General features: G+C 46.6%; 3 protein-coding genes across 6 annotated transcripts in view; 1 reads left to right on the top strand and 2 right to left on the bottom strand.

Moving 5' to 3' along the window:
• The window catches only part of ADAM33 (ADAM metallopeptidase domain 33), a 92591-nt gene extending 82300 nt beyond the window's left edge, over positions 1 to 10291 (bottom strand). The window contains exon 1 of one of the 2 annotated variants that reach the window (XR_014501816.1): positions 9786 to 10158. Coding sequence is in view for 1 of the 2 variants with exons in the window: in XM_083398283.1 (XP_083254409.1) it covers positions 9786 to 9918 (133 nt within the window). In the remaining variant the exon portion in view is untranslated. Of the gene's footprint in view, positions 1 to 9785 lie in introns of both variants that reach the window. The other variant, XM_083398283.1, reaches the window with a different exon arrangement.
• Positions 10292 to 30695: 20404 nt separating this feature from the next.
• On the bottom strand, positions 30696 to 106423 carry ALMS1 (ALMS1 centrosome and basal body associated protein). The gene is made up of 19 exons (XM_083398107.1): positions 106191 to 106423; positions 92589 to 92723; positions 91275 to 91470; positions 80138 to 80258; positions 76768 to 79030; positions 71692 to 71851; positions 69088 to 70479; positions 67443 to 67573; positions 60613 to 62365; positions 60137 to 60262; positions 58340 to 58510; positions 54904 to 56102; positions 52302 to 52419; positions 49495 to 49731; positions 45633 to 45871; positions 44095 to 44263; positions 41425 to 41488; positions 36609 to 36708; positions 30696 to 31203 (listed from the first exon to the last, which is right to left on the bottom strand). Exons 1-19 carry the CDS (start codon positions 106383 to 106385, stop codon positions 31159 to 31161), a joined length of 8814 nt encoding a protein of 2937 aa, XP_083254233.1. The 5' UTR covers positions 106386 to 106423; the 3' UTR covers positions 30696 to 31158.
• Positions 106424 to 124335: 17912 nt separating this feature from the next.
• On the top strand, positions 124336 to 139470 carry EGR4 (early growth response 4). Of its 3 annotated transcripts, XM_083457718.1 has the most exons (4): positions 124350 to 124443; positions 134831 to 135140; positions 135441 to 135558; positions 137261 to 139437. In XM_083457718.1, exon 4 carries the CDS (start codon positions 137269 to 137271, stop codon positions 138601 to 138603), a length of 1335 nt encoding a protein of 444 aa, XP_083313844.1. In that variant the 5' UTR covers positions 124350 to 124443; positions 134831 to 135140; positions 135441 to 135558; positions 137261 to 137268; the 3' UTR covers positions 138604 to 139437. The 3 variants fall into 3 exon arrangements, with proteins under 3 accessions (XP_083313845.1, XP_083313844.1, XP_083313843.1); XM_083457719.1 differs by lacking the exon at positions 134831 to 135140 and having other exon boundaries at positions 124336 to 124443; positions 137261 to 139470; XM_083457717.1 differs by having other exon boundaries at positions 134831 to 135558.
• Positions 139471 to 143716: the final 4246 nt, after the last annotated feature.

The following is a 143716-nucleotide window of genomic DNA, read 5'->3' as shown; positions in this document are numbered from 1 at the left end:
CTCCTGCAATGAAGGAATCTTTAGCCCTATATGGGATTCGAACCCACAACCCTGGGATTAAGAGACTCCTGCTCTGCCAACTGAGCTTCCCCTGAGATTCAAGCCTTGTGTAAATTTTATGCATAACAGCTCAGTTGGTTTGAGCGTGGTGTCGATAATGCCAAGGTTGCAGGTTCAATCCCCACGTATGGGACAGCTGCAGATTGTATTGGCAAAACCTATTTGGTGTTTTGCTGCTTTCTGACTAGTTGCAGGATCTTAGCCAGACCTAGCAGAGTACACGCAGAATCCATGGAAGCAATTGGCGACTTGACTGCAGACAGGATAGACGAAGCAGGAACCAGGAACTTGTAGTTAGGTGTTTATTATATACAGTGGACTATTTACAGGAACAGAACATGGATCTTTAGCTTGCTCTCTCATACATGACTCACAACATGACACACAGAACTACTGAACTCCTGAACTATGAACTAACACATTCCAGTTAGTAGGCCATTAATTATCACTCCCTTGAAAGAGCTTGACCAATCATGGAGCTGTCTCCATGTCTCTGTTATCACCAGGCAGACTTACTCCTTCACATTGCCTTTTGGCTGTCTGCCAAACCTTAATTGATTCTGTGTGAGTAGCTGCATGTACACAGTTTCCCAACAGATTGCAGGGGGTTGGACTAGATGACCCTCAGGATCCCTTCCACCTCTACAATTCTATGGTTCTGTGAAATAACAAATATTGTACACAATGGCCTGCCACACTACCAAGGCAGCTTTTGCCCACAGGGCCACAACGCTCTTCCTAAAAGTTTGTTTAAAGTGGCCCATTTTTGCTACTTTTGACAACCCATTTACCGAGCATTTGTCCTGATTTGCTTCCACAAAGCTCTTGCAGTGGTTAGACTAGATCTATATCTATATTGGTATATTAATGGAGGAGAAAAAGCTATTGATGACTGTGGGAATGTTCAGGGATGCAGGAGAGGATATGTTGTCTGATAATAGCCTTCCAACTTGTGTTAACAAGTTCACAATTTGGCAGAGTAACATTCCCCTTTTTAAACTTGCAGCGGATGCGTTTGCTCAGGCTCGCTAAAGTCTCTATAATAACTGTTCTGGTATTTTCCCCTTATTCCCTCATAAAAGATAAGACACGACACAGCCTTCTATAAAAGTATAAAAAGGTTTACTCACACATCATTCTGTTTACAATAGGATCCCAGAAGGCAGACTTAGTTTAGAAAAGTAACATATACCTGGAAACTATCTCATAAGGAGACAGTCCCTCTGTCCTGTCTTGGCTAGAGGCCAAGAGAGCATCTTTGGCTAAGCAGATGTTGCTTCTTCGATGCATGTAGTCAAAGAAAGAGAGATGGCTGCCCATCCCTGTGTTTTTGTCGTTACCTGCACAGGTGAGGCCACGCCCACCTCTAGTCACATGCAGAGGAAGTCTGTCCCAGCCCAGAAGGAAACAGGAAGTTTACCTGCTGGCTGGACAAACATTCCTCCCCATGTGTAAACATGTTCACTCTAGGAATGTTGTACTTGACTGCTCTTGTGTTTCACATCCCACAATGACTGCTGTCCCTGAAGCTCTGCCTGCATGAGCAGAGACAGCAGTGTTTCTGAATGCCAGGGACTGGAAATCACAGGAGCAGAGAGTTGCTTTGGGGCTTGGACCATGTTTGCTGCTTTCCCATAACGGGCATCTGATTAGCCACAGTGAGAACAGGACCCTGGACTAGATGGGCCATTTGGGCCTGATGCATATTGGTGTTTTCAAAAAGAAAAAGTCCTCCTCTTTTAACTCTCAGGAGTGTTTTGCCAAGGAAGTTACCAGGACATCAGAGAATCGCTCAGCACCTAAAAGACTACTGTCCATAAAGCTCTGCCTCTATAGTCAAAAGAAGCAATGCTGAAGGATGCAGATGGCGCTGTGGTCTAAACCACTGAGCCTCTTGGGCTTGCTGATCAAAAGGTCAGCAGTTCGAATCCCTGCAATGGAGTGAGCTCCCATTGCTCGGTCCCAGCTCCTGGCAACCTAGCAGTTCGAAAGCACACCAGTGCAAGTAGATAAATAGGTACCATTGTGATGGGAAGGAAAATGGCGTTTCTGTGCACTCTGGTTTCCATCACGGATTTCCGTTGCACCAGAAGCAGTTTAGTCCTGCTGGCCACATGACCGAGAAAGCTTTCTGTGGACAAACACCAGATCCCTTGGCCCGAAAAATGAGATGAGCACCACACCCCAGAGTCGCCTTTGACTGGACTTAACCGTCCAAGGGTCCTTGACCTTTTACCTTACCTTCTGGAAACCACAAGAGGGGAGAGGGCTCTTGAGCTTGGATCCTGCTTGTGGGTTTCACACAGGTATCTGGTTGGCCACTGTGAGAACAGGATGCTGGACTAGAGGGGCCATTGGCCTGATCCAGTTACATGGTTTTTCTTAGGTTCTGGTGACTATACAGTCATACCTCGGGTTACAGAAGCTTCAGGTTGTGTTTTTTCAGGTTACGGACCGCTAAAATCCGGAAGTACCAGAATGGGTTACTTCCGGGTTTCGGCAGTCACGCATGCACGGAAGCGCCGGATCACAACCGACGCATGCGCAGATGCGCCACTGCAGGTTGCAAACCCTGCAGGTTGTGAACGTCTATCCTGCACAGATCGCGTCTGCAACCTGAGCATCCACTGTATCTAGTATTTATTAAGAATTTAGAATCATAGAATCATAGCATTGTAGAGTTGGAGGGGACCCTGAGAATCATCTGGGGAGACCCAGCCAGATGGGTGGGGTACAAATAATAAATTATTATTATTATTATTATTATTATTATTATTATTATCTGGTTCAACTCCCTGCAACGCAGTGGTCCCAGACAGGGATCAAACCTGCAACCTTGCCGTGATCAGCACCATGCTCTCAACAATGAAGCTATCCAGGCTCATTTAGTCTGATTCATTTGCAGGTAAAGAAATGCAATTGCGACACACTTCATAATCGGCACCAAGCTCACCCTGCGGTTACTGTATTTTTTGCTCTATAAGACTCACCTTTTCCCTCCTAAAAAGTAAGGGGAAATGTATGTGCGTCTTATGGAGCGAATGCAGGCTGCGCAGCTATCCCAGAAGCCAGAACAGCAAGAGGGATTGCTGCTTTCACTGCGCAGCGATCCCTCTTGCTCTTCTGGCTTCTGAGATTCAGAATTTTTTTTTCTTGTTTTCCTCCTCTAAAAACTAGGTGCGTCTTGTGGTCTGGTGCATCTTATAGAGCGAAAAATACGGTACCCACAAATCGCTGATTGGAAGAGGAAAGGGGAAGCTGGGAAGAGGAGGAGAGAAAAGAGCTGAGTCCAGCCTCTGCCAGCCTGGTCTCTTCCAGAAGTTTCGGACTACAACTCCCATCAGCCTCAGGGAGCACATACTGAAGGCTCGGGTAAGACAACAAACAGATCTCATTCAAAAAGGAAGGGAAGAGGGAGAGGAGGCTGTTCCGAAACACCTGTTCGTTCAGCATCCATCCTGCTTTGCTGGCACAAAGCTGATACAGTTGTTCCGTTATATCCAGCCCTTACTGAGCATCTGTTCTGATTTCTGTGCAAGGGAGGCTTATATGACAATGAGGGTTTGTTCGGCTGTCATCTTGATTTCCTTACATTGTGCTGACACCGCTTCATAATAAGATTATAAGAACATAAGGAGAGTCTGTTGGACTCACAGGGACCAACCAGACGCCTGTAGGAAAACCACAAGCAGGATTCTAACACAAGAGCCCTCCGCCCTCCTGTGGTCTCCAGCAACAAGGGGCTGAAACATCAGAGAAGGATTTCAGTTCAAAGCGTTGTAAATTTAAATTGGGAAAACCGGTAGAGTAAAAACGGGACTCCATGTTGCCATCTGGTGGCACAATGTTATATCGCACATACAACACATAATAATAATAATAATAATAATAATAATAATAATAATAATAATTATAATAATTTATTATTTATACCCTGCCCATCTGGCTGGGTTTCCCCAGCCACTCTGGGCGGCTTCCAACAAAGATGAAAAATACACTAAAATGCCACATATTAAAAAATTCCCTGAACAGGGCTGCCTTCAGATGTCCTCTGAATGTCAGGTAGTTGTTTATCGCTTTGACATCTGATGGGACGGCGTTCCACAGGGCGGGCGCCACTACCGAGAAGGCCCTCTGCCTGGTTCCCTGTAAGTTGGCCTCTCGCAGTGAGGGAACCGCCAGAAGGCTCTCGGAGCTGGACCTCAGTGTCTGGGCAGAACGATGGGGGTGGAGACGCTCCTTCAGATATACTGGACCAAGGCTGTTTAGGGCTTTAAAGGTCAGCACCAACACTTTGAATTGTGCTCGGAAACGTACTGGGAGCCAATGTAGGTCTTTCAAGACCGGTGTTATATGGTCTCGGCGGCCACTCCCAGTCACCAGTCTAGCTGCCGCATTCTGGATTAGTTGTAGTTTCCGGGTCACCTTCAAAGGCAATCCCATGTAGAGCGCATTGCAGTAGTCCAAGTGGGAGATAACCAGAGCATGCACCACTCTGGCGAGACAGTCTGCAGACAGATAGGGTCTCAGCCTGCGTACCAGATGGAGCTGGTAAACAGCTGCCCTGGATACTGATTTGACCTGTGCCTCCATGGACAGCTGTGACACAGACAGTAAATCACATTTTCTTTACCAGTCTAGATGAGTCCTGGGATTCAGATGCATTGCTGCTTCTAACTGTGGCAATCCATAGCCTTCTCCTCCACGAATTTGTCTCATCCTCTTTTGAAAACCTTCCAGGTTGGTGGCCAACACTGCCTCTTGTGGCAGGTAGTTCCACCGTTTAACTGGGTGCTGCAATAATAAATCGGCCCAGTATACCTGAAGGAGCGTCTGCACCCCCATCGTCCAGCCCGGACACTGAGGTCCTCCTCCAAGGGCCTTCTGGCGGTTCCCTCCCTACAAGAAGTGAGGTTACAGGGAACCAGGCAGAGGGCCTTCTCAGTAGTGGCACCCACCCTGTGGAACGCCCTGCCATCAGATATCAAGGAGATAAACAACTATCTGACTTTTAGAAGACATCTGAAGGCAGCCCTGTTTAGGGAAGTTTTTAATTTGTGATGTTTTATTCTGTTTTTAATCTCTTGGCAGCCGCCCAGAGTGGCTGGGAAACCTAGCCAGATGGGTGGGGTACAAATAATAAATTATTATTATTATTATTATTATTATTATTATTATTATTATTATTTCTTTTACATGCCCTGAATCTTCCAATATTTAGCTTCATTGAGAGTGTCCAGGAGTTCTGGCATTGTGAGAAAGGTAGAAAAGCTGTTGTTTTTAAATTTTATTTAACATAATTACTACAAAATATAAGCAAAATATTGGAAATACATACATATATATTTCAGATATGCACACATATATAAAAAAGAACAATAAAGGAAAAAGGAAGAAAATAAAAAAGAAAAAGGAATAGGAAAAATAAGGAGAAAAAGAAGAAGAAGAAAAGTTGGAAGAGTTTCTTCCAAATTTATTCTACAAATATCTCAATAATAAAACTCTAGCAAAGTTCCCTGCCCTGTTTTGCCTGTCCACGGATCTAAGCGACTTCCCTGTCCAACATCACAAAGACAGAGAGGGAGACTCTGGGCTGGACAGACACTTCTGAATCTGTCCCAGACTAGACCATATAGAGTCATAATGGAGCGTAACTAAACTCTGGCAATCCCAAGCCAGAAGAAAGGAATTTCCCCCAGAAACACATCTACAGAAGCTGAAACAGCAGCTGCACAGCATCACAGCCAACAAGGCACACCAGCACATGGGCGCCTGTCGTCGTCCCCCAAGAACACCCAACGCTCTTCGCGTAAGAACTGGCCCAAACCACATTTGCACCATGCGCTTAAAGCACCATGGTACCACTTTAAACAGTTGTGGTTCCCTCTTCTGCATATTGGGAGCTGTGGTTTCCTAAGGGTTCTAAGAGTTGATAAGAGACCGCCAGAGAACTAGAGTTCCCAGAACTCCCTGGGAAAGGGGGTTGATTGTTAAAACGCTCTGGGAACCGGCACCCTGAACAAACTACAGCTCCCAAAGGCAGTGGCGTAGCGTGGGTTGTCAGCACCCGGGGCAAGGCAAGTAATTTGCGCCCCCTAACCCGGGGCAAAGCAAGTAATTTGCGCCCCCCCCCCCGCTGCACTGTCCCTCCCCCAGATAGTCCCTCGCTCTCTCTCTGCACCGCACCATACGCCTGGCACCCTCCCCTCCACATCGGATCGGATTCGCACAGCCAGCACTGCAGTGAGAGAGAGTGAGTGAGCCAGGTTGGGGCAGAGAGCTGTGAGTGCGAGCGCACCCCCCCCCAGATGTTGCGCCCGGTGCGGCTGGCCCCCTCCGCACCCCCCACGCTACGCCACTGCCCAAAGGAACATAAGAGAAGCCACTGGATCAGGCCAGTTTGCCCATCTAGTCCAGCATCCTGTTCTCATAGTGGCCAGGCAAATGAGCCCCATTACCTTTCTACCTTACCTGCCTGCAGGAAACCCACAAGCAGGATTCGGCCACAAGAGCACTCTGCAAATCTGTGATTTCCAGGAACTGGTGTTCAGAAGCATCGCTGCCTCATGGCTGATAGCTATCTTCCAGATTCTGCTTAAAGTGATAATGTTGTACTTTAGATGAACTGTGTGAACGTGCCAAGTGTTAGAAAAATCAGATATGCCAGCTAGGCACTGAGCGACTCTTTAAACCAGGATTACAGCTGCGAAAACTGAATGCCCAGTTGCCAGTTTGGGGCCAGGCAGCTCGAAAGTCGTATTTTTCTGTACAGACATATCTCATGTTACGTTTGCTTCATGTTGCGTTTTTTTCAGGTTGGGTCTCGTGGCGACCCAGAAGTACCGGAAAGGGTTACTTCCGGGTTTCGCCGCTCATGCATGCGCAGAAGCGCTAAATCTTGCTGCGCACCTGCGCAGGTTGCGAGCTTTTCATGTTGGAACGGGCCTCCGGAACGGATCCCATTCACAACTAGAGGTACCACTATACAGTGGTACCTCGGGTTACATACGCTTCAGGTTACATACGCTTCAGGTTACAGACTCCGCTAACCCAGAAATATTATCCGGGGTTAAGAACTTTGCTTCAGGATGAGAACAGAAATCTTGCCCTGGCGGCGTGGCAGCAGCAGCAGGAGGCCCCATTAGCTAAAGTGGTGCTTCAGGTTAAGAACAGTTTCAGGTTAAGAACGGACCTCCGGAACGAATTAAGTTCTTAACCCAAGGTACCACTGTACAACTTTTTGCTTCCCGAAAATTAATTGTGATTGTGCAGATAAAATATAACGGATAGAATTCTGCAGGGTGTGTTGCTAGTGTGTGAAAACAGTCAAGATCCAAGGATCCCCAGGCATGCGCCTCCAGATGGTGGAGACGTCAGGTGCCATCCTGACACCCGGGCATCTTCACTTGGTCACAAGAGTTTGATAGCCAGGTGCAAAATGCAACCAGCACCTGGTGAATTTCTAACGCTGAATGTGCCCCTGGTGTTTTCCCTCTTTGGGCAAATCCTTCCTCCAAGCTGTGCCACTGACAAATCCTTATACAAAATGGAACTCTGGAGAACCACTATCCAAAATCCCAAGGAAGGGGAGAGTGTTACTGGACTCAGGGTCTGTTTGTGGGCTTCCCATTGTGGTACCCCCTTGATCACTGTAAGAACACTGTGTCCAGGGCAGCTGTCTGCCAGCTCCATCTGGTACGCAGGCTGAGACCCTACCTGCCTGCAGACTGTCTTGCCAGAGTGGTGCACGCTCTAGTTATCTCTCGCTTGGACTACTGCAATGCGCTTTGCATGGGGCTACCTTTGAAGGTGACCCGGAAACTGCAACTAATCCAGAATGCGGCAGCTGGACTGGTGACTGGGAGTAGCTGCCAGGACCATATAACACCTGTCCTGAAAGACCTATATTGGCCCGCAGTACGTTTCCAGGCACAATTCAACGTGTTGGTGCTGACCTTTAAAGCCCTAAACGGCCTCAGTCCTGTATACCTGAAGGAGCGTCTCCACCCCCATCATTCTGCCCAGACACTGAGATCCAGCGCTGAGGGCCTTCTGGCGGTTCCCTCTCTGCAAGAAGTGAGGTTACAGGGAACCAGGAAGAGGGCCTTCTCAGTGGTGGTGCCCGTCCTGTGGAACACCCTCCCAGCAGATGTCAAGGAAATAAACAACTATCTGACTTTTAGAAGGCATCTGAAGGCAGCCCTGTACAGGGAATTTTTTAATGTTTGATGTTTTATCGTGTTTTTTATATTCTATTGGGAGCCACCAAGAGTGGCTGGGGAGGTTCAGCCAGATGGGCGGGGTATAAGTAATAAATTGTTGTTGTTGTTGTTGTTGTTATAACACAGTGCTGTACTAGAATGGCCCCCTTTGGCCTCATCCAGCAGTCAAGCTTTTCTCTGGTTCCTATGCGCCACCTTTTGCCATCATTCAAGCCACCCAATCTGCCAACGGGCACAGAGAGGTAACCAATTCTCCAATGCACCCCCGAGTGGAGGGGCTCCCCAGACGAACTGAAGATTGCACCCTCCCTACCAGCAGCCAATCATGGAGCTACTCCTAATTCAGGAGCACATAGGATTGTGGGTACATTTCAAGGCTGCCAACTAGAATTGCCAAAGTTTTGTCTGAACTCTTAAAACACGGCACCCAAACTTGAAGCCTGGGACTGATTCTGCACACTGGTAATTTGGGGTGTAATTCCTTCCTGCTCACTGTTCGTAGTGCCCAGATACAGAGGTGGGGGCCTCTCGAGGTGGGGGCCTCTAGCAAGTGAAGATCTCTCTCCAAACCCAGAAACAGCCCTTCACCAGATCTATCTGGATAGTTAGCCTTGGTGAAGACTTGACGTTTTCATCCCCAGAAAAGTTTTTGAGTTTCTGCTGAAATGAGGCTGCATTTTAAAGTTGTATTTTAATCTTGTTTTTTAAGTTGTATTTCAATCAATTGTTTTATATCTGCTGTTAGCCGCTCTGAGCCCGGTCTTGGCTGGGGAGGGTGGGGTATAAATAAAATTTATTATTATTATTATTTATTATTATCTGCACCCAGCATCTCCTAAGAGTGACACCTTGAGCTCTCTCTCCTCTCGCCCACCAGGTATCAACGTGAGTGGCCCCCACCCCCATAGCCAGGAACACTCTCCCTACAGAAGCCAGGGGTCTCTCTGCCCCCTCTCTCCAAAAACAACCAGACCTGTTAAGCCTTTCTCCTGTGCTCACATTCACCCCAAAGAGCTCATATCCGTCCAAACTTACATGTCGGGGTGAGGGGTGCCTATTCACCCCAAATCCCTCAACCTCACACCCCACCCCCGCCACAAAACGAAACAAAACAAGAGCGAAGACCTGTTTCCATGCCCAGCCAGGAAGACTCACCCTTCACAGCCAACACCCCGGAAAAAAAACCCCACATGCCCAAAATTATTCCTTAATGTGACGGATCCATAATCCCAACGCGCAACGGCAGCGTGCAAGCTCGTTCTTTCGCCCCCTCCCAAATGCCAGGGTGAGAGGCACCCCCACAACCAGAAATCTCTCGGCTCTCTTGTTTCTCCTCCAGCCTCGGCTAAACGCTGCCCTTCTAAGCCACCGGCGCCTGCTAACCTTCTCCTACCGCGGAGACAACCGGCTGAAATCCCCCCTTTCTTTAACCGGGGTGGGGAAGGAAGAGGGGGAAACCCCATACTGACCCCCCAACCCAGCCACACCAGCTGTTCTTTTTACCTTGCACTTTGGAGATGCCAACGTTGCTGGAGAGAAGTAGCAGCAGGGGGAGCGTGGAGAGAAAGCGCTGCCCGCTGAAAAGACCCCGGAGCGCCCCGCGCGCCCAGCTCCGTCTCTGCGCTCCCGTCTCCATGCCAGACGGCTCCCCGGTCCGTCTCCTTCGAGCCTCCCCTGCCCTCTCAACTCTCTTCCTCTCCTTCCCTCCGCTCAGTCATCACATCCCTCTCTCTGCTGCCCTCTCGCTCCCCTCTTCCCCTCCTGCAGAATCCTCTCTCTCTCTCGCGCGCGCGCGCGCTCTCTGGTTTGGTCTCTCCAGCTCGGAGTTCCTTGGCTGCCGACTCTAATGAGAACCACATGGGCTGGGAAGAGCCCACCTCGCTTAGACTAGAGGAGCCCTCCTCCTCCTCCTCCTCCTCGCCTGCCCCAACAACCCCACCCTGCAAGGAGATCTCAGCTCCGGGATCCTTTCTCTCCCTTGCAGACGCAGGCGTGCGCTTTCCAAGAACGCGCGCCTGTCCAGGCGCACGCAGGCAACACCCTGGTCCCCGCGAAGCCCGACGCGCCCCGGCGATCTTGGCAGGACAAAAGTTCAAAGCGAAGGTGGCCAAAGCTCTTGGATAGAGACAGGCAGCTGTTGCAAAGCGCAGACAGCTCTGGCTCAGCCCCAGAAGCAGCTGCGAAACGCCGGGTCTCAGGGCGCGAACCCACACATGCCCCAAGGCCCGACAGATTTAACAAATCAATAGGCTGTTTGTTTCTCCTGCTCCGTTTTGTTTTTGAAATCCTTCGTGCAGCGTGGCGTAAGGGGCCCGCGTGAGGGGGGGGCTGTTTGTGCAGCCCTGCCACTACAAAGCCCATGATCCAGCGCCAGCACAACCGAAACATAATAAAAACCCACCCTCTGAGCTCGCACAGAGTTCTTTTCTCTCGTCTGGTCCCTAGCTAGCAGAAGGACAAGGCTTCAGGAAGAAACTAAGCCTGCATTTGTCATCCTCCCCCTGCAAAAAAACAAAAAATATTCCTAAGTTTACGTTTTGGACACAGTTCAATATAAAGCAAAACTCCATTCAATGTCTCTGGGACTGAATGGGCTTAAGCATGCCAAATTCTGCCTTTTGTATTTAAAGTTTGCACTTGAGATAACTTGGTATAATTGAATGAGTCTGGGTTTTTTGCCACCCTAAGCAACAAAGAAGGGAAGTAAAATCAAGCTTAGCTCTATTTGTTGCATGTATATCCCACCTTTCCCCCAATAATCTCAAGGTGTCTTGCATGGTTTTCTCTCCCTCACCCTCATTTAATCCACAGAACAATCCTGTAAGGTAGGGTAGGATTAGAGACATTGACTGTTGCATGGTCACCCAGTGAATTTACCATAATGGCCAAGCGGGGATTTGAAACCTGTTCTCCTAGGCCAAGGGTCAGCAAACCTTTTCAGCAGGGAGCCGGTCCGCTGTCCCTCAGACCTTGTGGGGGGCTGGTCTATATTTTGAGGGGGGGGGGAATGAATGAATTCCTATGCCCCACAAATAACCCAGAGATGCATTTTAAATAAAAGCACACATTCTACTCATGTAAAAACACACTGATTCCTGGACCGTTCGCGGGCCGGATTTAGAAGGCGATTGGTCCGCATCCGGCCCCCTGGCCTTAGTTTGCCTACCCATATCCTAGGCATTGGTTAGAGCAGGCATAGGCAAACTCGGCCCTCCAGATGTTTTGAGACTACAGTTCCCATCATCCCTGACCACTGGTCCTGTTAGCTGGGGATGTTGGGAGTTGTAGTCCCAAAATATCTGGAGGGCCACGTTTGCCTATGCCTGGGTTAGAGCATTAACCATTACACCATACTGCCACTTATAAAACCAGATGTAATAAACTGATACATTTAACCTAATAAGCTGATACAGACTCCCACAAGAGGCTCTTCTTCCTTGGAGGTATTTAAGCTGAGACCGGATGGCCAACTGTCACATACGGTTGTACCTTGGTTCTCGAACAGAATGTGTTTCGGGAGTTGTGTCCGAGTCCTGGAACCATTTGAAAACCAAGGTGTGCATCCTGCAGCCAATCGGAAGCCACGCCGGACGTTCAGGTTCCAAAAATCATTTGAAAACCAGAACACTCCCCAATTTCGATTGTTCGGGAGCTAAATTGTTTGGGAGCCAAGGCGTTTGAGATCCAAGGTACGACTATGATTTAGTTGAGATTCCTGCATTACTGAGGGTTGGACTAGATGACCCTCAGGGTCCTTTCTCTACAATTCTATGATTCTGTCCTGCTTTTCATAAACACGAGGCCACATCCACACCATAAATTTCAAGCAGTCTTAAACACCGCTTTTAACACCCATGTTTGTTCCCTCAAAGAATCATGGGAACTGTAGTTTGTTATGGTGCAGCCGTGCGAGGGGCCTCCGAAGGACACTCTGCCTCCTTAGCAAACTACAGTTCCCATGATGGAAGCCATGACTCTCAAAAAAAGCTGTGACTTTAAATGCTTGGTGTGAGTGTGGCCCTGATGGGTTACTGGTAAAACAACAGGATTTTTAAATTAAAAAACACAGCCTAATAAAATCATTAAACTTTCCAGAAACAGTTGAAGATGTTTTTGTTCTCTCAGGCTTTCCCAGCTGGGTAAATGGGTCTTCAGGACAAATATCTGCTTCTTAGCGTTTCAATTTTGCTTCCGGTGTATTGGTTGTTTGTTTGCGTGTGTGTACTTAACAGTTTTTAATTATCTCATGTACAAATCACCTTGAAACAGTGGTTTAGAAGGTAAATATTATTACTAATATTATTACAGATAATGCTTTATTATTATTACCACTAAATAAATATTATTGTGAAGTAAAAATATGATTACTAAGGATGCCTTATTATTACTAAGGCAATAATGTTGTTATTAAGTGTAATAATCCTAATAACAACATTGCAATGCCTCACTTTTTGCTCTTTCTCTGTTGTGGGGAAAGGTTTGACTGCGTGAGCTTTGAACTCAGCCTGGCCTTCCCCCCGGAAAAGATTTACGGCAGAATTTAAACCGAAATTCGGTGTTCCCTCACTTCCTCATTCTCGTTCCACTGGGTTTTCTGACGATGTGCCTCAGCTCTGAAGCTTTCGCGAATGTGGATCCTTGCAATATCCTTATTCTTGCAATGCCGTTTGGGCCTTCCCATGCCGATTCGCCTCCTTTTCCCACGATCATTTAACCTTCTGAAGGCAAGACCTTTTTGCTTCTCATGCTATCTTAACCCTCTCTCTGCTGCAGCCCTGAACAGAAAGCATAAGACATCAAGTGTTCAGGCCGACGAAGACCCAATAGTAGGGACTGGTCCGTGGGGGCAAGGGGGGCACTGCCTTACCAACCCCCATCTGCCCCCAGCCAGTCCCCACCTGCCCGTCCTCCTCCCTAAAATCAGCCAGGGTAGGGCTCTGCCCATCACTGGCTCTTGCTATTGCCGGCCTCCATGCCTTCTGCCCTAGTAGTCTCTATGGGTACCAGCCACAGTTGTTAAGACTACAAATCCCATGGTGCTGTGTGACTGCACTACAAACATGCCTGCACACAGAGACATTAAATAAGTTGGTGTTCTTGTTATTAAATATACCAAGAAAAAAGCACACCAAGAACTCAGGCCAATGTAAGTTTCAGTAGTGGGAGTGGTCCCTACTCGCAAATCAATCCATGCAAAAGTGTGTATTCTGACAAGGATTACAAACTCTAACAGAGATTACAAACTCAAACTCATGAGAATATGTAAAGGTAAAGGTACCCCTGCCCGTACGGGCCAGTCTTGACAGACTCTAGGGTTGTGCGCCCATCTCACTTAAGAGGCCGGGGGCGAGCGCTGTCCGCAGACACTTCTGGGTCACGTGGCCAGCGTGATAAGCTGCATCTGGCGAGCCAGCGCACCACACGGAACGCCGTTTACCTTCCCGCTGGTAAGTGGTCCCTATTTATCTACTTGCACCCGGAGGTGCTTTCGAACTGCTAGGTTGACAGGCGCTGGGACTGAACGACAGGAGCGCACCCCGCTGCGGGGATTCGAACCGCCGACCTTTCGATCGGCAAGCCCTAGGCACTGAGGCTTTAATCCACAGTGCCACCCACGTCCCTACTCCCAAGTGTTAGGAGCTATCAAAAACCCTCTCCTCCATTAATATCTCCAATCCTCTTTTAAAGAAAGAACATAATTTACTCCCACAAATAATGGGGGGGGGGGGGAGAGTACCCTTTACTCTCCCATTCTTTTCAAGCCCCCTCTATTTCTTGCTCCTTCGCTGTCTTTCTCCTTTCCTAAAATCTCCTGAATTTCCTTCTTTCTATTTTTTCATCACTTCCTGCCTGCCTCATTCTCTGCCGATTCTTTTCTCTTCTTCGTGTTCTTTCCGTTGCAAAAATTTCTGGGGGCGGCCAAAGCTGCTGTACTTCTGCAGAAGGGGAAGGGAAGCTTAGAATACATCCTGGCCACTCCCCCCCATCTCTCCCCCCCTCCCCCAATACAGTGGTACCTCGGGTTAAGAACTTAATTCATTCTGGAGGTCCGTTCTTAACCTGAAACTGTTCTTAACCTGAAGCACCACTTTAGCTAATGGGGCCTCCTGCTGCTGCCGCGCCACCAGAGCACAATTTCTGTTCTCATCCAGAAGCAAAGTTCTTAACCCGAGGTACTATTTCTGGGTTAGCGGAGTCTGTAACCTGAAGTGTCTGTAACCTGAGGTACCACTTTATATAGAAATGAGCAAACCAGTGATATTTTAGGGAGCAGGCTAGCAGACAAGGCCCATTACTTGCATAACAGGAGCCTACACAACACAAAACACTGTTGCTGTATGTAGGTTTTATTTTATTTGTTTTTTATCTTATATTCTGGAAATGTCTGTAACCTGAAAAGTTTGTAACCTGAAGCGTATGTAACCTGAAGCGTCTGTTACCCGAGGTACCACTGTATGTGATTCCTGCACCCTGGGTCAAAGTCCTCCTCCGTGCCTCTCCCAGCTGGTGCCAGGGGGTGTGTACGTCTAGAAGAGGTTTCAGGAAGCATTTAAACCAGTGCCCTATTTTCCTTTCCAAGCGTGCCGTCCAAAAAACACACATCGCCCTTGCCAGGTCCTTTCTTGCCACAAGCAAGCCGACCTCTCAGGCGGGGTTGCAATTCTTCCTTCCTCGCAAACCATCATTATCATCATCTCTTTATTGCAGTCAGTGGACCAGAAATAAACGAACACGCCACCACAAAACCTTAAACGCAAAAAAAGGGAAAAGTGCTAATGTAGAAACAAGCAGCCTGAGTTATTATCTACCGTTTTTTGCTGAGAGATGGAGAATGGAAAGGCAGTTCGTACCACGCAGCCCCACCCATTTCCTGAGCTGATACACTGATGGTCAGAACAGTGATTCAGCGGCTGTTACAATGATCTCATCTCACTGTACAAAAAAAAAAGTGTATGGAGCACTCAGCAGGATCAGACCCAAACAGTTGGTCTGCCCGGCCCACCCAGTATCCTGTTTCCAACCCAGTGGGTCAGATGCCTCTGGGAAGCTCATCACACGTGCAGATTTCTCGGCACCAGATCTGGGATCAGCACAAAGAAACAGACCTTTGCACAAACAAAAAAAAGCCACAAGGAACAAGAACACCACACTGCTCTGGTTAACTGGCTGAGAAGAGGCCGCAACCATTGGCTCAGAGCTCTTAAAGAGCACCCACCCATTGTGAAAGGGCAGGGAAATTGCCACAGCATGCATGGTTAAATCCAGTGCTATTTTTCTTTTAAAAATGTTTGTGGGCACTCTCATTTTGACTCAAGAAAAATCACCATTTTATAGTTCATATTGGGGAAAATAAATACAGTAAAGGGACAAAAGTATGCTGTCTAGGTTTGTCATTGCTTTTCTTGGGAGAAAAGCAATGACAAACCTAGACATCATCTTAAAAAGCAGAAACATCACCTTGCTAACAAAGGTCCGTATAGTTCAAGCTATGGTTTTCCCAGTAGTGATGTATGGAATTGAGAGCTGGACCATAAAGAAGGCTGATCGCCAAAGAATGGAAGCTTTTGAATTCTGGTGCTGGAGGAGACTCTTGAGAGTCCCATGGACTGCAAGAAGATCAAACCTCTCCATTCTGAAGGAAATCAGCCCTGAGTGCTCACTGGAAGGACAGATCCTGAAGCTGAGACTCCAAGACTTTGGCCACCTCATGAGAAGAGAAGACTCTCTGGAAAAGACCCTGATGTTGGGAAAGATGGAGGGCAGAAGGAGAAGGGGACGAGAGAGGATGAGATGGTGGGACAGTGTTCTCGAAGCTACTAGCATGAGTCTGACCAAACTGCGGGAGGCAGTGGAAGACAGGAGTGCCTGGCGTGCTCTGGTCCATGGGGTCATGAAGAGGCGAACATGACTAAACAACTAAACAACAACAACAAAGATTCACAAAATGTTTAGGGGTATGCGTAAATCATGTACCTTGGCTCCTGAACGTGCTTTGGTTTCTGAACGTTTCATAAGTCGAACCGACTTCCGGAACGGATTCCATTCGACTTCCGAGGTACAACTCTACTAATTTTTGTTTCCTGTTAACTGAGCTGATGGACTGAACGATGGAGAAACTTGTGATTCCTGGTGGGGGAATCAAGCCATGTTTGCCTTGCCAAGGAGAGAGAGGAGATTAGCAGGCAGGAAGTCCAGCAGCTTCGCCAAGAGCGAGAAATGTCAAGAGGTACGGAATTGCACAGTGTGCCTTCCCAGATCTATTTATTTGCTGGGCTTGTGCATTTGCACACTCCCAGTTTTCCGCTCAATTCATTTTTCTTAGGTGCATTTCCAGCCAATTTTCACAAAGGCCCGAAAGCTGCCAAAACCTCACATTCTTCTGTTTGGTGTTTCCGCTGTGATATTTCACACCGCCGGTGGGAAGGTTCTCCTTCAAAGCCCAAGTGGTTTCCTAGGCACGTTTACCTGGGAAAGAGCCCCATTTGCAAGCCTCACATCTGCACCGATCTGCACATTTCTTGGTGTCTCTCCCTTGTTTTGATTTTCACAGAGGCCCTCTGGCAGTTCCTTCCCTGCGAGAAGTGAAGCTACAGGGAACCAGGCAGAGGGCCTTCTCGGTAGTGGTGCCTGCCCTGTGGAACGCCCTCCCGCCAGATGTCAAGGAAATAACTATCTGACTTTCAAAATACACCTGAAGGCAGTGCTGTACAGGGAAGTTTTCGATGCCGCACTGTGTTTTAATTTCCTGGGAGCTGCCCAGAGTGGCTGGGGCAACTCCATCAGATGGGTGGCTAAGTAATAATAATAATAATAATAATAATAATAACAACAATAATAATGGCATTTATATCTCACCCTCTTTCTCCAAGATGGCATACATTGTTTTCCCCCTCCTCCTTTCATTCCCACAACAACTTTGTGAGGTACAATAGGTTGAGAGTGAACAACTGGCCCAAAGTCCCTCCGTGGGCTTCAGTTTAAAGAATTAAGATGCTTAATCTTTGTTCAGTTAAAAAGCACACAGCATCTAGTGTCGTGCATTACGATTGCCACCAGAGACAAAAAAATCATTAAGCGATCCACCCGATTTTTATGACGGAAAAGAAGTTAATAATAAATATAATAATAAATAATAAATAATAATACTTTATTATTTATACCCCACCCATCTGGCTGGGTTTCCCCAGCCACTTTGGGCGGCTTCCAACCAAATATTAAAAACATGATACAGCATTAAACATTTAAAACTTCCCTGAACTGGGCTGCCTTCAGATGTCTTCTAAAAGTCAGATTGCTGTTTATTTCCTTGACATCTGATGGGAGGGCATTCCACAGGGTGGGCGCCACCACCAAGAAGGCCCTCTGCCTGGTTCCCTGTAACCTTGCTTCTCGCAATGAGGGAAGTGCCAGAAGGCCCTTGGAGCTGGACCTCAGTGTCCAGGCAGAACGATGGGGGTGGAGACGCTCCTTCAGGTATACAGGACTGAGGCCGTTTAGGGCTTTAAAGGTCAGCACCAACACTTTGAATTGTGCTCGGAAACGTACTGGGAGCCAGTGTAGGTCTTTCAAGACCGGGGTTATATGGTCCCAGCGGCCACTCCCAGTCACCAGTCTAGCTGCCGCATTCTGGATTAGTTGCAGTTTCCGGGTCACCTTCAAAGGTAGCCCCACGTAGAGCGCATTGCAGTAGTCCAAGCGAGAGATAACTTAATAGAACCACTGCTCAAGGTGCAGTCTTAGATATCTCCTTAGATATCTAAGACTTAGATATAAGAGCTAGAAATTAGATATTTTCAAAAATAAAATAAAAGGAATAATAAAAAGATTCTGCAAGGTGCTAAATTTTGCTGAAGCCAAACCCCATGCATGTGTTGTGTAGCACATAAGCCATTTGGGGAGATTTAGGAGGTGGGAAGGGAAGCGGGTGGCGCTGTGGGTAAAACCTCAGTGCCTAGGGCTTGCCGATCGCATGGTTGGCGGTTTGAATCCCCGCGGCGGGGTGAGCTCCCGTCTTTCAGTCCCAGCTCCTGCCCACCTAGCAGTTCGAAAGCACCCTTAAGTGCAAGTAGATAAATAGGTACCGCTTTATAGCGGGAAGGTAAACGGTGTTTCCATGTGCTGTGCTGGTGCTGGCTCGCCAGAGCAGTTTCATCACGCTTGCCACGTGACCCGGAAGTGTCTCCGGATAGCGCTGGCCCCTGGCCTCTTAAGTGAGATGGGCACACAACCCTAGAGTCGGACACGACTGGCCCGTACGGGCAGGGGCACCTTTACCTTTACCTTTAGGAGGTGGGAAGAGCAGCAGAGATGGATATGTGCAGTCTCCTATATCATCACTTTAAGGGCCACAGAAAGGTCTGATGGAAAATTCAATATGTTTTGTTGCTTCTCAGGGCAGAAGTTACCCTTTCACGCTTTCTCTCAACCCCACCCTCGGAAGTGGACATCCTGCAAGTATGATGAAAAACAGCAGCAGCTAGAGAACGGAAAGAGGGATGATGCAGATGAAAGGAAGAAACACTGACATATTTTCAGAAATTGGTGAGTCAGTGGCTCATCACCACCGGAAGGGAAGTGGTTATCTCCAGAAAAGAGGTCAATTTCATCTGCAGGCTGAGTTTTGAAATAGCTGCATAAGCTTTTGATGATACAGGTGGAATTCCTCCATGCTGCTGGGCAGGCGCAGGAATGCTATAATAAATTAAGGACCACAAACTATAGACTCATTTAGGGTGCAGTCAATTCACAGAAGGACCCCAGGTAGCAGATACCTGCAAGCAGAGCTAATGGAAGGAGAATTCAGTGGTTACCTGAGAATGTGTGCCCACTTGCTCCTGAGACAGGTTCAAGGCCCTTGTACATTTCTGAGCACAATTCAAAGTGTTGGTGCTGACCTTTAAAGCCCTAAACGGCCTCAAAGGCCCAGTAGACCTGAAGGAGCGTCTCCACCCCCATCGTTCTGCCCGGACACTGAGGTCCAGCTCTGAGGGCCTTCTGGTGGTTCCTTCACTCACAGAAGCCAAGTTACAGGGAACCAGGCAGAGGGCCTTCTTGGTAGTGGCTCCTGCCCTGTGGAATGCCCTCCCACCAGATATCAAAGAGAACAACAACTACAGTGGTACCTCGGGTTACATACGCTTTAGGTTACAGACTCCGCTAACCCAGAAATAGTACCTTGGGTTAAGAACTTTGCTTCAGGATGAGAACAGAAATTGTGCTCCAGCGGTGCGGCGGCAGCAGGAGGCCCCATTAGCTAAAGTGGTGCTTCAGGTTAAGAACAGTTTCAGGTTAAGAGCGGACCTCCGGAATGAATTAAGTTCTTAACCCGAGGTATCACTGTAGCAGACTTTTAGAAGACATCTGAAGGCAGCCCTGTTTAGGGAAGCTTTTAATGTTTGATGTATTACGGTATTTTGATATTTTGTTGGAAGCCGCCCAGAGTGGCTGGGGAAGCCCAGCTGGATGGGCGGGGTATAAATAATAAAATTATTATTATTATTATTATTATTATTATTATTTACAAAGCCTTGAACACCTGAGCCCAGCTCAGTCACCGACATGATCTGCATTCCCCGAGTTGGTGAGGCTCACTTCACAACCATGAGAAACCAAGCCATTATAGTGTCATGGGCCCATGTGTTTTGTTAGCCCCCAAACGGAAAATGAGCGAGGTCCCAACTTAAAGAAGAATGGGAACTTAAATCTTCAGGCTGCACATGTTCCATCAGCTTAACATATAGAATAAGAGAACAAGAAGAAAGACTCTCCTCCTGCAAAAGAGGGGAGTGGTTGTGGGCGGGAGCCAGTCTCTGCCTCAAGCAGGGGGCGTTAGCCCCCTGCCTTCCACTCACCTGGCTGGCACCACGCCCACGGGCAGGCACCCAACCAGGTGCCTTCGAGGTGGCGTGGACGGCAGCGTAAATCGCTGCTGTGCCAGCCATGCGGCCTCATTCTTCATCGTCCCGTCGCGAGTCACCCACCCTCCACTCCCTTAGAGCTCAGGGTCTTAGTTTTCTTTTGGCCTTGCTATGGACCTTAGGTTGGTCACCCTGGTTGTCCGGGGGGCCTGGTAGGATTTTTTCCATTTGGCATTAGGCTTTGTGGTTTTTTCACCTACCTAGTAGCAATTGTCACAACTTTTGTGGTATTGGTGGGTAGGTTAGGCATTGGAATAAAGTGTTGTGGTGTGTTGAAGGGCTAGGTGTGGCCATCACCTATGCCTTCAATTTTTGGGTATTCCGTTAAAGGAATCCGGCGGTCGTGTATTCTGTCCGATGCCTGCGTGGCGGGGGGCCATGGCACGACCCTCGGTGACATTAGGGGAGAGCTTATAGTTGGATTAGCATCAACAGGCTCCACCTACTGGTGAATAAACCCCCCTTTTAGACTCACCCCTCTCCGAGTGGGTGGAGTCAACTGACGTAATCCAATGCCTAAGCCAGTACCTTTTCACTTGCTGTAATCAATAAAGTTGTGGCCTTTTCTTGCCCATTAACCTTATATTACGTGTCCGTGTGTTTTCATTCCACTATACGGGGATCGGGTCCTCGAACCACAACATACATTTAGAGAAGACTGGAATTTTTTTTTATTGAATATATGGGGGGGGGGGAATTGTGTACCCTTGAAAATGTGGGCAGCATTAAGATAAATTCCAACAGTGTAAATGAGTCTTGATGGATGTAATAATGGAACTCTGAATGGTTTAGTTTATGTAAAATATGCAGGGATTTATGATATGCAAGATGAACCACGGAAAGAGAAGAAGCGAAGTCATTGATATGTTAAGGATGTTTAAATGAGTATTCTAAATTGTTAAACAGAAACTTCAATAACAATTATGTGTGTGTGTGTGTGTGTGTGTGTGTGTGTGTACATAGTATTCTGGCATTCTGAATGTGCCACCGGGGTCTGCCTTGTTTCTTCTGCTGTGGAGACAGATGCAAATAATTCATTCAGTTTCTCCACAATCTCAAAATCTACTTTGATTCCCTTGTTATCCAAGGGTCCAAACACTTCCCTAGCTAGTCTCCTGCTACTAACACATTTAAAGAACTGGTTGGTGCTTGTGTTTTTAGCAACATGCTCCTCAAATTCTTTTCTTAGCATCCCTTTTTGTCTGCTTGCAATTTTTTTGGGCCAATGTTTACATTCCTCATTTGGACAAGACTTCCATTTTTCCCCCCCAGGAAACCTTCTTGCATCTAATAGCTCCTTTGATTCCGCTTCTGAACCATGTCAGCCTTGTCTTGGCCCTGGTGGTACCTGCCATGATCTGTGGTACAAACCCCCAACTGAGCTCCTCATAATGCATCTTCAAACAATATTCAAGCATTTTGGAGTGAGTGATTCTCTTGGTTTTGCTTTTGCAACTTCCGTTTTCTGCCAATCCCCATTTTGAGGAAGCTTCCTGTTTTGAAATCAAACGTGACCAGGCTAGATTTTCTCGGCAGTTGGTCATTTAATTTACTGTATTTTTCGCTCTATAAGACGCACCAGACCACAAGACGCACCTAGTTTTTGGAGGAGGAAAACAAGAAAAAAAATATTCTGAATCTCAGAAGCCAGAACAGCAAGAGGGATCGCTGTGCAGTGAAAGCAGCAATCCCTCTTGCTGTTCTGGCTTCTGGGATAGCTGCACAGCCTGCATTCGCGCCATAAGACGCACACACATTTCCCCTTACTTTTTAGGAGGGAAAAAGTGAGTCTTATGGAGCAAAAAATATGGTAATTTAATAGCACTATGGTCACAGTTGCCAATGGATTCGACAACACTTAACACCTTGCACCGGGTCCTGGGCATCACTTAAAATTAAACCCAGGCTTGCTGTCCCCTTGATCTATTCCGTGCCCAGCTGAAAGACTTGCATCACTTAGAAGGAAGGTGCAAATCTCTCCTGAGCTGCTGGGGACAGGCTGTGCTTTGCACAGGGTTGGGCTCTGTGGCCCTCAAGATGCTGTTGGATTACAACTCCCATCTGCCCCAGCCAGGAAGTTTCAGGGATGATGGATTTTGTAGTCCAATACCTGAAGGGCCACTGGTTCCCCATCATTAGATTAGAAGAATCCCTTAAACAGAATTGTGGGCTTTGATAGGCTGTCAGGAGGTGCCGTCAAGAGCTCACTGGCTATCTACCTAGTGAAATAAGAGACTCGGGGAGAGCTTTTTCACTCCTCTTAATCTACAGTGTTGGTCCTGACCTTTAAAGCCCTAAACGGCCTCGGTCCAGTATACCTGAAGGAGCGTCTCCACCCCCATCGTCCAGCCCAGACACTGAGGTCCAGCTCCAAGGGCCTTCTGGTGGTTCCCTCCCTGTGAGAAGCCAAGTTACAGGGAACCAGGCAGAGGGCCTTCTCGGTGGTGGCACCCGCCCTGTGGAACGTCCTCCCACCAGATGAGAACAACAACTACCAGATTTTTAGAAGACATCTGAAGGCAGCCCTGTTTAGGGAAGCGTTTAATGTTTAACAGACCACTGTATTTTAATCTTTTGTTGGAAGCTGCCCAGAGTGGCTGGGGAAACCCAGCCAGATGGGTGGGGTATAAATAAATCATTATTATTATTATTATTATTATTATTATTATTATTATTACAGAAACACAGGAAGATGTGAAATGTACAGCTTCACGTTTGAGTCGATGTTGCTCAGATTGCCGTTCCACCCCCCTGGCAGTTACTTCCTAGGGCTCAAGCGCCTCCTGCGGCCTATGGTGGCTGCTAAGGGAATCTCTCTGTCTCTATTTGGCTTTCTGCTCCGAGACGGTGCGAGAGGAAGGAGGGGGCTTCTCCAGAGACACCAGGTCACTCGGCTGCTGTTTCTAACACATCTGACTCCTGCCTCTGTTCACTGCTATCTTGCTCCTGGTTCTTCACCATCCATTATTTCCCAGTTTCTTTCTTCTTCTGGGGTGTGTCCCGTCTCAAACCACCACGATCCTAATTCCATACTCTCTCCCCCATCCTCCTCTCTGGAAGGCTCTTAAGAGTATACAGTTCACATCATTTCTGGTTTAGAATTAAACCACCAAACGACGGCGCAGAAAGATCTCACATCAGTCACACCAGATGAGGATGCCCTTCGTCGTTCAAAGCTGGTGTCTCAAACTAGTACAGTGGTACCTCGGGTTAAGTACTTAATTCGTTCTGGAGGTCCTTTCTTAACCTGAAACTGTTCTTAACCTGAAGCAACACTTTAGCTAATGGGGCCTCCCGCTGCTGCCGAGCCGCTGGAGTACGATTTCTGTTCTCATCCTGAAGCAAAGTTCTTAACCCGAGGTACTATTTCTGGCTTAGTGGAGTCTGTAGCCTGAAGCGTATGTAACCTGAAGCGTCTGTAACCCAAGGTACCACTGTACTACCGCATTGCCATCTTTGAAGACTTTGCAGGCAGCAAACTTCAAGGATCGTGCTACTGAACCGCTGGTGAACTCCCAACGCTCTTTTATGCAATTCCGCTTTTGCAGCATAAAATCCTATCGGCGGGGGAAGAGAACAGGGATTTCAGTGCGACAGATCCCCTATAAAAGATTACTCGCAAGTAAAACTTGCAAACTCAAGGGAGTTTAGGCCAGACGCATCTGGCAGGCTGGAGAGCTCATGGGTTGCATGTGCTAATTCAGCTGACATGCCTTCAGATGTTTTTCCTGTTTACAGAGTCAGGCTGCGTTCTCTGCGGGTAAGCGAGCATTCCAACTTCCTATGGGTGTAAAGAGAGCCCTATTGCAGTTTCTCCCTCCTCCTCCTCCCTCTTTCAAGATGTCTTCAGATAAGAGTCAGATATCTCACTTCGCGCATCCGAGTTCAGAAAACAGAAAGAATTCTCGGTTAAAGGAAAACACCCACCCTTCTTCAAGTATCTTGCTTTCCACTTCTGTCATGTTTTTTTTTAATTTTTTTATTCAAAGTTATAACAAGACATATTATCCAAAAACATATCATCCTTGTTTTTTCCATTTTTCCTCCCTCCCCCCCCCAAACCCACCCCCGACTTCCCTCAGTTTCAGTCTTTGGTTTCTCTAAGAATGCTGTTTTCTGCATGTTACAGAGTTGTATAGATCCTAAAACTATTTAGCTGATTATTATCAATAAAAAGTTTGTGAATGTTTATTCAAAACCGGCCAAGGAGTCCAGTTCGCTTTGTTGCATCTTCAGATACTTTATAAAGGGTTCCCATTCATCCTTAAAGTCACAGTTATCCTTGTCCCGTAGCTTATATGTCAGTTTTGCCACTTCTGCATAGTCCATCAATTTTTCTTGCCATGATTCTTTTGTTGGGGTTTCTTCAGTCTTCCATCCTTGTGGTACCAGAACTCTCGCAGCTGTTGTCGCATACATGAAGATGTTTTTCAACTTTTTTGGCAGGTCTTTCCCTACAATCCCCAACAAAAATGCCTCGGGTTTTTAAACAAATGTTAAATGGAACATTTTCTTCAATTCGTTGTATATCATTTCCCAATTTTTTAAAAATTACCTTACAATCCCACCACATATGATAAAATGTCCCCTCCTTTTCCTTACACTTCCAACATATATTTGAACTAGTCTTGCATATTTTCCCTAACTGCACTGGTGTTGTGTACCATCTGTACAACCACTATTGTCATGTTTAATCAGGTCAGTAGTCCCCTGCTGCGAAAGAGCAAAGCAGTTAGAAGACTAGATCACTTGTGCTGTGCAAGGGGATGAACTGGAAATATCACAACCAAAATGGTCAAAGGCCTGGAAACGATGCCTTATGAGGAACGGCTAAGGGAGCTGGACATGTTTAGCCTGGAGAAGAGGAGGTTAAGGGGTGATATGATAGCCATGTTCAAATATATAAAAGGATGTCACATAGAGGAGGGAGAAAGGTTGTTTTCTGCTGCTCCAGAGAAGCGGACACGGAGCAATGGATCCAAACTACAAGAAAGAAGATTCCACCTAAACATTAGGAAGAACTTCCTGACCGTAAGAGCTGTTCGACAGTGGAATTTGCTGCCAAGGAGTGTGGTGGAGTCTCCTTCTTTGGAGGTCTTTAAGCAGAGGCTTGACAACCATATGTCAGGAGTGCTCTGATGGTGTTTCCTGCTTGGCAGGGGGTTGGACTCGATGGCCCTTGTGGTCTCTTCCAACTCTATGATTCTATGATTCCATCGCAGTCTGGATGATTTATGGTTCTGTTAGCACCCATCTCTCAAGAGACAATGCAGTGTGCCTCTGGGGATGAAGCTAAACTGTTGGAGAGTAGAGACTGATAGAGGAGAGACATCTTTTGTTGCAGCTGGGGCAGATTAAGGTGTCTGGTTGTGCCGCTGATGCACCATGGCCTTTCTTCTCTCTGAGCTCCTCTGGTCACTGCTGTCTGTCTCCAGGCACGGCGGTCGCCGGCAAGGGATTCTCGCACGGCAGAGTTGGTGTTACCGGCCTTCATGTAGCATTTGCAGCCATCTTTGTAACGCAGAGTCGGTCTGCCAACGGGCCTGGTGCCTGAAGCCAGCTCCCCACAGAGCGCATCCTTGGGGACCCTGCCATCTTCCATGCTGTGGACATGGCCAAGCCAGTGTAGACATTGCTGAGAGAGGAGTATGACCATGTTGGAAATGCAGACTTGGGATGCAGCAACCATGTGACTTCTTCAGGGCGCAAACCTGGGCAGTGTGTCTGGAGGTCCTGGGCTGTCCGGACGGCAAGATCCCCCCGCCTTTTGGGGCCTTGCTGATGTTGTCCCAATGAAAGCAAAATACCATATTTTTCGCTCTAAGGGCACAACCGACCATAGGACACACCTTGTTTTAGAGGGGGAGAACAAGAAAAAAAATTTCTCGCCCTCTCTGCTCAGCGCCCCTTCAGCGAAGTGGCAGGAGAAACGGAGCCCCTTCCATTTCTCCTCCCGCTTCTCTGAAGGGGCGCTGCGCAGCTCTCCCTCTCTGCTGAAGCCGGGAGAGTCTTGCGCTCCCGGCTTCAGCAAAAGGAACCCAAAGCCTTCGGAGCACAGCGTGAGTTCCCGCTGCGCTACAAAGGCTTCAGGGATAGCCGCCTGAAGCCTTTGGAACGCAGCGGGAACTCGTGCTGCGCTCCAAAGGCTTTGGGTTCCTTTCGCTGACCCGTAGCCTTCGGAGCACAGCGAGAGCTCATGCTGCACTCCAAAGGCTTCAGGCGGCTATCCCTGAAGCCTGGAGAGCGAGAGGGGTCGGTGCGCACTGATCCCTCTTGCTCTCCAGGCTTCAGCGAAAGCAACGCAAAACCTCCGGAGCGCAGAGGGAGCGCTTTCTCTGCGCTTCGGAGGCTTCACGTTGCTATCGCTGAAGCCAAGGAGCCTGCATTCGCTCCATAGGATGCACACACATTTCCCCTTAATTTTTGGAGGGGAAGAAGTGCGTCCTATAGAGCGAAAAATACGGTTATACATTTGGAACCAGCTTGGCTGAAGAAGTTGCCGGAAGGAGGAACAGAAGACGTCATCCAACCGTCTTAGGGACTCCAGATTTGTACAGGCTTGACTCCTTAGCCTTAGGGGGTATGGATTGTTCCTCAGGGTTTATCCCCTCCATTTCTCTCTACAGCAGTTGCAGAAACCACCTTCTTGACCATTGGACTCATGATTAGTCTCGTCCGCTCAACCTGCCAGAGCCTGTCTTTGTATGCAGGGGACAGACAAGTCCCTAACTCGCTGAGGATTTAAGACCCATCGGCTACCCTCACCTGGTTTAGCCAACCTAATAAGAGGTCAGCATTTACAATTAAACAGCAATTAAATTAAGATTTATATGCTGTTATGCCTATTGTTTGCAGGAATATAGAAAGTTCCTGTGTGGATTAAACGTGTACTTAGTTTTGCACAATGAATCTGATGTGTACAGTGGTGCCCCGCAAGACGAATGCCTTGCAAGACGGAAAACCCGCTAGACGAAAGGATTTTCCGTTTTGGAGGTGCTTCGCAAAACGAATTTGCTATGGGCTTGCTTCGCAAGACGAAAATGTCTTGCGATTCCTGGGGTTTTTTCCCCCCTCCCCCCCTTTTTCCCAAGCCCCTAAGCCGCTTAACAGCTGTTCACTAAGCCGCTTAACAGCTGATCTAAGCCGCTTATCAGCTGATCTAAGCCGCTTATCAGCTGATCTAAGCCGCTAATAGCCTTTTAGCAGCTAATCCGCTAATCCCTTAAGCCTTTAATAGCCGCTAATAGCCTTTTAGCAGCTAATCCGCTAATCCCTTAAGCCTTTAATAGCCGCTAATAGCCGCTAAACTGCTAATAGCGCTAATCCGCTAATGGGCTTGCTTCGCAAGACGGAAAAAACCGCAAGACGAAGAGACTCGCGGAACGGATTCTTTTCGTCTTGCGAGGCACCACTGTACTAGCACAGACCTGCCGTAGTTGCCCTCTCTTCAATCTGCCATAGAAATTTGTTTTCCCATATTCAAACCAAGCCCAAAAGGGCCCATTTCTCTGTTGACCCTGCAGAGCTCCAGCTACTTCCAATCCCCATCAAGCTGAACCCCACCCTACTTTTCGCAATGTCCTCGGTGTGCGCACAGGCAACTCACGGAACAATGCACAGCTGCCTTTGGCCAGGATTCAACCCTATAAAAAAGGGATACTTTGCCCAAAGGAGAGCCCACGCAGTTCAGAGGGAAGGAAGCGTAAGATGCAATCAGGAAGAAAAGGAAAGCGACTGTGAGGAACCTCAAACATATCCTTAGTAAGGAGCAGTGAAACAGAAAGTTTTTTGCGTGGGTATGTTCAACATTATTATCCTTATCACAGTTTAAAACACAATCACAGAAATAAGGTGGTTCCTGAAAATAAACATCTCAAGTACCAAAAACCAGGGTAAAGATGAATGAGCATGACTTTAAGGAAGTACTAAGCCTAGCTGCAGAAACCTTGGAAACCAGAAAAGAGGAAGGGTATCTTTTTATATGCTACGGCGGCAGCAAGAGTTCTTATCGCGGCAAAATGGAAGAGTAATGAAATCCCCTCTATACAAGATTGGATCCAAAAGCTGACAGAATATGCCGAAGTAGACGGTCTATCAGAAAAAAATAAAGAATAAAGCAAAACAGGAATTTGTCTCAAAATAGGAGGTTTTCAAAGAATATTTGAAACATATATGTCAGAGCTGGCTCCGGGTCCCAGCTCACCAAGGACCAACGCTAGCCGGTAGTACAGTATCAAAGTCTTTATTGAAGAATAGTCTCCATTTACAAATCTCAGCGTCCCAGCTCTACGTCTGAGCTTTAGACCGGCGAAGCTCTATCTGGATCTCCGCCCCCTGTGCACCAGCTTAAAACTCTAATCTTACTCCACCTCCTCCTTCTCTCTCTCTTCCTCTGGGTCTTACTACCCCCCGGGGTCTCTTCCCTCCTGGACTCTTCTGACGCAGAGCTGGACCCCTCTGACTCCTCCCCCTCTCTTCGGCGGGCTTTAGGACCTGGCTCCTTACCCGGGCTGCCCACCTTGCCGCCCTCCTGTACATTTGAACTTGGCGCGCGCGCGCGTTTTACTTTCCGGATGACCGCTTCCTCGCTCCCTGACGAGGGTGTGGCCACTCCTGCTTCACGCTCTCCCTCTGCCTGCGCGCTCCCTGATCCCGATGCCTTGGACTCCTCCCCCCTACTGCACTCTGGGGGGGAAGCTGGTCCGGATTTCCAGCTGTTACTCTCTGAGTCCCCTCTGGCCCCCTCTTCCCGAGGTGTCCCCCTTGCCCTGACCATGGGGGCCCCTTTCTGTGAATCCTCCGAGTCACTGGAGAGACTCAGAGACCTCGGACTACTGTCGCCGCTGACATTTCCTTCCGACTCCTCCCCCTCGCTCTCCGTTTCTTCCCTCTCCTGTGACTCTGCTCCTGAACCCCTGACAATATAGTAGTTTAAATTCTGTGGCAGCATTCAAGGAACTTCAGTAATAGTTGCAAGGTAGATATAAGAAATTAGATATATTAAGAAAAATTATGATAAAAGTGTTTATTGGCAATAAGTAATATGAACTCGAAATTTGGAATAGATGGGAGGTTGGGTCTTTAGGCCAATTTATGTTTTATTGTTTGTTAAGAAAATTATGTGTCTATGGTTATTCCTGTGTGTAATTTGGTATTTGTGTTTTTTCATTTTTTTTCTTGCTTTATCAATAAAAAAAAAGAAAAAAAGAAACCAGAAATCTCTTTCCCCTGACTCCCACATGGAGCTGGCTGGCTGGCATCCGCCTGCCTGAAGAGACAATGGAGTGCGCCTTCGGGGGTGAAGTCAAACTGCTGTGTTAGCAGCACCAAAGTGACCTCCCTGAGGTGCAAGCCTGGAGGTCCTGGGCTGCCCAGCTGACAAGACCTCTCTCTTGGCCTCGCTGATGGGGTCCACAGGAAAGCAGAGCAAGACACCTGGCACCAGCCTGGCGGTAGAAGCTGCCAGAAGGAGGTGTACCAGGCGCCATCCAACTGTCTTAGGGACCCCACTCATGTAGGGCTTAGCTCTTTTTTTTTTTTGTTAGAGCGTTTATTAATTTTCCAATAAAAAACATCCAATTAACATATCAAATCATAATCCAATAAAAATGAAAAATGAAAAATAAAAAATAAAAAAAAGATCAAATTGTCTTCCGACTTGTAATTTTGATTTTACGGCTTCCCACAGTCTGAACTTCGAAGCATATCCAAATTTCAGTCCTGCCTCTCATCATGCAGGGCTTAACCCTTGATCTTTTCTCCTTCCAAAGATATCCTGCAAGGCAACGGAGGTTTAGGTTCAGAGTTTTCCTTCTCCTAGATGGGCTCCCTTCCCAGGCTGACAAGCCTCACCTGCCCCATGCTTCCCTCTACAAACTCCCTTCTTAGCCATGGAACCCACTATTGGTCTCATCCGCTCAAACTACAGAAGCCTGTCTTCATACAGGGGAAGCCCCTGACTCACACAGAGGGTTTGAGAGCCATCAGCTCCCATCACCTGCTTTAGCCGGCCAGTCGAAGCCGTTCCCTAGGTGTGGCTGCTGTAGTATGCTGGCAGTTTCTAGGAGCCACAGGTAAGAGCTGAGTGCAGAGTGGGGACCAAAGGTCAACAGACTACCCCAGAAGGAGCATGACATGTGCCCCGCCAGAAGTACTACCCCTCTCCTAACACCCTGTTAGGTGAGCCAGTGTGGTGTAGTGGTTAAGAGCGGTAGTCTCGTAATCTGGGGAACCTGGTTCGTGTCTCCGCTCCTCCACATGCAGCTGCTGGGTGACCTTGGGCCAGTCACACTTCTTTGAAGTCTCTCAGCCCCACTCACCTCACAGAGTGTTTGTTGTGGGGGAGGAAGGGAAAGGAGAATGTTAGCCGCTTTGAGACTCCTTTGGGTAGCGATAAAGCGGGATATCAAATCCAAACTCCTCTTCTTCTTCTTCTTCTGTATACCCTCACATGAGCAACACCAAAAGAAAACGAGAAGTAGAAGTACTGGAAGTCAGAGTCTTCAGATATTTAATTTTTTCAGTAGTAGAAAAACAAAGATACAGGGGAGCAACTCAACTATAAAAAAGTACAAAACACCCCAAAATTCAAGTATCAAATAAATAAACACACACACACATATACAAACAAACAAAACCCACTGATTGCATTGTTCTGATAAATTAATTCTAAGCTACTATGATTTCGGAGAGTAAATGCACACTACTAAAAGTCAATTATTTATCGAAAACCAGTTTTTAATCCTCGTGAGATTCAAAATATTTAGAAGCAATCAGATTATGCTAGGAAGGACACCTCAAAATACTAATTAACATTAATGAAACCTCTTTTGCATAATTGGAAAACCACCCAAGTAATCTATTCACACACTTTTCATCTCAAACAGGGAAGGTGGTGAAATATTCAGTAGGTGTGATAGGTTTTATTGAAAAAAAAGGTGGCTTGCTTGTTTTCGACATCACTCCCAAGGTACTTTTCTTCCCAAAATATGGTTGGTGACTTTCTGCAGAGAAAGAAAACGAGAAATCTGTTAGCCTTATCATCACTGCGGTGCCATAATGATACCCATGCAGAGAGGGCAAACCTCCTACTGTCACAAAGCATCCATCCTCTGCCCATCCATCCTGAGCCGTGGAAACGGAAGCCTTGAGAGGACGGGAGAGTGCAGAAAAAAGGTGTAGCACAGGAAATAATAATAATAATAATAATAATGATTTATTATTTGTACCCCGCCCATCTGGCTGGGTTTCCCCAGCCACTCTGGGCGGCTTCCACAGAGACCAAAAATACACTAAGATGTCACACATTAAAAACTTCCCTGAACAGGGCTGCCTTAAGATGTCTTCTAAAAGTCTGGTAATTGTTTATCGCTTTGACATCTGATGGGAGGGTATTCCATGGGGTGGGCGCCATGACCGAAAAGGCCCTCTGCCTGGTTCCCTGTAGCTTTGCTTCTTGCAATGAGGGAACCGCCAGAAGGCCCTCAGCGCTGGACCTCAGTGTCCGGGCTGAACGATAGGGGTGGAGACGCTCCTTCAGGTATACTGGGGAGAGGCCGTTTAGGGCTTTCAAGGTCAGCACCAACACTTTGAATTGTGCTCGGAAACGTACTGGGAGCCAATGTAGGTCTTTCAAGACCGGTGTTAAGTGGTCCCAGCAGCCACTCCCAGTCACCAGTCTAGCTGCCGCATTCTGGATTAGTTGTAGTTTCCGGGTCACCTTCAGAGGTGGCCCCACGTAGAGCGCATTGCAGTAGTCCAAGCAGGAGATAACTAGAGCATGCACCACCCTGGTGAGACAGTCCGTGGGCAGGTAGGGTCTCAGTCTGCGTACCAGGTGGAGCTGCTGGACGTGGTGACAAGAGCCTGGCTTCTGGTTCAGTCCAAAAATCCTTCTAGCCCAGCATCCTGCTCTCACAGCAGCTAACCAGATGTCTATGGGAAGGCCTGCAAGCAGGACCTGAAAGCAACAACACTCTCCCAATTGTGATTCCTGTGATGGCCTGGGATTCGGACTCGGATGCTGAACCTGAGGGATCCCAGCCTGCACAGGAGTCCTCACCTCCAGAACCAGCTGAGCCGGGGCTGGGGCATGAGCCTGAAGGGTCCTCACCTGTGCTGGATCCTCAGGTGCAGGCACCAGCTGAGTCTGCTCTGGCTCCTGAGGTGATGGAGGACCCATTGCCTGCAGGTGCTCCACTCTCAGCCCCATCAGGGGAAGAGGAGGTTGCCTCTGGGTCCGGTCACCCTCCAGCCTCTCCTGAGCTGCAAAGGCTCAGGGCAGAGAGGCAGAGGGAACTAAGTTCCTGCAGGAGGAGTGCTCGCCTCCAGGCCAGAAGAGGCGAGTCACCTAAGGATCGGGGCCGCCCTATGCCTCGGGGCAGATAAAAGCCGGCCAGCCCCAGTCCCAAGTCGCAGGAGGAACATTGTTGGTGGCTAGTTCCTGCCTGAACCCTGTCCTGCTTTCGTGCCGGAGCTCCTGACCTGCCCTGGCTCCCTGCTTGCAAGCCTGTTCCTGACTTCACCCAACTCCCTGCCCTGCACCCAGCTTCAGCTACTACGGACTGCCTCCCCATTGCACCTTTGACCACGGACCAGACTTGGACCTCGCCTCTCGGGTAACCCACGGGACCATCACAATTCCCAAAAAATTGTATTCAGAAGCATACCACCTCTGGCAGCATTGACAGCTAGCTTTTGGAGAAATTATCAAAGCGGTTAAAACACAGTCAACAAAAAAGGCCAGGGTCCAAAGAGTCGTTTTGGCTTGTGCTGCCCTAGAATAATTTGGTTTTTTTAAAAGCTATGAATTGCTGGCCCTCATTGCCACGGTGGGAGGCACAGGCTTTGCATCTGTGGCCATTTCATTATGTTTACTGCAGTGCCGCCCTGTGGCGAAAAGTCAAATTCACAACTATATTTTTCTCCTTGTTTTTCCAACTTTGGTGGTTTACCATGGCTTGCCGAAACAGAATCCTTTTTTGGTGGTGTCAAAATAATAATAATAGTGCTGCAAAAACACCTGCTTGATGTTAACATGCAGGGAGTCACCTGCCACATTAAAAGACTGATTCCTTGCAAATGTCGGTTCTTAACGAGACGGTCTTATGCCACTTTACTTTAAACGGGGGTTCTGTTGATAAAGGCTGGTCTTTTTTTATTTACAAAATTCACAGCATTGTTCTGGTGGGTGTAACTCCACTGGATATAGAATATTTTAGTCCAGGGCGCACACCTGGTCAGGATTTAGTAATGACTTGATTTAGAGCTTCACCTGCACTCTGTTGTGTTCACTGAGCTTCTGGCTTGTGGGAGGACTTCACGTGCAATGGGAAGAATCATAGAATCATAGAGTTGGGAGAGACCACAAGGGCCATCGAGTCCAACCCCCTGCCAAGCAGGAAACACCACCAGAGTACTCCTGACATATGGTTGTCAAGCCTCTGCTTAAAGACCTCCAAGAAGGAGACTCCACCACACTCCTTGGCAGCAAATTCCACTGTCAAACAGCTCTTACTGTCATGGGCTTTCCTTAATGTTATTTGCAAACCGCCCTGTGATTATATTGTAAACTGCCTTGTGATCACTGGACAAAGGGCTGCATTGAAATTTATAAATTAATTAGTAATTAAATATTCACAGCACTCTTACATAACGACCTCAATTCTCCCTCCCAAAACCAAACACACACACACACACACACACACAAGCAAGCAAACAGCAAAGAAAGTTAAATCAGTTCTGCTTTGACATTCTTCCCAGTCCACTCCCTGTGCCAGCAGCAGAGGCAAGAAGGTCAACAATGCCGTTTTTATTTTGTTTGTATTAAATCGCAGTGAAAAACTTGCATTTATGGGGGCCCATAATGCGATTTCATAAAAGTGAGGGATTTCCAGCTACCGTGATGCTTACGACGAGCATTTATGGACCTTTTCTGCGTTGCAAATTGCATTTTATGTACGGGAACAGTTAACATGCAGCCGCTTTGCTGAATGGATCATTAAATCCCAGGCCGTGAGAAAAGCTTCCTCCAGGAACCTTGTCCCTACAAGATCCATTATGGCTTCTTGCCCTCCGAGCTACTTTAGGAATCTACCTGGGTGGAGAAAATGGGGTATCAAATGCCGTCAATGCAAACCTATAGGGCAGGTTTCTGTGGAAGGTTCTCTGGATGTTGTTGTGCTCCAATTCCCATTGGCCCAGCAGTCAGCATGGCCAATGGACAGGGATGAAGGAAACTGTAATCTAATGACAACTGGGGGCCCCACTGGCTTGACACCCCCTGATATAAGAGATCCCAACCCTGCCCCTCCTTTTTTATTTTTAAAATAAATATTCTAACTTCCTTTTTTCTGGCCCACGTAGGACCAGTCTGGATAGTTAGCCTTGGTGAAGACTTGATGTTTTCATCCCCCCAAAAGTTTTTGATTTGAGTTTCCACTGAAATGAGGCCGCATTTTAATGTTTTTATGTTGTATTTTAATCTTGTTTTTTAAGCTGTATTTCAATGAATTGTTTTTATATTTGGTGTTAGCTGCCCTGAGCCTGGTCTTGGCTGGGGAGGGCGGGGTATAAATAAAATTATTTATTATTATTAGTAGTAGTATTAGTATTTTCTATTTAAAGCCTGGAAAGGCTGCAGGTTTAGCAGGCTGAAGGTCTCCGGTTCAATCTCTGATGACTTCAGTTAAAAGGTAGTAGGACTGGGGGGGGGGGGAGAACCTCTGCCCCCAAGCCCTTAGCAGAGCCACCACCTGCCAGAGAAGAGTGGACTAGGTGGACCAATGTCCACATTCCTTGTACTGCAGCTTCAAATGTTTAAAGGGAAATATGTCGTTCAGTGGTAGAGCACATGTTATAAGAACTAGGTTCAATCCCAGAATCGTTCAAATTGTTTTAGGTAGGAGAGTCAGAAAAGGCTTCAGCTGGGGATCTTAAAGAGAGCTGTTGCCGGAGTAGATGGCACTGGATGGTTAAGTCCAGTGAAAGGCGACTGTGAGGTTGGGGTGCTCATCTTGCTTTCAGGTCGAGGGAGCCGGCGTTTGTCCACAGACAGCTTTCCGGGTCATGTGGCCAGCAGGACTAAAGCGCTTCTGGTGCAACGGAACACCATGACGGAAACCAGAGCTCACGGAAACACCGTTTACCTTCCCGCCACAGCGGTACCTATTTATTTATTTGCACTGGTGTGATTTCGAACTGCTAGGTTGGCAGGAGCTGGGACAGAGCAACGGGAGCTCACCCCATCGTGGGGATTCGAACCGCCGACCTTCTGATTGGCAAGCCCTAGGCTATGTGGTTTAACTCACAGCACCACCTGCGTCCCTTTATACAGATGGCACTGACAACCGGTTCAACTCAGGAGGCAGCAATGGCACTTATTCATGTGCAGAAGCCAGGCATTCCTGATTGCATTGGCGCATGGCAGCAGCATACCTGGGCATTTTCCCTCACTCTGCCCCTCCCAGGCAACATCACCTTTTAAATGAGTGCTTGTTTTGTTGACCCGGGCGGTATATGGAGGGTTGAAAAGTGTGGTTGCTGAGGATAAGTCAGGGCACTGCAAGAGAGCCTCTTGTCTGCCAAAACTCCCGTTTCCCCACTGAAAAACTGAATCAGGTGAAGTCTGAACATAAGAAGAGCCTGCGGCCCATTTGGATCTCACAGTGGCCCCCAGAACAAGAGCACGCTTCCTTCCAACAAATTTGCTGTGGCTGCTTTTGCTGTCTCTACAGATTTTAGGGACTGGGGCAGGGGGAAGGTCATCATATTTGATGCATGGAGCTAATCTGGGCAGCAAGGCAAGTACCATATTTATCGCTCTATAAGACTCACCTAGTTTTTGGAGGAGGAAAACAAGAAAAAATAATATTCTGAATCTCAGAAGCCAGAACAGCAAGAGGGATCGCTGCGCAGTGAAAGCAGCAATCCCTCTTGCTGTTCTGGCTCCTGGGATAGCTGCGCAGCCTGTATTCGCTCCATAAGACGCACACACATTTCCCCTTACTTTTTGGGAGGGGAAAAAGTGAGTCTTATAGAGCAAAAAATACGGTAGTTTAGATGGAAACTGTAGGAAACATTTCATTGTGACCATCTGATCACTGGGGAAATTCTGTTTATCCCAATGCAATGAACTTCCTTAACTCTCTTGCTCTCCAAAGGACACTCAGAGAAGACTGGGCTGTTGTGGAAACAAGTGGGGGCTGGGAGAAAGTATCTCAGCACTACAATGAGTTACTATGACTTTAATGAATTGTATTAATTGACTTGCAGCTGTTGTTTGCTTTATTTATATGCTACTGCGTTTGATTGTTGATTTAATTCTACCGTGATTACTGCGTGCCGCTTTGAGCTCGACATTAGCTGTTGGAAAAGCAGTACACATATTAAACCAAATCAAAGCACCTACCATTTTATAAAGCTGAGCCTTCAAACGATTTGTAGAATAGTCGGATTTTCTCTTTTCTTCTTCCCGTCTTTTTCGCACCTCAGGCAGCTGCTCATAGATGCTAAGAGAGCAGAAATAAAATGAAGGGATTACTCTAAAGAAATCAGTCCCAAATGAATCAGCCATTGCCCTGCTGAGTGAGTGCAGGGTTATATGGAGAAGAAAGAGGGAGCTTAAAAGAGCCAAGGTAATCTCTTTGGTACTCGGGTCCGAAACACAGACCTGACCTGCTGGATCTCAGATGATCTGCTGAAGCCTAAAACTGATTAAAAGACTCTTTTGAGCCTGACTGCTCTTCTTTCAGTTACTCCCTTTGGCCAGTGCCAGGCTGAAAGCTTTTCTGACAAATCCCAGATTCAGGTTCTGCTGCGGGCTCAAATTGCAACAACTGACCTCGATCAGTTGTGGTTTTCCAACTGATCGGGCTTGCTAGCCTCACAGAAACAAGACACTAAGCATATGACAAAGAAGAGTGGCAAGGGTTGTCCTGCTCTAAGAAATGGCTCCAGACCATTTTACAGAATTCCTTATTTGGCTCATTTACTGTAAAGTAGCCACCAGAAATCAGGGCTGTAACAGGACTGAAACCTGGGATTTACAGGATTTCTAGCCAGGGACTGGACCTGAACTGCCATCCTCCACCCACAAGAGCTGAACATTTCAAAGAGTGTTGGTTTTTAATCAGGATGGGCAAGGTTCCTAAGCCCATGGACCTGTTGGGATGCGTCCGGGGAGATGGGGGCATTTGGCAGGCCCCCAGCTGTCTCCAGCCATCAGCCGGCAGCTGGGTGAACTCCGGTTCCCGGAACAGCATCAATCAGCGACTCCAGCCTCTGATAAGAGCGTGCTCAGTTTCTGAACATATCAGCAGAGTGAATAAATCTTCACAACAGAAGTGGCGGACAGAGACATGTGTAAGCATTATTTACAGGTGTTTATTCAGCATAAAGGTAAAGGTAAAGGGACCCCTGACCATTAGGTCCAGTCGTGGCCAACTCTGGGGTTGCGGCGCTCATCTCGCTTTATAGGCCGAGGGAGTCGGCGTACAGCTTCTGGGTCATGTGGCCAGCTTGACTAAGCCGCTTCTGGCGAACCAGAGCAGTGCACGGAAACGCCGTTTATCTCCCCACCGGAGCGGTACCTATTTATCTACTTGCAGTTTGACATGCTTTCGAACTGCTAGGTTGGCAGGAGCAGGGACCAAGCAACGGGAGCTCACCCTGCCGCAGGGATTCGAACCGCCGACCTTCTGATCGGCAAGTCCTAGGCTCAGTGGTTTGACTCACAGTGCCACCCGTGTCCCTATTCAGCATAGTTCAGGAACAAAGGAAAAACATGTCTGCTTCCCTTCGTGTCCAGCAAAACAGCAGTATAGGCAAAAGCAATATACAAACGGAAGTTCCCAGCAGAACTGTGCTGAAAGTAAACAGGCATGTGACACACAACAGGCATGCTTGTTCCTTTTAAGGTGGAACGGAACTATATCCTAACAGGGCCCCTTAAAGACAGCTACAGTTGCTTCTCGGGGCTCTAGCAACAGCCAGGATTCCAGCTGTTAGAGGAGAGCTGTTAGCAGCTGTCCAGTGGGAGCCAGGAGTCAGCAGTCAAGGTGGAAGGCAGACCTGGGAGGACAGCCAAGGAGTCCAAGCTAGGAAAGGCTTAGTGTTGCCTAGATTAATTCCCAGCCTTTTCCAGAAAGCTTTTATAGTTTGTCCTAGTGAGAAGATGCTCTAAGTCAGAGAGAGCCCTGGTGGTTCATCGCACAGGACAGATGTGCAGAGAGAGCTGTGCTTCAAGCTCCGACGTCTCCCAAGGCCCCCTGCCCAAGAGAAAGGAGTGACGGCAAGGAACTTGGTAAAGATTGCAGGAAAAGCAAAATGATGGTTGAACGGTTGCAGAAGCAGAATAAAGAGTAATTACGCTTACGCAGGAGAACGGCTGTGAATCACTCCCAGCGCGTTCCTTAAAATACACCCCCCGATTCCCAGCTCCAAAAATGAAGTATCTATCAAATCCCCTTTAGCAGTTAAAGGAATGAGCTTGTTAGAAAGAAAGAAGAGTTATCTGCTTGAACATTCCCTGGGGGGGATCTGATAAATATTGCAGAGAAGAGTAAAACAAACAGCTCATTTGGAATAAAGACAGGATGTGTCCCTCGGTGATTACGTTCTCACCACTTCATCTGTCCCCACAACCCAGTAACCCGATCATCTGTCTGATCCCTCCCTCCAATGCACATAATACATATTTGGAAAACTGCCATTAATAAACAAACGAAGTCAAAGCAGTTTACTGCGGAACAGAAGATCAGGCTTTACTACATACCATAAACAAATCCCTATTCTTTGGGCATTAAAATACCCTGGCTAAAAATGTATGTATAGCCAAAGCTGGAAAGATTTCTGTTCCTGTAACTCTTGCTCCCACAGGAGAGATCTCCAGTGCTAGCCTAACTGAAGAACAAGGCAAGATGTGTGCCCCAGGGAGATAATTTAGGGTGCCATTGAAGATTAAGAGACAGGTCTTACCTTGTGATGAGGTGAGAATATTCTCCGGAAAATATTCTTGAGAATGAGAATATTCTCTGCAAGAAAATTCTCCAAAGAATATTCTCCACAAACTGTAAATTCTAATGTAAGAACCGGTTTTACAACCCACATTTAAAAAAATCTAGTAAATAAGTCAAGCTGCGATATTGCCAGGGTAAGAAATGAATAATGTTTGAGGAGTCAATATAAATTTATAAACATTTGAGACTTGTTACTTAAAGCCTATTTTTTTAAATAATTTTTTTTCTTGTGACAATTTATCACTTATAATTTAAATACGTTGTGTGACTTGTCTAAGCAGATAGTAATTTGCATTTCTGATGTTATGAAACTTATCATTACTGATTATTTGTGTTTTATTTTCTGGAAATAATAGCCTTTGTTTTAAACTTTATATTGATTTCATTAGAGTTGCACTGAACATACTGTACCATGTAGATATGCTTCATTTAATAAGAACATACTCAAGTAGCGGACCTGAGGTTTTTTTTATATATTCCTTTTACTTTAAAAGCTACATTTCATACATACACAACATAATTAGAATTCAAAGTTGATGGTAAATATACGGGTTAGTGGCAGGCTTAGTGATCAACCCGAGTCATTCACGTTGAATTTTCAATTTCAAGTTTGGTGCAAAAAAATCAAAGAATGTGAATTCACTGCATTACCCCATTGAATAAAAGTATCTGTAAAGTTTTTGGTTGCCATCTGAACAAGTTTACCCATGAATAAACATGTGTATTAACTAATTATATCATTTTCAATGCATTATAATGAATATTCTCCCAATTTAAATGAAAATTCACTAATATTCTCATTAATCAAGTATATTCTTGAGAATATACTCCAAAAGATTATTCTCGAGAATTTAACATCACTAGTCCTACCCGTGGTGCACAATCCAGCAGAAAGGTGTTTTACACCTTTCAAGATAGCCTGTGAGCAGCTCTAATTGACTAAGCCAAAGGCCCATCTAGGCCAGTGGGCAAACAGATGCCTCTGGGAACCCCACAAGCAGGACCCCAGCAAAGCAGCACTCTTCCAACATGCGATTTCTAGCACCCTTCCTCCAACAGTTAAACTCGGCCCTCCAGATATTTTGGGACTACAACTCCCATCATCCCTAGCAAATAATAATAATAATAATAAGTTATTATTTATACCCCGCCCATCCGGCTGAGTTTCCCCAGGCACTCTGGGCGGCTCCCAATCAAATGTTAAAAACAGTACAGCATTAGATATTAAAAACTTCCCTGTACAGGGCTGCCTTCAGATGTCTTTTAAAGATAGGATAGCTGCTTATTTCCTTCACATCTCAAGGGAGGGTGTTCCAGAGGGTGGGTGTCACTACCAAGAAGGCCCTCTGTCTGGTTCCCTGTAACCTCACTTCTCGCAATGAGGGAACCGCCAGAAGGCCCTCGGCACTGGATCTCAGTGTCTGGGCTGAACGATGGAGGTGGAGACGCTCCTTCAGGTTTACAGGACCGAGGCCGTTTAGGGCTTTAAAGGTCAGCACCAACACTTTGAATTGTGCTTGGAAACGTAATGGGACCAGTGGTCAGGGATGATGGGAATTGTAGTCTCAAAACATCTGGAGGGCCAAGTTTGCCTATGCCTGAGCTAAACCGTGGCCACGGTGGCTAGCAGCCATAGTCAGTCTTATTGTCCATTAATTTATCTAATCCATCCAAGCTGGTGGCCATCGATAATTCTTGAGGGAGGGAGTTCCGCACTTTAACAATGTGCTGTGTGAATGATTCCCTCCTTTCGTCTGTCGTGAATCTTCCAACAATCAGCTTCATTGGATGCCCTCAGATTCTGTTATTATTAACTGTCCTTTGGTATCAATCTGCAAATTTGTCTACTATACTGCTTACCCATAACACTTCCCCAAGACCCTCCTTTTCCATCACAGCGAGGGAGCTGTCATCCTGGGAGTGGGATGTAGCTCTCATGAACCCAAAGGCCCTATCCATCAACCTCTCTGCCTCTTTTAACTTCTCCAGGCCAGCCACTTTCACCTCCAGGGAATGACATTTCTGCTGGGTTGTGCCCCACGTAAATTAGGGGTGGAGAAATTATGTGCTTTGGATTTTCAGGCCCCCATATCTACGGCCAATCTTGTGCCTTGTTCATTTTCTAACTCGCGTCAGAAAATAAATATATGAGGTTTATCCATATGCAAAAATATAACAGGGTTGTCCTCCAATCAAAAGCAGCCTTACCGTTTTGATCTCTGAACCATTTCATTCTTGGAAATTGCTCTTCTCTTCTGCATAGCCCTGTAGTCTAAACAAAGCAGGGAAAATGATGAGTACAGCACAATTCAAAACGTTAATGCGCCAGACAACTGATCTCATCCTCCAAGATGCTGTGCCAAGATAGAAGCTCGTAAGATCTGGTGGTGCTAAGAGTGGGCCATGGGAGAGACATCAGTCCTCAGAAACAAGGTCTTGTGAAGGGTCAGCAAGGTTTACCTCACCTGGGCTGGTTCACTCCTGCGGAGATCGCTCTGTGGGCTGGATTGCGTCTGCGCAGACGCAATTTCCGGCACCGCGGAAGCAAGTCCCCGCTCTGCGCTGTTTTAGCGCAGTGCGCGGGGACTCGTCGAGTGGGCGGCTCAGTTCGGGGGCGGCTTGTGGGCTGTTTAATGACCCCCATGGGACGCTTGTGGCCCATGGGATGCAGGTTGCCAACCCCTGGTCTTGTGCTTCATCCTCTGATGTAAAGACCATTGTGCCAATCTGACCAGGAGACCGGGGCTCCTCCCTCCTGACCCTTTTTGGACCACAGAAGCCGTAGAGGGTCAGGTTTAAGGTGCTGGTTTTGATCTTTAAAGCCCTTTGTAGCTTAGGGCCCTCACATTTATGGGTCCGCCTCTCCTGGTCTGCCCCGCAGAGGATCTTAAGGTCCATGAATAATCATAGTTTAGAGGTCCCAGGCCCTAAGGAAGTCAGACTATCCTGCACCAGGGCCAGGGTCTTCTCAGTGATGGCTCCAAACTGGTGGAATGCTCTTGGTGGTTTGTTGTTGTTTTTTAAAAACTACTACTATAATAAAAATATTTACATACACACACACACACCCTCATGATTTTGCAACTAAGTAAAATTAGCATACCATGGGCAAGTGGAGCAAAAATGGCACTTGCTCTAGCTTTGCTGCTTTTCTAACACCCTTTACCACCGCAAGAATGTGCTTTGCTAAAGAAAGAAAAATCCATGGCAACAATCGTCTATGAACAGCCACTCTGCAGAAAAATGGCCATGCAATGCTCAGTCACAGGTTGAATCTATTTTTAGTTGTTTGGGGTTAAAACAGGGCAGCTCTCCAAGCCTACAGCACACTGCCCATTAGCCTTTTCTGAATATAAAACTGGCTATTTACGCCATGCCATGCCCTACAGAGAGACACGACTTGTGTCCATCATTGCTGCTAGGGAAATATATGACAGCCTTGATCCAAAGATGTGATATAACTGTGCAGGAGCGAGCGGCGCACACAGAGTCTGGCTGCTTGCTGTTTCTGCTATGGCAGTTTCCACTGCCAAATGGAAGGATGTAAGAAAAGCCTTGCTGGATGAGGCCAGTGGCCCATCTAGTCTAGCATCCTGTTATCACAGTGGCGAACCAGATGCCGCAATGGGAAGGCCACAGCCCTCTCTCCACTTGTGATTACCAACAACTGGGATGCATAGTGTGATAGGAATTTTGAGGTCTTAGATACAGTGGTGCCTCGCAAGACAAAAAGAATCCGTTCCGTGAGTCTCTTCGTCTAGCGGTTTTTTCGTCTTGCAAAGCAAGCCCATTAGCGGATTAGCGCTATTAGCGGCTATTAAAGGCTTAAGGGATTAGCGGATTAGCTGCTAAAAGGCTATTAGCAGCTTAGTGCCTTAGAAAAAGGGGGTGGGGAGCGGAAAAAAAACCCCAGGAATCGCAAGACATTTTTGTCTTGCGAAGCAAGCCCATAGGAAATTCGTTTTGCGAAGCACCTCCAAAACGGAAAACCCTTTCATCTAGCGGGTTTTCCGTCTTGCGAGGCATTCGTCTTGCGGGGCACCACTGTATATGTTAAATGTTCATAAGTGTACAAGCACAAGCACATACATAGATCAGCACAGGAAGACCGACCTGGAACCATTTTGATTTTCAAACTGTCCCAAACTAACCAAATGTTTTCTCTGCAAGGTCAAATGAAAATGGAAAAGCCTCCCCATTGTCTTTTCCTTCACAAATCCTGTCTTAAGGGTATGTCTGTGTTTGAATAGGGTGAGCCTGTGACCTGGTCCAGGAACTAAGTATTTATCACTACAAAAGACTGGCCAGGCTCCCCAGACAAGTAACCTGGCAGAAAGGAGATAAACAATGACAGGAGAAAAACATTCAAATTTCTGTTTTAAGGCTGCCTTTTCTGTGATGTAGGTATGATGTCTCTGGGGGGTGGTCTTAGGTTACACCCCTTCTGTGATGTATGTATGATGTTTCTGGGGGTGGGCTTTATCTACAGGATGGGAATTTCAAAAGTCCATATAAGGCCTTGTGCGCCATTTTTCTGGGTTCCTCCTCTCTCCTGCGGGTGAGGGGAGCACTCTGTTGCAACAGATCAATAAAGATCAAGCTTACCAGCTGCTTTGCTTCTCAATATTCTCTGGTTGGCCTCTGTTATTCTCTCCTACCAATAGGGAACCTATGTAAGGACTCTATATGGGCTCTTGGATACCCCATAAGGGAAAAGGGCTTATTTTTGTTTACAGCAATAGGGAGCTTAGAGAGACAAGCTGCTTGCCTCTTCAGCAATGGCTTGCCTCTTCAGCACCAAAGGCCTTGCCCAGCTTTTCCCAGACGCATAACACCCCTCCTTTGGCATGCGACCCATGTCTGTAATAAGGAAGGCACCTCTGTTCGGAAGATGGAAACTTCTTCTCTCTTCACGAGCATTAAATAATTCTTCTCTCTCGCCCTGGAGCATGCTCTGCAATTTCCTTTCTTCCATTATTAGCTTAAGGCGCTTCACGCGCTCCCCAGAGCTGGAGATGAAATCAGGACGGTGCAGTGCAAGAGACTCCTGAGTTGGAAAACAAAAATAAGAGCTGCTTCAGAGGCTCCACTTAAGGCTGAGGAAATGTCAAAAATAGCTAACCCCATTAACAAAGCACTGAAAGCATGCCTCAGAAGAAGAGAATTATGCACGCAATGTACAGAATATTGCATCTGCAAAAGGCGAAGGGATCTCTCTGTGGGTCTTGTTAACAAATGCTTTGATCTTGGACAACCAATTGGAAAGATACCAGGCTGGGAATAAGCGTAGCTACATTTTTGTAAAAGGGATAAGTACTTAAGCTTAAACAAGCTGGTTGGAGTGTGCACTTGGGACAAAAAGAAGTCTCCGTGCAATGAGGGAGGCCTCTCGGTGACTGTAAATGAAATGGATACATGGGGAAATTAACACGGTTCAATATTAGACTTGGGGAGGGCGCTTCACAAGAGCCTGCTGGCTGCCAGATCTGCCAAAGCGCAATGGTAGCAGGCTGAGAGCGCTTCCCCCATCCTCACAACCCCCTTGCCATCAGAAGCGTAATGTCAAGCGCAGGAAGCGTGAGAACTGTTCGATTTGGACTGGAATTTGAAGGCAGGGATAAGCTGGTGAATGCAGACAAACAGCTTTACATTTCCCCTATTCCATCATCTGAACCAGTGGGGGCTGTGCAAACCCCACCTGCCCAGCAGTTGTTAGCACCATCTTTTCCCCGCTGGCGCATGCCATGTTTATGCTAAAGAAGAATGGCCCCATCTGGCAGAAAAAGACCGGCCCTTGGAGCCATTAGAGTTAGAATAAGGGTAGAACAGAAGGCAAAGTAGGTTCTATTCCAGCGGTTCTCAACCTGTGGGTCCCCAGATGTTGTTGGACTACAACTCCCATCCTCCCTGAGCTCTGGCCTTGCTAGCTAGGGGTGATGGGAGTTGCAGTCCAACATCATCTGGGGAGCCACAGACTGAGAAAGGCTGTTCTATTCTATTCCTGCCCAGCCCTTACATATTTTAAAGAGAGAAGGGGACAAGAGTTTGGATTTGATATCCTGCTTTATCACTACCCTAAGCAGTCTCAAAGCGGCTAACATTCTCCTTTCCCTTCCTCCCCCACAACAAACACTCTGTGAGGTGAGTGGGGCTGAGAGACTTCAAAGAAGTGTGACTAGCCCAAGGTCACCCAGCAGATGCATGTGGAGGAGCGGGGAAGCGAACCCGGTTCACCAGATTACGAGACTACCGCTCTTAACCACTACACCACACAGACAGACACATAGATACACACAGAGGCACACATGCTGTATCTGTTAAACTGATGGGTGGCTCAGCTCATCTGACAACCAAAGCACTCGCAAATGGGACACCCAAAGCCAGGCAAGCAGTCCAAGGCAGCGCCTGGATTTTACCTGCAGTGTCATTTTCACATAAGGTGGGGGCGGCTTATTCTCAACGTCTCTCGATGGAGCCATCAGACACACCTGCAGCTCGCTGTGCTCCTCCTGCCAGTTTTTCTCCCGGAGGGGCTCTCGCCAGGGCTTCGGGTCGGGCACGGCTTCAAACCAGGAGGGACTAGGATCAGAAACGTAGCTGGATCCTTTTCTGAAGTCAGGTTTCAAATCCTTTGCCGAAACAAACCAGGAAACTCCTGGGGCAGGGGAAAGAAAAATGCTTTTAAAAAAGGAATGTAGTGTAAACTGTTCATTCCCGCTGCAGTTCACTTATAAAAGACAGGAAGGCACGAAAACAGGGGGCTACCTCCGCCATTGCCCCCTTTTGCTCTGGACTGTCCTCTGCAACTGTAAAAGGTCCAGGACGATGCTCAGAGCAGACATAGGCACATCACAGCTGCATATATAATGTATGCCACTCCCCAAATTTAGGGATTTAGCAAAGATAAAATGGCCCAGAACAAAGAGTGAAGAAGCATGGAAGCAGCAAACAATCCAGGAGAGGAAGTCAACATTTTAGTACAGTGGTGCCTCGGGTTAAGAACTTAATTCGTTCCAGAGGTCCGTTCTTAACCTGAAACGGTTCTTAACCTGAGGCATGCTTTTGCTAATGGGGCCTCCTGTTGCCGCTGGTGCACGATTTCCATTATTATCCTGGGGCAGAGTTCTTAACCTGGAGCAACCACTTCCTGGTTAGCAGAGTTTGTAACCCGAAGCGTCTGTAACCACTGTACATTAAATGCTCTGCACTCTTACCAGGCCTTTGCAAAAATGTTGGTTGATGGGATTTAAAAAGAGATGGAAAAGTATAGCAAATCATTATTAATTACGCATTATTATCAACAGATCTTATTTTGCTTTGGGGTTCAGCATTTGTTTTCTTTGTTGAAAGAATCCTTGGGGGAAAACATAAGATATGTGCATGGGGGGCAGGGAGAGATGGCAAAGAGAACAGTGGTGAATCCTTGGGCTTCTGGCTCTTGGGTCACGGCAGCTTACTGGGAGGGAAAGGGGGTTGGGATTGTCCCTGTGCAGACACTCTGGCAGAGGAAACCCAGTGCCCCCACTGGTATGCCCCCACAGTGATGAACCCCCCCCCCCCCGCCATCTCTCTCCCTAGAAGCCACAGTGACCAGAGACTCCTGATGTGCATGCTGGTTTCTGAAGTACCATATAGTCATCAAGAAGGCTGATCGCCGAAGAATGGATGCTTTTGAATTATGGTGCTGGAGGAGACTCTTGAGAGTCCCATAGACTGCAAGAAGATCAAACCTATCCATTCTTAGGGAAATCAGCCCTGAGTGCTCACTGGAAGGACAGATCGTGAAGCTGAGGCTCCAATACTTTGACCACCTCATGAGAAGAGAAGACTCCCTGGAAAAGACCCTGATGTTGGGAAAGATGGAGGGCACAAGGAGAAGGGGACGACAGAGGACGAGATGGTGGGACAGTGTTCTAGAAGCTACCAGCATGAGTTTGACCCAACTGGGGGAGGCAGTGGAAGACAGGAGTGCCTGTTGTGCTCTGGTCCAGGGGGTCACGAAGAGTCGGACACAACTGAACGACTAAACAACAACATAGTCATTCTTTCCTCTTGCATCTGAGAATCTTCCCCTCCCTTCTTTATATCACCAAAAACAAGGACTGGGCTATGATTTGCATTGTCTAAAACCAGAAGTAATAAGAAATAAAAAAAACCAACAAGGTATGGAAAAGTAAATACAAAAGGGTATTGGATTTACTGTCACCGTGCGGTCAAAGCTGAGGAACAAATATTTCCCCCTCATGCAGTGTTTGTTTAAAACATCTTGCTCTGTGTAGTTTTAATCTGCTATTTCATAGCTTTAGGAGACAGATAGCAGAAAATCCCCAGATCTCCAGATGATGAAACGAAATCTGTTTGCTTCTGGTCCCAATTTATTAGCACGTTTAAAGCCTTAAATTGTTTGGGGGGTCTGAAGGCCTGTCTTCTGTACCTGCACACACAGCAGCCACCAGGTGAGGACCTGCTGCATGTCCTGCCTTTGAAGGTGCAGAGGACAAGGGCACAGGATTGGTCCTCTTCCATGGAAGCACCCAGGCTGTGGAATTCACTGGCCCAGGTGGTTTGGCAGGGGGTATTTTGGCAACCATTTAAACCAACTTTTGAGGGCTGCACTCTCTCCCTGATTTTATTTTTTGCAGGTCAAATAAGTGGTTTTGCTGCTGAATTGTTTTTTGTTTTATTCCTCATTGTTCTAATATGATATGATGTTTCCATGTTTTGCCTGCAGCGCTGACAGCCCTTTCAAAGATGTGGGGTGTGAATTATTATTGCATAAACAAATCAAAATAAGAGCAACCTGTGGCAGTGTAATATAGAACCCTTTTTCTTCCTGGCCTGTGCCTAGCATGTTGTGTTGCGCTAAACAAGTTTAAGACTGTGGTAGTAGCAGTATCTGCAGGGCCAGCGTGACTGCACAAGAAAACCAAGCAGGAGATCTGGGGTGGGGGTGGGTACTCCCAAGAGATGCCTCCGGGGAAGTGAGCCTCAGAATCTCTTGGAATTTGAAGCTGAGCTGCACTTCCTGGATTAAGCAAGGCAGGGGCCCTCTAATCCCCCGCTCCCTGGGATTATGCAAATTGCAACACAACATCATCTGGTAGGCCACAGATTCCTCGCCCCTGGATTAAGCAATGCAATCTACCTGCTTTGGGGTAGTTTTGAGACCAAGAGAGTTTTGGAGATGAACATATGAACTAGGATCCCACACACCCCATATTGCATTTACTTACAGCGGTACTTCTGAACGCGAATGGAATCCGTTCCAGAGCCCCGTTTGCATCCTGAAGCGAACACAACCCGCATGCACCAGTTGTGATTCACCACTTCTGTGCATGCGTGTGACGTCATTTTGTGCGTCTGTGCATGTGGCAAAACCCGGAAGTAACGCGTTCCATTACTTCCGGGTCGCCACAGAGCGCAACCCGAAAAAGCTCAACCCGAAGTATGCCTGTACAGTGGTACCTTGGGTTACATACGCTTCAGGTTACAGACTCTGCTAACCCAGAAATAGTACCTCGGGTTAAGAACCCCTTTCGGACAGGGACTGTGTTGTATTTTGCTTGCTCTTCTGATCAAAGGGCAGTAGCTACATAGCATACAGTGGTACCTCGGGTTACAGACGCTTCAGGTTACAGACTCCGCTAACCCAGAAATAGTACCTCGGGTTAAGAACTTTGCTTCAGGATAAGAACAGAAATCGTGCTCCGGTGGCGCAGAAGCAGCAGGAGGCCCCATAGGCTAAAGTGGTTCTTCAGGTTAAGAACAGTTTCAGGTTAAGAACGGACCTCCGGAACGAATTAAGTACTTAACCTGAGGTACTACTGTATTTGCAAAAGTTAACCTAGAACTCTCATTTATTTTTTGCTTATGGCCACATCCTAGAGGCAGGCTGACGTGGACTCGCCTGCCTTCCTCTTGCCCCGAGGCTCTTTGTCAGAATTGTCTGACTCCCCATCCCTAGTGGAACCAAAGATTCATTCCGCGGATAGCCGTGAACAAGCCTATCAACAGGGGCAGGACAGGGTTACAGGACAAAACAGGACAAAATCGGCTACAGGACAAAACAGTAGCACATGTAACTCCCTATCAATCTACTGGTGTGTGGTTACAATGGTGCGTTTTACAGCCACCTTTGATTTGTTATGATGTGTGTGCGCTCTCCTCTACGTGCACCTAACTGTTGGTTTTTATGGCACCACAGCAACAACAGACAAAAGTCTGGAGGACCATGCGAGTCCTTCCTCATTCACAAAAGATGCACCACTTGTCAGAGACCTTGCCGCCACCGTGGCTTGTTCCTCCTCGGCTTTTTCTCTGCAAGAAGCCTGCCCTGCTGCCTCCTCTGCTTGCCCTTGCTTTCCAGAAGGAACCCATCTAGCTGAGCAAATTCGCCCTCTGTCCCACTCTCGGGATCTTCCCGCAGCCTCGCCTGGCTGGGCGTCGGAGTGGGGAAGGTCAGGCCGACGTCTCGGGTGTGCTTCTTGGTGGCGCTGTTCACAATCTCAAAGTCTCCTGGGGTTCAAAAGAAAGGGATTTGATAGTGGTATGCTCTAAACAGGTTTTGTGCATGTAATTCTATTATAATTCTATTGGTGTTTAATTGTATTTTAACAATTGATTTTTCAGTGCTTACCACAGAGGGCCACACATTGCAAACTAATTATGGGCTGGCTTGACACAGTCTGCTCTAGACACATTGAAAAATACGGACATTTGCATAATATAATATACCGTATTTTTCGCTCTATAAGACGCACCAGACCACAAGACGCACCTAGTTTTTGGAGGAGGAAAACAAGAAAAAAAATATTCTGAATCTCAGAATCCAGAACGGCAAGAGGGATCGCTGCGCAGTGAAAGCAGCAATCCCTCTTGCTGTCCTGGCTTCTGTGATAGCTGCACAGCCTGCATTCGCTCCATAAGACGCACACACATTTCCCCTTACTTTTTAGGAGAGAAAAAGTGAGTCTTATAGAGCAAAAAATACGGTATATAATATATGCATTATAAATAAAAGCACACATTCTACTCATGTGAAAACACCAGGCAGGCCCCACAAATAACCCAGAGATGCATTAAATTCTGGAATTAGATCCACATGTGAAACCTGCTCAAAGTTAATAAAACAGAAACAAGATATGAAAAGCAAAGATCCTGACTTCTTTTTTTACTTTCCTCTTGGTTTCTGAGTCTTTAAAAATATGAGAAATATACAGTATTTTTGGACAGAAACTGGAATGTCCAGGACTTGCAGCAACATCTCCTTCCTTGAGATTCTGAAGGATGCTCAAGCATCAATGAACAGTGCGCAGAGCTATGCAGAATGAAGACTGACACATACACACAGCAAAATCATCAGATATAGTAGCCTAGCTCCAGGATTTATTATTTCCATGTATTGATTTCGTCATGTGTGCTTCCATGTTCGTTTTCTGAATATACACACTTGCTTTCCCCCCAATATACATTAGTCTGTAGAACAAGAAGCCCTGCACAGAGCCTGGGTCCAATCACTAGACATGTTGCTGAAACCGCACAATGGGATCAGAAATTTCAGAAGACTCTTCTAACTCATTTTTCAACCTGCATGGGCATGAGAACAGAATGCTAGACTAGGTAGAGCTCTGGCCTGATGCAGCAGAGGACTCCATATCTTAACAGGGAGAACCTTGATTTAACCCAGGGGTCAGCAAACTTTTTCAGGGGGCCGGTCCACCGTCCCTCAGACCTTGTGGGGGGGCCGGACTATATTTTGGAGGGGGGGAAATGAGTGAATTCCTATGCCCCACAAATAACCCAGAGATGCATTTTAAATAAAAGCACACATTCTACTCATGTAAAAACACCAGGCAGGCCCCACAAATAACCCAGAAATGCATTTTAAATAAAAGGACACATTCTACTCATGTAAAAACACTGATTTCCGGACCATCCGCGGACCGGATTTAGAAGGCGACTGGGCCGGATCCGGCCCCCGGCCCTTAGTTTGCCTACCCATGATTTAACCAAACAGAACACACCAAGAACCATGCCTGTCTTATGCAATGTGGAATTCCTGCATCCCTCACCCTGCCTCAGAGAAGGAGGGCTGGAGCACATGTCCTCTTAGGTCCCCCCTTCAACACTAAAACTCTTCATTCTGCCAATAATGTATAGACCTGCAGAAAACTGGAGGTTGTGCATGGCTCCAGTTTCAATAGGGGGTGAGGACAGTACAGTGGTGCCTCGCAAGACGAAATTAATTTGTTCCGCGAGTCTCTTCGTCTAGCGGTTTTTTCGTCTTGCGAAGCAATCCTATTAGCGGCTTAGCGGATTAACGCTATTAGCGGTTTAGCGGCTATTAGCGGGTATTAAAGGCTTAAGGGATTAGCGGATTAGCTGCTAAAAGGCTATTAGCGGTTTAGCGGCTTAGAAAAAGGGGGTGGGGAGTGAAAAAAAATCTCAAGACTCGCAAGACATTTCGTCTTGCAAAGCAAGCCCATAGGGAAATTCATCCTGTGAAGCGCATCGAAAAACGGAAAACCCTTTCGTCTAGCGGGTTTTCCGTCTTGCGAGGCATTCGTCTTGCGGGGTACCACTGTACATGGTTGTATATAACTAGCCTCCCTTTTTAGATAAGTATTGTCCCAGAACAGAAATCACACAACAGATAAGAGCAAGATTCACATCATCAAATAAGGAGTGAAGCTCCAACCGTCTGAGCAAGAGAACTGACAATTATTTGCAGTAGTGAGAAAGTTTACGACTGTGCTTGCAAAGTGGGAAAAATACCACACAGAACAAGTCAGTTCTCTGACCCAAGATTTATTACGAGGCCAGAGTCAAGAAAGCCCACGGAATGAACAAAGGAACTACCTGCTAGCATCAAAGAAGCCCGTGGAGGGAAGGGGAGTGCCATTTCACCGGAGTTCAACTTGTTATCCGTTTTTTGAAAGGATCTGAGCTGCAAAGATGTGCAGGCAGAGAAAGCTCTGCAAGCACACCTGGCTGACTGAAGTAAGAGCGAGGGACTCTGAAGAGGATCACAACCAAAAGGCAAGAGCGCAGACATGAAGGCAAGAGTTGGGATGAGAGCTGCTCACCTGCCTGGACAGCCTTGTTCAACATCCGCCTGCTCCGCTTGCTACTGAGAGCAGGGCTTGGTCCAAGGGAACTGCTGAGGGTAGAAACAGAATCCGAAGAAATGAAAGAGTCCGTTGCCTAAAGGAAAGAATCAGGCAGATGCATGAAGGTCTCAGAGGGCTGCAAGTTCGTTTGTCGGTGTTTGGAAAGGAATCAAATCAGCCAGTCTCTCTCACACGCACACAAAGAGCACCACCTTGGCTCTGAAAAACAAGCTAGCTAGCTTTTTAGAACACAATGTCCACATCCATTTCCTTCAGAAATCGTCACTTCTGTGGTCATGAGGATGGGGCAATTATCCCCCCTGTTCATGGCTTCCAGCTTGGATGAATGTAAGTTGCTTGGTGGGGAGGTACGGAAGGAAAGTTACTGGTCTCCATCTGGGGTGAGACCCCAATATAATAATAATAGTAATACAGTGGTGCCTCGCAAGACGAAAAGAATCCGTTCCACGAGTCTTTTCATCTTGCGGTTTTTTCGTCTTGCGAAGCAAACCCATTAGCGGATTAGCGCTATTAGCGCTATTGACAGTTTAAGGGCTATTAACGGCTTTTTAAGGCTTAAGGGATTAGCGGTTTAGCTAAAAAGCTATTAGCAGCTTAGCGCTTCAGAAAAAGGGGTTGGGGAGTGGGAAAAAAACTCAAAAAAATTCGTCATTTTCATCTTGCGAAGCAAGCCCATAGGGAAATTCGTCTTGCGAAGCGCCTCTGAAAAGGCATTGCGAGGCATTCGTCTTGCGGGGCACCACTGTAATAAATAATAATAATAAATAATAATAATAATAATAATAATAATAATAATAATAATAATAATAATAATAATAATAAATTTATTTATATCCCGCCCTCCCCAGCCGAAGCCGGGCTCAGAGCGGCTAACTTCTAATGTGTAACACATTAACATAAAATCAGACAATCAATTAAAACACATCCTCAAATGAGATCAGGATCAGAATAAAATCCCATCAGATGGCAACCCGCAGATTAGGGTTGGGGACCTTAAATGCTCATCAGGCCCAACTGTTTGTGCTGAACTTATATGGGCCTGTGAGAAAAATTGGGAGGCCACTTTCATGCAAGTTCTTATGAAAGGGGAGGGGGAGTCAGAGTGATTATAAGAAACCACTTTGGCATATAAATTAGCAACAACAGTGGACATGATGCCCCCTCTTTATTACGTCATGTCTATATTATGAAGTAGGACAGGATTATTATTATTATTACAATTATTATTATTATTATTATTACTACTGCTACTACTAAAATTTGTATGCCACCCTTTGTTCTGAGATATCAGGATGAATCACAGAATAAAACCACAAAGTACATAATAAAAACAAGAAGAAAAACAAAGCAAAACAAAAAAGCCCATTCCCACAAAAACGTTTAAAGGGCTGTTAATCAGTCAAAGGCCTGGTTGAAGAGGAACGTTTTCATCCAGTGTCTAAAGATGCACAATGTAGGCACAGCTAAAGACCATTTCACCAGCTGCTTACAAAAGCTAAAGGACAACAAGGCTGACCTTTCCATACTCTTACACGCAGAGGCCTCAGCTCAGCTGATGCAGTGGAGGAGGAGAAAGACATAGAGACCCCAATGAAGATTAGCCTGCTTCCGCCCACATAGCTTAGCTGATCTTCAAATTAAAGGCTAGTTGTCACGCTTTCCTTTCACCTCTTTTATGCAGATCATAGATCACAGTAATTTTTTTGCTGTAGATTACCCTACAGGTTCCTATGCCACATACTTGGGCTTAGGGCCCTCGTATTTACGGGACCGCCTCTCCTGGTCTGCCCCGCAGAGGACCTTAGTTTAGAGGTCCCAGGCCCTAAGGAAGTCAGACTATCCTCCGCCAGGGCCAGGGCCTTCTCAGTGATGGCTCCGACCTGGTGGAATGCTCTGTCCCATGAGACCAGGGCCCTGCAGGATTCAACCTCCTTCTGTCAGGCCTGTAAGACAGAGCTATTCTGCCTGGCCTTTAATTTGAATTCAGTCTGATCTTTTATTTCCCTTCCCTTCCCTTTCCTCCCCCTCCCCTTTTATGGAGATCACCCGCTCTGAGACCCCACAGCTAATTCTCTCCTGGCCTCCTCGCTGGCCCAAGTAGGACTAATTCAGCCAGCTAGCCCAGGTGACTATCTAATGCTTATTAGATGGATTTTCCCCAAATTGATTTTAGAACTTTGAATTTATTGTTATTCATGCTTTTATAATGTATTTTATGCTGTTTTTTGTTGTATCACAATTAAGTTTTGTGGTTAGCCGCCCTGAGCCTGGTTTTCTGAACCGGGAAGGGCGGGGTATAGATAAAAATTTATTATTATTATTATTATAGCAGGCCAGGACAGAAAGATGGGAAGGACTATCTAATGCTTATTAGATGGATTTCCCCCAAATTGATTTCTGAACTTTGAATTTTGTTATTCATGTTTTTATACTGTATTTTATGCTGCTTTTACAATTAAGTGTTTCAAATTTGTTGTTAGCCGCCCTGAGCCCGGTTTTTGAACCGGGAAGGGCGGGGTATAAATAAAAAGTTCTTCTTATTATTTATTATACTTACCTGGGTCTCTTTTCTTTTTGGCTCAGCCTGAGCCGTTCTTTGGTATTCTGCTGCCCTGTCTTTCCTGCTGCCCTTGGCGTACCTCTCTGAACGCGTCTTCTGGTGTCGGATGGCGCTGTAGAGCTGGGACAGTTTGGGGGACACCTGCACTCTGTCATGCCCAAAGGCCCGGATCAGCCTCTCTGTGTCGATCGTGGAAACGGAAACACTTGCCTCCGTCCGAGACGCAGTGTCCGTCTCGGGCTGAGTCACTTCTGAATCGGAGGTGATGTCGGTTAACACGATGGAATCTCTCACAGGCCTCATTTCAGAAGAGGTGTCGCTCAGAATTGCCGAATTCCGACGCTGCTCCAAATTTCGATCCATGTGGTAAAGAGCCGTGGCGCTGCCAACTTTACAATGCCTAGATTTTGCATTGATGCTGGCCTCTGGGCTCTCCTCCACCTTTCCTCTGGGGCTATGGATTGCAACTCTACCTTTGTACGCCTTATTTGCTTGGGAACTGATCTTCTTTGACTCTTTCCCCTTTGGTTCCACTTGGACATGGGCATCTTCATCCTTGACAGGCACCAGGGTGTGCCTAACCGGGTTTTGCAGAAGCCGGGCTAATCTATCAAGTCGCTCTACCAGAGACAGCTCACTTCTGCTGCTGCCACTTGGACTACGTTGCTGATGCTGCTTCTGACGCTCCAAGTATTTAGCCCAGAGTTCATCTAAACTGCCTGTGAAAGGAGCACTTTGCATCGTTGGGAGATCGGCTACCCGCTTCTCTTTTAAGCTGCTCCTTTGGCTGCTTGGAAGAAGCTGGTCTTTGGACAATTTGTGGCCACTTTTCCTTCCATCAGGCTGTTGTAGTTCCTTACTCGGAGAGCCTCTCTCCAAAGTCTCATTGAACCTCAATTCCTCCAGCACACTGTAATCTGGCTCAAAATTCGGTGGGGAAAACCTCTCCTCTCCTGTTGGCTGGTGCGGAGAGAAAACAGCCTGACCTCTTCTGGATGTTCCGTCGTACTGGAAGATGTCTTTTGAAGGAAGAGCTGGGCGCTCTTGCCCTGCATACTGTCCCAAGGCATCATTCCCAGCAAGGAAGTCAATTTCATGCTGCAGAGGCACTGGGTGATGCAGGTAAAACTGAGCAGATCTGAACACTGAATGGGTAGCGGCCACAGATTCCAAGGGATTTGGGACTTTGGGACTCCCTAAAGGGGGAAAGGAAAGGAAAAGAAAATGAAATATTTAAGTTTGGCTGGAAAGAAACAGCTACAATACATGATTGTTCTCATTCTAGATTGACAGTGCTATTCATCAATTCTAGGCGCAGTCTCCATACATGTTTAGTTTATTTTCTTTTCATCCATTAATTTGGGGATTTGTATATGTTGCTTTTGAAAACAGGGCTCTCCCAAGGTGACATACAATTAGAAGAACGCGTCAAACCATACCTTGAAAAAAGTAACTTTAAAAACAAGACAAATGTGCTTAAGGCGGCCAACAAAAATAATAGAAATTATACAAAAAAAAAAAAGATAAATATAATGAAAAAGCAACAATACAAAATGAAAAACATAAACACAAGGGAAGTGAAGCAAATAAAATTAATAAGCACAACGGTTAAAATCAATTTCAATGCCCTTCCAAGTCCCTTTATGGGCAAGAGCAATAACAACAGTAATAAATGGAGTTGTATAAATGAACTCAGAGAAGACTAGTTTCTCTGTGCAAGCAGTTGTCTACTCCTCTGCTAGACTAACAACAAAAATAATTGCTTATGCTGGCCTAGACTTGTGGAATCTTGTCAGAAAAATAAAACGATAGCACAAACTCTTTCCTCAAGCTGAAAATAAGGCTGTGCAAAATGGACGGCTGCCTGCATTTATTCGGGCTATTGAATTTAGATTATCTAGTTATAGGCTAAGGAGTTTTTCCCCCCCTCTGGCAGAGCACACAGCTCTCCACACACACCCTCGCCCGAGGCATGAACATTTTTTAATGTGCTCATCTCCCCAACGTTCTTCTGTCCTCCCTTCCTTCTAATACTAACATTTCAAGAGTTGTGTATGTCACTCCATGGCAAGAGCTGATCAAAGGCACAAAGGCAAGAATTCTCCTTCGGCTTCTGAGCATGTTGCCGCACTGAGATTTTTTTACGTGGAAACGCAGCCAGTTACGAACCTATAAAGCTTGCATGGAAAAGCTCATATATTCTGTCCACACTCTCCCTAAAATACTACGTTGTTCTGCTCTGATTCTTTTGGCATTTGCAGATTCTGTTTAACACCTTTCTTTCCTTCCTTCGGCAGTGAGAGAAACTTTGGCTGGCTCGTTCTGCACTGCCAGAGGATACTGAGTGAAAGAGCACAAAGAGAAGACCAGGTTTCTGGGTTCAGTTATGTTGCCAAGCAGTGGGTCCAGAACAGAAGCATTGGTTTAAGGCAGTGGTTCCCAATTGGTGGTCCATGGACCCCACGGAGTTTGCCTAACACACCCGGCGGGTCTGTGGCACCATTCACATAACAAAAACCACCATAGAGATATTGAACATTTCAAAAGTAGGAGATCCATGGCCACAAATGGGAACAGCAAGCACCACACTCACATATATAAAAACAGTTTGTAACTTTTTCTAACTCTGATTTCTGGGCCAGAGGTGTGTACGATCTTCCTGGAGGTTACAGTTGGGGGAAGGAAGGGTTAACCATTTACTCCCCAGCTGCCCTTAAGAAGTTCACTGCCCGCCCCCCATTAAAAAGACTACTTGTGGCTCGAGGTGTTTTTCCAGGGATCACAGCATCTAATCATTTTGCCCTTTGTTTTCAGAAATCATCTTCATCCACAATCTTTTGCTGGTGAATAAAAAAGAGCATCCTTTTCATGGCATCCTAAAACTATCCTCCAGTACTGCTGCTCTGAACTGATTTTCTGTTACTTTTGTGATTGTGTGATTTTGTAATTTTAGTTTAATATTTTAATGATACAGTGATACCTTGGTTCTCGAACTTAATCCGTTCCGGGAGTCTGTTTGACTCCCGAAATCGTTCGAAAACCAAGGCGCGGCTTCCGATTGGCTGCAGGAACTTCCTGCACTCAAGCGGAAGCCGCGTCAGACGTTCGGCTTCCAAAAAATGTTTGCAAACCGGAACACTTACTTCCTGGTTTGGGAGCTGATTTGTTCAGGAACCAAGCCATTCAAGAACTGAGGTACCACTGTAGTGTGTTTTTGTTTTCAACCAAGATATTTTTCTAGCTCCCCCTGGAAGCATTTGGTGAAGGGCATATTATAGCAACAGCAACAAGTTATTTCAACTCCCATAGCAAAACAATCATTCTTGGGACGCTCCGGAGCTAGCACAATACATAAGAGGCTTCCAGACTGTAATATTCAGATGCCACAAAAGCAGCTTTTGTTCCACCTTCAGAGATATAGAAGAATAGTCACCTTTGACACCTTCCTGAGCTCCTGCATCTTCTCCTGTCCAGGCCTCCTTAGGAATAGCCCTTTTACTATAGATGCCCTCTCTGTGCTTGATAGCTACAGGACTTGGTGGAATCTCATCCCCTGAGCCAAGTGCCTGTGCTAGAAATTTTGGAGGGGTGGCATCGTTTGATCCTGTTAGGAGACAGAGAGTGGGGAGACCAATATATATGTATATATGAGAAAGAGGACTGGGAAAGAAAAAGTACATTAAAAAAAGACACAGAGAAAATAAACATCCGGCAGCAGCATGTTTCTGTATTGTAACAGTTCTAAAGTCTACAGCGGAAGCCGATTTATATTCTGGGTCAACAGCACTTGGTCACCTAACATTTCCCCAATTAAACGAGACATATCCCAACTCTATCAGCTAATTTAGTTCTTTTTAAAAATGGATGTATGCTTTCTAGGATTACAAGCATCCTCATTACTGAACTCCACTGCGGTCTTGGATGGATGCTACAACAAGGTCCCCTATGTAGACAGACTTCGCGTCTGTGGTCAACCTCAGGTGGAAGAGATCATTCATGATCTGTTAGCCTGCCTCTTATTTAGAGATCCAAGAGACGGCTTTTTGAAACCTCTGTTCACACAAGCAAACAGGTACACCCTGGCAGAAACGGTTGGGTTTCTTTTGAGTGAAAATAATGGCTTCATAACACACAGGAATAATGAGTTAGATTTGAATCACTTCAAGTTGTGGTGATTCAGAGGTTTAATCTGAAATCAAGCTAGATGGTGTCTCTGGTATCTTCTCTCTCATACTTCAGGGATGTTAGCTTATACTATGGATGAATGTTCTGTATTATCTGCTAGAGGTTTGTCATGACTTTCAGCTAGAACAATAAACTTAACTGAACATTACAGAACTACGTTCACAGAGTTCCAACCACTAGCTATGTCTTCTTGGTTTCGGTTCCAACCAAACAGGATAGGCAAACAACAGAACCTAAAAGCATGTGAGGTCTAATTCTGACCAGGTCATCTTTTCCATCAGGGAGAAGCTCAAAGCTATTGCCTGCTTTGAGGAAGAAAGACTAATAAATTCATGCCAGTCTTGTGATTGAACTTAACAAATAAGAAGCACTGTCCAACACCTTAGAAAGATGGTCCAAATGAGAAGGAATCTGTTTCCCATTCAGTGGTAGGACTCAGCATTATTCAGAACTACTTTATAGGTCAAGTAGTAATAAAGGCAAGCATGCCTCTGAGTATGTACAGAGTATAGGTTAACTAAGCTCTTGTACAAATACAGGCAACGCAAACATTTTGGGTATCTGTTTAAACTGAACATTGAACTGCTTCCCAGAATACTTCACTGATACCTTACCTAAAGATAAAAACACATAGAAAACTGGAACAAAAGAGGGAAACATTGCTGGAGGGAGAGAAAGAACTGGAATGATGCAGCATTTCAAAGAAGAACCAGGAAAATTAAAAACATCTAGGGTCCACCAACATTGGTAGAAAGAAATCGTGCTGCCTTTCTAGCTACTAAATTGTTCCCCGTGTCATTCAAATCTAAAAAGCCATTTCAACCAAAAGGCAAAGCTTAAATGAAGCACACATACGAGTTCTGTTTCTGCTCGACAACTATTGTAAATCTAGACTATTGCAGCTCAACTCTATTCAACAAATTTAAACACAGCACAACAAACTGCTTACGTTCTTGCATTTTATGCAAAGTCAGTTCCTTGGCTCTGCTGAGAACAGCCACGGTACTGAGCAGCTTAGATAAAAGTTTGGAGCAACAGGAAATACCTGAGTGGGAGCTCTCCATGGTAGTCTCTGATCGGACCCGTGAGAGTCTGAGGGTTTCTTTTGGACAGGGAACGTAGTACATCTCTGAGCTCCCAGGTGGTTTATATGGCAGCAACCTTGGCGTACCTGCAGGCATGGGAAGCAAGATGGACAAGACAAGGACGCAAACTTAGCACCAAATGCGATACTGCTTTAACCTTATAATCTGTTGGCATAGCTAGGATCCTAAACGTATATACTTCGGTCCATATAAAGGTCTGCAAGGAACAAGGCTCTCACCTGCCTTGTATGACTTTTCCATCCCACAGAAAATGTGGCAGTGGATTCACAAGCTAAACTGGTAGATTTACTCAAATATCCCTCAAGGAGAAAGTAGGTCTCACAACTGAGAGGGGATAATATATAATATGAACAAGGCTGCCTTGCTCATTAGGCATAGCTCTTCAGATCAAAGGACAGTAAATTAAACTTCTCACCAGCCTGCCTGTTCAAAACTGAGATGTGGCTCATGGGAGCAGCTGCAGAACCCAGCATTTCATGACTCTTTCGATGAGAAGGTCTCAGAGCTTCCACGTCACCGCTGTCATTGCTAACAAATATCTCTGCAGAATAGGTTGCCCTCTCAGGGCTTTCTGTTGTTATTTGAGTGATGGCATCCGACGACATCCTTTCTGTTTGGGAAGAGGCTGTGGTTTTTAAGTTCTCTTCGGGACTCTGCCAATACGAAGCCGGTACTCTTGTGCTTCCTCGGTCTGTAACTGGGAAAATCTGCCTGATCTCCAGTGGCTCCTGACTTGGGGCTGGTTTTGCTACAACTGGAACGTGGGAATGCTTAAAGTAGGAATCTGGCGTAGGCGACCTTGGAAAGTATGCAGAATCCTGGGTGCTTGTGAAACGTTCTGTGGGTTTCAAATTAGAGGTCGCTTCTAACGAATGACTCGGATCATTTAAAGTTGCTGGATGAGGGTCGCTTTTAAATCCACCAACTCGTCTCTTTTCAGCACCAGCATCTATTAAACTAGGAAGAGGCAATTCCACATGCTTTGAAGAGAGGGTCATATGGACTCCAGACAGGGCTTTCCGGGTTGGTGATGAAGGAGAGTCAGGAATGGTCGTTGAAATGTGATCTGGGGAGGAAGCGGATAACAGGCTGCTGCTTCCAGTGTCCATGGCTTCAGCCCTGCATAAATATTGATCAGAGGCAGATTTGCTCTCTTTTGTCAACGTACTTTCCCTGCCTGGAGGAAAGTGTGGCTTAGGAATACCAGCAAAGCTCCTCGAGACATCTTGAGAAGCATCCTCTGCCTTTTGTTGAGGTGGGTTGACGGGACGGAGAGGATCACCCATAGTTTCTCCTGGGTTCAATTTATTATCAGAAGCGTTAACTGAAGGCCTGTCGTATCTTCTTAGCCCAGTAAAGCCTTGGTAAGCAGCCTGGGTTTCTTCCCGATTCTCTGTAACTGAGTGGACCTTTTGATCAGTGCAAATCGGCTGGGAATTCTCCATAGAGGCAGAACTCTTTCCCTGAGGATATGCCTCCTTGCTGACAACCATGGGCGCATGACGATGGCTGTCTCCACCTGGACGAAATTCAACACTCTTATCTGGCGCATGAACGGCTGTCATGCTCGCAGAAGCGCAGGGTTGAGGAGTTCCCACTTGCAGCTTACTAGACTCCAGCTGTTCATTGCTAATCGACTGGGTTTCCAAAGGAACGGCTTCAGGAATGCTGGCACAGGGCACCTGGGAAGACGATGTCCTTTTACGGGATGCAAAAGTAATGGATGTGATTTGTTTGGCAGATTCTGTAGAAGAGGTGTCCGCAGCCAATTTTGCCTGTGCTGAGGCACTCGCTTCTTTTCCTGTGGCTGCCTTGGTGGTACCTGTCAGCCCCTTCAGACTTGTGTCTGTGGCGACAGGCAAGGGAGTGTGAACATTGTGGCTGGAGTCTGAGAGATTTTCTGAGTGTGCCCGCGGCTGGTCGCTGAAATGGCTTTGGTCACTGGTCAAAGACGTAATCTCAGAGTCATCCGGAAGGGCACGGTCAGTTCCACATACCACCCTAGGCTGGGCTGCACTTACTACAGGCCATTCAGCTAGTTGGGAGTCTTGTATCCGAATGTCCTTTTGCAGCTCACTGTCACTTGAAGTTTTTGAGAGTTCTGTGTCTGTCTTCAGAATAGAACTGCAGCTAGAAATTCTTTCATAGCTGTTTCCCCGCAGCCCATCCTGTCGAGAATCCGAGACAAACAGAAAGTGCATACTTTAATAGTACAGATCCACAACGGCAAAATCAGTTCAACAAATTAATGTAAATATTTTTATATTTGATCTGTCACAATCAATGGGGCAGAGATAAAACCAATGAATCCTGCATGTACAAACAACTGCCAAATTAAGAAGATCAGAGGACTTTGTCTTAAAGAAGGCTTCCTAATCTAAACCTCAACAAATCTTTAACTTTAAAGAATAGAAAAGGAAGTGGACCAAATCTCTTGCCTCCAAGTCCCAACTTGGCGTCAGACTGCCTCCAAACATGCCAAGATGTCACCATAGACAGAGAGAGTCAAAGTGAGGCCCGATTTAGTGGCACATATAAAATAGGGATGGAGTTTAACAACCCAAATCAGAAAAATATGACTACACAAGCAAAAGTTGTGAAGGCACCAATGCTATCCCACCACTTCCTTCTGACACTTCTAACAAATTTCAATCACTTAGATCCTGCATTTAAAAATAAAAGTATTTTCAAGGCTGCTTGCAAAGTCCAAACATTAAAAACCCCATCAAGATCAAAGAACGAGCAATTAATAGACATCAGTAGAAAAATCTAACAAATCAAAAGAACAGGGAAGTTTGTCATTAAGAACCTTTTGGAATAATAATACAGTTAGCCTACAAGTTAGCCTTCAACAATTTTATTCAGAGATCTTGTGTTGAAGGGCAATTATTATTATTATTATCATTATTATTATTATTCCTGGATAACATTCTGGGAATTGTGCCTAAAGCCAAAAGCTGCATATAGCCAAAACCCATTAGATTCAATGGCATTAGATTCATTCTTCCTAGAACTGCTTTCCTCCCCTTGTTTGTTTTAATCTTACCTTTTTTATTTTGCCATGTGCATCATGCTGAATGCACACAAGTTAAATGCACACAAGTTGAGGCTTACTGTAGTCTCACCCACCCCTCCCAGTTTCAGAATCTATCTAAAAATGTGGCGGCTTGGTGGATTTCCCCAGGGAGAAAACTGCAGTATCACCACCCAAATGTGTATTGTTCTCTGGTGCTCCTTATACAGTTCAGCAGAATGGCATTTATGAAAAGACTGATCTGCCTGATGCACAAAGTAGGTCTACGTTCTTGCAATCAGCACAATAAAAATGTAAAGGTTTTATTAAACGTCAGTTAAAGGCAATATTTAATTCTACACTTTACTGATAGGTGGTTTATTTGCAGAGGCACCTGTGGATGGCTTCACAGAGGCAGGCAATTTCTAATCTAGATTTGAAGACTATTTCCAACAGCTCCAGTGTCACCCAGTTTAATCTGTTTACTGAAATGCCAATCTAAATAATGCATGGGCAAAAGAGAACGGCGTAAGCTTTGAACTCCACTAGGCTCTCTTCCTAAAAAGGAATAAAGGAAACCCAGCTTTACTGAAACGAAGCACACTTTGGGGCATGCTACGGATGAAGATTGCCCATTAAAATAGAATAAAAATTCTCATCTTTTCTGCAGTTAACGTCAAGTCTTTTGTGAGCCAGAGAGAGAAATTATAAAAGCTGCCATTATTCCTTTGGAGGCAGCGATACAATAATGCAAAGAGATATCCTCTTGTTTACCTGATGTAGTAAAAACAACTTATTTGGCACAAGTAAAAAACAAATAACAAAAAACACCAGCCTGCTTCAGTAAGAAAGGCTAAAACAAAACATGTCTTTTCAGAGCAAAGATCACACAGCAAACTGTCAGTCAAACAAACAAACAAGGAACTTTTTTCAGATGCATGCAGAAAATTCAACAACTCCAGCTTCCTGGAGTGAAAATTGTTTCTTGGAAGCAATTAGAGAAAAACAGATAGTATTCAGGTGCATTACTCAACGCTTCAAAACATGCTGCAAAGCCTCACCTCACCCCCACGTCAGCACTAGAGGCAGAGGCATTGTTCTCTTACGCTGGGAACAGACAAGACAAACAGGTACAAAATCAACAGGCATTTATATCTATGAGTTATTCAAGAACGTAAAACCAAGATGCTGCTGGCATTAAGGAGTTCTTTAATACAAAAGGTCTCCCTACTCACAACCACCGCTGCAACCCCAACGTCAAGAAGCACAGTTGCTTCTCACATTACTTTGTCATACATGTCTATCAAAGACATGGGCAGGACTGAAAATGACTGGATAAGGTGCGTGCTTGAACTTTTGAAAAATGAGATACAGGCCTCAAATGGATTTTCTAGAAAATATTCAAGAAACAAGCCAGCAGAAGCATCCCTGAGATGAATTATTATTATTATTATTATTATTATTATTATTATTATTACTACTACTACTACTACTGTTATCACCCAGCCCACCTGGCTGGGTTTCCCCAGCCACTCTGGGTGGCTCCCAGCAGAATAGTTAAAACACGATAAAACATCAAACATTAAAAACTTCCCTTCAAAGGGTTGCCTTCAGAGGTCTTCTAAAAGTCAGATACAGTCACACCATGGAAATCGAACAGAATCTGTTCCGGAAGTCCATTTGACTTCCAAAATGTTCGGAAACCAAAGTGTGACTTCTGATTAGATTTTTTTTTATGTCATTTCAACAATTTGTAAGCTGCTTAATTACAGTCATCTCTAGGCAGTGTGTAGGAGACTTAATATAATAAAACTAAGAATGGGTAAAAACTTTAATTATTTTATTTATTATCAACTGGCAGTGTGGAAGTGAATGGTTACTGGCATCTGGCATTATATATGGCGATTCATCAGAATCAATGTCTTATCATTTCTGGCAATACTCCATAATGGAAGCCAAGCTGGGATGGAAAGAGGAAATGATCATTGATGACTATGACACCAGCTGTGTGAACTTGCCCTCAAAATGTGGGGCAGATTACTACTTCTCCTTTGGATTTTGAGTATATTAAGGAAAGCAGGTATTCAGCGATGCAAGTCTCACTTATTTCCTGTTTATGCTTTTCAATTGACAACATACAATCTATTGTCAGCCACTTCTGGAGAACCAGAGCAGCACACGGAAACGCTGTTTACCTTCCCGCCGGAGTAGTACCTATTTATCTACTTGCACTTCGTGCTTTCGAACTGCTAGGTTGGCAGGAGCAGGGACAGAGCAATGAGAGCTCACCCTTTCACAGGGATTCGAACCGCTAACCTTCTGATCAGCAAGCCCTAGGCTCCATGACCCACAGCGCCACCTGCGTTCCTAAACTGCAATGTAAGATGTACTAATTACAGTACAACAAAAAACTAAAAATATGTCTGCGCATGCATGCACACGCATGAATGCATACATACAACAATCCTAATGTCAGTTTCACTGCCGAGATAAAAATAAAACACTAGATCCTCACCGACAGGGATCTGACAGGAGTCCTTGCAGATAGAAAGTCTGTATGTGTGTCACACAAACACTAATGATCTGCTGCTAATAAATAGACAATAGGCCAAATTTGCTTGTAATACTGAGTTACCGTATTTTTCGCCCTATAAGACACACTTTTTCCCCTCCAAAAATGAAGGGGAAATGTGTGTGCGTCCTATGGGGCGAATGCAGGCTTTCACTCAAGCCTGGAGAGCGAGAGGGGTCGGTGCGCACCAACCCCTCTCGCTCTCCAGGCTTCAGGAAGCTCTGCGCAACCCTTGGGAGACCGGCACGACTTCACGACGGTCTCCCAAGGGCTGCGCTGAGCTGCCTTCAGTCCCGGGCTTCGCGCAGCTCTGCGCAACCCTAGGGAGCGGGCGCGAAGTTGCGCCGGTCTCCCGAGGGTTGCGCAGAGCTGCCTGCATTCCGAAGCCTGGGGCGCGCTGAAGAGCGCGCCCAGGCTTCGCGCAGCTCTCCGCAAGCCTGGGGAGACCGGCGAGACTTCCTGCCAGGCTCCCTAGGCTTGCGGACAGCAGGCTGTTCTGGGGGCTGGGGGGAAATAATTTTTTTCCCCTTTATTTCCCCCCCAAAAAACTAAGTGCGTCCTATGGGGCGAAAAATACGGTACGTTTTAGCGCTGAATGGATGAGTCCATGCCAAACATCAAGCTTGTGTTCTTCCCCTCCTTCTACCATGTGGCCAGCATGACAACTTTAGCAAAGTTTAGTTTCGCTCTAGCAGAATCCCTGCTTAGCATTATACTTGAACCAGGAGCTCCAATTTAAAACAAGCTCTGCTAAGTTTCATAACAAGACAACTTCACACTTGGCTTGAACTTGGCTTGTTATCTGTTTTATTTAGGGAACTTGTATACAGCTTCACATCTCAGAAAAACCTCTAAGCGGTTCACAAATATTTCAAGCAAAACAGAAACAAATTAAATGCAATAAAATACTGCAGATATAGATTTTTTTAAAAAAAACATGAATACATTAGAAGAATTCCATCAGTGACAGAACAGAGTAACCATCCTTGTTATGAATCTTATTACCTTAAGCTAGGTTCCTTGCTTCAAACATAATGCTAAGCTGGGAGTCTGTAAAAGTGAGACTAAACTCCACCCAAGTCTTCCTCCTGGCCATACTCTTCCATGTCTCATCCTCACAACACTAAACCATGGTTCAGAATGTATGCGTGCACACTGCCCATAACACTAACAGCTGAAGCTGTGCTAGCTATGGTACAACCAAGCTGCATATTCAGCTCACACCAGAAGGGCTATAGTTGGGTGGCAGAGTGCATGTTTTGTATGCAAAGTCTCTGCTTCAGTCCCCGTAACATCCAGAAAAGACCAGACTTCTCAAAACAGACATTCTGACTTGCACTGCAGTCAAGAAGAGCTAGCCTTCCAAATGTGGGGCACATACTGGAAAAGGTGACCTCCATAATATGCATATTATAAATGTTTTAACCAGTCATCCAGTTTCCAAAAATCCCAAGCTATGTGGAGATGCTATTAAAAGGTCACCAGGACTGTGCACATGCTAAAACCACACCACTGGGAAGAAATTATTGCTTTGTTCAACACTTTTTTTTTTTATTCAGCAGTTGTACGATGCTTGTTCACAAGCAAAGGCTTGTGATTCTGTCCTAACCCGACAATGCTTCCTAAATCTGCCTCCTGGTTTCCCCTGGTTCCTTCTTACCTTCACATTTCCCGCTATCCTGGCACTCAAAAGCTGCATTCTCTTGATCTCTTCTATCATCCGCCGGTCTTCCTCATTTAGATCAGCCTCGGCGTCTGCAGGTTGAAGAGTCAGCTTCAGTTTCACCCAGGCTGCCAGAGAGATCACAGAAAATGAGAGGAGAAGTTGCTAATTCAGTCTGATGCATTGGCAGGTGTTCCACATTCTATTAAGGTAACTGCTATGGACACACAAACCAAGAATGGTTATTAAACAGGGAGTTTGAATAATAATAATAATAATAATAATAATAATAATAAATTTTATTTATACCCCGCCCTCCCCAGCCAAAGCTGGGCTCAGGGCGGCTAACAACAGTCAAAACAATCCAACATTCTAAAAACTTTTCACCATAAAATCAATCAAAAACAAATTGATGGCAACCAGCAAGCAAGACCCTGTGCAGATTGCCAGAGGAGGGGGTCAGGCTGCACCCTGACCAAAGGCCTGGCGGAACAGCTCTGTCTTACAGGCCCTGCGGAAAGATGTCAAGTCCCACAGGGCCCTAGTCTCTTGTGACAGAGCGTTCCACCAGATTGGTGCCACAGCCGAGAAAGCTCTGGCTCTAGTTGAGGCCAGCCTAACCTCTCTGAGGCCTGGGACCTTCAGGATGTTTTTATTTGCAGACCGTAGGTTTCTCTGTGGGGCATACCAGGAGAGGCGGTCCCGTAGGTACAAGGGTCCTAGGCCGTATAGGGCTTTAAAGGTAAAAACCAGCACCTTAAACCTGATCCTGTACTCCACCAGGAGCCAGTGCAGCTGGTAGAGTACCGGGTGAATGTGATCTCGCAGCGACGACCCCATAAGGAGTCTCGCTGCGGCATTCTGCACCCGCTGGAAAGACTGCAATATTAACATATATCCTGCTATGAAGGAATTGTTTTAGCATGTCTGTTCAGGACATCTTACCTAAAATTTTGCAGGATTAATTTCTGATTAGATGGGTATTTTCACTGATTCTTGGGGAAATACTTCAACTTCTTTCCCGCTTAAAGGTAAAGGTAAAAGGACCCCTGACCATTAGGTCCAGTCGTGGCCAACTCTGGGGCTGCGGCGCTCATCTCGCTTTATTGACCGAGGGAGCTGGCATTTGTCCGCAGATAGCTTCCAGATCATGTGGCCAGCAAGACTAAGCCACTTCTGGCGAACCAGAGCAGCACACAGAAACGTCGTTTACCTTCCTGCCAGAGTGGTACCTATTTATCTACAGTGGTACCTCGGGTTACATACGCTTCAGGTTACAGACTCTGCTAACCTGGAAATATTACTTCGGGTTAAGAACTTTGCTTCAGGATGAGAACAGAAATCGCGCAGCGGCAGCAGGAGGCCCCGTTAGCTAAAGTGGTACCTCAGGTTAAGAACAGTTTTAGGTTAAGAATGGACCTGCGGAACGAATTAATTACTTAACCCGAGGTACCACTGTACTTGCACTTTGACGTGCTTTCGAACTGCTAGGTTGGCAGGAGCAGGGACCGAGCAACCGGAGCTCTCCCCGTTGCGGGGATTCGAACCACCGACCTTCTGATCGGCAAGCCCTAGGCTCAGTAGTTTAGACCACAGCGCCAGCAATTGTGCTCCATGGAACTCCTGAGGTTCAGTTACTTACCATGTGCTTTTTCTTCTTCCTCCTCAGCACTCTGAAGTATCTGGGCTGCATGCATTACAGGGCGTTCGTCTTCCAGAAGAGTTTTGACACGAGCAGCCAAAGAGTCCAAGCTACTGCCGTTCTCACTCTCTTGGGATGCAAGATCCCCTTTGCTGCAGGCTACACGGGCTCCAGCTGAGGCTTGTTTCTGACTGTTTTCATTGTGCTTCTCCCCCTCCCCCCACTGTGTTGTGTGTAAAACGGGACGTTCACACCGCAGAAGATTCTTCACTTTGATACCCAGCGAGTCCACACTGCTGCTGTTTCCACTTCCGTGACTGCCACCTGTTTCTTTCCTGGTTTTCTGCAAGACTTGCTGACGTTCCTCCCAAATATTAGAGGCACTGTCTAAGGACCCTGCGCTAGACGTAGCTGCTAATTCTTTGAGATCTTTGGGGGTAAGCAACTTGCTGTCTGCAGCGCTGTCTACAAAGACGGGCAAGCTTTTATTTACTGTGGCACTATTGCAGCCTTCAGGCTCTGATCGCCTAACAGGCTTCACGGTCCTATGGTCTTCAACCGTTACCTGGGAGGGTGGCATAGACTCTTCCGGCAGAATTTGGTCATTGCTGAGGACATCTGCAGCTGGCTGACCATCACATTTTAAGCTACCAGTGAAGCTAGCTGTTTTGGAGAGCACATTGCAGCTGTGAACATTTTGCCTAGCCAGCGTCTCGTCCCATGACCACATTCTCTGAATTCCTGGGCTGCTCCCCTTGAACAATCCAGAATCTCCGGAGCCATCCATCTTTTTTATTTGCTTTAATGAACTGTCCAGGTCTGTGGAGGAGATGGATGAGGCGGATTTAAAGTTTCGGCTTGGGCTCCTAGTTTCTGCCTCTGCCAGAATTTTCTGGATCTCTTTTAATGTTTCAGATCCTATAAAGAAACACTCTTTTTCTCCTCCAAGAAGGACAGCTGAAGAACTGATTTTTTGACTTATGCTTTCTTCATCTTTTCCATGAGCCAAAGAGCTAGGCGAGAGTTGGTCTTGACTTACACCAAGTTCCTTTGAATCAAATCTGTCCATCAGTCTCTGTACACATTTTGGAGATCTCCCCTCATCAGAATGGATGTTGGACGGCCATTCTGGGGTTCCGTGACTCTGCTCTGCTGTCTTAGGAGGAGCTGAAGACTCAAATGTGCCTTCTCTTGGCTCTGGAGTCGGAGTACGTAGTTCCAACTGAGGGCAGACAATGCTGCCCTGATTGAAGCAGTCTCTGGAAGCCTGGTGGGAGAACTCTGTAGGCAGTGGAAGATCCGTACCAGGATCTGACGCAGCTGGGGCGTGCACACTATGAATGGAAGAGTCAAAGCTTGACTGTATAGCATCTATCACAGAGGCCGAGTCTCCTAGAAGGAAAAGAAGAATGGTCAGAACTCCAAGTACCCCTTGCCAATGTTCAATAATCATAAGTCCTTGTCACGAACTGAAATAACATGGTGTAGGTAATTATACCGGAAAAGTAAATTATTTGGAGCATAATAATCACCAGAGTCAAGGGACGCGGGTGGCACTGTGGGTTAAACTACAGAGCCTAGAGCTTGCCGATCAGAAGGTTGGCGGTTCGAATCCCCATGACGGGATGAGCTCCCATTGCTCGGTCCCAGCTCCTGCCAACCTAGCAGTTGGAAAGCATGTCAAAGTGCAAGTAGATAAATAGGCACCGCTCCGACGGGAAGGTAAACGACATTTCCGTGCACTGCTCTGGTTCGCCAGAAGCGGCTTAGTCATGCTGGCCACATGACCCGGAAGCTGTACGCCGGCTCCCTCGGCCAATAAAGCGAGATGAGCGCCACAACTCCAGAGTCATCCGCGACTGGACCTAACGGTCAGGGGTCCCTTTACCTTTAACCACCAGAGTCAGGTTCACCAACATACCCCATTTAAAAGCTTCCCAGTTGCATATTGGTCTGTTCCCATATGGCATGGGAAAGAAGATAGTGCTAAAAAATGACCGTCTGATGACCCAGGGTTAAAAGATAACTGAAAGTGAAGTCAGTGTTTATCAGTTTTCTGTTGGGAAAGACAGGTAAAGAGCTGCTCGAAATTTTATATAAGAGAACTGGAGGATTGCTGCCAAATTCAGGAAACCCTAATGAACAAGGGAAGGAAATAGAAGTCAAAAAGGTAGCTTCACTGCAAATAAGGTGTGAACACCTGAAAAGAAGATTCACATCAAAGTCTTTACCAGTATCATGAGCAGCAGGAGAAACCCATAGGACCGACAGAGTAACACGGACAGGGCTTTTAGTGTGGCTGCCCCTGTTCTGTGGAGCAGCGTTCCTGCCAAGATAGGACAGGCACCCACTGTCTGCAGTTTCCAGAAACTGAAAGTCCATTCTGATGGACTTTAAACTGCCTTGAGAGGGGGGTTTAGGAGGTGGCTCCATCTAGCTGAGCCTTTGGTTTCCTGTGGCTAGTCAGGAGCTGCTGGGAAGTCCACAAACACGGCATAAGGGTAACTGCCTTCCCCAACAACTACCGTTAGTGATGATGGCTATTAGCTGCTGACAGACCCACCTATCTTCCACGAATGAAGCCGATTCATTTCCCACCCTTACCTTCCGATAACTGCAGGCGTCGTGCTAACAAATCATTGGACGTCTTCAGTGTTCTGAGCTCAGTGGGAGAGAATTCTATTTCTCTGACTGGTCCTCGGGGCATAAATGGAGTCAGTATGGACGAAGGTGACTGATCAATGCCCAGGTTATGGAGGTAGACCTGATGCAAGAAGTGAACACGGTTAATCTGGGGCAGCAGTCAAAGAAGGACTGCCATGTGCAAATAAAAATTTTGCCAACCATCACCAAAAACAGCACAAAACCTGAAAGGCAGAAATAATTCCACATGCAACTCTCGACAACACACAGCGTGGGAATCTGTTCATTCGGATTCCGTTCATTCATTCACCAACACTACAAAACTTCAGTTTCAGGGTGGGGAACTGGTGACCCCACAGACGCAGTTGGATTTCAACTCGCATCAGCCCCAGCCAGCATGGTAAATGGCAAGGGGTGATGGGAACTGTAGTCCAGTAGTAGTAATTTTATTATTTATACCCCGCCCATCTGACTGGGTTTCCCCAACCACTCTGGGCAGCTCAGTAGGATCTAGTTTCCCAGAGGTTGGCCACACCTGTACCTTCATTGGAGAGGAAGGTACTATAGAACTCTGAGAAACCTACTTTCATGCTCACAACTGGATTTAACCAGATTCTGATATGGTGCAAGCACACATGTGCACACACACACCTCCACATTCCTTTAAAAGCCCAAATAAGCAACCACTTCACAGCCCCTTTTTTCAAAAAAAATTAAAAGCCCTTCCACAGCAGGCACATCATGTTTCTTCCTTGCCAGAAAGACATTAATTACCTGATACCTAAACTATATTTGGAAAGGAAGGCGAAATCACAGAAGGGAAAATCTGTCACATCTGTGTATATTAAATGCATGATTTATTCTGATAAATCGTCCTGGCACTGATTTGCAAGACAAATTCCCTCAAAGACTGCAGGTAAGGTGGCTGAATCTCAGATGCCAACCACAGGGATCCAACGAACATTTTTGTCAGGCGTAAAATAAGCCCTCAACCTTCACACCTCTTAATGAAAAGGTGCCAGGCCACCTTTCCCAGGCCAATATGTGTCAAAAAGGGAAGAGACTTCCTTGTCTAGGCACTGGTATGCAGGGATTATTACTCTTTTGCACACCACGACTTCCAACGAAATGGGCATTACATCTGAAGGGAGCATTAGCTCAGTTTCATCAGCAACAGGGACTCATCTGCTCTTCCCTGCCCTGAAGTAGCAACAGGCTGGGGAAAACAATGGCCACAAAATGGGGGTTGGGGGGGAGTTATGAACATGTATTTTTCCAATTCCCCCTCCAAAGCAGGCCAGGGCATAGATGCACAAAATTACATTTCCCCTTAGAAAGGGTCTGCATATGCCAATACCATGTTTAAAAAGGTAAAGGGACTCTTGACCGTTAGGTCCAGTCGTGGCCGACTCTGGGGTTGCGGCGCTCATCTCGCTTTATTGGCCGAGGGAGCCTGTGTACAGCTTCCGGTTCATGTGGCCAGCAGGACTAAGCCGCTTCTGGTGAACCAGAGCAGCGCATGGAAACGCCGTTTACCTTCCCGCCAGAGCGATACCTATTTATCTACTTGCACTGTGAGGTGCTTTTGAATTGCTAGGTTAGCAGGAGCAGGGACCGAGCAACGGGAGCTCACCCCTTCGCAGGGATTCGAACCACCAACCTTCTGATTGGCAAGCCCTAGGCTCTGTGGGTTAACCCACAGCTCCACCCATGTCCCTAATTGCCATGTTTAGAGGTGTGGAATTATGTCTGAGCAGGTGAGGCCGATGTGTGTGTTGTTGCACTATATTTGCAAACACTGACAGGACAGGGTGGCATCCAGGCATGAGTTCTGGGAGTCCGGCTGAAAAGAAGCAAGCCACTTGTTTCCTTTCTGCATGGGTTTGAAAGGGAAGGAGGGAACAGCCTTGCTTTCTCTGAGACTAACTCTACCTTACCTGGGGTCTTTGAACTGCAATGGGGGCAGGGTTGCCCCTTACTAAGCCATAGGATAATAATAATAATTTATTATTTGTACCCTGCCCATCTGGCTGGGCTTCCAACAAAGATTAAAAATACATTAAAATGTCACACATTAAAAACTTCCCTGAACAGGGCTGCCTTCAGATGTCTTCTAAATGCCAGGTGGCTGTTTATCTCTTTGACATCTGAGAGTTGGTGCTCTAATTCAGCAGGTTTTGGATCAAGTGAAGGAGCTATAGGTTGCTGTAAGCAACGCAGTGTAAACAGATCACATTTCCACAAACAGGCAGGTGCACAACAGCAGCAAGAATACTTATTGCAAAGTACTGGAAGACACAAGAGCTACCCACCCGGGAAGAATGGCAGATGAAGCTGATGGAATATATGGAAATGACGGAAATGACTGGCAGAATCCGAGACCAGGGAGAAGAGTCAATGGAGGAAGATTGGAAAAAATTTAAAGTATATTTACAGAAATATTGCAAAATTAATGAATGTTAGAAGAATATTGGAATGAAGTTATATGGTTTTAGCAGAAGTGTTATTAAGAACTATATGAATATTAATTGTTAATGTGTTAAAGTGGAAAATTTAAAGTTAAATTGTGTCAGGATAAATTATAGAACAAAAATTGAAGAAGAGGGAAAGGATTTGTTGAACTAGCAAATTTGAACTAGAATACAAAAAAGGGAGGTGCGAGGAAGTCGAGGAAATAAGCAAATGAAAGACATAGATATGAAATTTGGATGTGTGTTTAAATGTTTTTGTTTTGTTTTTGTTGTATTGTATCTTTTTATTGTTGATGTATTGTTTGTTGATTCTGTGTATTGTTCTTCCTTATTTTCTTTTTCCTTTTCATAACTATAAAATATCTTATATATAAGAACATGGAAAACTGCTTTCTCACTCGGATTCCCCTCGTTAGACCTGGCAAGAAGATTGGTGGGGAGGGAATATAAAACAAAGAAACCTTTCCTCATCTTTGTCCCGCCCCTCTTGCGCCATTTGGGGTGAGGGGTCCTACATTTCTTGAAAGACCAAATTGGTACAGCAGGAAAATCTGGCACCAAAAAAAAAAAAAAAAAAAAAAGGTAACAGGGAGAGAAAACTGCTTATTCCAAAAGTCTCACAAATTCATAAATGAGCATGTATTTATTCCAGGAACCCACAAGGGCAAATATTAACAGGCAGCCACCATCAAAGTAATTCTTTTATTACCAAAGACCAATTTTCAGGCGCTGCTGTTAAAAAGGTAGGTGGGCATTCATTCCATGTCAGCAGTTTGCATGCTTTCGTGCTAGAGATAACTTGAAAAGAATAGAATATTTATAGGGTCTGAAATGTGCTTTGCCAGGAGTTTGTTGTACCAGCTTCTTCTGTTGTTAGAGACATGTGGGTGTGAATAATTTTCTCCCTTAGACTCCACTAAAAGCTGGGCTTGTGTCACAGAGTAGATTTCTGGCATGGAGTATCTCAGTATGTCTGCCCAGAAGGAAGAGACTGGAAGGTCACAGACAGCTCTTCAATGCAATAGTCAGAAAACATTAAGCTCCTCACCACTTAGCCATCCTGTCTTGTTCTTCTCATTGCAAAGACACTGATTCACTTCTTCTGTCATGCCCACAACCTCAGCATATGCCCTATACGATCCATCTTACAAGGAATGGCTTGTGCATTCTTGTTACGCAACAGTCGAGGACTTTAAATTGTGCTTTGATATCAAATTTCCTTTTCTGCATATACTGTAATGTTTTACTGTTGCTATGGCCATTGGCTAATGCGAATATAGTTTATTTATCTATCTATCTACGCAACAGTCCTCACCAAAAGACCGTAAGGCCTGAGTTTTATGTACATGATAATTTGTCCAAAGCTGCCTTCCTCCCATCCAACCTTGATAAAAATTGGGCAATTTACTATGCCACAAAGGAAGACCATTTTTCAGACATTTTGTTTGGAATGCTTCAAAATGTGACACATTGAGAAGAACAAGGGCAGGGGGGAGGATTAGCAGATCTTACTAGTAGGCAGATATGGGGGGAACTCAGGAAACAGCTAATGAAGTTATTTTCTTTGAAAAAGGAACTAATTACTTAAGTTATTAATTTTTTACCACTCCAAAGCATATTTTTTCTGTTTCCCATGACAATGCTGAGGTCTATATACTTTTTTTTACTTTTTTGTCCTTTTCTTTCACCACAATGGTGGTTTCTAATTTACAGTTTTATTTTTCCTATTTTCAAAGTGACAAAATATATAAAATATATATCCTTAGGCACCATAAGGCACTGGGCACATCCAAAAATGTCTGGGATAGAAGATTCTCTCTGACATGCTCAATTTTGTACATGCAGGATGATTCGTATTTGAAGAGTATTTCCACTCTGAACCTCCTATCTGCCACGGCAGAGTCCAGTTTCAGTCCCTTCTACAGATTTAACTAGGTACAGTGGTACCTCGGGTTACATACACTTCAGGTTACATACGCTTCAGGTTACAGACTCCGCTAACCCAGAAATATTACCTCGGGTTAAGAACTTTGCTTCAGGATGAGAACAGAAATCATGCTCCAGCGGCGCGGCGGCAGCGGGAGGCCCCATTAGCTAAAGTATTGCTTCAGGTTAAGAACAGTTTCAGATTAAGAACAGACTTCCGGAACGAATTAAGTACTTAACCCGAGGTACCACTGTACTCTAGTTGCTGTTCTGGTATAAATGCTACCTATGTAATTGACCTTTCTATGTTTGTATGTTCCATTACTGTTGACACTGGCTCCTTGGTTTCAGTGCTAATGCCAATAATAGAAAGATCCAATTACCCACCTCTCCTTGGTTCAAGACTCCTGTCCCTTCCGTACATGTGAAGATAAGGACATCTATTTTGATGGAAGGAGAAGTATTTGGAAAAAAGTACCATGCATGCCTGTCTCCAACGGTTAACAGAGTAGAAAGACCCTCAAGGAATTCATGTGTATGCACTATAGGTATACCATAAGATAAGATGGCTGTGGAGCAAATGTAGCAAATGTAACTGCAAACAAGGACGTTTTAAAATATTGTGGCAAAATTAACTTACAGGTATTCTTTCTTCGATGTTTATCTCCCTGTCATATGGAGTTTTGAATACTTCTTCCAAACTGCCATGCAACTTTCCAGAAACAACTGAAGATCGCATTGAAGAGCGTCTTGAAGACTGTCTTGAAGAAAGTCTCAGGTCACCACAGCTGCCTGTCCCAGGACTAGTTCTTTGATTCAAGCTATCTGGTGAAACATCACTAAAGTGGCCCAAACTGATCTGGTTGGTACAAGGAAGAAAACCCGGCAATTCTCTGGTATTATCTTGAGAGCCATCTGTCTTTTCTTGGCTACCACTAAGAAAGCTGGCGTCTTCTCTGAGGAGTTCAGCAACTCTTTCACTGGAAATAAAATTATCTGGATTTAGACCCCTTCCTCCAGTGGCACTTTCGCCGATTTCTTCATCGCTGGAGACAGTGGAGACTAGAACAGCTGTATAATGTTGGGAATGTGCATCCTCAATGTTAGCATCACTCTGCTTGGCTCCAGACGATCCTGATACTCTTCCCTTATCTTCTACTGGATGAAGATCTTCACTGTGGGACGTTTCATGACCCACTTCAGCCCTTGGCATCTCTCTGCTGATTGCGACCACAGAGTTTTCAGACTGAGACCTGGTAAGTGGCAGCACCTGTGGTGGGTTTTTATCATAAACATGCAGGTTGGTCATGGAGTTTGGCCCATAAAAGGATGCTGCCAGCCCTGCCTTAAGATCAGCCTGGCTCTGCTGCTTTAGCAAAATGCGGTTCAAGGAATCTGCTATTGCACTGTAGGCCTTCTGCCTAGGAGAAGCGCCACTTGAGCCATGTAGAGCCAAGGCATCAGACATCCTCTCAGCTGAATGACTCATGTTCCATGCCCCAACCTTCTCCATGAAGTTGAGAGAAGGTAGAGACTGAATCCTACCTTTAAGAGGATATAGAACCTGGAGACCGCCACTGTTTTCGTCTTTTGATGCTTGGCCACTTTGCAGGGCAAGTGGCTCTCCCGCAGAGGGTACGCAAGTATCATCCAGAGAAGGTACGCGAGGCTCTTCCACGGAAGGAAGGAATGTATTGGAACAAGAGTTATTTGAGAACTCCTCATGTAAGCAAGGGAGAGAGGACTGAAGAACAGCTTTGACCGGGTACGTCATAGCAGGAACTTCCCGAGTCAAGCTTCTAGTTGTAAAAATTCCTGGAGTAGAATGATGAACGGGATGTGCCAGATGTAAAATGAATGAACCCTCATTAAAGGAAGGTGAAATTCCGACATCTTTATGTTCCCTCTCTATACTGAAGTCTGAATGCATTAATTCACTTTTGTCCCCCATCTGAATTTCTACCATGTTACGGATATTGCCATGTTCTGCTACAAAGACTGGCTGGTGGGGTGCATGGACATGAAGTTTAGCGTCAGCAAAAGCCGGAACAAGCTTCTTTTGCTCCTCAAATGCAGCTTCAGAAACATGTTGCAACTCCTGCTTGCTCAGAAAAGGGTTTGAAGATATCCCAGGGATGATGCAAGGATCACCCACACCCATCCTTTGCCCCCTGAAGGACACATTTGAAATGTCTGAAGATGATTGTTCTGAATTACCGGCATTTCTAAAGGGCTTTCCGTCCGAATAAGAGAGTGCGTTCAACGAATCACACTCAGGAACGGTTCTTCTTTCTTGCCCAGGTGGTTCTGCAAAGGTTTCCAACTCCCTTTCCCCAAGAACTACATTTTCCATTAAGGGGCTCATTTCGTTTTCAACTGGATCCTTTCCCAAAACACTTCTGCCAGACGAACTCTCGGAAGATAAGAAGCCAGAATGCTTAGATAACCCCACCTCTTTCTCCAGAATTTCAAGGAGGACAGGCGCTGGCACACGGCTGTCCAAAAGGAACAGATCCTGTCCCCAAGACTCATTCGGAGGAAGAGACGTTGCCAACTGTGGATTTAGCTGCTTCTGTGAACCTGGGATTCCCAAATTCTCATCGCTGGAGCCCAAGGTTTCAGTCTTTGCATCAAGGTGTTGTGTCTGCTGCTCACTATGATGAGCCTGTTCCCTGGGAGTGGGCCCAGAAAATGAAAGGGGATGCTGGGATAGACAACTGCCAAGGCTGGTATTGCTAGGTGCCATGCTGCTGAAAGCCAAGGGATGCTGAGACAGTTTAAAGTAATCGGAGAGAAGAGAAGACTCTGAGCTGACATCTGTGGCTGCCAGCCGCACAGCTTCACTCATCCGCAAATGGCTTGAAGACTCTTCGGAAGCAACATTAGAAGCATCTGGAGTCCCTCTGAAAGAGAATTGGGGGTGGGGGCCAGAATTACAATCCTGCATTGCGGTCTAGCAGAACCCAGAGAGAAAAGATTTCCAGGTTCAACACAGCTCAATATTCCCCTTCAAAAAGGTGCTTTAATAAGTCACTGTCTCTGACAACATAAAAAGGTAAAGGGACCCCTGACCATTAGGTCCAGTCATGGCCGACTCTGGGGTTGCGGCGCTCATCTCGCTTTATTGGCCGAGGGAGCTGGTGTACAGCTTCTGGCTCATATGGCCAGCATGACTAAACCGCTTCTGGCGAACCAGAGCATTGCATGGAAACGCCGTTTACCTTCCCGCCGGAGTGGTACCTATTTATCTACTTGCACTTTGACGTGTTTTCAAACTGCTAGGTTGGCAGGAGCAGGGACCGCGCAACGGGAGCTCACCCCATCGCGGGGATTCGAACCGCTGACCTTCTGATCGGCAAGCCCAAGAGGCTCAGTGGTTTAGACCACAGCGCCACCCACGTCCCCTCTGACAATATACAGGCATGATTTTGTTAGGATGAGCTTCTGGCCTTCTAATGGTTTATGGGGGGTGAAGGTGGACCCCTTTGGATGAAGCAGCACTAGAATAAAAAAGCCAGTAGTGCTGCAGCGGTCAAAGCGCTGGACTAGGAACTGGGAGAGCCGGGTTCAAATCCCCACTCAGCCATGAAGCTCACTGGGTTGACCTTAGGCCAGACAGCCTCTCTGCCTAATCTACTGTATTTTTCGCTCTATAAGACGCACCAGACCATAAGACGCACCTAGTTTTTGGAGGAGGAAAACAAGAAAAAAAATATTCTGAATCTCAGAAGCCAGAACAGCAAGAGGGATCGCTGTGCAGCGAAAGTAGAGATCCCTCTTGCTGTTCTGGCTTCTGGGATAGCTGCGCAGCCTGCATTTGCTCCATAAGACGCACACACATTTCCCCTTACTTTTTAGGAGGGAAAAAGTGAGTCTTACAGAGCAAAAAATACAGTACTTCATCGGGTTGTTGGGAGGATAAAATGGGGAGAAGAATGCACACCATCTTGTGCTCAGTGCATTAAACAACACAGCTAACAGAGTACAAGAGAACAGTAGGTTTACCCCACCTCAAAGGAGCAAAATCTGTTCCGGTTTGCTGAAAGAGGGTCTCGTTGAAGAATGTTCGGCCTTGCGTTGAGTATGTTGTCATCAGTGGGAGGTTGGGAGAGAGGCGACTGTCCTCAGCTTCTGTCAACATTACAAACACCATGGTTATGTGGCAAGACTGAAAAGTCATGGCTTGCTAATCAAAGCCTTACTAATGCAAGTGCCCTGCCAACTGGCAGGAGCTTAAAAAACCAAATATGGTTGAAAATGTGTAATACAGCAACTTTAAATGGCTAAAGATGAATCAGACTGAAAAACACAGGTTTCACATATGGTATAGTCGTTTCTAACATTAAAAAAAAACAAACTTTAAAATAAATTTTATGGTACAGCTTTAGGGGAATGTGTGACATGCCTCCTCTTAGAAAAAAGCCTCAAATGTCTGAGAGAAACATTTACGTGTATGTAACTCAATGAACTTTGCATCCCCTTTTGAGCTTACACCAATTGGAGACCTGATAATCAACGTTAACATCTATAACCTGAAATCCTGCTCATACACATATGCCCAATCTAATTTTGGTGGTTCCTAATAGCTGTTCCGCTCTTCGGAGGAAGGCAACAAGCTTACTTAAAGAAATTCATTTTTGCCATTAACTCAGCAAGGAGGATTATTTTAAACAGTACAAAAAGAGTTTTAAATCTTTTAATGGAAAAAAAAACCAAGCTTCACCAAGTAGGATGATCTAATGCATAATGGGTCAAATGAAATGCAAATTAGAAATCAATGACTTTTTTCTGTCATATAAGGTCTTAATACATGGATTTCTTATCTGTTACTTTTAAATAAGCAAGAAAATGCTTCAATAATCATAAAAATGTTGATGTAGAAGCCCCCTCCCCCAATCTATCCCCAGTAGAATAATTTGATCACAGAGTTGCTTGGCATCCGTCTCGAGAAACAATGGAAGTGTGCTTTTGGGGCTGAAGTCAAACTATTGGAAGGTTGCATTGCCTGCTATGGCCGTAGAGAACGATATGGGAGAGACATGTTTTGTTGCAGCTGGAGCAGACGAAGGCAGACTTCGTGTTGCATTTGAAGAAATCTTTGTGACACAGAGTTGGTCTGCCGATGGGCCCGGTGCCTGAAGCTAGCTCCCCATAGAGCATGTCCTTGGGAATCATAGAATATGTTTGATTTTGGAGAACGCAGAGCCTACGCCAGGGGTCAGCAAGTCTTACCTTGCCTGGGCCGGTTCACTGCCGCGGAGCCCCCTCTGTGGGCCGGATCAAGCGCACGCCTGCGATTTCCAGCGTCTGCATCTGCCCAGACGCGATTTCCAGCACTGTGAAAGCGAGTCCCCACGCTGCACTGATTTAGTGCAGCGCGCGGGGACTCACTTAGCGGGGGGCTCGGTTCAGGGGCGGCTCAGGGGCCAGTAAAATGACCCCTGTGGGCTACTTGTGGGCCATGGGCCTTAGGTTGCTGACCCCCTGGCCTACGGCAAAGCTGGGGCACTTTGTAAGAAGCAAAAAGATACAACACAAGTGCAGTGTCTCACCTTCCAGCTTTTGGAAAAGGGTTTTGTTTGTTTGTCTGTCTGTCTGTTTTAACAACCTACACCTTGATCCAAATCTCGTAGATCTATTGAGGGCCAGGAAAAAAAATGCTTTGGAGGCTAGATCTGCTATTTTACCTTTCAAACACAGAATTCAGGATCTGATTTGTTTCCGCAGGGACTGTAAGACAGAGTTGTTCCGCCCGGCCTTTGGCTTGGAATCAACTTGATCCCCTTCCCCTCTTTCCTTTTTCCTTTCTTCTTCTGTGATGGAACTCCTGTTTGGGGACTTCCCTGGTTTTTTTCTTGCCCATGTAGGACCAGTCTAGATAGTTGGCCTTGGTGAAGATTTGACATTTTCATCCCCAAAAAGTTTTTGATTTGAGTTTCTAATGAAATGAGGCTGCATCTTAATGCTGTATTTTTATATGTATGTTTATGTATCAGGAAAACCAAGACTCATGGAAGTGCATAGGAACCTCAGAATCATAGAATCATAGAGTTGGAAGAGACCACAAGGGCCATCGAGTCCAACCCCCTGCCAAGCAGGAAACACCATCAGAGCACTCCTGACATATGGTTGTCAAGCCTCTGCTTAAAGACCTCCAAAGAAGGAGACTCCACCACACTCCTTGGCAGCAAATTCCACTGTCGAACAGCTCTTACTGTCAGGAAGTTCTTCCTAATGTTTAGGTGGAATCTTCTTTCTTGTAGTTTGGATCCATTGCTCCGTGTCCGCTTCTCTGGAGCAGCAGAAAACAATCTTTCTCCCTCCTCTGTGTGACATCCTTTTATATATTTGAACATGGCTATCATATCACCCCTTACCCTCCTCTTCTCCAGGCTAAACATGCCCAGCTCCCTTAGCCGTTCCTCATAAGGCATCGTTTCCAGGCCTTTGACCATTCTGGTTGCCCTCCTCTGGACACGTTCCAGTTTGTCAGTGTCCTTCTTGAACTGTGGTGCCCAGAACTGGACACAGTTCAAGCCACGACTGGGGTGAGAATGGGATATGAGAGGTAGTGTTGGTGATGGGGCTCCAATATTTTGGGAAGGTCTCGTCCCTCACCCTTGGGGAATAGTTCCTGCAACTTATGCCCATTTCAGTCTCCCTGTGTGCACCACCTCCTCCTGACCGCCGGCCAAGCCTGCCAAAACATTTAAAAGAGCTTTGAAAACGTATCCCACAGAAGCAGGTTTGTGCAGGTTTCTTTCATTTTCAGAATGCATCCTGTTACAAAATGGAGGATTTCTTGGCCTGATGCAGAATTTGAATATTCAACCCAAGGTAGATAGACTATAACCAAAACGCCAGAAATAGCAATGCTTTGAATATGCCACTGTTTCCAAGAGCTTGCAACAGGCTAATATAACCTTGTATTGTGTTGTGAGTTTCCCAGCAACCAGGTTGCAAGTAAGAAAAAGCGTCAAAAACAAAAGGTCCATTTTCTGCCTCTCCATCCTTCTCTTTCCCCTTCTGTACTATACTGTTAAAAGGAACAAAATGTGCCTTATACAACTCAGTATTCTCTATTCATCCAGCAAAATATTAATACCCTCAATGCATTTCATACAAAATGAGTCATTAAAAATAAGGGACAAAGGTTATTGTTGAATATAAAGATTCACACACTTGTTCAATGTTGCAGGTGCTTTACAACTTCCCTGTTTAAATGCTACAGAAAACACAACAGAGAATCTTGAGAAGCCTTAAAGCTTAATGCACTTAATGTGGAAGAAGTTTTTCAGGCCCTGACTAAGCAGAGCACATTCTCACGGAGTTACCTGCACCACAGGTTATCAGAAAAGGGAACAAAAATAAAAACCCCAGTATGGTATCATAATGCCCTTATGCAAATATCTATGACATGGTCTGTGTACAATTCAGGTCACAATACCTCAAAAAGGGTAGGTAGAAAAGAAGCAGAAAATGTCAACCAAAATGATCATGAAGCTTAAGCACCTTTCCCTGCGAGGAAAGACTGTAACATTCAAGGCTTTTTAGTTTTAGGAAAATGGCAGCTAAGGGAGGACAAGCAAACACGTGCAGCAATAACTGAAAGCAAGCCTGTGTTCTCAAGTCTTAGGATATGCTTCATCGCTGAATGTTACAAATCTTATCACAGACCACCTCACTTCTTAGGCCAAAATACACTTCCATATTTTCAAATGAGTTAACTGATGCCAAGCACAAAGCGTGAGGGAGCCTGGAAGACCCACTCAAGAGGACAACCTAGCAGAGTCAGACATATGTCCGGCAAAGAAATTCCTCCTTCCCCAAAATATCAAACTCCCAAGTAAAGGATGCTTGAAACACAGCCATGTTTCACCACCTCACATTTCAAAACAAGGTCAGTGAATCAAACCGGAGATGGGCAATTCCTTCAGCATCTCAGACAGAACTGGAAATCTCATGAGCTGGAATACGGCAGCTGATTTCACATTAGGCCACTTTTTGCATAATGCTCTTGCAAAGACGCGGGTGACGCTGTGGGTTAAACCACAGGGCCTAGGACTTGCCGATCAGAAGGTCGGTGGTTCGAATCCCCACGACAGGGTGAGCTCCCGTTGCTCAGTCCCTGCTCCTGCCAACCTAGCAGTCCAACAGCATGTCAAGTGCAAGTAGATAAATAGGTACCGCTCTGGCGGGAAGGTAAACGGTGTTTCCACGCGCTGCTCTGGTTCGCCAGAAGCGGCTTAGTCATGCTGGCCACATGACCCGGAAGCTGTACGCCGGCACCTTCGGCCAGTAAAGCGAGAGGAGCGCCACAACCCCAGAGTTGGTCACGACTGGACCTAATGGTCAGGGGTCCCTTTACCTTTACATGCAAAGATGGCTGGCTGCCAGTTGTAGCTGGAAGGCACAGTGTATTTCTTCCCTTAACACAGGGGCAGACAACCAGTAGTGGATGTCACGAGACCCAATACCTCAAAATGGCAAATTCAACTTTTCAGATGTCACAAAGTTTGAACACATGCTTTTTAATGCATTCTCTTGTCTGTAAGCCTTGAAGATAGTGGGCCTCAAACTATGTTACTTGCCCAACACTTCCAACCTATCTTGAAGTGAGGTCCAATGTCTTTGTACACCATTATTTGCTGTTATACCTCCTTCTGACAACCTGGTTTAAAAGTTACCCAGGATTTCGGCAGGATGGTACCCAAGAGCCCTTTCTTTGGAGCAGGGTGAGGGATGGGAAGAGGAACACATAAGCATTGCCTTTTCAGCCACCCCAAATCAGATACAAGCCTTTCTAATCCATGCACAATACCTAGCAATATTAGTCATCTCAGAAACAAAATCCATCAGCTATTCCATTACACAATCTAAATCAGGTTATTCACAAGTTACACTGAAAACCTATTAAATTTTATGTTGGCTGGAAAAATTAATGGAGCTTTGCTTTTCTCTAGGGAACTGCAAAATCATCATCTCAACTCTTGCTGCTTGTGATGGTTTTGGGGAAACGTTAACAGTAGTGTTCTGTGGAGAGACCTGTTAGGTCCCAGAGCAGCAAATGATACCAGCCACACCATCTTTGGGTGTCTGGTGCAAAAGAAGAGCAATTCTTCTTCCCACTGTCAATTCTGAAGGTCGCCTCCCTCATTCATAGCTAAATTTACCAAGCAAGCAAACCTGATCCTGCATCATCTTACATCCTGCTGCTGACAAATGTGAAAGCCAGAAATCAGAATGCCGTTTGCTGAGCATTTAGAGATGGAGGCAAAACCTGAGCAGAACCCTTCTTTGTTTTCAATTCGCTACATTAATTAACGCATTACCATTAGAAAATACTTTTTCAAAAAGACTGTAAATGATGCCTCAATTATGATGTCATAATGAATACTTTTAGGAAAAAGAGAAAGGGAAAAAAACATTCCAGTATTTCCATATGCAATACAGCAAGGCACCTGCCTCCAACCTTTCGACACGCGATTCAACCGTCTTATTTAGTGTACACACTCACTACTACAAGTATAGTCCAATGAATGGATAGTGGGTAACATTCTCTTGGGAGTGAGGAAATGAGCTGGAAATGAACTGAATCTTTATTGGGTGGGTGGGAGGAGAGGCTTTCAGAGCAAAAGTGTCCCTTTCACTCATCAGTAGTTGTCTGCTACCTAGTTTGCTAAATATGCAGAATCATCATCACTCCAGTCATCTGATTTGGCATTTGCCTACTCCTCTTGAGTGAGTAACACTGCTCATAGACTTACACCACTAGTTTTTCCACTTCCACTGACACCATGGGCCTCTCTATGCTCTCCGCACCCCACTCTCAATCCTGCCACTTCCATTCCTCCATTACGGCAGCCGCTACCCTCAGGGTGCAACCTTTAGAGCTGTGCATCCAATTTTCTACCCTCTTAGTCAAAATGTTTTAAATGGCCAAGACCCTTTTAAAGCCGGGACTGAAGGGAAAATATATGTGCAGCAAAGGAAAGGGAAAGGGAAAGAAAAGAAGAAAGATTCTTACGGTGACTCACACCCAGCAAGCCATAAAGGCTCAGGGACAATAAGATCAAGGAACCTGGGGAAAGAATAATCCCCAGGAAAGCATCGCCCTTACCAACCAATCTACCCCACTCCAATTTCACTGCAGATCAGATTCACAGGTTTTGACAGGAGATCAAACTGCAAATGCATTAAAGAAAAGAAGTCATTAAGAGGAATTATATAAAGCTGTGGAAACTGATGCCTCACACAACAACAAATAGGTTCCCTGGCTGAGGTAGCTGCATTGAATAAGAGAAACAGTTCGATATACGTGAAGTGGGTGGGGGAAAGGAGTACTCATCCCTTTTACATGGGAAGTCTCAAGGTGCTAGATAATGCAAACACAGACAAAGCCCATCTTAAGCCGCTCCAACCTAAGCATCTTTATGCGATTCCCAGCTGCATAGTTTCTCTACGCACCAGTTTCTCTTGCCAGCTCAAACAATACGAGCCCATATATGCTGCCTTGAGCTATTTGGGATATTAACAAAATAAACTATTGGTGCACATATAGTCAGTCACTCTGCTACGCACATGTTTAGATGCCAGCAATGCTAGTCGCTAGAGGAGACAGAGGAAGATCAGGTAGAGACTCCAGGGAAGAACTAACAAATAATCACAGTTCTGCAAGCACAGCAAGAGAATTATGCCCCATGTTCCAGTTCAAATCAACTGAAATGCTTAACTACCCATTATCAGATTCCGACTCTGTGAGCAATATTCACCGAACCATCCAGCAGTCACAATTGGAAATTCAAGCCTGCCAATGACTAAATGCTGAAGCTAAACTGGGAGCAAGAGCTGCCACCAGCAGTCAGAATATGAAGCAGCAGGGAGAGATCAGAGTGTAGGTGGCATATCGTTCTCAATGTCTTTTTAAAATTTCTAAAATGTCTGACTGCTACAAAGAAAGTGTACTATATAATCCAAATATAACACCCTTAGTCATATTATAATCATATTTTGCATGTGTTCATTTTTAGCATTTACAGTTCTAAAGGGCTGCTATGTCTATTTTAATTCTGCCGGTAGCCACCCTGGCTGAGTTGAGGCATGGCGTTACATAAGGAACAGGGCCCCGATCCAAAGCAGTATATGCCATCTTCCCTATACAATCAGCGGCTTTGTAGCTCCACACTCACAACCCCCCTGAAGACTAGGGGCCCTCCAGACAAGCATCCCCTAAAGTATAAAAAGGTAAAGGACCCCTGACAGTTAAGTCCAGTCACGAAAGACTCTGGGGTTGCGGCGCTCATCTCGCTTTACTGGCCGAGGGAGCTGACGTTTGTCCGCAGTCTTTCCGGGTCATGTGGCCAGCATGACTAAGCCGCTACTGGCAAAACCAGAGCAGCGCACAGAAACGCAGTTTACCTTCCCGCCGGAGTGGTACCTATTTATCTACTTGAACTTTGACGTGCTTTCAAACCGCTAGGTTGGCAGGAGCTTTGATTGAGCAACGGGAGCTCACCCCGTCGCGGGGATTCGAACCACCAACCTTCTGATCAGCAAGTCCTAGGCTCAGTGGTTTGGACCACAGTGCCACCCGCGTCCCAGCCCTAAAGTATATGGGGCTGCTATTGGAAAGAGGGGAGATCAGCCACCCCACCACAATGCATTTGGAAGCTCTTTACATGTGAACACAGGCATGTCTAGATCCAATCACAAATACAGAATTTTCTCAGACCACTTGCATTCTTCTCATGGAGAGGCAGAAGTAACTGGGTGATGTCAGTTACTGCCTGGTTCCTGTAGTCTGTCTCTCACTTGCACTCTTTGGAAGTTGCTTGTAGAACCACAGAATAATTGTCAAGTTGGAAGGGACCCGGAGCATCATCTAGTCCAACCCCCTGCAAGGAAGGAATCTCAACCCGAGGTCACCCATCCAATTTGAAACCATGCCAGACCCTGCTTAGCTTTGCAAGTGCACTAGCAAATTTTTTTTAAAAAATTCCGTGTGACACTGAAGATGAGAGCAGCATCCATTGCCCAATAAAACCTAGCTAAGTAATACTGATTAAAAAGGTAAAAAGAGAGAGAGCACAAGCTCAAACTGGCACACAAACTTCATCCTCTTGATACCTCAGGGGAGGAAGAATTGTCATGAACCCCACAATCCTGATGGGTTCAAGGTGCAATTTGCTGTCAGAAGAAGAGGAGGGAAAGCACAGACAATGTTGTCAGTGGGATGGGGCCCGAAGGAGAGGAAGGGGACTCACCTCCTTTTCCCTTAAAGAGGCTGGGAAGGGGGAGGTTGAACAACTGAAGGAGGGGCTATGAGTGGCTGAGCTCCGTTCCATCACCAAGAGCTTGGCACCACCTCTGCTGTTGGAAGCAGATCCGTGCCCCCTATCTGGAGAAACATGCACCACCAAGCCCACCAGCCTAGTGGCAAGAGAATTTCTCAAGTGAGTGCACCATGCCTTACTTTTAAAAACTGGCAAAAATTGGAAAAGCAGCAGCGTCCCAACTAAAACAGACTGGTTATCTAAAATGATGGAATACTTCCATATTGACGAACTAACAGGGAGGATAAGAGGAGATATGGGACAAAAAGTGACTAAGGAGTGGGCTATCTTTAAGGAATACATCAAAATTTATGTGGAGAAAGTAGAATTTCTCACAGATACTGAGTGAATCCAGAAAATGATTAGAGTGAAAGGACAGTAAAGTTAAGATAGAAGAAGAGATTAAAGAAATAATGAAATGTGTTTAAGCTAGTTGGAAAAATAAAGTAGCGTAACAAGAACGGCTGGAAGTCAAGTCACTTGGTGGGTTTCCATGAAGGGTAGGTGTGTAGGTATGTTGAGATGTACAGTATAGGTAGGTATTATATAGAGTAATGTAGGTATGTTTTATGTTATGAAAATTAGGTAGTGTGTTGTGTTCGTGTATTGTATAAATGTATATGCATGTGTTTTATATGTTAATAAAAAAAAAAAAAGGCAGGAGGGAGCGTGCCTATTTGTTGAGACAACATCACAAATTTTGTCCAGTCCTGGACCCCTGATATTAGTGCCTCTGGCAATCTGTACCTGTAGTCTGACCTAAATAGCTGTAAGCCTTAATGTCGCTGCCCTTGGGACAGGAGCCAGGACAACAATCTCTAGAAATTATTTGGCCTTACCGTATGTTTCAACAGTAGAAAATGGAGGAGCACAAGAGAAAAACAGTTACTGGCAATGGAGGATTCTGATAAATTTCAAGAGATGCCATCTAAAAGAACAGGAATAGGGGTGTAAACAATCTGACTAATATGGACCAGTGTGAAAAAGAGTGCCCAGAGTCCATTTTAGGAACTTGCAAATTCAGTCTAACTGGGTATGCTATATATTTAATTTCCTCCACTTGAATCCAGTTTGTCATGCACACAGAGAGCATGTGGGTGGATCCTGCCTGCTCACCTTCCTTTTCTGGAATGATCAGCTGAAATGCTAATAAGGAAGAAGTGTGGTGACAGCTGAAATGAATGGCATTATGTGCTTTGCCCAGCTGGCTCAAAGATCTGGAGGTAGATGTGTGATCTTGTCACCAAGTGAGCATTCTTGATGGAATCCAGAATGCGGCAGCTAGACTGGCGACTGGGAGTGACAGCCAGGACCATGTAACACCGGTCCTAAAGGGCCTTCATTGGCTCCCAGGGCATTTCCGAGCACAATTCAAAGTGTTGGTGCTGACCTTTAAAGCCCTAAGCAGCCTCAGCCCAGTATACCTGAAGGAGCGTTTTTACATGATAAATACCAAGGTCTACACACTATTTCTTAGTGCAGATAATAAAACTTTCCTTACTATACTATAATGATGATTTGTATTTTGTTTTAAACCCCCCCCCCTTTTTTCAACTGCCCAACTAAGGTAGCCTTAAGAACTTTATGCCTTTTTCTAAAAAATAACAAACTAGCTGATATTGCTGGTGTTTATTACACGTGAGCCATACATTTATTGTATTTTTTTAAAAAAGAACCTAAGGGAACTGTCCTATCTCTTAACAATAGGTATATCTGTAAGCAACATTTTAATGAATGAACAGATCTGTCTTTTTAAAGGTCACAAATATCTCTAACAGTACAGTCTACTACCTAAATTATATATAACGTTTCATTTTCTTACCGTAGCATAGGAAGCTTACATCTGATAAGAAATTAAGTACAGTATTGCCAGTATGTCAATTCCCTCACTTTTGAGGGAAAGGGTGACATTAACTGTCCACTTTTCCCCCTTGGCTTTCAAAACTTCTAGGAGTTGCTGTCATCAGTACTGTCCCTGTTAGCACCATCAAATCCACAAAAATGATGATGAAGTTTGAGATGTGACTGGAGCACAAGGCAGAGCATGACAGGGTGCCTGTGGCAGTAACTAGCGAAAAGACCCTGATGTTGGGAAAGATGGAGGGCACAAGGGGAAGGGGACGACAGAGGAAGAGATGGTTGGACAGTGTTCTCGAAGCTACCAGAATGAGTTTGACCAAACTGCGGGAGGCAGTGGAAGAAAGGAGTGCCTGGCGTGCTCTGGTCCATGGAATCACGAAGAGTCGGACACGACTAAACGACTAAACAACAACAACCATATTTTATACCAGAAAAAAAAAATGCTTGCTACTTAAGCAGACTGGAATTTCAGCAGAGAAGCCACAGTAAAAAGCACCTGCACTCAGTCCCTTGTTGTCTTCTCCAAACTGTGAACTCTCAATATAAAACAACAGAACTCGAGATGGCCAGGATCAACACCTGGAAATTCCTCTGAATTGTGACTTCGCTACAAATATATATGTACATACTTTAAAAAAGGTCATTGCTTATTAAAATAATTATAAAAGAAAATATTTAAGAGTACAGTGGTACCTTGGTTTACGAACAGCTTAGTTTATGAACAACTTGGATGAAGAACGCTGCAAACCCGGAAGTAGATGTTTTGGTTTGTGAACTTTGCCTTGGAAGCAGAACATGTTTCGCTTCCTGTTGAGTGTGTTCCATTTGTAAACCGAGTCCCCCGCTGCTATGAGAAAGCACGCCTTGGTTTAAGAACACTTTGGTTTAAGAACGGACTTCCGGAATGGATTAACCTCGTAAACCAAGGTACCACTGTACTGTATACAGAACATACCCAACAGCCGTGTGTGTGTTGCATTGGGTGCTTGCTGCGTTCTGGAGTCTTCGGTGACAGTAATTGAGCCTTCCTCCATGCTTGGGAACTCTGTCAAGTCACGGGTCCCACTGCTCTGACTAAGCCTTCTGCCCAAGGCTGCTGGCAGGTTGCTTGTGTCTATTTCTACATGAGGCTGGTACCATGTTTTCATTTCCTGAAAGTAAAATATGGGGGGGGGGAGAATAGAAAAATGAATGATTCTTCAAGGCAAGCTTTAAAGAACCTATAATTTTCTCCAACAACATTTTTTTGAGTGTATATGCATTAATAAATTATTATTATTATTTATTATTTATACCCCACCCATCTGGTTGCGCTTCCCCAGCCACTCTGGGCGGCTTCCAACAAAATATTAAAATACAGTAATGCATCAAACATTAAAAGCTTTCCTAAAGAGGGCTGCCTTCAGATGTCTTCTATAAAGTGTGGTAGTTGTTGTTCTCTTTGACATCTGATGGGAGGGCGTTCCACAGGGCGGGCGCCACTACCGAGAAGGCCCTCTGCCTGGTTCCCTGTAACTTGGCTTCTCACAGTGAGGGAACCACCAGAAGGCCCTCAGAGCTGGACCTCAAGGTCCTGGTAGAACGATCCGGGTAAAAGATATGATTGCTTATGCATCAAAATAGGTAAAGGTAAAGGGACCCCTGACCATTAGGTCCAGTTGTGGCCGACTCTGGGGTTGCAGTGCTGATCTCGCTTTATTGGCCAAGGGAGCCGGCGTACAGCTTCCAGGTCATGTGGCCAGCATGACTAAGCTGCTTTGGCGAACCAGAGCAGCGCACGGAAACGCCGTTTACCTTCCCGCCAGAGCGGTACCTATTTATCAACTTGCACTTTGACGTGCTTTCGAACTGCTAGGTTGGCAGGAGCAGGAACCAAGCAATGGGAGCTCACTCTGTCGCAGGGATTCGAACCGCCGACCTTCTGATCGGCAAGTCCTAGGCTCTGTGGTTTAACCCACAGCACCACCTGTGTCCCTTATGCATCAAAATACTGTATATGAAAGAAAAGATTTGAGGACTCCTTACTTCATGTGGCCCAGTTCTCTGCCTCTATCTGGAGTTCTATTAGGACCTTTGTTTTTCCCCCCAGTCCTTTTGGTTAGTTTAGAGAGCCAGTGTCTCCACCCCTCAGCCATGAAGAACACTGGGTGACCTTGGGGTACTCACTGTCACCCAGCCTAACTTATTCCACAGGGATATGGTGATAACATGCACTACTGTGTGAATATTCTAACTGGATGAAAAAAAAAGGAAAAGATTGCAAAATTACCTGATTAGCAGTAGATCTATGTCTGATTGCTTCTCCCAAGGAGATACCACTGACATATGAAACCTGAGTCCCACTGCTGCTTTGGCTTAACAGCTCTTCTTTCGGACCTTGACGTGGTGGCGTTGTTGCAATAGGCTGAAACAAACAGATCTTTTTAATGATGATGGCTGGAGAAACTGGTATTTTGTCCTATTTTGTCCTGCAGCACCAATTAGTTTCTAAGGTTTTACAGATATTCAGCAATATTTTATATTGCTTGCTTAAGTCAGTGAGGAAAGAGTTGAATACTACGTTGGAACAATGAGTTAAACAGCAACATCCAATTATCTGAATAGTCGCAGGAGCACCCAAAACATTTCTCAGTATCCAAAACTTAGTAAAACAATACTGCATGGCTATCTGTCATGGATGCTTTAGCTGAGATTCCTGCATTGCAAGGGGTTGGACTAGATGACCCTTGGATCCCTTTCAACTCTATGATTCTATTCATCCACATATTATAAAAATATGCATTTTCCAGGCATGAAGAAACAATGGATGTTTAACAAACATATTATTGAAGAGACTGCCTTGTGAAAAGTTCCTGTTCTTCTCTGGCTTCTTAATCTCCTCATGCCTCAGAAAGGTTAGGATCAGTCCAATACATTTATCTTATACAAAATGCTTATTAACAGTATAGAAATTTATTTATGCATGCAACTACAGCTGCAGGAATGTTACTTGCCTAAAAATGGAAAGAAGTGGTAGGCCCAATGAGAGAAGAATAGATACAAAAACTTATGGACTATGCAGAAATGGAAAAACTTACCGGAAGAATAAGAAATCAAGATAACAAACTTTTTATAAAAGAATAGAAATGGTTTATTGAATATTTACAGAGAACTTGTAAACAGATAAAAACATTGGCAGGATCTCTTTCTCTGCCCATCTACCCAACTCAGCCCTTCCACCTGCATCCCAAAACTCATTTTCTTTCTGCCCCCCCCCCCACTTGTTATCAGATATTACAATTTCCCCTTTACCTTTGTGCCTACAAGCTGATGTAGTTTGGTAATTAAGCCAGCAAGCTTTTATTTTAAGAGTGAGGGTGTTGTTGTTGTAAAAAAGGAAAAGGAAAAACGTTAATGGTCTGACATATCCTGTGCACTAGACAAGGCCCTCACTCCACCTTCCCACCTTAATTCCAGTTTATTGAAGGAATTGAATAGGATGCATACACCACTCCTGGGCAAATCAAAAGTGGTGTGTGATGAAGCACGAACAATGAAGGCAATTAGTACTGGGTAAAACGCAAACGGTATTGATTTTAGATATGTTAAGCAGAGGTAATTATGTGGGTGTTCTGAATGATAATCAAACAAGATGAGTAAAGCAGACATTGCCTTCAAAGGGGTCCACAGAGAGCAGATGGAGACTAAAACAGAAGAGGAGTAAATCCACGAGGGAGGGGGCTACATTTCTTCTTAGTAGGGAGAAGAACCCAAATGTAATAGCTGTATTCTGAACTGAGCCTGGACATTGTGATCGTACCACACCTCTGCTTTATGAATGCACTTGGCCCCATCGTTCCGCCCAGACACTGAGGTCCAGCGTTGAGGGCCTTCTGGCGGTTCCCTCCCGGCAAGATGTGAGGTTTCAGGGAACCAGGCAGAGGGCCTTCTCGGTATTGGCACCTGCCTGTGGAACGCCCTCCTACCGGATGTCAAAGAGAAAAATAACTACCAAACTTTTAGAAGACATCTGAAGGCAGCCCTGTTTAGGGAAGCTTTTAATGTTTAATAGGTTATTGTATTTTAGTGTTTTGTTGGAAGCCGCCCAGAGTGGCTGGGGAAACCCAGCCAGATGGGCAAGGTATAAATAAATAGTAATTATTATTATTATTATTATTTATTTATACCCTGCCCATCTGGCTGGTTCGGTTCTAGGCTAAATTCAAATTGCTGGTTTCAATCCTTCACGCCTTTTTTTTGTTTGGGACCAGGGAACCTGAAAGATTCCTTGCCTCCGTACCTACCTGTCCATACTAAAACACCTCTGGCCTGCGGGCCAACGTAAGCCTGCCATGGAAACCAAGTAAACTAGCACCTGTCTGTCTACCAGCTATTACCAGACAAGCGAGCTGTGATGGCAAAGAGTTATTTTGATACTATGGCAGCACAGCAAAAAGGAAGAGAGTTTAAGAAACGGCGACAGCAAAGGTGAAACGGGAGGGACGGAGACCATGACAGACAGTTAGGAAAAGACTGCTACCTATTTAAAAAATGGGACATCCAGTTTCTATGAAAGGATCTGCTAACTGTGATTGGAGGGGTCCTTTACAATATTTGCTTCTCATACAGCCTGCTTTGCCTCCTACTTCTTTGCATCAGCATCTCATCATATCCTTGAGCACCATATGCCAAATTGCTTGATGTAAACTGGAAACCCTATAAAAGAGATCTGGCAACCAGATAGAAGGGAGATCCTTCTGAATTCCAAAACAGGAGACTAGGCTTCCCTTCGCCAGCATCTAATGCTGAGTATTTTACAGTCATACCTAGGGATAAATACGCTTCAGGTTGAGTGCTTTCAGGTTGCGCTCCGCGGCAACCTAGAAGTAACGGATTACTTCCGGGTTTCGCTGCTCACGCATGCGCAGACGGTCAAAATGACGTCACGCGCATGCGCGGAAGCGGCAAAACGCGACCCGCGCACACAAGCTGTAGCATCTTACATTCTGTTCAGGATGCTAACGGGGCTCTGGAACAGATCCCGTTCACATCCCGAGGTACCACTGTATATAAATTTAACTCACCCAACAGGATCCACGGCATTTGGAGTTGGCGTGCCTTTACTTCAGAGCCAAGCAGTATATAGAGAATTCAGGACATACCTTAGCTGTAACCGTCCTTGTCAGGAGAATGAATGGGGCCTGGGGCACCCAAGAGCAGTGAGATATTTCAAATACCTCAGCACAGGAATGAAGACCCAGCAAGCACCAACACGGCAAGGCCTCCCCCCACCCCCCCAACTGCCAGGTGGAGGGAGCCATGCCCTGTCTAAGCCTCAGCTATACTGCTGTCATAAAGACTGAGACCTTTGTGAGATTCGGTTGTCTGCCTCACCCTGACAACTTTCACAAATTATCACATCATGTTATATCCTGATACAGACTGAGGGGAAGCCTCCATGCCGAAGCAAATACACAAACGTAGCTAGTTGAGCCCAAAGAGCCTCCTACTCATTCAGGCTGCTTTCCTCCTTTTATTACTAGAATTCACTTATTAATTGCCTTCTCCACACATAAGATAGTTAGAAGCGCTTAAAAACACAAATGCAACAAATACATTTAGAACAGAACTACAGTAAAACCCTGGGGAGCGATATATACACAAGGCATATGCTACCATCATGAATGAAGATACTATAATTCAAATCTGTATGGTTACACACTGCAAGCACACAGATTAAGTATTAACAATAATTCTTTGGAGGTGTCTGAAGGAATGGATGCCAGTAATGAACACCAAATAGAATATTTCATATCTCAAAAGAAAGTTAATTAACTAGAGGCTCAAAAACTGCCACATTAGTAACTGGAAGAAGCTGACAGCAACAATACATTCATATGACTGGTTGCCAAAGAAAGTGGGGAGGGATGAGGAAATGAAAGAGCAATGCAGAAGGAATACAAATATCCAAGAAGTTACACCATTGGGTGCAGAAACTCTAAAAAAAATATTTACTTTGGTAGCAGCCAGAAAAACAAACAGGAACAAATAGACTTATAACTTCAAATTAATGAAACTGGAATAATCCCTCTCCAGGGATGTGCATGTAATTAAGCTAAGGGAAGAAAACCTTGTCAGATTTTGAAAGTGCAAGAATTAGTTCTCTTCACTAAAATACATATTTTTGCGGGGGGGGGAGACACTGACAGCTATGAACTAAGCTCATTTCATCACAGTTGTATTGATCAATGTGCAAGGCAGAAAAACTCTCAAGTACCTGCTGTATTTAAGAAAACTAAAAAAACAACCAATGATTTCACTCACAGCTGCTGCTGCACTGTGAGTTGGGAAGGCCGCTCCCCCCTCAGGCTGATTCCACCTGGCCCAGGGGGCGGGGCCCAGACTGACTCACCATCGCCAGAGCTTAAGAAGCCTCAGGAGGCACAGGGAGGCACAGGGACATTGCTGCTGCTGCACTGTGAGTTGGGAAGGCCGCTCCCCCCTCAGGCTGATTCCACCTGGCCCAGGGGGCGGGGCCCAGACTCCCCTCTGCTATAGTTCCAAAGACACTGGTGCTGCTGCAGCAAATGTTAAAAATGTTTTTATTTATTTTAAAGTATTTTAAAGGGGTTTTTACTTTTTACTTTGTTGTACCACCATGTACGGTGGTTTTTATTGATGTATGTTTATTTTGTTCCGTTTTATTTTGGTTTGGGGTTGGTTATTGAGTGGGGTGGGGACTGGTGTTGTTTGGTACAATTGTTTTGTTGTTTTGTTGTTTTGTTGTTTTGTTTTGTTTTTTGTTTTTGTTTTTTTGCTTGCTTTCTACTTGTAAATGGAGGTTGGTATGAGGCTTGGGATTGCTACCGTGGTGGGGCGAGGGAGGTATGGCGGTGGGGGCAGATGTTATAGGCGAAGGGGATCGAGATATGGATATGCTCGTACCCCTTCCAATCTGCGCCCCATCCCGAGGAACGAGGGTAGGGTGAGCAAGGATAACTCACCTCCGTCACTGGTGTTGTGCAATGCCAGGTCTATAGGCAACAAAACCGCCACCCTGCGAGATTTCTTTATCTCGCAGGGGGTCGACCTGGCTTGTGTGACGGAGACCTGGGTGCGCGAAGGGGATACTGTTACCCTACGAGAGATGGCGCCCCCAGGTTTCTCCGTCCTCCACCAGTCACGGACTGTGGGCCGGGGGGGAGGGGTGGCACTATTAATCCGGGAAGATTGTTCTTTCAGGGCTCTACCATCGCCATCGATCCCCGGCATTGAATGTGTTGGCCTAGTGTGGGGCTCCGAGGTGAGCTTGGCTGTCTGGCTGGTGTACCGGCCACCTAGCGCACCAGCAGCCACCCTGTCAGGCCTGCTGGAGGCTGTGGCCGGCTGGGCCTTGGAGTTCCCTAACCTATTGGTATTGGGGGACTTCAACATCCATGCTGATGCCGCTCCCTCCTCACAGGCTCTGGACCTGGTGTCTTCCATGGCGACACTAGGGCTCTCCCAGTTTGTTTCGGGCCCCACACATCAAGCAGGCCACACGCTGGATTTGATCTTTGGTGTCGGTATAGATGTGATCATGTTTCCCTCAATGAAGGTGCCATGGTCTGATCACTGCGCTCTGAAAGCCAGGATTGACGTTCCACCCCCACCCTGCTTAGGTGGCGAGCCGATTTGGGCTCGCCCGCAGAGGCTGATGGACCCTGATAGATTCCGTCAGGCCTTGCGGGACCTTGCTCCCCCTGGCGACTCATTGACTGAGCTTGTTGAGGGCTGGAATACCCAGCTCCTAGCAGCCATCGATGAGATCGCACCTAAGCGCCCTCTGCGACCCCGCAGAAACCGGGCTCCCTGGTTTACCGAGGAGCTTCGGAAAATGAAGCGGGACCTCAGACGGCTAGAGCGAGTATGGCGGGGTGCCCGTGACGGAGCCTCAAGAACATCTTATAGGGTTTTTATGAAAACCTATGAGATGGCAGTGAAGGCCGCTAAGAAGTCCTACTTCTCGGCCTCCATTGCATCCGCTAGCTCTCGCCCGGCGCAATTATTTAGTATAATTAGGTCCTTAACGTCCCTTGAAGGACAGCCAAATTTAAATAACAATTCGACACACAGCTGTGAGGCATTTGCGAGCTTTTTTGCGGAGAAGGTCCTGTTGCTCCGCCATGACCTCCCTGCCAATTTGGACACAATAAGGGAACTGGAGGCCCCTCGACTGTCCTCGGGTCCAGTATTGGACCACTTTGACCAGATATCCCCAGCCGATGTGGACAGACTCCTCCGAGCTGGAAAGCCCACCACCTGTCCTCTTGACCCGTGCCCGTCTTGGCTGATTAGAGCGTGTCCAGACGAGGTGCGGGCCCCCCTGGGTGATATCATCAATTTGTCCCTTGGCACTGGGATATTCCCAGGGGAACTGAAGGAGGCAGTGGTGTATCCGCTCTTAAAGAAAACATCATTAGATCCTTTAGATCTATCCAATTACCGCCCGGTTTCGAATCTTCCATTCCTGGGTAAGGTGATTGAGAGAGCGGTTGCTGAACAGCTTGGTAGGTTTCTGGATGAAACATCGGCTCTCGATCCATTCCAGTCCGGCTTCCGCGCTGGTCATGGGACCGAGACGGCTCTGGTCGCCCTAACAGATGATCTCCGCAGGCAGCTGGATCGAGGCGGGTCGGGGCTGCTGATTCTTCTAGACCTGTCAGCAGCCTTCGACATGGTCGATCACGAACTCCTGGACCACCGCCTTGCCGACGTGGGGATCCAGGGCTCAGCCCTTCAATGGCTGCGCTCGTTTCTCTCTGGTCGGGGACAGAGGGTGGCGCTTGGGGGGGAATTGTCATCGCGCCACTCCCTGGTGTGTGGAGTGCCTCAGGGTGCGATTCTCTCTCCGATGCTTTTTAACATCTTTATGCGCCCCCTCGCCCAGCTTGTCCGGAGTTTTGGGCTGGGCTGCCATCAGTATGCTGATGACACCCAACTCTATCTGTTGATGGATGGCCATCCTGACTCGGCCCCAGACACACTGACCAGATGCCTGGAAGCTGTGGCTGGATGGTTTCGTGGGAGCCGGTTGAAGTTAAATCCTTCGAAGACAGAGGTCCTCTGGCTGGGACGGGGCGATATGGGATTGAGGGGGCAACTCCCATCTCTTGCGGGGGTGCAACTAGTGCCAGCATCGTCCGTTAAGAGTTTGGGTGTAATCTTCGATACCTCCCTCTCTATGGAGGCGCAGATTACAGCTATAACAAAGGCGGCTTTTTTTCATCTCCGCCAAGCTAAGCAGTTGGCTCCTTATCTCTCTCGCCCTGACCTAGCCACTGTGATCCACGCGACGGTCACCTCCAGACTGGATTATTGTAACTCGCTCTACGTGGGGCTGCCCTTGAGACTGACCCAGAAACTCCAACGGGTGCAGAATGCCGCAGCGAGACTCCTTATGGGGTCGTCGCTGCGAGATCACATTCATCCAGTACTATATCAGCTGCACTGGCTCCCGGTGGAGTACAGGATCAGGTTTAAGGTGCTGGTTTTAACCTTTAAAGCCCTATACGGCCTAGGACCCTCGTACCTGCGGGACCGCCTCTCCTGGTATGCCCCACAGAGAAACCTACGGTCTGCAAATAAAAACATCCTGAAGGTCCCAGGCCTCAGAGAGGTTAGGCTGGCCTCAACTAGAGCCAGAGCTTTCTCGGCTGTGGCACCAATCTGGTGGAACGCTCTGTCACAAGAGACTAGGGCCCTGCGGGACTTGACATCTTTCCGCAGGGCCTGTAAGACAGAGCTGTTCCACCAGGCCTTTGGTCAGGGCGCAGCCTGACCCCCTCCTCTGGCAATCTGCACAGGGTCCTGCTTGCTGGTTGCCATCAATTTGTTTCTGATTGATTTTATGGTGAAAAGTTTTTAGAATGTTGGATTGTTTTTATTGTTGTTAGCCGCCCTGAGCCCGGCTTTGGCTGGGGAGGGCGGGGTATAAATAAAATTTATTATTATTATTATTATTATTCAGGCTAGGCAAATAATAGATAACCAGACTAGAGTCTACTGTAAACAGTGAAGATGTGAAACCATCAACCTAAACTGGAATAAATGTTAAGACCCATGTATGTTGTCCCTAGGGAAATGCTGTCCCTAAAGAAATGGATCATTCAAGCAGTAAACACAGAGCTGAGAGAAAATAAATAAGGAACCTAGGAAGCTGTCTCATACAGATCAAGCCAGTGGTCCATCTAGCTCAGTATTCTTGGCACCAACTATCAGCGTCGTTCGAAGGTTTCGGAAAAGAAGCCTGCACAGTCCTACCAGGAGAGATGCCTGGGACCTTTTGCATGTAACAGCTCAGCGTTAAAAGTAGAAATCGTTATACAGGAGACAACCAAGAGGAGGATGAGAAATTCTCGATAGTTTTACAGCCACAAACATTCAGAAAATTCCACGCCATGAAAAAGGAAGGACATATGTATGCTAGGGAAAGAAGAGGTGCCTGTTGGCTTGTTCACTCCCCTTGTTCCTTTTGAAGACTTTGGGGAAGCATGTACTGTACTGCAGTTTAGCAGGCAAGGAGCGAAAAGTAGGGCTGGGCAATATATCATCCAAACCTGGCATGAAGTGCCTATCACGATATTGGTTTCATAATGTTTGATCTGGCAATATCGTGAACCATGGTGTGTGTGCATGTGATGCCAAAATCACAATGCAGGGAAAACTGCGAAGCCAGCCCATTCCTCTACATAAAGGTAAAGGTACCCCCTGACAGTTAGGTCCAGTCGCGGACGACTCTGAGGTTGCGCACTCATCTCGCTCTATAGGCTGAGGGAGCCAGCGTTTGTCCACAGACAGCTTCCGGGTCATGTGGCCAGAATGACTAAACCGCTTCTGACAAACCAGAGTAGCGCACGGAAACACTGTTTACCTTCCCGCCAGAGCGGTACCTATTTATCTACTTGCACTTGACATGCTTTTGAACTGCTAGGTGGGCAGGAACTGGGACCGAACAACAGGAGCTCACCCCGACGTGGGGATTCAAACTGCCAACCTTGCAATCGGAAAGCCCTAGGATCTCTGGTTTAGACCACAGCGCCACCTGCGTCCCTATGCCTCTACGTAGTTCCACCCTTATTACAGACATTGTGATATATCGGTATATCACAATGTTTAGCTGGTGTTATACAGTATTGCAATGCTGGAAACCAGACATTGCCCAGCCCTAGAGAACAGCCCCAAAAAAATTTCAGAGGGGGAAATGGCTTTGATGGTCTAAACTTGACATCATACACAACCAAAAGCAGGTTTTAACACCGCAGCTACCTGCGAACTTTCATGCATGGAGATTCAGAAGAACCAACAATCTTACAGAGGGTTTGAAACAACACTAAACTTTAGCTAATTGTAACTGGAAGCAAAAGCTTCTGGATTCCTGCAGGGTGTCTAGCCTTGCTCCCATTACAATAAACAACAGTTTATAATGAGGTCTGAATGCAGCCAATGCTATACAACCAGCAGAGTTTATCATGTGTGGCACAATCCACCTGTCCCCTCAGAATTAGCTAAATCCTAATTGGAGTGGAAACAGTCAGCAAAGGACGCGTACTGTGCAATGAGCACCTCCACTGATCAGTTCCTGACTGGGATATTTTGACAGGTCACAAAACCTTGTTGCCAAGAAAAATAAAGTATTCGCTCTAGCTGCTTAACCAAAGGAGTTGTGCAGTATGCCAGGATTATTCAGGTTTCCCAGAACTCCGATACTTGCGTTGTCTGCCACACAGAAGTTGAAGGGAGGGTTGTACCAGCACAGCAGAACACAGTGTTAGAAACAGATATATAAGCTAATCGCCAAATGGCACAACGGAATGTTTAAGCACCTTGGCATTATCTTTATTGATTTCATTTCTATAGCGCTTTATATTTTAAAGGATAAAATATCCAAAAATCTCATTTCAAGCAGGTAAAATGGTGGGCATCGCTCCTGCCTGTCTTGCCAACAAGTTTATTAGCTGAGAATAAAAAAGTTCTTTCAGCCTGGTGAAGTCTTCTATATAGCATTAAAGCTTGCATACTATTTCAGCAACACTCACAGGTCAACCCTGCTTATTCAACAGGATCTAGACAGAGGCAAGTCGAAGGAAGACAGACACATCCTGAGTTTAATTTCATGTGAAACCCTGCCTTGCTCCACAGCTAACTCCTTCTAGTCTCTCTCAGAAGTACAAAACTAATGATACACCCTCGAGAGTAGAGACGGGTTGGGAACAAATATAAATCACACTATTTAATTGTTTAAAACTATGAATTAACTGCAAGAGATGCAATTTAAAAGGGTCTTGATTTGGCTCACATATAGGAAGTAACCCAGCCCAGGTACAAATTATTTCAATTTGAAGGATGTATCACTCATCCCTAGGTTCACTAGAGTCCGAATTGATTTTCTGTGCTTGAAAACTGGCAGTGAATATCAAGCCTCTCTTAGGCTCTGATAATTACATGTTATGCTTAATAAAAAAAATCAAGAACGGCTGCGAACATCGACAGCTGAAGATACTAATTTACACCCCAAACATAAACATGTCTAATTGGACTTCAGTAGGGACTTGCTTCAGAACAAACATGCTCAAACCAGGATGCCTGTAGAAGCAATGTTTTCGCTCAAGCATGAGTAAGTTAGGTGACAACCATCCACAGCTACCCCACAAACACATGGGGCAAAAGGCTGCATCCACTCTACCCTCCCACTAGAATGCCACTAAAAGTACTGTATGCCACAACAGAGCTCACACATCCATAATACTAGTTCATGATGGTTCTCCATGGTTTAGAACAGGGTTTCCCAAAGCTGGGTCTCCAGCTGTTTTTGGACTACAACTCCCATGATTCCCCAGCTGGCAGGAGCAGTGGTAGGGGATGATGGGAATTGTAGTTCAAAAACAGCTGGAGACCCAAGTTTGGGAAACCCTCGTTTAGAGGATCCTCCTAGCCTAGACAAATACATATTTTGACTTCCAGAAATTAAAGTCACAGGCATCCACAAAGCAGTGGCAAACAGATCTGAAAACTTTACACCATCACATTTCCAGATGATACTTCACACCTCCTTCCTCCTAGCATAGGGACAAACCAAGGAGTGGCCAACTTAGCATTACACCCAAACCAGCAACATGTGGTTTGTTTCTAAAAAGCTACAAGTACAATTCTAAGCCAGCTGCTCCATGGTTTGCTGGGCAGGAAGGGAGAACTGTTACTTCCGAATGTGGCCAGTGTAAAATAAAACTAATTTTCATATTATTTTTTGAAAACACACAGGCCAATATGCAGGTCTGAAAATTCACAGCATAATAAAAATAGTACATATTTATTTACAAGGAAAGTATCTGCTCAACAAGACCTCAAAAGAAGGTCACAGCTGGCGTGCCTTGCTTTTGAAAAAGGGCAAGTGATTCCCTTCCTACATTTCTGTTCTCCTCTCCATTATAAAACGCCCTGGGAATTTTCACTGGAGAACAATTATAGCAAATAATAAAATAAACTTCACTCAGGCACACTGTAAGCAGTTTACTTGCAAATCCCACATCCCCTGCTAAACTCCTAGTGTCTTTCCTTCAAGTATGAAAGCAACAATGCTAATTTGGATTGCTGCAATGGGCTGTATGTGGGGCTACCCTTGAGGATGGTCGACGGGCTGCCGTTGGTGCAGAGTTCAAAACCCAGGATGCCTGAAGGCAGCATAACTCCTTGCATTGTCGCCAACCTGCGGCGAGCCAATTATGAGATTTTGGCAAGAAGATATAAGGCCCTATGCAGCTCAGGACTACATTACGTCAGAGACCAACTTATCCTTCATATATGGTAGGTCACTAAATTCCGCAGGACAGATTCTCCCTTAAGTCCCTAAAATATCAGAAGCCCATGCCGCAGCAACTCTAAGCAGGGCCTTCAGTTTGGCTGCCCCTGTTCTGTTAAGCCACTTCCGACATCAGGAGAGGTGGGGTTGCGGGCTCACGGCCCCAACACGCGCACGGAGGCTGGTTTCCAGCCCCGCGCGATCCGGGGAATCCTCAGGCCTCGCGGCCCAGGGATCTCCCTCTTTGGTCCGCGCAGCTATTGTGGTTTCGCACCCGCCCGCCCTTTAAGGTTTCCCTTCTGACCTTGCTATGGACTTCAGCTGGTCGCCGTTAAGGGGCCTGGTAGGATTTTTTTCCACTTGGCAAATTGGCACTGACCATTTGGTTTTTCACTTACCTCGTAGCAAATCGTCACAACTCCTTGGTTTTGGCGGTTAGGCATTGGTAGTGGTATTGTTATGTAGATGTGTTGGGGGGGAGGAACGCCATCCCCTCCCCCAAATATTGAAGGGTAGTCCAGTAAAAGATTCCGGGGGGCGTTGCCTCGTCCAAAGCCTATGGAGGCCAGGACCTAAAGTGCGCCCCCGGTCGGTGACCCAGGGGAGTACCTAGTTGATGTCATCAGCAGGGCTCCCTCTGCTGGTGTTAACCCTTCCCAGTTTTCAGGCAAACAGGCTGAAGCAGGATAGTCTGATAGGACCAATGCCTAAGCCAATACTGCTCTTACCTGTAACCAATAAAGTTGTGGCCAATTTTAGCCCATTAACCTTAAATAATTGTGTCCTGTCTCTTTATTCCTACTGGGGGGAGGCAGGAACTCGCCACGCAAAACAACATTCCTATAGAGCTACAAGAAGAACCTACCCTTAATGATTAAATACAAATCCCAAGATTAATTTATCACTGATATAAGATAATTTTGGTATGACTGGATGTTACCAGCGGAAGGACTTATTAAAAGCAAACTTAACTTTTAACAAATCTAACCAAGGGCATGCAAATGCACTGTATTAATGAGAACTCCTACACTGAATGCCAGGTGAAGGAAATGTGCCGTATCTAAAGTCACAAACCTGCGCAACAAAAACAGCAGCCAACTTATTGTACGTATCAGACAGTTTGCATAAAAGGTTATAAACCCAAGATAAAACATACCATCCTTATAAATCAGAGCTTTCCAAACTGTGTGTCGCGACACCTTCGTGTGTCAGCTGCAACGGTTAGCTGTGTCAAGCGAAAGCTCTCATAAGGAGTTAGCTAAACCTCTAGTTTGCTAGTAAAACTGAATTACTGTGTCGCGAAATGATGCGTGTCCAAAAAGTGTGTCACCGACATGAAAAGTTTGGAAAGCTCTGATATAAACCAAGAGAGGTAGAGATTTGCAGGGGACGGGGGGCACGGGGCAAGGTCTCCCTGCTCCACACTGTGTACTAGCACCATGGGAAACACATTTGGGGAGGTCTGCAAGTTCAAAGTGTGCGCAGACACAGACACATCATTTATAACTTTTTGTTTTAATATGGGGGGATAGGATTTCCCTTTCTGATGCATTTCCACACATGCAAGCACAAAAATCCCCCCACATTATTATGAAAGGGAGGGGGGCAGTGAAATGGCCTTAAAAGAAGCCCCCCAACTGAAAGCCCTCTCCCCCTAATTAAAGCCCCACCCCCAATTAAAGCCCCCATTAAAGCTCCCTCACCTCCATAATAATAATAATAATAATAATAATGGTAATATTGGTAATAATGTTATTAATAATAATAATAATATTAATGTTATATTAATCGGGCTGGGTTTCCCCAGCCACATTAAAGCCCCTCACCCCCATTAATTTCCGCCACCCCAATTAAAGCCCCCACCCCCAATTAAAGCCCCTACCCCTCCAATTAAAACCCCCACCCCAATTAAAGCCCCCACACCTCCAATTAAATCCCCTCACCCCAATTAAATCCCCCACCCCTCCAATTAAACCCCCCACCCCCAATTAAATCCCCTCACCCCCAATTAAATCCCCTCACCCCATATTAAACCCCCCACCCCCTCATACTCACGGGAACTTGGCCCTCCTCCTTCTCAGGCCCCTCCATGGCTGTGGGGAGTTGAAGGGAGTCGGGGGCGCTAGTAACGGCAACAGTGGGGGGGGGGGGTTGGCTTAAAGCTCCGCCCCTTCCAGCGCCCCCCGCCCTCTTTTCTCCCTCCCGCTCCCGAGCGAGCCTCCCCAGTCGAGGAGAAGCGCGCATGCGCATGCGCCCGCTCTCTTCCCGCTCGCTCGTTGTTAGGGACTCGCTCTAAGGAGGGCGGGAGGGGGCGGGGGCGGGGCTTCCTCCCGCCCGACGCCGGCGCGAGCGAAGGAGGGAGCCGTTGGAGAGAAAGCCTTAGGTGCGCGCGCAAGCGACGGGGCGGGCAAAAAGCTGAACGTCCGTCCTAGGTCCAGGAGCCAATGGGCTGGACGGCTCCGAGCGTGCCTCGCTGCCACTGGGCGAGGGGCTCCGCGAAAGAGGGCGGAGCCTCCAGCTGCATGGCCGTGCGCGCTCTCAGGCGGGAAAGGGGGGGGGCGTTAAGATTTTTGAAAGACCCGGATGACAACATTCCCTACTGGCCTGCTGACTGCCTCTGAACATGGAGGCTCCACTCAGCCCTCACAGTTCATAATCCTGGATAACATTTTTCCTCCTCCATGAATTTCTCAACAGTCCTAGATTGGGAGGGCGCCCCAGAGGCCATCTAGTCCTGCCAGGAATGACAAGAGGGATTTAAAAAAAAAATAATGTTTTAAATAGTTATTTTAGACTGAGGGTTTTCCCCCCATGTAATTTCATCCTTGTGTTCTTTTTGTAAACCGTTCCAAAGTTTATCAGTTTTGACAACAAAGCAATTATGAAACAAAAAAATATTACTTAAAGAGTACCAAAATTAAAAGAAAAAGTATGCCATGAAGGTGGTCTCACCATCCTCTGAGGCAGTTGGACAGCTAATAACTACCAGGAATTCCTTTAAATCCTTTGTATTGCCAATTGAACCCCATTGGGTTCAAGTCCTACCTCCTGGAGCAACAGGAGACAAATTTGGTCCATCTGTGAGTCTAAAAAACCATCTACTCCTGGGCCACTGAATTGCACATCAGCCCTGAGTGCTCACTGGAAGGACAGATCCTGAAGCTGAGGCTCCAAGACTTTGGCCACCTCATGAGAAGAGAAGACTCCCTGGAAAAGACCCTGATGCTGGGAAAGATGGAGGGCGCAAGGAGAAGGGGACGACAGAGGACAAGATGGTGGGACAGTGTTCTCGAAGCTACCAGGTTGAGTTTGACCAAACTGCGGGAGGCAGTGGAAGACAGGAGGGCCTGGCGTGCTCTGGTCCATGGGGTCATAAAGAGTCGGACACGACTAAATGACTAAACAACAAGCAGAGGTTGGGTGGCCGTCCGTCATGGATGCTTTAGCTGAGATTCTTGCAATGCAGGAGGTTGGGCTATGAAATATACTCCAAGTCGAATGTGAATTTCATGCTCTTTATTCAGCTCTTAGTAGCAATGAATGAAACCTTCCCCCAAACGTCTAGCTATATATATAGTACATTATATACACAATGGGCCCTGCATCATTGGCTAATTCCGGGCTGCTACTGTAGGCCAATCAGGTTTCGGATTCACTTCCTCCAGTTGCCTGATTGGCTGCTCCTGCAGGCCAATCAGGTTGCTGATTCACTTCCACCTGGAGATGGATTGGGTTGCTTCTGCGGACCAATCAGACTGCTGCATTCTGGATCCTATTGTTCTAGGATTGAGCTCAGTACATATCAGGCTAATAATAATAATAATAAATTTTATTTATACCCCACCCTCCCCAGCCAAGACCAGGCTCAGGGTGGCTAACACCAAATATAAAAACAATTGATTGCAATACAGCTTAAAAGACAAGATTAAAATACAACATTAAAACATTAAAATGCAGCCTCAAAAACTTTTGGGGGGATAAAAATGTCAAGTCTTTACCAATGCTAACTATCCAGACTGGTCCTACAGGCTAGATGGCCCTTGGTGGTCTCTTCCAACTCTACAATTCTATGATTCTTTGTGAATTGCATATATATTTAATATCCACCACTGGATATTCATCTCCTGCCAACCTAGCAGTTCGAAAGCACGTCAAAATGTAAGTAGATAAATAGGTACCACTCCGGCAGGAAGGTAAACAGCATTTCCATGCGCTGCTCTGGTTCGCAGGAAGCGGCTTAGTCATGCTGGCCACATGACCCGGAAGCTGTATGCTGGCTCCCTCGGCCAATAAAGCGAGATGAGTGTGCAACCCCAGAGTCAGCCACAACTGGACCTAACAACTGGACCTTTACCTTTTTACTGGATATTGATAAAATGTCTTTTGCAGTTGATATTAATCTTCGCATACCTTCTTTTAAGCTTTAATAAAATCTACTGAAAAAGACATATGTGCTGTGGTGAAAACTACAGAGCCAATGAGGCATCTGATCAAGGTCTGTATTTTAAAATGAGCTTAAAGATATATTTGCAAATGTTTGTATGTTTCATGCCAGGCAGAAACCAGCTGGCTAAGTACTCTGGCAGTTGTTTTTCTTCCTGCTCTCTTGAACAAGCCCCCCCCCCCCCCCCCCGATTAATAGCAGTAGCAGGAGACAAGTTTCTCAAAGTTGTAAAAGGGAATTACAGGCTGGGAGCAAAGGCTATACTGACCCTACATATTACAGAATACAATCAAGCTGCAAAAACACTAATTAAGTGTTGGTAAATAGTAGGATTTATTGTTTAACAGAAAATAATACCATGTGCCTCCCATCAGACTGTAGCCATATTTTTCTAAGGTTTAAGGTAAGAGCTAATGGGAAAAGCAGCTGGCTGGGAAAGGGGGGTGTAAACTGAAGAGGCTTCTTTTGAAGCTGTTTTTACTGAGTTCCTTTTTTTCTTTGAAAACGCCTTTTCTTCTAAAAAGCTATCTATGTTATGTATGAGATTTATTGGCTTAATGTAATTATGCAAAGGATTTAGAAAGTAAGAAATGTTAGATTCTTATGTTAGATTCTTATTTCATTGATGGTGTGTGAGAATGTGAACCGAAGATCTCTGTTTAGATAGAATTTAATACCATGAGCCATTTGTTTTAGCCATTTGTTTTGGAATGCAGGGGCAACAGGGGCAAAAGGTGATCTGGTAATTAAGGTGCCTTGTCGAGGCAAATGTAAGATATATGGCTACTTGTCTGCCATTTATGGATAGAAGGAAATATAGCTCTTTGTCTCCCATAAAAGGTAATAGGAAATGGGTGTATCTTTTATGATTGGTTCCAGCAAACAGCCAATAGGAATTTCAACCAGGCTGATTGGACAGAGGCAGCCAAAGGAGGAGCAAGGGGGCTGGGCTGAGGAAATATAAGTGTTGGCCATCAGGGCTGGAGTGGGCAGAGCTTTGGTAACCATATACCACTGTGTCTATCATTTATTTGTCTGACAAATAAATTATTATTTTAATTTCTCTATTGCTGCGTTGAATATTTCATTCCAGCTAAGCGTTAACCACAAGCAGGGTGCTACACCTAGGGCTTGCCGATCAGAAGTTCGGCAGTTCGAATCCCCACGACGGGGTGAGCTCCCGTTGCTCGGTCCCTGCTCCTCCCAACCTAGCTGTTCAAAAGCACGTCAAAGTGCAAGTAGATAAATAGGTACCGCTCCGGCGGGAAGGTAAACAGCGTTTCCGTGCGTTGCTCTGGTTCGCCAGAAGCGGCTTAGTCATGCTGGCCACAGTGATCCATGCGATGGTCACCTCCAGGCTTGACTACTGTAATTCGCTCTCCGTGGGGCTGCCCTTGAAGCTGTCCCGGAAACTCCAGCGGGTGCAGAATGCTGCAGCGAGGCTCCTCATGGGATCTCTGCCATAGGAGCACATTCACCCAGTGCTTCCAGCTCCACTGGCTCCCGGTGGAGTACAGGGTCAGATTTAAGGTGCTGGTTTTGACCTTTAAAGCCCTTCGCGGCCTAGGAACCTCGTACCTACGGGACCGCCTCTCCCGGTATGCCCCACGGAGGACGTTAAGGTCCATATATAGCAACACTCTAGAGGTCCCGGGCCCTAAGGAAGTTAGATTAGCCTCAAACCAGAGGCAGGGCCTTCTCAACACTGGCCCTGGCCTTGTGGAATGCTCTGTCTCACAAGACCAGGGCCCTGCGGGAACTGATTTCTTTCCGCAGGGCCTGTAAGACAGAGTTGTTCACCCTGGCCTTTGTCTTAGAATCAACTTGATTCCCTCCCCCTCTTTCTTTTTTCCTTTCTCCTCCTGTGAAGAGGCTGCATCCTAATGTTTTAATGTTGTATCTTAATCTTTTAAATTGTATTTTAATCAACTTGTTTTTATTATTGGTTGTTAGCCACCCTGAGCCCGGTCCATAGCTGTCAATTTACAGATTTGAAAATAAGGGACCAGCAGCCAAAATTAAGGGACCTGCAGCCTCACCTGTTCCAGGCACTCCAGTCTTCCTGTCCTCCTGCCGTCTGGTCAAACTCATGCTGGGTAGCTTCAAGAACACTGTCCAACCAACTTTGTAACCAGAGGTTCAACTGCCTAGAATCTGAATCACATGCACCACAAGGCCTATACAGCCTCAACTTAAGATGGCTCCCCGGCCTGGCTTTGCACTGCAAAGTTTGCAGCAGCACGTGCAACAAAATGGCGTCCAGCATTCAAAAAAACCCCTCAGCTTGCATTAACTAGCCACACACAAGGCATGCAAGCTCCACCCCCCCCAGTCGTTCTTAGACTTCTTATTGGGTGAGCAACACAGCCAAGCAACACAGTTGGAGCCTCCCTCCTCCCTGGCCGGCAGGGAGAGAGGGAGAGGAGCTGCTTCCTTTGAAATTTAAGGGACATCATTTAAGGGACATTTAAGGGACATCCATCAATAAGGGACAGCAGCGGGACATGGCGCTGGAATAAGGGACTGTCCCTTCAAATAAGGGACACAACAGCTATGGCCCGGTCTTGGCTGGGGAGGGCAGGGTATAAATAAAAAATTATTATTATTATTATTATTATTATTATTATTATTATTATTATTATGACCCGGAAGCTGTCTGCAGACAAACGCCGGCTCCCTTGACCCGTAAAGCAAGATGAGCGCACAACCCCAGAGTCAGCCACGACTGGACCTAATGGTCAGGGGTCCCTTTACCTTTACTTTACTGGATATGGAGGCTATTAACTAATATAACACAAGGTACCCATTTTTCCCTAAGGCTGGCTGCTAATTTATTCAGTCTGTAAGTAAGTTTTGATGCAATTTTTTATTTCATTCCTATCTTTTTTACCACATTGTGATGTTTACATGAAAGGTTGTATAGATTCTGCCGATGTATAAGGGGGTACAGGGGTGCTGCAAACCCCAAAGATCCCCAAAAATCTCTATTATCATCAAACAGGACATATCTCTTTGCACAGGAGTTATGCTGGCAAGGCCTCATGCCTGGCAGCATTCTGCACTGAGGTGGGATCTAGACACATATTTAAAAACGCTGTGAAAATGCTTTTTTAAAAAGTGTTTTGAAAAATATATTGAATTTGCCATAAGTCCACCATCACCACCTAGTGGCACATTTGTATAATGCGGTTAAAACGTTTTATTTGCAGCTGTATAGCTGAGTCCTGACTGCAGCTTCCGGCTCAAGTGTGAGGGAAGCCCCACATTGCAGTAATCCAGTCTTGAAGTAACCAGCACATGAACTACTGTGCAAGGCTTTTCCCGGTCCAGGAATGGCACTCAGTGCAGGCAGGGGGTGGGTAGGAAAGATGGAGAGACACATAGAAATAAATGGGGACAGAAGGAACCATCATGCTATCTTCACAGGTCACTTTCCAGACCCATGGAGAAATCAGAAGATTGAAATATAGCTGGGATTGAGCCACCAGTAAGTCTCTAAGCAGAAGCATTCCTCGCTGCAACACTTTGTTGCAGCATGAGCCCACTTGCAGTTTAGGGAGTAAAGCAGCCAGATGCCACCACTAACCAAGATTTAGTGCAAACTGGCTTGGACCTGCACTGTTAACCTGTTGCAACAAGGTTTTGAGGCACCTTGAAGATTTAAAAAAATTATTGCGGCGTAAGAACAGTGACCCATTCCCGACAGAAGTAACTGGCGATAACCTTTGCTAGCTTTGCCATGTTTCTGTATCCACGGTTGCGATTAAGTGTTAAATAAATTGGACCAAATCCGCTGGTCAACCTGAACTAAGCAGCTTTTTAAAAAATGTCACTCTAACCCTTTCGTCTGCAGAGATGCAAGCAAAAAACGAAGTGGGTGCAATTCAGTAAGGAAGCAGACCTGCTCTTGCCTCCCAGTGTTTTGGCAAATTAATGCACAGACCCTGCTCTGATTGACAAGCAAGACAAGCAATGGTGTTTGACGGCCTTTGCTCCCATTGCATACTCTTGCCTTTAAACAAGAAGGGTCAGGTGTAGGATGTCTGAAAGAAAGACCAGACCCTGCCTTTTATGCTCAACTTGATTATTGTTATATTATTTTCCAGTTGGCTGCATTGATTTTCCAGCAGCAGGGAGCTCTGGGTTTGTTTGTTTTTCCTTGAGAACAAATTGGTGGCTTTCATTTGTCTGCCTTGAGAATAGCTTAGGCATGTTTTTTTTCCAAAACATCTATGCAATTGCAATGCGTATATTAATTCAACGAAGGCATGAATAATTAAAATAGCTCATTACCCAGCACTGAGGCTGAACCTCAAAAAAATCAAAGCAGACGTTAAAATCCGGAAAGTCAAAGCCTTTCTCCGGCCACAGTGGTTGCGGATTTCCAAAGACTCTGCAGCGCAGTGACAAAAATAAATGTGTCTCCTTCTACAGATATTTTCATACTGCACCTTCCATCCAGACTAGATCCTCAGGTCATTAGACAATAAAGCACTATTAAAAATAATAGCTGAACAGGAAAATCGAGAGCAATAGGGCAAAAATAAACAGCAGCAGGCAGAGAAAATAATAGGATGGAAGAGCAGTGACCCGAAAAGCACACATTCAGATACGTTGATTCAGGAAACGCGTTTTTGAATTAGGTCATTTTAACCAGTTTAGTGAGCCAGTGTCTCATTTACCCAAATGAGGGGTAGTTAACCTTTGGCCTGTGGCCAATCTCATCCTGCTAGGGGGTCAAATTTGACCAACGAGGCCAATTTTTAAATGCCACACCCCCCCCCCCAGCCAATGGCAGGGGGAGTGATGTTTGTCACCTGATTGACAGGGGGCTGAGACTGATTCTGCATGAGCTGCGCATGTCAGTTCCCCTGTGTGCAAAAGGGCTTTTAAACAGCCCCGTGCTGTGCTTTGAAGTCCCGACAGTCGGGGTTTCAAAGTGCCTTGCTGCCTGACACCGCTATATACTGTAGGTGGATCCCATTTGCCCTAATTTTCCAGCCTCCACTGTTATTGCGCTGCCACTAACATAATGGTCCAGGAGGAAAATTGGTAGGTAACTTTGTTATGTACTGAAGTTCTCACCCTGGGCCAGCAGGGGGATAGAATCATAGAATCATAGAGTTGGAAGAGACCACAAGGGCCATCGAGTCCAACCCCCTGCCAAGCAGGAAACACCATCAGACCACTCCTGACATATGGTTGTCAAGCCTCTGCTTAAAGACCTCCAAAGAAGGAGACTCCACCACACTCCTTGGCAGCAAATTCCCCTGTCGAACAGCTCTTATTGTCAGGAAGTTCTTCCTAATGTTTAGGTGGAATCTTCTTTCTTGTAGTTTGGATCCATTGTTCCGTGTCCGCTTCTCTGGAGCAGCAGAAAGCAACCTTTCTCCCTCCTCTATGTGACATCCTTTTATATATTTGAACATGGCTATCATATCACCCTTTAACCTCCTCTTCTCCAGGCTAAACATGCCCAGCTCCCTTAGCCGTTCCTGAAGATAGTTTTCACTCAGGTCCACACATGCAAATAAGGAATTGAAAGTGACGTTCAGTGATTGGATAGTTACAGAAAGTTGTTACTGTTGCTTTGTAGTGGAGCTCTATATAAGCAGGTTGGCTGAACCCTTCAGCCCAGTTCTGTTCTGGCCTGTGAATAAACAAGAGCTGTTTGAAGACTCGCCATGTCGTCTAATATGTTCACCCACAACTTAACAAACTTAGCCAGTGTGAAATACTGTGCCCATTGGGCAGCACACCCCAACGTCTCTTGAGACAGACGGATGCCACAACAATTCCCTCTGGGAGAAACTAAACCATGTTTATTGAAGGCTTATTGCTGATGGTTTGTGTAAAGGTGCTTTCAGGCAGGTGTTTTTTGTGGGATTGGTGCCCCTCACGCATACATGTTTTTCACAGCCAGCACACAATGTTCTTTGCCTCAAAAAACCAACCTTTATTTCCCCACCTCCTTAAACCAGATTTTACAGCAGAGCCTCAGTCTGAAGGCACTCTGGTATTTTCTTAGCAGTTTATAAAAGTTTTATGTTTGTTTTCCACTTCAAATCCTTAACACAAAGCAGTATAAAACAAAGTACAGTGGTACCTCAGGTTAAGTACTTAATTCGTTCCGGAGTTCCGTACTTAACCTGAAACTGTTCTTAACCTGAAGCACCACTTTAGCTAATGGGGCCTCCAGCTGCTGCTGCGCCGCCGGAGCACGATTTCTGTTCTCACCCTGAAGCAAAGTTCTTAACCTGAAGCACTATTTCTGGGTTAGCGGAGTCTGTAACCTGAAGCGTATGTAACCTGAAGCATATGTAACCTGAGGTACCACTGTAGTGATACATGAAAGTAGGCAGTGTGAGGTAGTGGTTAGACTAGAGCAGGCACGCCCAAACTCGGCCCTTCAGATGTTTTGGGACTACAATTCCCATCATCCCTGACCACTGGTCCTGTTAGCTAGGGATGCTGGGAGTTGTAGTCCCAAAAGCATCTGGAGGGTCGAGTTTGGGGGTGCCTGGACTAGAGCGTTGGCTTAGGACCTGATAGAACAGGGTTCAAATCCCACTTGGCCATGAAGCTCACTGGGTGCAACCTCGGTCCATATCATCTGTCTAACCTACCTCGCAGGCTTGTCGTTGGAGATTAAATGAGGAAGGGGGAGAAAACCGTGCGAGGAATAAATAGATAAATCATAGCAAAACTAGAGAGAAGAGCTTCTTATGTTAAGATATGGGAGGGTCACTCACAACCAAAAGCTCAGACTTTTTTAAAGTTCTGTTTAAATCACCGGCAGTGGTGTAGCGTGGGTTGTCAGCACCCGGGGCAAGGCAAGTAATTTGCGCCCCCCAGAGTGAGTGAGCCAGGTAGGGGCAGAGAGCTGCGCGTGCGATGTTGCGCCCGGTGCGGACGGCCCCCCCTGCACCCCCCACGCTACGCCACTGATCACCGGAAATGCAGACGCCTGCCCGGTAAACAGGCCTGTGTGAGAACACAGCCGCGGCTCAGATAAATAAATCCGGAGCAGGCTGCAGTCTGGCTTTGTAAATGTGAAACATATCAGAGACCCCTGTGGGATTCGGAGGGTGGAGAGCGGCTGGAATTGACAATGCAAGCGTGAAGGCATTTGGGCACTGATGCAGTGCTCCTACCTGAAAGGCTTTCCACCATCCAGTGCTGATATAATTCCTCCACTCGCCTGTTATGCAAGCTTTGGTTGCTCCCGGCAGGATGTTGGCAACAGCCTATTTTAAATCTTCCCACATGACAACGTCTCTAATGCTCCAGAAAGATGGAGGGGGGAGAATATGATCTGTTCGGATTCGGCGCTGATGATGCACTTACAAAGAGCTTCTGGATTTGATTCAAATGGGCTTGATGGAGGTTCTTTGAGGAAAACACATACCGCCACTTATGGATTTTCCTGCTGGGGCCTCAGATTCTGCCTCCCCACCAGCCCCCTCCCCTCCCTGGAAACAAAATTGGTCTTTTAAAAGGCAGCATCTTGCAGCGGCAAAACTCTCTGCTGGCTACTCCATTGTTACAAAACCGGCTGCTTTAAGCCTGCCACTCAGGGTGGAACAGGTTGTACTCTGTGGGGTGGGCTAGTTTAAAAATAAAAAAGAGAGTTGTGCATTTAACGAAGAAGACAAGGCTGCTCTGACACTGGGGACGCGGGAAAAGAAGGAGAGACCGGAAGCCATTCCGGCTGCAAAAATCATGTTGAAGGAGTCCATTTGTTGAAAGGGGATTTCTCTGATCTGGGAACTTAGCCTCTCCTTTCCCCTTAAAATATTGCCATGTTGTTGTTGTTTCGTCGTTTAGTCGTGTCCGACTCTTCATGACCCCCTGGACCAGAGCACACCAGGCACTCCTGTCTTCCACTGCCTCCTGCAGTTTGGTCAAACTCATGTTGGTAGCTTCGAGAACACTGTCCCACCATCTCGTCCTCTGTCGTCCCCTTCTCCTTGTGCCCTCCATCTTTCCCAACATCAGGGTCTTTTACAGGGAGTCTTCTCTTCTCATGAGGTGGCCAAAGTCTTGGAGCCTCAGCTTCAGGATCTGTCCTTCCAGTGGGCACTCAGGGCTGATTTCCTTCAGAATGGATAGGTTTGATTTTCTTGCAGTCCATGGGACTCTCAAGCGTCTCCTCCAGCACCATAATTCAAAAGCATCCATTCTTCGGCGATCAGCCTTCTTTCTGGTCCAGCTCTCACTTCCATACATCACTACTGGGAAAACCATATCTTTAACTATACAGACCTTTCCTGGCAAGGTGATGTCTCTGCTTTTTAAGATGCTGTCTAGATGCTTTTTAAGATGCATAATCATACCTTCCAACATTTCTCTACAATTATTCTATGACTAACAGGAAGACGTATAAACACCCAGCCTGCACATCAGGATCAGTGCTCATCGTCATATTGCCACCCTGTAAACAAATCGGAACCAACACTTAATAAAGGCCAGATACAGTCTCACCTCCCAATGGGCTTTGTAATAGCAAATGGGGGTGAAGACTGAATAAACAGGGGGGAAAAACCTGCATTTCTTCCTTCCTTCCTTCCTTTGCTAAAGGTGTTTCCAGGATATCTTTCAGCTAGGGCAGCCAAGGTGGCTTACAAGCGAATGAAGCCCAATATAGGAAGTCAAGGATCTGATCTCAACAATATTATGTAGAAACTACTCATCTGTAGCCGTTAGTTATGTTTATTCGGTAATCAGCTACCATTAATAGATCACTAGAGCACAGATTTGTTTTCTTGGCTATTGGCCAATGGCTACTAACCATATTAGTCATGCAATTAAATTCTGCATCTCTTGTGTTCTGTTTTGTTCCTGTTATGAAATGGACATCTTTTCAAAATATTTTTGGCTATCACTATTTTCCTGAAAGGTGTGGGTGGCTGAGGATTGAGTATTCTTGAAGCACCAGACATTTGCAGAATGAATTGGCCATTTTTAATTGGCCATACTATATTCCTTAATAATGCTGGGGCTGTGGTGGGGAGAGGAATACACAGTCTAGAGGGGAAGAGGAAACAGGCAGATTAGAAAACGGTGTAAAAGCAGCAGATATTCACAGCATCTGTAAACACCACTGCCAAAACCCACCGGGCAGGCTTCGGCTAATGATGACCCCCGTGTTTTATTTAAAAGCATTTCTAAACTGCTTAATATTTCCATCCCATCAGATGTCAAGAAGATAAACAACTACCTGACTTTTAGAAGACATCTGAAGGCAGCCCTGTTTAGGGAAGCTTTTAATGTCTGATGTTTTATTGTATTTTCCATATTTTGTTGGAAGCCACCCAGAGTGGCTGGGGAAACCCAGCCAGATGGGCGGGGTATAAATAATAAATTATTATTAAATTATTATTATTTGTGATGAATTTAGCACATCCACCTTCTTCTTCTTGAAAAAAAAAAACTGCCAACATTTTCAGCATTTTCAGATCCAGCAAGATGACAGGTCTTAGCTGTTTAATTTTTCAGGTGTGTATGTGTGTGCATGTGTGGTGTTTTTTATTATTTTCCCACCGCTCCCGAAAAAAGATGAATCATCATCTTGTAAGAATGAATGTGGCAGAAGTGGTGAGAAACCAATAATGAGGAAGGAGGACCAGGGTGGGAAAGACAGAACACTTGCTGATGCAAATTGTGTTCCAAACCTTGCCTAATGATCACCTGGAAGAACAATATGCATCCTTCTCTCCCCCCATCACCTTTGTTTCTGGCACATTATGCCACAAGCTCCTGTTTCCAGGGAAATGTTTTTGTGTGCTTTAAGCATCGCCAGAGTCTCCCCCCCCCCCTTTTAAAATCAAACCTGCTATTGAAAGAGAAATAAGTCTTCTGTTGTGTCAAGAATCCGGAGGGCTGCCTCTGTTTCCTGTCAGATCAGGGGGCTCTTGAAAACATTTTTGCATGAAATCTGCATCGGAAGAAAATTGACCTATGTCCAGTATATCTGAAGGAGCGTTTCTGCCCCCATCGTTCTGCCCAGACGCTGAGGTCCAGCTCCGAGGGCCTTCTGGCAGTTCCCTCCCTGCGAGAAGCCAAGTTACAGGGAACCAGGCAGAGGGCTTTCTCGGTGGTGGCACCCGGCCTATGGAACGCCCTCCCATCAGATGTCAAGGAAATAAACAACTATCTGACTTTTAGAAGACATCTGAAGGCAGCCCTGTATAGGGAAGCTTTTAATGTTTGATGTTTTATCGTGTTTTTTATATTCTGTTGGGAGCTGCCCAGAGTGGGAAGTGGTGCATGGTGGGTCAGGCTTGGAAGGCTAAGAAGGAGGGCCAAGAGCGGTGGCGGTGAGGCTTGGGCAGCGCGATGCCTCCCTTCCCATTGGAGCAGCCCCAATCCCATTCCTACTTGGGTGCAAGCAGGAGGGGCAGGGATTCCTCAGCTGGGAAGGGAGGCTTCCCGTTCCCAGAGAGAGATTCCTGCCCCCTCCTGTTTGCATGCAAGCTCTGATAGGCAGCGTGAAGCCTCCCTTCCCAGCTGAGAGATCCCCGCCCCGCTCCTGCTTGCACGCAAGTAGGAGTTGGGAAGCTGCTCCGATAGGCAGCATGAAGCCTCCCTTCGCAGCTTAGCTGCTGGGGTCAGGCAAGGTGGAGGCAGCCCGGAAGCTGCATCTTAGAGCCCCTGCACCACCATCATATGGGGACCTCCGAGCATCTCCTGAAGCCAGCCAGAGCCAACTGCTCCGGGCTACTGAGACTGCCGCTGCTGCGTTTCCCGGGGACATCAGATGAAATCCGGGGACATTCCGGGGATGGAATTTGTCCAGGGACTTATTCGCAAATCCGGGGACTGTCCCCGGGAAACGGGGACTTCTGGTAACCCTATGCTAAGTGTTATGTACTGAAGTTCTCACCCTGGGCCAGCAGGGGGATACTGTAGATAGTTATGCAAATATGGGATCGAAAGTGACGTTCAGTGATTGGATAGTTTTAGAAAATTGTTACAGTTACGTTGTACTCGAGCTCTATATAAGCAGGCTGACTGAACCCTTCAGTTCTGTTCTGTTCTGGCCTGTGAATAAACAAGAGCTGTTTGAAGAATCGTTGTGTCGTCTGATGTGTTCACCCACAACCTAACACTAAGTGCCATCAGAAAAGGAGTTGAGATGGGACCACTGAGACGCTCGGTGATAGCATCAGCTTGCCTCGGGGAACCTTAAGATCTACAGAAGTACAAAAGAGGCATTGTGTTGTTTTCAAAAAATGAAAAAGGCCTTCCACTCCAATGGGGAGATATAAGAAACAGACGGCTCACTCCATCAGCTTTGCCAAAAGCTCAGAGCCTCCTGCCCCTGAGCTGTGCCAGCTGATCATTATAAGAATAATTGGTGCCCAAGTTTTTCCTCCTAGACAGCATTTTAAAAAAGTAGAGACATCACCTTGCCAACAAAGGTCCGTATAGTAAAAGCTATGGTTTTCCCAGTAGTGATGTATGGAAGTGAGAGCTGGACCATAAAGAAGGCTGACCGCCGAAGAATTGATGCTTTTGAATTATGGTGCTGGAGGAAACTCTTGAGAGTCCCATGGACTGCAAGAAGATCAAACACATCCATTCTTAAGGAAATCAGCCCTGAGTGCTCACTGGAAGGACAGATCGTGAAGCTGAGGCTCCAATACTTTGGCCACCTCATGAGAAGAGAAGACTCCCTGGAAAAGACCCTGATGTTGGGAAAGATGGAGGGCACAAGGAGAAGGGGACGACAGAGGACGAGATGGTTGGACAGTGTTCTCGAAGCTACAAACATGAATCTGACCAAACTGTGAGTGGCAGTGGAAGACAGGAGTGCCTGGCGTGCTCTGGTCCATGGGGTCACAAAGAGTCGGACACGACTGAACGACTAAACAACAACAACAAGTTTTTCCTCTTCCTCCCCTGTCCCTGTTACCTTCATGTTTTGGAGGGTTAGATCGTAAGCCTTTGGCCAGCGACTGTCTTGTTTTCACTGAATGTATGTAAGCCACTCCGGGAGCCGTTTTGGCAGCAGAGCAGAGTCAAACATGCTCCAAATAAGTAATCAATCAATCAATCAATCAATCAATCAATCAATCTGGAAGCTACTAGATGAGCCTTGCAGGATCCTGAAGGAGAGCATGACTCATGGGCTGAAACTCCGAAGGGGAGCGATCAGCTTGTGCGATGAGGCTGCACACTGCCAAATTTTGTTCCACCTGTCATCTTCCGCTGCCGGGCGTTGCCATGGCAACCATGCACCACCCGAACCGCTCATGCAGTTGATGCAGCATTCCAGTGAAACATGTATTAACCAGGCACCTGCACTCAGAAATATGCTTGGGGTTCAGGCACCTGCCTGCAGGGTTTTAAAAACATTTTTCGACCCCTTAATTCCCCGACCCAAAGTCCTGCCATCCCACCCTAAAGTCTCCCTTTCTGTTCCCTCTCCTTCCCTCCCAATACCACACACTTCCTCCTGTCCGGTAGGGAGGAGACTTTCTGCAGTCCTGATGGATTTTTCACCGCACAGAAGGTGGGGTGTTTGTGAACATTCCGTTACTGCAGAACGTTTGAAACCTTTGCCAACCTGGTGCCCACCAGATGTTCCAGACTGCAACTCCCATGAGCCCCAGCCCGCATCTTATAGGACATGGGAAATAAGCCCCTGGGAATTCTGCCCGGGGCTGTCAAAGAATGCGGGAGAAGAACAAAAATGGGAACTGCTAAAAATATAGAGAAACCAATAGTTAAAGATTAAACATGGATAGAATTGAAACTATATGCATATTGATTAAAACCATGCAAATAATAAACCATTACAATAAAAACAGAGTGGGATCAGCCCTTTCATTAAAAAGCAATCAGTTACCAAGAGCCTGTTGGAACAAGGAAGTACAGTCATACCTCGGGTTGAATGTGCTTCAGGTTGAGCGCTTTTGGATTGCGCTCCGTGGCAACCCAGAAGTAACAGAGCATGTTACTTCCGGGTTTTGCCTCTCTCACATGCGCAGACGCTCAAAATGACATCACGCGCAGACTCGCCGTTGCGTCTTGCGTTCAATTCAGGAGGCAAACGGGGCTCCGGAACGGATCCCGTTCGCATCCCGAGGTACCACTGTATTCACTTGTCAACAGGACAACTAGGAGGGAGCCAGTTTGGCTTTTCCAGGGAGGGAGTGTTAGGATATTCCATTCCACCTTAAAAGGAGCAGGCGGGATTGTTGTGTGTCACATGCCTGTTTACAGTCCAGCACAGCTTGCTGGGAACTTCCGTTTTGTGTACAGCGGTACCTCAGGTTACATACGCTCAAGGTTACAGACGCTTCAGGTTACAGACTCCGCAAACCCAGAAATAGTACTTTGGGTTAAGAACTTTGCTTCAGGGTGAGAACAGAAATCGTGCTCCGGCGGCCCGGCGGCAGCAGGAGGCCCCATTAGCTAGTGTGGTGCTTCAGGTTAAGAACAGTTTCAGGTTAAGAACAGACCTCTGGAATGAATTAAGTACTTAACCCGAGGTACCACTGTATAGATTTTGCTTTAGCTGCTTGCTTGGACATGAAAGGGAGAAGTCATGTTTTTCCTTTGTCCTGAAAAAACTGCTTGTAAATAAGCTTTACATATGCCTCTATCTGCCCTTCTGTTGCAAAGAGTTATTTACTCTGCTGATTAGAGTGTGCTCCAGCTTCTGAAGAGTTCTGAAGTTGTGGGTCGCTGTTTCATGCTGAGCCAAGGACCGGAGATCGCCCGGCTACCGGCCAGTGGGCTGGAGCCAGCTGGGGGCTTGTAAATTGCCCTCATTTCCTTGGACACATCTCAACATGGAGTTCCAGAGTATGGGAGCAGGCTGGGTACAGTGTGCCAGCCTAGAAGACTCAGGTTCGAATCCCCCCTTGGCCATGAAGCCACTGGGCAGCCTTGGGTAGTTGTGGGGATAAAACAGGGAATCACTTGTATCACCTCAAGCTCCTTGGACGGAAGATGGAATATCTGATAGCAGCCCTATGTAGGGAAGTTTTCAATGTTTGATTTTTTTATATGTGTTGGAAGATGCCCAGAGTCATAGAATCATAGAGTTGGAATAGACCACAAGGGCCATCGAGTCCAACCCCCTGCCAAGCAGGAAACACCACCAGAGCACTCCTGACATATGGTTGTCAAGCCTCTGCTTAAAGACCTCCAAAGAAGGAGACTCCACCACACTCCTTGGCAGCAAATTCCACTGTCAAACAGCTCTTACTGTCAGGAAGTTCTTCCTAATGTTTAGGTGGAATCTTCTTTCTTGTAGTTTGGATCCATACTCCATGTCCTCTTCTCTGGAGCAGCAGAAAACAACCTTTCTCCCTCCTCTATGTGACATCCTTTTATATATTTGAACATGGCTATCATCTCACCCCTTAACCTCCTCTTCTCCAGGCTAAACATACCCAACTCCCTTAGCCGTTCCTCATAAGGCATCGTTTCCAGGCCTTTGACCATTTTGGTTGCCCTCCTCTGGACACGTTCCAGTTTGTCAGTGTCCTTCTTGAACTGTGGTGCCCAGAACTGGACACAGTACTCCAGGTGAGGCACTATTACTTCCCTTGATCTAGATGCTATACTCATATTTATGCAGCTCAGAATTGCATTGGCTTTTTTAGCTGCTGCGTCACACTGTTGGCTCATGTCAAGTTTGTGGTCAACCAAGACTCCTAGATCCTTTTCACATGTACTGCTCTCAAGCCAGGTGTCACCCATCTTGTATTTGTGCCTCTCATTTTTTTTTGCCCAAGTGCAATACTTTACATTTGTCCCTGTTAAAATTCATCTTGTTTGTTTTTGCCCAGTTCTCTAATCTGTCATGGTCGTTTTGAAGTGTGATCCTGTCCTCTGGGGTGTTAGCCACCCCTCCCAGTTTGGTGTCATCTGCAAATTTGATCAGGGTGCCCTTGAGTCCATCATCCAAGTCGTTGATAAAGATGTTGAATAAGACCGGGCCCAAGACAGAACCTTGTGGCACCCCACTAGTCACTAGTCACTAGCAACCCAGCCAGATGGGCAGGGTATTATTATTATTATTATTATTATTATTATTATTATTATTATTATTATCATCAACATCATCATTACATCACCAATCAATAAAAAAAACCCTGCATCACAAAGGTAAACTTTAAATTTACTGCCACACCTCTGTTTGCCTCTGGCCCTGCCCACCACAGAGATCCGGTTTCTCGAAGATGATCTGGATGAGATTGTGGCCATGGGACTGGAAAAGTCTCCCTGCCCTGCCCCAGGTGGTCTCACCTGGTACCATGGCTCTTCTGCCAACATCTTCGAGTTGCAAGCAAGGGCTTCTTTTCAAAAACAAATCCCTTTGGGGAACAGGGAGGGGGGAAGGTGAGGGGGGGAAGTCAGAAATTCTTCTCTGGCTCAGGTTTCAACCTGAGGCACAGAAGAATTCAAGCGCTTTACAAATCCTTCCCTCTTCAAACCCCAAATCTTCCTGGAAACTTATCCACGGGACTCCAAGGCTTCCTGTGGCAAACTGCTATGGATGTTCCCTCCGCTGGTCTGAATCCGCAGCAGGAGACAACTGTTTACACAGAGGGTGTAAAGTGTCGAACAGCCAGAAGGGAGACCTTGTCATGCATCTCCCTGTTTACTTCTGCCTTCTCGTTTGTTTTCCCCCTGAAAGTCACGATTGTGCCGGGGATGTGGAAAAGCTGCGACGGGACTTGTGCCAGGATGCTCCCGGCTGGCCACATGCCGGTTGCCGTAGGAACCTGCAAGATGCACATTCTAGAAGCTGTCCTGAAAGGAGAGGAGTAGTCGGTTGGACAGTTGTAGGAAAGGGGGCAAAGCGGCCCTCGGATCCAAACCACAAAGTCTCAGGATGTCCTGGTGAGTTGCCGGCGGGCAGGGCAGTTCCGAAACAGGAGCTTCTTATGGGGACCAGTTGCCAAATTTGCAGTCCTACGTCTTGGGGACAGTGAAGCGGGCAGTGAGATGGGGGTCTCATTTCTGGGGCCAGAGACTCCAGTCTGCCAGCTGGTTTCCTTAACTAGAAGAATGAAAATCTATCAGGGGACGTATAGGGCCCTGTGCCTGTTTTTTTGCACCACAGACCATGGAATTTGGCCTCCGGTGCAGCCTAAGTAAGCAGGAATTCCAAGAATCTGAGTCTTCATTTTTAAAATGAAAGGGCTGTTTCTAGCCCTCAGAGTTATGCAAGGAGAAAAATCAGAAGAATGTACGTCATGTTTTTGCTAAGTTGTGATAAATTGAGAGGGCGTTTTCTTAAACCGTAGCACCCAGATCTGGACACGGCACTCTAGGTGTGGTCTGACCAAGGCAAAATGTTGTTTAGTCATTTAGTTGTGTCCGACTCTTCGTAACCCCCTGGACCAGAGCACGCCAGGCACTCCTGTCTTCCACTGCCTCCAGCAGTTTGGTCAAACTCATGCGGGTAGCTTCGAGAACACTGTCCAACCATCTCGTCCTCTGTCATCCCCTTCTCCTTGTGCCCTCCATCTTTCCCAACATCAGGGTCTTTTCCAGGGAGTCTTCTCTTCTCATGAGATGGCCAAAGTCTTGGAGCCTCAGCTTCAGGATCTGTCCTTCCAGTGAGCACTTAGGGCTGATTTCCTTCAGAATGGAGAGGTTTGATCTTCTTGCAGTCCATGGGACTCTCAAGAGTCTCCTCCAGCACCAGAATTCAAAAGCATCAACTCTTCGGCAATCAGCCTTCTTTATGGTCCAGCTCTCACTTCCATACATCACTATTGGGAAAACCATAGCTTTTACTATATGGACCTTTTGTTGGCAAGGTGCTGTCTAGGTTTGTCATTGCTTTTCTCCTAAGAAGCAGGCGTCTTTTAATTTCGTGACTGCTGTCACCATCTGCAAAATAGAGTGGTACTATTCCTTCTCTTGGCCTGGACAATATATTTCTGTTGATGCAGCCTAGAATTGCATTAACTTTTTTTTTTTTCCCCTCTGAATACCAGTTGCTGGAAACCACAAGAGGCGAGAGTTGCTCTTGTGCTCAGATCTTGCTTGCAGGTTTTGCACAGGCATCTGTTTCACAGAACTGAAGAGCTGCAAGGAACCCAACTCCCTCAACCTTTCCTCATAAGGCTTGGTCTCCAGACCCTTAATTATCCTGGTCACCCTCCTCTGCACATGTTCCAGCTTTTCAAAATCCTTCTTAATTTGTGGCACCCGGAACCGGACATAGTATTCCAGGTGTGGTATAATCAAGGCAGAATAGAGCTGAACTATTACTTTTCTTGACCTGGACACTATACGTCTGTTGATGCAGCCTAGACGATCATTAGCTGTTTTGCTGCTCTATCACATCGTAAATAATAATAATAATAATAATAATAATAATAATAATAATAATAATAATTTATTTATATCCCGCCCTCCCCAACCGAAGCCAGGCTCAGAGAGGCTAACAACAATAAAAGTAACACAACATTCTAAAATCAATACATCTAAAATCAATTCAAAATCAAATTAATGGCAACCATTGGGCTAGAGTTCTGTGAGGATTACCAAAGGAGGGGGTCAGACTGTGCCTTGGCCAAAGGCCTGGTGGAACAGCTCTGTCTTGCAGGCCATGCGGAAAGATGTCAAGTCCCACAGGGCCCTAGTCTCTTGGGACAGAGTGTTCCACCAGATCAGGGCCATGGCAGAAAAAGCCCTGGCTCTGGTTGAGGCCAGCCTAACCTCCCTGTGGCCCGGGACCTCCAAGATGTTTTTGTTTGAAGAACATAAGGTCCTCTGTGGGACATACCAGGAGAGGCGGTCCCGTAGGTACGAGGATCCTAGGCCGCATAGGGCTTTAAAGGTTAAAACCAGCACCTTAAACCTGACCCTGTACTCCACCGGGAGCCAGTGCAGCTGGTAAAGCACCGGGTGAATGTGATCCCGCAGCGAGGACCCGTAAGGAGTCTCACCGCGGCATTCTGCACCCGCTGGAGTTTCCATTGGCTCGTGTTAAGCTTGTGGTCCACTAAGACGCCTATTGCCATGTGCTACTGGCAAGCCAAGTGTCCCTCATCTGAGATTTGTGCAGCTGTTAGTCCTGTGTAGAACCTGATATTTGTCCCTAAAGAACTTCATTTTGTTAGTTTGGGCCCAGTTCTCCAGTCATCAATCCTGATTCTGTCTTCTGTGGCATTAGCTACCTCTCCCAGTTTGGTGTCATCTGCAAATTGGATGAGCACCCCCTCAATTTCTTCATCCAAGTCATTTATAAAGACGTGGAACAACAACAGGCCCAGGACAGAACCCTGTGGCACCCCACTTGTCACTTTTCCCCAGGATGATGAGGAACCATTAATGAGCACTCTTTGGGTTCGGTCAGTAAACCAGCTACCAATCCACCTAACAGCTACCTCATCCATCCCACATTTTACCAGCTTCTCCACAAGACTATCACAAGTGACTTTATGAAAACCACTGTGAATTTGGCCACAGGATGCTTGACTAGATGCATTGATGCTTCTGGGAAGGGGAGAGGAGATTCCAAGTCACCTAAGCCTTTTGTTTTACATAAAGAAATGGTCCTTTTTTTCCCTTTCCCTTTTTTTTATTTTCACAAAATTATAAGCAAACAAGACAAACAAGCAAACACAATTCACAATCTTATTAGAAATTATACTCATTAACATTGTTAAGTGACTTCCTCGCTTCCCCTTAGTTGAATTTCCATGCATATCCATTTAACGGTTTTCCAAATCGCAGTTCTTATAAAATTTACCTTTAGCTTTAACATCTTTCAGTCTTTACCTTTTGAAATTATACCTATTGATTTATCACAACATATAAAATCCTAAGCCTATTCATCCACATGTCATATAAATATGCTGTGGTTGGTCCATCTGGGCAAATGGTGTACAGCCCCCAGGCATCTCAGTCTGTTTTCAGCCTGCTCCCACCCACCTGCCTTACTGACCACCTGTCCAAGGAGTAGCACTGGCTGCCGCCACCTCCTCCTTAGCACCAGTGTTGTCATTGTAGGACTCAGCTGGGAAGAGCATTGGGGGAAACCCGAGTATTGGTTCTGCCTGCCAGTGGGCACCAGCCAGCCCTCCCTGTAAAATGGCAAGCCAGATCATTGGCCCAACTAGCCCACTAGTATTGACTGTGCTGACTAGCAGAAATTCTGCAAGGCTTCGGCTTCCTAAGATTATTTCCATTGAACATTCCATGTTTTCTCACCATGGTTCTCCACCCTGGAGCTATGGGTCATCCCCTAACCCAGGGCAGGCAACCTTTTCTCTTTCTACAGTGGTGGGTTTCACCCACACGACACATTTAAAGCCGTCCTTCTATGTGGACCATAACTAAGGCCCTGAAATTTTGAAAAACACACCTAAGCAGAAATGAATATTATTATGCCTTGCAGAAGTCAACAAAGCTACACTAACATTGAGATCCACCATTGATTTTTCTCTGCTGATTCTTAAAAAAACTCCGACTTGAAAGGGGAACTCCTTCCTGGCAGGTATCTTGGCCAGGTGGGCAGACAGGTGGGCAAGTCAGCAGGTGCTCAGCTGACAACCTTCGGGAGGAGATGGGATCCCTTTCAGAAATCCCTGGCACAGCAAGGTCTTGGATGCATTTTGCGGAGGGGCTTCCAAGAGAGCAGGTGGGCCTGGGTACCACCATCGCAGCATCCTCATCCTCTTGAGGAAGCACTGCATTGTTTGCTTCCAGGTTGCTTGGACCAGTGTGCAGCATCCCATAGATTTCTGAGTCCCCGCCCCCTTCATTTCCCTGAGGGGTGGGAGAGAGGAGGCTTGGAAGCCTGGAAGCTCATAGAATCTCATACCATAGAGCTGGAAGGGGCCCCTGAGGATCATCTAGTCCAGCCCCCTTCAATACAGGAATTTGCAGCTCTCCCTCGCGGGGATCGAACTTGCAACCTCGGCATCTTCAGCACCACACTCTAACCAGCTGAGCTATTCTAGAATGATACAAGAGGGACTCGTTGTTAAACAGCTCTGGGAATTGTATTTCCCTGAGGTGAATAGGGGCCTCCTAAGCACTCTCAGCACTCTTAATGAACTACAGTTCCCAGGATGCTTTGAGGGAAGCCATGGCTGGGAAAGCGCTTTGAATGCAAGCTGCATTATGTGGCCTCAGCCAATTCTATTCATCGAATTGTGGAAAAGGCCGGCAGAAAACCTTCTCTGCTCAGGTGAACAAAGCCCAGTTAAAGGTGTTGATTATCATCTGACTATTGATCTGGGTCGTCAGGAAAAGGCATCAGGACCAGCCTTTCCAAACAGCCTGCGCAGGATGCAAAGTGAAGCTTGGAAGGCTGAGCTTAAGGCAGAAAAGCAAGAGGGAAGAAGCAAGGGGGAGGGAGGGGGGCGGAGAGCAGGAAGCGAATAAAACCAACACCTTCTGTGCTTCTAGAAGACACTGGAGCGACAGAGCCGCACTCAGGGCAAAAATAGCATAAGGTGAATGAGCGCCTGGGGAGATGTAAAGCTGCCTTGACAGCTTCCCATAACAGGGTAGCTGCCTTTTGCCAAAGTCATTAAAGGCTGCTCCGTTGTGTAACCGCAGCTAAAGATGCCTTGCGACGGCCGGATCCTGTCAAGTGCTGATGATCTGTGTCCCTCCAGACATCAGCTGTATACAGTGATACCTCGGTTTAAGAACAGTCCGGTTGAAGAACAATACGGTTTACAAACTCCGCAAAACCGGAAATAGTGTCTTGGTTTGAGAACTTTACCTCGTCTAAGAACGGAATCTGAATAGTGGAAGGGCACCCGCAGTGGGAGGCCTCATTAGGGAAGGCGCACCTCGGTTTAAGAACGGTTTTGGTTTAAGAATGGACTTCTGAATCGGATTAAGTTTGTAAACCGAGGTACCACTGTATAGCAATGAGAGCAGGTCCACCCAGTGGCATAGCGTGAGGAGGGGTGGCCCAGGCAGGGCCGGATTTAGGTTAGCTACTGAAGGTAATGGGGCCCTTTATATAGCAGGCGGGGCCCATGACTTACATCATAGGAGCCTACACAACACAAAACACTGTTGCTGTATGTAGGTTTTATTGTATTCGTTTTTTATTGTATATTTTGGAAATGTATATCCAGGGTTTTTTCCCTTTAAATTTTTTTGGGGGGCCCCAAGAGAGTGGGGCCCTAAGCTATAGCTTGTTTAGCTTATATGTAAATCCGGCATTGGGCACAGGGGTGGTTGCCCCAGGTGCAAAATTGTTAGGGATGCAACATTTCAACACCTGGTGCTCCCTCAACGCAGCTGCACATTTCCATCGCTGGGCTCCATTGAAAACGACTTTTCCATGCGAACCAGGAAGCGACCTCTCCAGACTCTTATTTTCTTATCTCAGCGGCCGTGACCTCCCGTCAGGCAGTTGAATATGCATGCATACTCTGTCTGTTTCCTCCCTTCCACCCACCTCCATGTGGCCCCGGGCACTGGCAACCCATGCTACGCTACTGGGTCCATCCCTACCGTTAGCCAGAGTGAGGTGACTGCCTTAAGCAGCAGATGCTGGCGGGTGGTAAGCAGTGGCACTTCTTGAACCCACCAGTTGTTCCCCTCTATTAGCAGAGCTGTGAGCTCCGTGGCCCGCCCAGCACCCAGTTCCCTCTGGCACGGTAGAGGATGGTTGTCACAGTCCAGTTCACGGGCGATCAAAGTCCCGGCAGGGGACGTCAGGACTGGGGGCAAGATGGGGGGTGGGAGCAGGAATGGGGGTCCAGAAGCCAGGAAGCCAAGAGTCCGAGGGTCAGAGAGCCGGGAGTCAAGAAGCCAAGGGTTCAAAGGTCAGGAAGCAAGGAGTCACGAAGTCAGGGGTCCGAGGATCAAGAAGCAAGGAGTCACGTAGTCAGGGGTCTGAGGATCAAGAAGCAAGGAGTCACAAAGTCAGGGGTCCGAGGATCAAGAAGCAAGGAGTCACGAAGTCAGGGGTCCGAGGATCAAGAAGCAAGGAGTCACGAAGTCAAGGGTCCGAGGATCAAGAAACAAGGAGTCAAGAAGCAGAGGTTCAAGGATCAGGAAGCAAGAAGCCAAACACCACAAGGCAGGAACGTGTTGCTGTGGCAAAGAGCCAAAGGGAAAATGCTGACCTTATATCCCTTCTCAGCTCTTGCCACCAGGTGCTGCGAGTTACCAACCGGCCTCACCTGTGCGGCCGCACCTTGCCTCTTCAGAACAAACTTAGGAAGGCCCCAGTCCTGCAAAGTCCTATTGCTCACAGGGCCTGGCTCCTGCACGCACACCTGACAATGGTCTCCCATTGCTGTGATGCAACTGGCAATCCAGTTACTTTCTGCACATGGCGCCATCGTGTCTTTTGCTTCTGGAATCAACTGGTCCTGAATGCCATCGGCTGAGTTCATTGCACCAAGTTGAGTTGGGAGCAACTAAGCAGAGGACATTGCTGCAGCCCTGCGCTAAGAGGCCTGGGTCTGCCAGAACTGATCTGTGATAGCAGTTTCACACAAAGATGTGAACTCAGCACGAGAGCTGCATCCCATGTGCAAAACAGGGCGACCAAGATGATCAAGAATCTGGAAACCAAGCTGTATGAGGAGTGGCTGAGGGAGCTAGCCTGGAGGACTGAGATATCACCTTCACGGCCTAGGACCCTCGTACCTACGGGACCGCCTCTCCTGGTCTGCCCCATGGAGGACCTTAAGGTCAATAAATAGCAACACCCTAGAGGTCCCGGGCCCTAAGGAAGTCAGATTAGCCTGAACCAGAGGCAGGGCCTTTTCAACACTGGCCCCGGCCTGGTGGAACGCTCTGTCTCATGAGACCAGGGCCCTGCAGGATCTGATTTCTTTCCACAGGGCCTGTGAGACAGAGTCGTTCCACCTGGCCTTTGGCTTGGAATCCACTTGATCCCCTCCCCCTCTTTCATTTTTCCTTTCTCCTTCTGTGATGGAACTCCTATTTGGGGACTTCCCTGGCTTTTTTCTGGCCCATGTAGGACCAGTCTGGATAGTTGGCCTTGGTGAAGATTGGACGTTTTCATCCCCAAAAAGTTTTTGATTTGAGTTTCTACTGAAAGGAGGCTGCATCTTAATGTCGTATTTTAATCTTGTTTTTTAGTTGTATTTTAATCAATTGTTTTTATACCTGGTGTTAGCCGCCCCGAGCCCGGTCTTGGCTGGGGAGGGCGGGGTATAAATAAAATTTATTATTATTATTATTAAATATATAAAGGGCTATCCCATGGAAGAAGGAACAAACTTGTTTTCTCCTGCTCCCGAGGGCAGAACCTGAACCAATGATTCAAACTGTAAGAAATGAGTTTCCAACTAAATATGTAGGAAGAATTACTTTCTGATGCTAGGAACTGTTGGACAGTATAGCGGACTACCTCAGAAGGTGTAGTTTTTTTTAAGCAAAGGTTGGATTTCAGGGATTCTTTAGCTGAGATTCCTTCATTACAAGGGGTTGGACTAGATGACCCTTGTGGTCCCTTCTAACTGTACAGTTCTATGATTCTATGTTCCTTTTTGTCTGGAGCACGTTGGTAAGGTGCCCTGTTCTTTGGCTACACTGAAGGCCAGAAGGAGGGGATTTGCTTAATCCATACGAACCATTTGTTCATATAAATACACTGCACAAACTTTGCTTGGTCCTATGCATTGCACAATTGCCACAAACACACCTGTGGTGTTGCATGTAGAAACGAGAGAAGGCGACTGCCTAATTTAACTCTGCATCCAACAGATACAAATGTCTCTGTGCTGTGTGTTTGGGCAAATAATAATATATAATAATAATTTATTATTTATACCCCACCCATCAGGCTGAGTTTCCCCAGCCACTCTGGGCGGCCGCCAATCAAGTGTTTAAAACTATACAGCATTAAATATCAACAACTTCCCTAAACAGGGCTGCCTTCAGATGTCTTTTAAAAATAAGATAGCTGCTTATTTCCTTGACATCTGATGGGAGGGTGTTCCACAGGGCGGGTGCCACTACCGAGAAGGCCCTCTGCCTGGTTCCCTGTAACTTGGCTTCTCACAGCGAGGGAACCGCCAGAAGGCCCTCAAAGCTGGACCTCAGTGTCCAGGCTGAACGATGGGGGTGGAGACCCTCCTTCAGGTATACAGGACTCAGGTCATTTAGGGCTTTAAAGGTCAGCACCAAACAGAACCTGTGTATCTTTTTCCTTCCATAGGTAAGGTAAATTGATACCTACAATAAAGTTAAAGAGGCACACTCCTTCCTTGGTGAAATGCTGTGTGTGTATTTAAAATATATACACAGCACATCATTTGTGCGCATGTTTATAAAGTGCACAAGTGTGTGTGTGTGTGTTTGTGTGCTCCTGTTTCCACACAGAAACAACCAAGAGTCTTGCAGCATCTTAAAGACTAGCCAATTTATTACAGCTGAAGATTTTGTGGACTGGAATGGTGATATATATTAGTCATTAGTCATTCCTGTGTGTCTGGATAAGCTGTCTCTCTATAGCATACATGCTCAGCTCTCTAAGCATAACACACATCACATGCAGGTGCAAGAAGTGTATGCAGGGAGCGCATATAATAATGCAACCGACAGCATAACAACATGAGAAGAGCCTGCTCTCCCATCTCTAGTCCAGCGCCCTGCTCTCCCAGTGGCCAGCCAGATGCCCTAATGGGAAATCTGCAAGCTGGACTCGAACACAAGGCTCTCCCCTCCTGTGGTTTCCAGCAACCGGCATTCAGAAGCATTGCTTCCTCCATGGCTTCATCCTCCATGAATTTGTCCCATCCTCTTTTGGTGGCCACCACTGCTTCCTGTGGCAGGCAGTTCCATAGTCGATATGTGTTGATATAATAAATAACACTGTGCCCATGGAAGATGTTAACTCCCAGTCTGTTTGGTGGGCATGTAAGTAAACACTACACGTAGTCTTCCCCCTACTCAAGTGGTTGCACCAATTCAATGAATAGAAGAATGCACTCTGCACATGTTCAGATGCTTTTTAATCCTTGTCAACGGAGGGAACCCTGGAACTGAAAGTATGTTGGGCTGGAATAAATCCCGACTCCACACATATTCCCTAAGGCAAAGGCAGATTTAGCATTAAGGAATGCTGTTCAATGAGTCTGATTATGATCCTATCTTTCATCCATATTGTTGACACCCTGAAGGCTCCAAGTTCAATCCCCAATGTCTCCAGCTACGTCTGGGAATCTGAAGCTTGGTTGTAGCCCTGGGAGTTGCTGTCAGTCAGTGCTGGCTGTATTGCCCTGGGTGGACTAGTGGTCTGGCTCTCTATAAGACGACTTCCTGGGCTCCTGTGATTTCACCCCAGATCAGCTTGGTCTCTGGAAGCCCCTCTCCTCTCCCCCTGCACATGTGGCGTGGCTCACTTTCTTGAGCCACCTGCCACTGTTCACCTATTATTTTGCACCTGCTCTCTGCTTGGGGCTCATGCCAGTAAGGATTGTACTAACAGAAGCGCGGGAAGTTTGCAGAAATGACTGGGGTTATGGATGGGGCAGCCTTTTGGCAAAAGTTTGGAGCCGGTGGCCTTCCTTGCACCGTATGTAGTATGTGCCCAGATAGCGTATCGCTTCTTCTCTTCCCTTTTTTCTGGGGAGGGGTGGGAAGGGCTGGCCACGAAACGGGCAAGCAACCCCAGAAGGTTCAAACGTCCAGGTCTGTCCACTGCTGAGCTTTCTCAATGCAATGGATTATTATCAACAAACCATAGCAGTTAAGTAAGACTGCTTTGTTCCGGTGGAACGGAAGGCGATGGGCTCTCCTTCCCTGGAGTTCTCAAAGCAGAGTTTGGGTGGCCATCTGTCAGGGATTTCTTTAGCTGGACTTCCTGCATGGCAGGGGGCTGGACTGGATGACCTTGGGGGTTCCCCTTCCAACTCTATAAATGAGGGGGTACCGTTCAGCTGACCCGCTCACTCTCCTTCATCCAAAAGTGGAGCTCTGCCAACACTGAGATCCTGGCCTTCTTTCACCTTGATTTTCCTGTGCCAGTGACCTAGAAATCTCCCCTCCTGGGGCACCCTCAGACCGGCAGCTGCCGCCTCGACTAGGGGGAAGCCCGCTTCCATCTGGTCCCACTGCGCAACAGCGCCCCTTGGTGCCCGTGCCAAAGCATTGCCTGGCAGCAGCCCAGAGAGGACCAGGCGTCGGGTGGTTTTGGTGACTAGGCACCCACCTCCAGGATTTTGCAGGATTTCTGGAGGCTTCCAACTTCCTGACGGCCAATTTTGTTTTATTTTCTCTCTCTCTCTCCCCCCCCCCCCTTTTCTTAACCATCTAGATATGAACTGTTGTTGTTCGAAAAGCAGAGAGCGGGGAGGGGAGAGCGCGCGGAGTGAGGTGGCGAGAGCCAGGCGCCAAAAAAGATGCTAAAACGTCACAGGGAGAGATTTCCTTATTGGGTCTCCCTCGCCTGCATCCTGAGTCCATATATGGGCATTTATGTCACAGCAGCCTCGCTCGGGGAACTCCAGAAATGGAAGAGCGGAAGATCAGAGGCAGATATATAAACCCAGGCTGCGTCTCCTCGGCTCTTTGCTTACAAACACCGAAGAGGGGAGAGAGAGACGCACCTGCCCAGCTCAGCCCAGGTGAGGCCTGGGATACAGATACAGCCCCCAGATCCCTAGGAATTCAGAGCATCCTCCTCTCCCTCTGCCACGCGAGGACCAGCATCCCTGCGTCTTTCCACCTGTCGGAGGATCCCTTTACTCACCCCACCTGGAGCTGAAGCAACCTCTGCCTTAGGGGGCCTTTCTGAGCAGCCAGGGAGGGGGCTCTCTCTTCCCTTCCACACCTCCTGCTTTCCTCCCATCCTTCCTCCCCCCCCCCATTCCCATCTCCTTTTCTTCAATTTGGACATGTTGAACACCATGGATTTCTCGCACCAGGACTCTCTGTATGACAAGCGTCAGCTGAAAGCAGGTGACGCTTCCGTCTCCGGGCAGGACCAGGACTCCCAACTTTTGACGGAGCAGCCGAGGGAGGGGGCCTCTGATTTTCTCCCAGGTAAGGAGGAGAAGCCTACTCCATCTCACCTTGGAATGTCGGGCGGGGGGGGGGGCGGGGGCGGGGCGGTGGATGGACCTGCTCTGGATTTTTTAACCTGATTATTTCACGTGAAAGCAAGCCGGGTGGCAGGGGGCCGGCATCAGATTTGTGAGCGCACAGCGGCACGGGCAAATGCCCTTCTCTAAAATGATGGCGTTGTAACGGTTAGGGTAAATTTAAGAGTCCGTTAATTGTTTAAAACGATGTGTGTGGGGGGGGGGGTTAGTAGGGGAATGTGGTTTGGAAATCGACTGTGATGGCATTCATTAGAACTGCATGGCTAGAAGTGTGTGAGGCGGGGAGGTTAATACGAAAGAAACATATAATAGAACCGGAAGGGCTCCCACGAGGCCATCCAATCCAACCCCTGCTTTGTGCCCACCAGATTCTATATGTGCTCAAGGCATTCTTGACAGGTGCTGGTTTAACCCAAAACTTACAAAGGAGGTGGTTCTTCAAGTTACCTGCTAGGCAGCTCATCCAATTGCAGAACAGCAGGACATTATTATTCCCATTTCACAGATAGGGAATGGTGGTCGAGAGAATGGCTGAGGAAGCCCGTGCAAAAGCTGACACCACCCCAGTGCTCCAAATATGGGTTCTTCCCCTTTAGACTCCCTTTTTTGGCAAATGCTCTGCACTGGATTGAAAATTGTGCTTGGGTCCAAGAGGGGTAAGTCCTTATCTCCGTGGTAGACCCTCTACCTTTCATGCAGGTAACATGTCCAGGTAGGGCTGAGAAGGACATCTGCCTGAAGCTTTGCAGAGCTGCTGGCAGTCAGCACAGACAGTTCTGAGCTAGATGGACTCAAGCCCATCTTGTCTCTCTTCACTAGGGCAATCTACTTGCTACCTCCCAGTCTAACCAATGGTTACTTGCTAAAAGGATGGAGTCAAGGCTGAAATGCAACTGGTGGAGGCCTTTACCCCCCCCCCCCCCCAGATCCCAAGCCTGTGAGGCTTGGTTATAGCTGCTTAGACGCTGCACATGCTCAGGAACTCTTCCTTCTTTCTTTATTTCACATGCTCTGGAGCCATTAAGACCTGGCCCATGGAGACCAACTCTGGGATCTAGCCCTGGGTCCATGAAGCCTTGAGCCCAACTCACCTCCTAGAAGTGTTGTGATGGTCAAATGAGTCAGGTGTGCGTGGGCATCATAACCCACCTCCAACTGCTAGATCAGGCTGCAAATCCACCTTGAACAAGCAAGAGCCTCATTGCAGGCACCTCACAGGAGGGCATGCCTCACCCCTATTGCATCTGGGGCATGAAACAGGGCCATGGGGACCTACATTCTACCAGCTCAGGCTATTGGTCCACCTAGGTCAGGTCTGTGTCCTTGATTTGGTGCCTGATCTTCAATGTCACAGTCAGGGAACAGGCTCATCCCATCACCTGCCACCCGATGGCCACCTGTTTAGCTGCATTGCAAGGGGTTAGACCAGATGATCCCTGGGAAACCTTCCAACAGTTCTATGATGACAGGACCCTTTTGGCTGAAGGATTAAAGCTGGGGCCGTCTGCTTGCAAAGCCGTGTGTGCCACCATCACGCTAAGGGGCCATCGCACCTTCCCAGAAACCTCTGCTGCCTTTTCTTGTGGAGCTCTGGTGTTCTATGATTCTATTTGTAACGAAAACCCCGCGTTTCTGTTTTCCAGGTGACTTTATGGGAGCCACAATGAATCCTGAAACCACAGATTACTACTTCGTTTCCGGACAGCCCTCCCCACCGGTCAGCTATACGGGCAGCTTTTTCATCAAGACAGAGCAATGCCAAGACCAGGAGTCCCTCTTCAACCTGATGTCAGGCATCCTTGGTCTTTCTCCCTTCTCGTCTTCAGAGGCCCACCAGAGGCAGCCGGACGCCGCCTACAGTGTCCCAGAGGCCATTCAGAACCATTTGGACCTCTATTCCACCTGCCAGCCCGAGCTGAACATTTCCGTGCGGCCGTCGTTAGCCGAGCAAAGCTATTCTACGTTCTCCAGCCCTGAAACCATCCAGCAAGCCCAACCTTCCTCCGACGTGGGGGCCTCTTCCCAATGCCTCTTTAGCGAAAAACTGTTGGACAGCAAACAGGACATCAAGCTGTCCGCCATCTCCCCGTCCCTGGAGAAGTTCAAATCTCCTTGTTCCCACTGGGACCCTCTCAGCCAATCTCAGAATTACCTTCCAGCGGAATACACCGCTCCAGAGACATTCCGCCCCACAGAGGCCAGCCAGACAATGTTCCCCCAACTGGCATCCAAAACCGAGAATGTGCTGTCCGTCAGCTGCCAGTCGGAGCTCAACAGACTCCCTGAACAGTCGGGTTCCTTCGGACAAAATCTGGACTTCACTTGCCTGCCGGAAAGGTTCTCCACCCTCACACAGATCCCCAGTGACTTTGTAGAGGCCAAGATTCCCAATTTGCCGCCCCAGCTCATCCAAGACTTTGAGTCTTCCTTGCCCCAGACTGAGGTCATGCCAAACCTGGCAAGCACCAATGACCAGAGGCTGCACACCAGCCACACCCCGCCATCAACTCCCATGACAGACTTCCTGGCCCATTCCGCCGGCTCCTTGGCCAACCCCCTAGCCCCCAGCAGGACCCCCGGAGCCGTCCCAGAGCCAAAGAAGAAGCCTCGCAGGGGGAAGTGCTCCTCCAAATGCTTCTGCCCCAAACCCCACGAAAAAGCCTTCGCCTGCCCGGTGGAGAACTGCATCCGTTGTTTCGCGCGGTCGGACGAGCTCAACCGCCACCTGCGCATCCACACCGGCCACAAGCCCTTCCAGTGCCGCATCTGCCTGCGGAACTTCAGCCGCAGCGACCACCTGACCACGCACATCCGGACGCACACGGGGGAGAAGCCCTTCTCCTGCGACGACTGCGGGCGCCGGTTCGCCAGGAGCGACGAGAAGAAGAGGCACAGCAAGGTCCACCTGAAGCAGAAAGCCCGGGCGGAAGAGAAGCTCAAAGGCCTGGGCTTCTACTCCGTGGGACTTTCTTTCGGGATGCTGTGAAACCCCGGGGTGGTGGGTGCGAATCCTGCTGGGACTTTGCGGGGAGGTTTTTTCTTTCTGGAAAGGGCTCTGGGAAACTCAGGTTAAGGTTCCTTCGTGCAGCAGAGAGTTGAAAGGAACGATAGACGTGGCATTGTGGCTTGTCCGGTTGATTCATTTTTTGGAGGTGTCCGGGCGGAAGAACGTAAATGGAGGGGACCAAAAGGGTCTGGTGGGATGCGGGCAAGAATTCAAAGTCATTCCATGCTCATTTGCAGAGGAGTTCAGGTCCGAAGGCCAGCTTCTGAGTTGTCAGAGAAATCTGTATTTTAGCAGAGGTGAGCTTCTGAGTTTCAGCACCACATGAGTAGTGGACAGCTCCCAGTGGCTAAGCTAGGCTGAGCAAGGAGCTGAATTTCCCAAACAGCATTCGTAAAAATATATATATATTACAAGGGGGAGAAAAACACCTATCTCTGTTTTACACAAGAACAAGACAACTTTACAGTTTTTAATGAACTGAACCGACTTTCATTACATAAGCACTTTAATGGGCCTTCCAGGGAGAGGGGAGGGGTACTTAAAAAAAATTTCCTAAGAATAAAATGTCTCATGTTCAAACCGCAGGGCTGGGGAAGGAGACAAAGTTGTATACAATCAGCACAGTTCATTGCTTTGTTAATGATGCAAATTGTTGCTATGGAGTAGGCAAACTTTGCTTAATGAACATTTTGTATATAATTGTGATTGCAGGATTGGGTGGGCGGGGTGATTCTCATTTTTTATGTAAATCTCTCTCTTTGTAAAAACAGAATGTGCCGGGGTTATTACAAAGCTGTGTTTATTTTTACAATAAACAAAATTTGTTTTAATCTAAAAAAAAAAAAAGTTTTAAGATTTCTTCTATGTTGCTTTTCACCGCCACCTTTGACCCCAATCCAGATTCCCCCCCCCCCCCCGAAACCCAAACCCTTCACTAGTGGGAACTGAGGAACAATTCCTAGTTCCCTGTTTTGCCTGAAGGCAGCACAACAGGTGTTTTGGATGTAAGTGGGAAAGCGTCTCCTAGGCAGAGATGCTCATTTAGCAGCAAAGAGGATCCAGGAATCTGCTTTGTGGAGAGGAACAGAGACCCCCCCCCCCCCACACAGCCAAAGATATCACCTCTCCAAATCTATCCAGATTTCTGCCCAAACCACCTCTTGTCTGGATTGTGATGGTCTGGGACTCAGGCTCAGACTCGGAGCCAGAGGAGTCTCAGTCCGCACCAGATCCTTTGCCTCAGGCATCATCTGAACCAAGTCTGGGGCCTGATCCTGAAGAGCCCCAGTCTGCACAGGTTCCCCTGCAACAAACACCAGCTGGGTCGAGTCAGGGGCCTGAGCCTGCCCTGGCTCCAGATGTGGGGATTCCCTTGTTGCCTCCAGCTGGGCCATCACTTACAGCTGCTCCACTACCAGTTGGGTCAGGAGAGGCTGAGGCAGCCCCTGGGTCTAGTCACCCACCAACGTCTCCTGAGCTGCAGAGACTGAGGTCTGAGAGAAGAAGAGACCTGAGTACTCGCAGGAGGAGTCCTTGCCTTCGGGTGAGACAGGGTGGTGAGTCACCAGGGGATCAGGACCGGCCGTTACCCCGACAAAGATAAAAGGCTGTCAGACCCCAACCCAGGTTGCGGGAGCAACATTGCTGTGTGCTAGAACCTGCCTGAGACCCTGTGCCTGACCTTGCCTGGTTTCCTGCCTTGAGTCCTGCCTTGGCCCTGTCGGACTGTCTCCTCATGGAGCCCTTTGATTCGGGACCAGACCTGGACCACGTTGCTCGGGTTAACCCCTGGGCCCAGCACATGGGTAATTCTCCTGTTGACATGAGCCAACAGTGTGACGTGGCAGCTAAAAAAGCCAAGGCAATTCTGGGCTGCATCAATAGGAGTAAAGCATCTAGATCAAGGAAAGTAATAGTGCCACTGTATTCTGCTCTGGTCAGACCTCACCTGGAGTACTGTGTCCAGTTCTGGGCACCACAGTTCAAGAAGGACACTGACAAATTGGAACGTGTCCAGAGGAGGGCAACCAAAATGGTCAAAGGCCTGGAAACGATGCCTTATGAGGAACGGCTAAGGGAGCTGGGCATGTTTAGCCTGGAGAAGAGGAGGTTAAGGGGTGATATGATAGCCATGTTCAAATATATAAAAGGATGTCACATAGAGGGAGAGAGAGAGGTTGTTTTCTGCTGCTCCAGAGAAGTGGACATGGAGCAATGGATCCAAACTACAGGAAAGAAGATTCCACCTAAACATTAGGAAGAACTTCCTGACAGTAAGAGCTGTCTGACAGTGGAATTTGCTGCCAAGGAGTGTGGTGGAGTCTCCTTCTTTGGAGGTCTTTAAGCAGAGGCTTGACAACCATATGTCAGGAGTGCTCTGATGGTGCTTCCTGCTTGGCAGGGGGTTGGACTCGATGGCCCTTGTGGTCTCTTCCAACTCTATGATTCTATGATTCTATGATTCCTGCTCCCACTCTGATTTTTCTATCAAGGCTCTCCACGGCATGAGTTCCCAGTGCTCTGCATCTCCAAAAGCTGTCTTATCCTCTTTTAAAGCCATCCAGGTTAGCGAACATCACTGCCTCATGTGGCAGGGAGTTCCACAGTTTAACTCTGTGCTGCGTGAAGAAGGACTTTCTTTTATCTGTTCTGAATCTTCCAACATTCACCTTCACTGGATATCCACCATGTCTAGTATTTTGAGAGAGTCATTGCTCTGCACACTTTTGCCCCAGGCCCTGTCAATCACTGCAATGTGGCCCCCTGGAGCTCTAGGCTTGTCAGTGTTGTTAGGATGCGTCCAAGGGAACGGGGCAATTGGCAGGCCCCCAGCTGGCTCCAGCCCACCGGCTGCTGGCCAGGCAATCTCCGGTCCATGGATAAGCATGTAACTGCGACTCAAACCTCAGAAACCTTCAGAAGCTGAGCACGCAAGCCAGCAGAGAAAATAACTCTTTGCAACAGAAGGGCAGAGAGAGGCTGTGTAAAGCATATTTACGGCAGTTTATTTAGCATACATCAGGACAAAGAAAACATGTCTGCTCTCCTTCATGTCCAAAGCAAGAAGTATAAGCAAAAGCTATAGACAAACGGAAGTTCCCAGCAAGCCGTGCTGGAATGTAAACAGGCATGTGACACACAACAGCCTGTTCCTCTTAAGGTGGAACGGAATATCTTAACAAATGTTTGGGACATTAGACTGTATGTAGTACAGTGGTACCTTGGTACTCAAATGACTTGGCTCCCAAATAAATCGGCTCCCGAACACTGCAAACCCAGAAGTCAGTGTTCTGGTTTGCGACCGTTTTTTGGAAGCCGAACATCTGACACGGCTTCTGATTGGCTGCAGGAAGCTCTTGCAACCAATCAGAAGCTGTGCCTTGGATTTTGAACCATTTCGGGAGTTGAACAGACTCCAGGAATGGATTAAGTTCGAGAACAAAGGTACCACTGTAACTCTATTTACATCAAGAAAGCTGACATAGGACCAGGATAGCGAATCTTTCATTTCAGCCCCATTGCCAATAACCGGAGATGAAGGCAGATGTGCTCCAGATTCTGGCAGGTGGAGCAGCCTGTTGAGGAATGAGGCAGGCTTCTGTAGTCACTCTGAGCATATTGTGAAGGACAGAGTGTGGTGTCCTGTAGGAGGAATAGACCGGAATTTTACTGGGAGGCAGAGGTTGAGCCAGAAGAAGTAGGAGCTGGAAAGGAACAGCCTACTTGGGACTCAAATCTAGTCTGGAGGGGAGAGATTCTTCCAAGGAAAATGAGAAACTCCCAGACCCAGTGAAGGGAGGGGGTCTATTACTTAAAGTACCTCAGGAACAGGATTGCTAAATGGGGTGGATGACTGAAAGAAAGTGAGAGTGAGAGCTGGACCATAAAGAAGGCTGATCGCTGAAGAATGGATGCTTTTGAATTATGGTGCTGGAGGAGACTCTTGAGAGTCCCATGGACTGCAAGAAGATCCAACCTCTCCATTCTGAAGGAAATCAGCCCTGAGTGCTCACTGGAAGGACAGATCCTGAAGCTGAGGCTCCAAGACTTTGGCCACCTCATGAGAAGAGAAGACTCCCTGGAAAAGACCCTGATGTTGGAAAAGATGGAGGGCACAAGGAGAAGGGGATGACAGAGGACAAGATGGTGGGACAGTGTTCGCGATAGTACCAGCATGAGTTTGACCAAACTGCGGGAGGCAGTGGAAGACAGAAGTGCCTGTCTTTTATGGGGAGGGTGGAGGGGGGAAATAGGGGGTGATTAAGGATGATATGTTTTTTGCTAAAATGTTTTGTTGAAATTCCTAATAAAAAATATTATTATTTTTTATAAAAAAGAACCAAACACCTGTCACTCTGCCTCCCGTTATCCCGTCAGCCTCCTCCTTCGCCTTTTTGTTTCGATGACTGTGAGGAGCTGCTGTTGAAAAGACCAAACGACAGAGAGGTCAGCGCTCTCAAACTGCTGCAACCTCCATGCGCCGCACTTTGCCAGCATGCCGTCAACAAGGCCACAGCTGTCATCCATGCTGCAATTGAGCTACAGCTGCTCCCTGCAACCAGGCAGGCTGAATTAAGCTTGGGAGGCGATGTGGTACAGCCTTCTCCTTGGGGGAGCCAAGTAAAATAGCTCCAGACAAGTGGCCGACCACTACCAGAGTGTCGCATCTGCCCCAATATGCTATGAAACTGCAGGTTTAAAATGCTCTCCACCGACATAATATATTAATGATGGACTGGGAAAGACTTTGGAAGTGTTTTGGAAGATAGATTTGAATTTGAAAGTACTGCATGTACTTAGAATCATAGAATCATAGAGTTGGAAGAGACCACAAGGGCCATCGAGTCCAACTCCCTGCCAAGCAGGAAACACCATCAGAGCACTCCTGACATATGGTTGTCAAGCCTCTGCTTAAAGACCTCCAAAGAAGGAGACTCCACCACACTCCTTGGCAGCAAATTCCACTGTTGAACAGCTCTTACTGTCAGGAAGTTCTTCCTAATGTTTAGGTGGAGTCTTCTTTCTTGTAGTTTGGATCCATTGCTCCGTGTCCGCTTCTCTGGAGCAGCAGAAAACAACCTTTCTCCCTCCT

The sequence above is a fragment of the Podarcis tiliguerta genome (assembly GCF_965153285.1).
Source record: "Podarcis tiliguerta genome assembly, chromosome: 9".
Lineage (NCBI taxonomy): Eukaryota > Metazoa > Chordata > Lepidosauria > Squamata > Lacertidae > Podarcis > Podarcis tiliguerta.
The sequence above is the reverse complement of the archived record's forward strand: the minus strand, read 5'-3'. Positions and strand labels throughout refer to the sequence as shown.

Excerpts from the sequence above, each read along its gene's own strand:
- ALMS1 (XM_083398107.1), bottom strand. The coding sequence starts at position 106,385 with ATGCGCATGCGCGCTTCTCCTCGACTGGGGAGGCTCGCTCGGGAGCGG. Across the intron at positions 67,574-69,087 it reads GGAAGAAGAAAAAGCACATG|CCTGGGTGAAACTGAAGCTG; the intron begins GTAAGTAACTGA and ends TCTCTCTGGCAG. Across the intron at positions 56,103-58,339 it reads AGCTCAGGAAGGTGTCAAAG|GGAGTCCCAAAGTCCCAAAT; the intron begins GTGACTATTCTT and ends TTCCCCCTTTAG.
- EGR4 (XM_083457717.1), top strand. The coding sequence starts at position 135,411 with ATGTTGAACACCATGGATTTCTCGCACCAGGACTCTCTGTATGACAAG. Across the intron at positions 135,559-137,260 it reads GGCCTCTGATTTTCTCCCAG|GTGACTTTATGGGAGCCACA; the intron begins GTAAGGAGGAGA and ends TCTGTTTTCCAG.